Source organism: Sceloporus occidentalis, unplaced genomic scaffold (assembly GCF_023333645.1).
Source record: "Sceloporus occidentalis isolate IW3139 unplaced genomic scaffold, rSceOcc1.0.p SCAF_202, whole genome shotgun sequence".
Taxonomy (NCBI): Eukaryota; Metazoa; Chordata; class Lepidosauria; order Squamata; family Phrynosomatidae; genus Sceloporus; species Sceloporus occidentalis.
This window is the reverse complement of record NW_028317182.1, coordinates 1,127,949-1,272,127: the sequence shown is the minus strand read 5'-3', so window position 1 is coordinate 1,272,127 and position 144,179 is coordinate 1,127,949. Positions and strand designations below refer to the sequence as shown.

Sequence of the window (144,179 nt, the reverse complement as noted above, 5' to 3'; positions counted from 1 at the left end):
TAGAAAAGCTTTTATTGATCAAAGGCTATCAAAAAGGTCTGATGGATAAAATATAAAAGGTGTTGCTAAGCTGGGACTCAGAGCAAGAAATAATCAAGGAATCAATGATAAAATGGGCCAAAGACTGTGGTCACACTATCAATTTAAATCAATGGGGAAAAGCATGGAATCAAAGCATTAAATTGACAGCGGCCCAAAACCTCAGGGAACATTGGTACAAGATGTATTTCAGATGGCATCTAGCACCAGCAAAATTGGCTAAAATACATTAAAATACAAATAATATATGCTGGAAATGTAACAAAGCTATAGGTTCCTACTTCCATTATCCCCTGAAGCTTTGTTATTAGGGATGTTTGAAGGTAATCTGGATAGGAAACATGAGAAAACCGTAATGTATATGGTTTCTATCGCCAGGATCCTGTAGGCAAAGAAATGGAGATTGAAAGAGCTGCCTAGTCTTGAAGAATAGCTATTTTCACCAAATTCAGAATTATAGTAATGGGTAAATAATTGTTAATAATAATAATAATAATAATATCCCATTCTCCCTCATAAAGGGATACAACTGAAATTACAAGTTTAAGATAATAAACTCTCTTTTCCTGGTGTTTGCACCCATTGCTCCGTCTCCCAGTCTCCTCCGCTGGGAGGAGGGAGAGCGTGGAATTCTGGGAAAGGCTGGCGGTTGGCTTGGAGCCTGAATAGGGTTCTAGAAGGCTAGTGGCTTTGACCACTGGCTGCTTAGGAAGAAGCAGGGCTCCTTCTGGGTTTCCTTGGCAGGAAAGGGAAGGTGGGGGCCTCGAGAAGGCGATGGGGGACCCCCAAATTTGGTTCCTCTGTGAGAAGGATGGCTGAAGCGAAGAGCCCCCATTTTGGAGCCAAGGATGGGGGTCTGGAAGGTCTTCTGTAGGGAGGCAGCTTTGGGGGCTTGAAGCGAGGAAGCCCCCCTCCTCCTCCCCTCTTCTCCGGCTGCCAGGCCTCCTCTCCTCTCTTGGGAGTCTTTCTGGGCACTAAGATTTTGGAGAGGGATCCAAGAGAATCAAAGGGAGGCTGGGACCAAGGAACCTCAGAATATGATCAAGATTGCAATAATCTAATTCAAGAAGAAGATGCAAAGATCCAAGGAAGTCAGTGAGCATGTGAAATAAATGGACTGTCAGTCCTCGGTATACACTGGGGTTTGGTTCCAGGACCCACGGTGGATGCCAAAACCCATGCATGCTCAAGTTACAGTGGACCCTTGTTATACGCTGGGGTTTGGTTCCAAGATCCCCTGTGTATTACAAAATCTGTGTATGCTCAAGTGCCATTCAATACAATGACATAGCAAAATGGTGTCCCTTATAAAAAATGGAAAATCAAGGTCTGATATTTGAAATTTATAATTTTTTTAACATTTTCAAACCATGTATGCTTGAATCTGTGTATAAAATAATCCATGTATAAGAAGGGCTGACTGTACCTTAAATACAAGGGCATACTAAAATAGTGTCCCTTAAATAAAATAAAATAAAAAGAGTTACTTTTTGGAACTGATAAATTTTGAAAATATTTTCAAGGTCTGGATGCTTGAATCCATGGACAAACATCCGTGGAAATTAGCTGGGAAACAAAGCAGTCCCAGATTACAAGCAGACCTCTAGAAATTGCCTTTGGCATCCCAGGGAGCCTTGCCAGCTGGTCCAGAAACATTCTATCTAAGCAGAAAGGCAGACTAGTCCATCTTCTGGGATTAAGCTGGAGCCACGTCTAGCCAGCAAGAAAGGTCTGAAAGAGAAACAGCATGGTGCCATGGACTGAGGGCTGGACTAGGACCGGGAGACCAGGATTCGAATCCTCACTCAGCCTTGGAAATCCATGGGTGAGCTTGCATATATCACACTCTCGCAGCCTCAAAGGAAGGCTCTTCTGAATAAATATGGACATAAAAGAGACCCCTACGACTAAGTATTATACAGTGGTTTGAGTATTGGCCTAGTACTCTGAGAAACCAAAGTTTAAATCCCCACTCGGCCATAGAAACTCACTGGCTGCCCTTGGGCAAGATACACTTTCTCAGTCTCAGAAGAAGGCAAAGGTAGCAAGGTTTTTACCAGAGGACCTCAATGTGTGGGGCGGATTGTATGGGAGAAGGCGATCCCGTAAGTAAGGTTATAACCAAGACCATGTACGGTGCCCTGAAATTAATAGGCAGCCAATTAAGAGATTTTAATATAGGTGTGATATGGTCACCTCTAGATCTTCCAGTGACCACTCTGGCAGCCATATTTTGGATTAATTGAATTTTCCAGACTTGGGACAAGGGTAGCTTAGGTAGAGCGCATTACAGAAGTCAAGACGAGAGGTTACCAGAGCATGCATGATAGTTTTCGGGTCTACAGGTTCCAGGAAGGGGCGCAGTCGGCAAATCAATCAAAGCTGATAACAGGAACTCCTGGCCATCGCATCTATCTGAACTGACATCTGGAGCAACGGATTCAGGAACACTCCAAACTGCAAACACAGTCTTTTAGGGGAAGTGTGACCCCATCCAGGACCGGTTGACAAACCTCCATACCTGGATTAGGATCTCCATCAAGTACCTCGGTCTTATCTGGATTCAGTTTTAATCTGTTTCTCCTCATCCAGCACATTACTGCCCCAAGACATTCATTCAGAGGGGAGATGCCTTCCTTAGTTGATGAAGAGATCTGGGGCATGAAGAGATATAGTTGGGTGTCATCAGCATACTGATAGCACTCCACTCCATGTCTCCAGATGATCTCTCCCAGCGGTTTCATGTAGATGTTAAACAGTATTAGTGACAGGATGATGCCCTGAGAAACGCCAAATTTAAACCCCCTTTTAAAGGAACAACTGTCCCCAAGCATCTCTGTCTGGAATCTGCTTGAGAGATAGGACTGGACCCACTGCAATGCATTGCCCTTGATCCCCAATTCCCTCAGGCTTTCCAGAACGATACCATGGTCGATGGTATTGAAAGCCACTGAGAGATCCAAAAGCTTCAACAGGGTCACACTTCATCTGTCGGTGTTCAAGCAAAGATCATCTACTAAGGTGACTATAGCATTCTCGACTCTGCATCCCGTCTTGAAGCCAGTTTGAAATGGGTCTAGATAATCTGATTCTTCCAAGAATGCTTGGAGTTGAAGAGCAACTTCCTTCTCAATCACTTTGCTTAGAAATGGAAGATGGATCTGCAATTGTTCAAGTCCAAGGGATCTAGGGAGGGCTTTTTCAGAAGACGCTGAACCACCGCTTCTTTTAAGCAAGATGGAAAATAGCCCTCCCTAAGAGATTCATCTATGATACATCTCAGGTCAGTCCTAAGTGCATCTCCTCCTTGGAGGACTAGACACAAAGGGCAAGTTGTCTTCTTCACACTTCCAAGGAGCTTGTCCACGTCCTCAGTACTCACAGATTCAAATTGATTCAGTATGATCTTATTCACTGAGTTACTGGACACCTCACCTATAGCCTCTATAATAATGTCAGCCCTTCCTTCCTTCCTTCCTTCCTTCCTTCCTTCCTTCCTTCCTTCCTCTTTCCTTCTGGAATGGAGCCCAAGCTGCGGAGCTGTACTCAGCAGAGAAAGGCTGGGAAGACTCTGCTTTGTACATATAGCTCTTTCTCTCTCAGTGTGTGTGTGTTTGCCTCAGTTCTTATGGCTGGGAATGGAGCTGAGGGCTGAGGAGAGAAGAAAGTGTCAATTTTGTGCAAATGCAAAACTTCTATGCATCAAAGAGTCCAGTGTGTTGAAATAGCAAAGAACTTTATTGAGGACATGTAGAAGGAATTCAGTGGTTAAGCCAGAACTGCCCACTCCAAGCCAAACTATACATTAAAACCCCCAAACCTAAAACACCACCCTCTTCCCAACCTTGCCCCCACCTCCAATTCCTACAGTCTATGCTCCACAGGTAACAAGACCCCCTTTGCCACCCCCAGAAACTAACCCCCTTTCTGTTAATATCGGCCCCCAACTTTCTTAAGCCAACATCTCACCCATTGCAAAAACTAACATTCCCATAACTATTTGAGCCAGCTGCAACAAATCCCACCCCCCTATTTCGCTAACCTATACTACAATCTCCAGTCAAATTTATAAACTATGATCTATACTAACAGCAATGAAAACCTAAACTTAACAAAATATAACTTTAAAACATAAACAGACTTATCCACAGACAAACCACAGACATATGGATAGACAACCCTTACAAAGAAAACCATAAGGGCCTTTTCACTGCTGGATTGAAAATATATTTTCTGTATTCATTCTTGACAAAAATAATGTTAGTTCACTTCTGGGATTTGTTTGGCTTCTCTACTGTGTGGCCTCTCTGATGTCTCACTAGATTTGACCTCAAAGAAAAACATTTCCCACAGTGCTGGCATTTGTATGGCTTTGCTCCTGTGTGGACTCTCTGATGCATGACAAGGACTGACTTGTAGGCAAATCTTTTTCCACAATGCTGACATTTATGTGACTTCTTTCTTGTGTGGACTCTCTCATGACTGACAAGTTCTTCTGTAAACAAGGACAATGACAGACAAGACTGAATCTCAGCGTTAAGAGAGGAAGGTGTTACCCCAAGATTTAGCCCTACGTTCACCCCTCCCTATTTCAGGTTAAATTAATAAAGTTGGTGTGAGTGACCCGAGCATGACACTGTTCTGGATGCCCCCAAATCCATATAACGATTTTATCCTTACTCATAGGAGCTAGCAAAGAAGAGATTGTAGGGGAACTGCCATGAGGAAATCAGTGGAAGCAGATAATCAGGCCATTGAAAAATATTCCATTAAATTTGTGTAAAAATACTTTGATTGAAAAGTGGCATCATTTCCGGTGAGACTGCCAGAGAGTGTTGAGTCAGAGCACATGGCATGATGCAAGCTAACTGCAGAGGATGCTTCATGCTGTGTGGCACCAGGAGATGACTCAGCAACCAATACAGTATACAGCTAAAAAGGCCAATGTCATTCTAGGTTGCATCAATACGAGTAAAGTTTCTAGATCAAGGGATGTAATAGTGCTACTCTATTCTGCTTTAGTCATAATAATCTTGTGTCCAGTTCAGGCCCCCACAATTTAAAAAGGATGTTGTCAAGTTGGAACATGCCCAGAGGAAGGCAGCCAAAGTGGTGAAGGATCTTGAAACCATCAAGCCCTTTGAGGAGAGACAGTAAGAGCTCTTTGACAGTGCAACTCCCTTAGTTTCATGGAGTCCTCCTCCTTGGAGGTCTTTAAACAGAGGCTGGATGGTGTTTGGAAATGATTCTATAATTTTAGTGGAATCATAACACCAGGATAATTTAGCATAAAAGGGACCTCAATCTTCATAGAAAGGAGAATGGATTCAGGTTCCTTACCCACAGAAGCCACATTCTCATAATTCTCCATCATTACACAATTGTACATAAGCCTCTGATTCTTCATCAACAGATTCCATTCGTCTTTGGTGAAATATACTGCCACATCTGCAAAGGTCACCTGCAACAGAAAATAGCCCTCATCCAGGGAGTGACTAAGGAAAAGGGGAGGAAATTGCATGGTGCATCCAAATATTATTTCATCACTTCAGAATTCAGTGCAGGAAATAAACTTTAAATTATGTTAGCAAGCAAAAACCTGCTGCCTTTAAATCTAGTTTGTCTCGAATCCTTTCAATATAATATACTTAGGGAGCTGGACATGTTTAGCCTGGAGAAGGCAAGGTTAAGAGGTGATATGACAGCCCTGTTTAAATACTTGAAGGGATGTCATATTGAGGAGGGAACAAGCTTGTTTTCTGCTGCTCCAGAGACTAGAACATGGAACAATGGATGCAAGATCCAGGAAAAGAGATTCCACCTGAACATTAGGAGGAACGTCCTGACAGTAAGGGCTATTTGACAGTGGAACACACTCCTTCCTCGGAATGCAGTGGCGTCTCCTTCCTTGGAGGTCTTTAAGATGAGGCTGGATGGCCATCTGATGTGTATGCTTTGATTGAGAGTTCCTGCATGGCAGGGGGTTTGGACTGGATGGCCCTTGTGCTCTCTTCCAACTCTATGATTCTAATATCATAAACAATATAATTTAGGCCATTGCTGGGATATTGAAGATGTATTAGGATACTCACTATCCCAATACATACAGATCATTTAGCCACCAAAGAATTATAGTGCATTTAGAAATTTCTTGCAACATTTCAGAGGCAAACGTCATTTTTAATAACAGTTTTGGGGAGCACACTGGGATTGAGGGCCACTGGGGCTACCCCATATTTAGATCCAGAGATGTTCCCCCATATCCTCCAACATTGCACAGATGGGAAAAGCAAGACACATGTGGACAAGCAATCCAGAAGGCAGTGAAGATGGCCAAAGTTGTTTATGAGGAAGATCACACAAGCTAGGAAGGGCACAGCAGTTTGCTTTTTCTTCAGCATCCTGGGAAGGGCAATATCCTGTCTCCTTGTTTCCTCTCTTCTCCCCACTTTTGAGTTGATGGGCTGCAAACTCAATTGTACTCAGGAACTGAAGTGAGCTGAGAAGGGGAAAAGTGGGAGGAGGAGAGAGCAACCGGGCCATTTTTTAAAATCCCTGAAAAAGTGCGGTGAGAGAGGACTAACCAGGAGTGTTTCTGCCACACGTGGACAGTATTTTCTTTGCTTCCATTCATACATTGACCCAGAAGTGACACAGACGAAGCTAAAAGGATAGGGACTCACCAAAGTTTTGTGGTACCTTGGCATCCTCTTTCTGCTGGAGCCCAACTCCCTCCGCTTGGCCTCTGCACTTGGGTCACTTTGAGCAAGAGAGGTCCCAAAGCCGTGTACAAGGAGGCTGAGATGAGGTTCCTGAGAAAAGGGACCAGGGTTAGGATGGCTTAGCAATAAATCCTGCAGCACTCAAAGACAAAGAACAGCAAAATAAATAAATAACCTCCAGAGTCCCCAGTGCTTTTCCCCATCGTCAGCCCCTTTCCCAAGAAGGCTGCATCCACACTGCAGAAATAAGGCACTTTGACACTGCTTTAACCACTCACTGCTATGGAATCCGGGGGTTTTCCCTTTGGGACACTTAGCCTTCTCTGCCAGAGAACTCTCATGCCACAAGAAACTACAAATCCCAGGATTTCATAGGATGGATCCAGGAGAGTTAAAGCGTTTTCAAAGCGGATTATTTTTGCAATGCAGATACAGCCTAAGACAGTTGTAAAAGGTTAGAAGCGGCCATGTCTTGTTTTTAATAGCAACAATAATAATATTAATAACATTTTTTATTTGTATACCGCTTTTCCTTCAGATCAAAGCAGTTCACAACATACAAGCTACATGTCACATGCTATAGCACAAAGCAATATAATACATCAACAGCAATCTCATACAATTCAACAAAATTCCTCCAAAACCATGCACAAAGCAGTCAAAGCCATCAGTTGAGGCTTGTTGTCGCTGGCCTGACTCTCTCCCCCTGAAGATGGTGATCGGAAAGAGGGCTCTTTTTCTTTCAGGCCTCCTAATAATGGCTTTCCTTTTAAAAAAATAAGCAGTTTGTTTTAGTGTCTCATCCTTATTTTTGTTGTTCTTGTTTGTTTCTATGTTTGTTTGTTTCATTCTTGGTAATATGAGTTATTCTGGTCTGTCTCCTTCCTTCTTGCCTGAAAATCCATTAATAAGGAAACTGGGGAGGCTTTTAAAACCTCCCAAAGGAGCCACTTTTGGCCTTTTTGGGGAACTAGCCTCCTCTTAGAAGCCAAAGCCCAGTGTTTATGAAGAAGAAGAATAAGGCTTGTATTAAAACTATCCTCCCCATTTCTGATCCCTTTTAAAACCCATGTTCCCCAGAAGGAGCAGAGCTGTGTAATAAGAAAACCCTCTCAGAAAAGAGACACAAAAGACACACAAAGAGACACACTTCCTTCCTTTTGGCCCAAGGAGCCTGGCCTCCTTCTGACTCTGGAGCCTCAGGAGAGAAAGAGAAGCCTCTGTTCAACTGAGGCCTCAGAGAAGGTTCCGGAACATTATTCCCCACAGTCACAAGCAGCACAAAATGGCTGCCAGAACAGAAAACGGCCAGGGATGGTGGGAAGGACTGGGATTCCAGCCAATCAGGGCCAGGGATGGAGGGAGGGACTGGAATTCCAGCCAATCAGGGTCAGGGATGGTGGGAGGGACTGGGATTCCAGCCAATCAGGGCCAGGGATGGAGGGAGGGACTGGAATTCCAGCCAATCAGGGTCAGGGATGGTGGGAGGGACTGGAATTCCAGCCAATCAGGGTCAGGGATGGTGGGAGGGACTGGGATTCCAGCCAATCAGGGCCAGGGATGGTGGGAGGGACTGGGATTCCAGCCAATCAGGGCCAGGGATGGAGGGAGGAACTGGAATTCCAGCCAATCAGGGTCAGGGATGGTGGGAGGGACTGGGATTCCAGCCAATCAGGGCCAGGGATGGTGGAAGGGACTGGGATTCCAACCAATCAGGGCCAGGGATGGTGGGAGGGACTGGGATTCCAGCCAATCAGGGCCAGGGATGGTGGGAGGGACTGGGATTCCAGCCAATCAGGGCCAGGTATGGTGGGAGGGACTGGGCTTCCAGCCAATCAGGGCCAGGGATGGTGGGAAGGACTGGGATTCCAGCCAATCAGGGCCAGGGATGGTGGGCAGGACTGGGATTCCAGCCAATCAGGGCCAGGGATGGTGGGAGGGACTGGGATTCCAGCCAATCAGGGCCAGGGATGGTGGGAGGGACTGGGACTCCAGGCAATGGCAGCCCTCAGAGTGTCCTCAGGAGGACTTCTTCTGTTCCCCTAAAAGAGCATTGAACCCATGGCTTTGAGCACTGTTGTCAGTTTCTTGACTTTCACAGGGAAACTGGCATTTCAGAGTGCTTTCAGTGTGATTTCTGTGTCTGTCTCTATTCTGTGGAGATTCAGGGACTTTTGCACATTTATCATGGGAGAGATGTCATCTATATATTATTTATATCTGGCAGAATATTGTAATCTTTTCCCCCAAGATATTTCCCATGGTCTTAATCCCAAAGGCTTTCTACAGTCCTTAGCCCACTTTATCACGTTCTCCTTTATCATTGCTCCTTCTAAGTGATACTCCAATAGCTTTTTGTATAATCTGGATTACATGACTGTTTTTTCCCCTAACATAATTTCCTAGAGTTGTCATTTTTCTGGAAAACCTCCATGTCCTGTTTCAGATCTCTCCTTAAACTATGATTCTATGATTCTGAGATCACAATGTGACAATCTCAATGCTTCTGGTAAGGATCACAATGGGCCAGTCTCAATCCTTCAGGCAAGGGGCATCTGTCTGAACTCATAATAGTCCCGTCAAAATCTTTCAGGAAAGGTGCCTCAGGCTGAGATCACAATGGGACAGTCTCAATGCTTCAGGTAAGGAACACCTGTCTGAAGTCAATAAACCCATCTTAATCCTTCAGGGAAGGAAGATCAGCCCAAAGTCACAATGAGTTAGTGTCAATCCTTCAGATAAGGAGCATCAGTCTGAGATCACAATGGGCCAGTCTCATTCGTTCAGGTAAGGAGGACCAACCTGAAGTCACAATGGGCCCATCTCAATCTCTAAGGCAACAAGAAACAGCCTGAAGTCACAATGAGCCATTCTCAGTCTTTCAGGAAAGAAGCATCAGCCTGAATTCACAATAGTCCTTTCTCAATCCATCAGGAAAGGAGCAACAGCGTGAAGTTACACTGAACCAGTCTCGATCTCTCTGGCAATGAGCATCAACCTGAGGTCATAATGGACCAGCATCAATCCTCCAGTTAAAGAGCACGAGCCTGCAGTCATAATAGTCCCATCTCAGTCTTTCAGGCAAGGAACCTCAGGGTAAGATCACAATAGTCCTGTCTCAATGCTTCAGGTAAGGAGCAGCAGACTGAGGTCACAATGCGACAATCTCAATCTCTCAGGCAAGGGGCATCAGCCTGAAGTTGCAAAGTGAGATCTGGAGTCAGTCCTGTGCTCAAAAAATCAAACTCATTTGAAACAAAAGAAGCTTTATTGATGAATCCAGGCAGAAACATCCATTAACACCTTTTTTGCAAAGTATGAAATCCAAAGGACCTTGCTCAACCCCTCCCTAAGCCAGCCCCCAATTCCCAAGCTAAAGCAACACAAGCGGAGGTTGCATAGATACCAAGGTTGTCTCTACTTCCCTTCCCTTCTCCCAGACAGCCTCACCTTGAAGAGCGGTGTTCCCAAGCCAGCTTCACTTCTCCTTGATAACCAGTCTCCAGCTGCAATCCCAGCCCCTTTCCAAACGCCCTCCTTCATCTAAAAGCCACTCCACCTGTCCTTCTATAATTTTCCATTACGTGCTTTCTATAACCCATTACTACTATAACTACAACTACAACCGTAAGAAGGACCCCTAATCCAGGAATGAAGTTATGTCAGCCAGTTCTGGATGGGGTCACATTTCCCCTGAAAGACTCTGTCTGCAGTTTGGGAAAACTCCTGGATTCATCACTTCATCTGATGGCTAAAGTGGATGCAAAGGTCAGGAGCACTTGTTATCAGCTTCGGCTGATACGCCAACTGCACTCCTTCCTGGAGCAGGGAGACCTTGAAACAGTAGTACATGCGCTGGTCACCTCTCGGCTCGACTTCTGTAACGCACTCTGTTGTATTTCTTAAATTGTATGTTATTTTATTACTGTAATCTATATTCATTCCTTTGAGAAAAGGTGGAGTTTAAATTATTATTATTATTATTATTATTATTATTATTACTATTATTACATCCCTTCAAAAGGGTCCAAGGCCCTTTCAGTATGCTCCCAGAACAGGTGTGTGTATGTTTCTGGGGCTGTGGGTCTCTCTGTTGGTCCTCCTCTGCAGGTTTGTTGTGAAGGAAAAGGTAAGTATTTGAGGGGGGTGCCCAATCCAGATCCTGTGGGCCTCTAGGCCGTTCCCAGGTTGCCAGGGGATTGCCAGAGCTTTGAGGTCCCTCCTTCTCCCTCCTCTTGCTTTGGCCTAGATTTTGGCTCTTTTCTACCCCCCCCCCCAGAGCCCCCTCCCCCAGGACTCCAGAGAAAACTTCTCTCCCCCCCTCAAAAAACGTTGCTATTAACGATAACGATATTGCATAACGACTGCATACTGTGTGATGCTTTCTCTTTGGCACAAACCTTTTCCCCAAATGAGGCATCAGAAGGGAGAGTCTCTCCTCTGCCCCACTTTCCAGGAAGGAGGCGGCTCCTCAAAGCCCTTTTTACCTTTGGATCCCCCTCCCCTTCATGGCCATGCCTCTCTCCAACGGTCCCCACGGCGTCTATTATCATAATAACCATCCAAATACCTGGGACCCAAGGAATCCTCCTAGTAGGGGGCAGGGAATGAAAGAGGGAGAGGAGACCTGGCAGGCCCCCTGCCTTTCTTTGGGAGGAGAAGAGGGGTTTTCTTCCTTCTTATAACCCCCCAAGGGCCCCCCAGAAAACCATTCCTCTGAATGAACAAGGGCTCTCCCCACTTCCCTCTCTCCCTAAGAACAGACTGTGAGGGCAGCCATGGCTTCAGGGGCTGAGACTGTGCATACATAGATGCCCCCAAAGGCCCCTCCTCAGCATTCGCAGGGATTGCCAGGGCCTAGATGCTGCTGCTTATTCTGCTGGCGACTTTTGCGGGAAAGGAAGGTATGTACCAGAGGTTCAGCAGCCTCCCCTTCCTTCCCTCATTTCTTTCTTTGAGGAGATCGCAATGGAGTCCAAGGTGCAGAGCTGGACTCAGGAGGGAAAGCCAGGAAAGGAAGGCATTAGTTTTGAAATATAGCTGTCTCTATGTATCCTGTATGTTTGTGTGTTTCTGTGCACGTATGTGTGTGTGTGTGCCCCTTCTGTTCTTATGGCTGGGAATGGAGCTGAGGACTGAAGAGAGAAGAAAGGGTCAGTTTTGGGCAAATTCAGAACTTCTGTGCATCAAAGAGTCCAGTGTGTTGAAATAGCAAAGAACTTTATTGAGAACACACAGAAACCCAGTGTTTAAGCCAGAACTGCCCAGTCCAATCCATACAATACACTAAAACCCCAAACGTTCAACATCACCCTCTTCCAAACCTAGCCTTACCCCCAATTCCCACAGTCTATGCCCCACAGGTAACAAGGCCCCCTTTGCCATTCCCAGAAACTAGCCCTTTCTCTTAATACCCCAAATTTTTCTTCAAACAACATCTCACACTTTGCAAAAGATATCATTCCCGTAACTATTCTATCCAGCTGCAACAAATCCCACCCCTCATCTACCTAACCTATACCACAATCCACAATCCACGACAAATATACAACCCAAAGCAATTACCTATAATATTAGCAATTAAAATCTAAACTAAACAAATATGACTTTAAAACACAAACAGATATATGAACAGACAAAGCGAACAAAATAATAAGGGCCTTTTCTTATTACGACAGGATTAAAAATATATTCTTTGTACTCCTTCTTGACAAATATAATGTTAGTTCATTACTGGGATTTCTGTAGCTTCTCTCCTGTGTGGCCTCTCTCATGTTTCACTTGGGCTGACTTGGCAGAAAAACCTTTCCCACAATGCTGGCATTTGTATGGCTTCTCTCCTGTGTGGATTCTCTGATGTTTCACTAGGTCTGACTTTGAAGAAAAACATTTCCCACAATGCTGGCATTTGTATGGCTTCTCTCCTGTGTGGACTCTCTGATGGGTCACTAGGTCTGACTTCCGAGAAAAACATTTCTCACAATGCTGGCAGTTGTATGGCTTCTCTCCTGTGTGGACTCTCTGGTGTTTCACTAGGTTTGACTTCAAAGAAAAACATTTCTCACAATGCTGGCATTTGTATGGCTTCTCACCTGTGTGGACTCTCTGATGTCTCACTAAGTCTGCCTTCAAAGAAAAACATTTCTCACAATGCTGGCATTTCTATGGCTTCTCTCCTGTGTGGACTCTCTGATGTCTCACTAAGTCTGCCTTCAAAGAAAAACATTTCTCACAATGCTGGCATTTGTATGGCTTCTCTCCTGTGTGGATTCTCTGATGTTTCACTAGGTCTGACTTTGAAGAAAAACATTTCCCACAATGCTGGCATTTGTATGGCTTCTCTCCCGTGTGGACTCTCTGATGTGTCACTAGGTCTGACTTCTGAGAAAAACATTTCCCACAATGCTGGCATTTGTATGGCTTCTCTCCAGTGTGGACTCTCTGATGAATGACAAGGATTGATTTGTAAGCAAAAGGTTTCCTACAATGCTGGCATTTGTGTGACTTCTTTCTTCTGTGGACTCTCTCATGAATCAAATGTTTTTCTGTAAAGAAGGACAATGACAGACAAGACTGAAAATCAGAGCTAAGAGAGGAGGGTGTTGCCCCATTTAATAAAGTTGCTGTGAATAACCCAAGCATGACCCTGCTGCTTATGCCCCTAAATCCATTGAACGGTTGCATCTTTACTCATAGGAGCTAGGAAAGAATGGGGACTGCCTTGAGGGAATCAGTAGAAGAAGATAGTCAAAGGACTGTTAAAAAAATTCAATTAAATATGTGCAAAAATACTTTGATTGACAGCTGGCATCATATCCTGTGAGACTGCCAAAGAGTCCTGAGTCAGAGCCCAAGGCATGATGGTAGCTAACTGCTGAGGTCATTTCATGCTTATTTGGCACCAGGAGATGACTCCCAACCAATACAGTATGCAGCTCACATGTGGATTGGATTGGAGTTGTGTGTTCAGGAGACGGTGAAGTTGATGGAAGTCGGAGAGGAGAGCTTGCAAATATTTGTATTGTTTTGCAACTCAAGAGAGAGAACCTCCAAGGATTTCGAGGAAATCAACTGTGTTTGTGCCTTATTTTTAGTGTGAAAAGTGTTCAGTCATTGCCAACGCCTATATCTAGATACTTGCTTCTGTACTCTGCTATGTTATTTTTGAGCTGCATCTGGGTGCATCACCTCAGATTGCAATGTACATTGGCTTGTGAACGCAATCAAAATTCAGAGCCAACAAGGACCTGAGATTCAGTGTGCTAATCCCTTTTGTCTCAGGCATTTGCATCAAACACCCACTGAATTCAATTCGGTTTCAAACCATTCTTCCCCCACACAGGAAATATTCTAAAGTGATATAAACCTTTCTGAACCCTTGGTTTCTGCCCCCAAGCACCAATTTCACTATAAATATCAGCCCAGACTTGCTGTTCTTCAGTGTCAGTCCAGTTACAGACAGACACTCTGTTTGTTTTCTTGGCTAAGCACCTCCATGCACTCACCAACCCCAATTGTCGCGGGAACTACTGACCTCTTCCCACTCCAAATCCTCAGCAATTGGAAGAAAGATCTGGATAGATAACGTATCACCATTAACAAAGCCTTACATCTATTCACCACACCCATCTTTGTTACCTAGTTCTTGCGTGTGTGTATGAACACTTATTTGTATGTGTCTGTGTGTTTTGCTTTCCCCCTAAATAAAACACAAAAACCTACTTCAAATCCCTCTGGATATTTGTTTGATTCAGGACCTGCTATAGCTTGGCTGAGTCCAGAGGTCACTATTGCCCCAGTAAAACTATTTCGTTCTATTCAGCTAATTCCTCTAAAAGCATAGCACTTGCAGGTATCCTCCCTAGACTCGAGCATTTTGGGTAACAAAGGACTTCTTGAATCAACCATGGAGCTAAGGAAGCTTAAGTAGGAAAAGAAACATTAGCGAAAAATGAATTTTTATGTCAACTTTCCTCTCTTCATAGACATTGCTGATAACTGCAATATGGAGCTCCTTAATATGTCTGAAAACAAGGCCTGAGCCATGTTCTGACAGTTCACTCAAACCAGTTCTTAAAATCTGTGAAGTTGGTACCTGCCTCGCAATCCCCAAGGCCCCTCTCCTGGTTCTTCCCAGAGGTCCTTCCTCTCCGCACAGAGCAAGGAGATCCTGGCTTTGCTCCTGCCTTCCCCTCCTGGCTCCCAAGGGCCTGATCTCCTTCCCTTTCTTCATCCGCTCTCCAACCTTCCCTCTTGCCCATCTGCACTGCTTCAGCATCTCACCTTGAGCATCTCTTTCCCGCTTTTCTGTTTTTCACATTCCCTCCATCTCTCTATCACAGACAGAAAGACACCCACATAGTGTGTGTGATGCATAAAAGGGACACCTTGAAGCCCATTTGTTGAGAAAGGCAGGATAATCAATATACAAATAATGTATTAGGAAAGGGAGAACAAGGGGGCTGGGACCTGGATTCCAATTTTGGTGAGGGTCAGATGCCAGAGAGGCGCCTTAAAACAGCTTTAAGGCATCTCCAAGACTGGGATGGATTACTATTAGGGGTGGGGATTACATTGGCTCCCAGGGGATCTCAGAGGCAACCCCACATTGTGTCACCTAAAAATATGGAATAATGTTTTGCCCCTCAATATCCCACAGCATCCCTTTGGGAAAGTGGAGGCCATTTTGCCACTGTTGGGCCCTCTCTGAGCCATTGCAGGGCCAAAGGATGCCTGTTCCCCAGAAAGCCTCTCCAGAGCCTCAAAAGGCTGGAAGAGGGGCCACAAAAGCCAGGAAACATGCTCAGGAATGGGCTGAGGACCATTTAAGGGCAAAAAGCATTAATCTCCATGGCTCCTTCCCACAAAATTCCAGAACTCGCAGTTTAGGATTCGATAATTAGAAACATTACAAAGTGGAGAACAATAAACTAGAAATTCCACTATTCCACAGGAGGTTGTTAAGGCAATTAAATTACGTGTGAAAAGGAACTAGGAATGGTAGCCGAGCACAAGTTGAACATGTGTCAACAGTGTGATGCAGCAGCTAAAAAGGCCAATGTGATCCTAGGCTGTATCAATAGGAGTATAGTGTCAAGATCTGGGGAAGTAATAGTGCCACTCTATTCTGTTTTGGTCAGGGCTCACTTGCAATAATCCTGTGTCCAGTTCTGGGCACCACAATTCAAATAGATGTTGAGAAGCTGGAGCATGTCCAGAAGAAGGAAACCAAAATGGTGAACGGTCTGGAAACCATGCTCTCTGAGGAACGACTTAGGGAGCTGGATATGTTTAGCTTGGAGAAGAGAAGGTTAAGAGTGGATATGATAGCCCTGTTCAAATATTTGAAGAGATGTGATATTCTGGATGGAGCAGGCTTGCTTTCTGCTATTCCAGAGAAAAGGACATGGAACAATGGATGCAAGCCACAGGGACAAGAGATTCCACTTAAACTTTAGGAGGAACTTCCTGAGAGTAAGAGCTCTTCAACAGTGGAATATACTCCCTCAGAGTTTGGTGGAGTCTCTTTCTTTGGAGGTCTTTAAACAGAGGCTGGATAGCCATCTCTCGGGGGTGCTTTGAATGTCTATTCCTGCATGGCAGAAGAGTGAACCGGATGGTCCTTGTGGTCTATTTCAACTCTTTGATTCTATAATTCTAAAGTGGAATCATAGCGCTCTGACAGTGAATTATGAAAGGGCCCTCAGTCTTCACAGGAAGGGCAATGGATTCAGGTTCCTTACCCACAGAGGCCACATTCTCATAACTCTCCATCATCACAGAACTGTACATAAGTTTCTGCTTTTTCGTCAACAGTTTCCATTCCTCTTCAGTGAAATATATCGCCACATCTGCAAAGGTCACCTGCAACAGAAAATAGCCCTTATCCAGACATGGTGCATCACAAATATTGTTTCAACAATTCAGAATTCAGTCCAGGAAATAAACTTTAAATTCTGCAAGAAAGCAAAAAGCTACAGCCTTTGAATGAATGAATGAATGAATGAATGAATGAAGGTTTATTTATATACTGCCGTTCCAATGATCACGGCGGTTAACAATAATAACAAAACAATAACAATACATTATGTAACATAGGAACCCCCCAAGATAAAACCATACAACATCATAAAAGCCATCATTCATTCCTAACTTAAGACCAATAAAAACATCAATAAAACCCCCTAGCTAAAACACGATCAAACATCATTACAGGAGCAGATAATTCAGGACATGGTAGGGAAAGCTTGCCGAAACAAATGGGTCTTCAAATTCTTCTTAATGGACTCAAGGGAGAGGGCTGAGCGGAGCTCGATAGGGAGAGAGTTCCAGGACTGCGGGGCAGCGACTGAAAAAGCCCTCTGCGCTGTTATTACCAATCTCGTCACAGGAACTCGCAGAAGTGTCTCCCTCCTGACCTAAGTGTGCGGGGCGGATTATATGGGGAGAGGCGGTCCTCCAAGTACTCTGGGCCCAAGCCATTTAGGGCTTTATAGGTCGCGACCAACACCTTGTATTGCGCCCGGAAGCGAATAGGCAGCCAATGCAGATCTTTCAAGATAGGTGTTATGTGGCTGACCCTGGAAGAACCAGTGACCAGCCTGGCTGCCATATTCTGAACCAACTGAAGCTTCCGAGTTTGGTACAAGGGTTGCCCCATGTAGAGCGCATTACAGAAATCAAGTCGAGAGGTTACCAGAGCGTGTACCACTGTTTCAAGGCTCCCCCGGTCCAGGTAGAGATCCAGTTTGTCTCAAATTTTTTCAATATAATATACAACATAATAAAGAATATAATTTAGGCCATTTCTGGGATATTATTGATTGATTAGGGTACTGACTATCCCAACATGTATAGTACATTTAATAACCAATAAATTATAGTACATTTAGCCACATCTCACCTGATTTCATTTTTAAAAAGAACTTCTGGGGAGTACTCTGGGCTTGAGGGCCACTGGGCCCACCCTCAATTTAGGTCCAGAGATATTCTTCCATATCCCCCAGCATTTCACAGATTGGGAAAGCAAGACACATGTCGACAAGCAACACCAGAAGGGGATCAATATGGCTAAAATTATTAATGATAAATATCACTCAAGTGAGGAAGGGTACAGCATTTTGCTTTTGGTGGAGACTCCTGGCAATGGCAAGACCCTGCCCACTTTTCTCCTCCCCTCTCCCCTCTTTTGCGTTGATGGGCTGCAGACTCTTCTGAACCTGGAATGTACTTGGCAGCAACTGAGCTGACCTGAGGAGAAGGGGGAAAGTGGGAGGAGGAGAGAGAAATAGGACATTTTCTAAGCCCCTGAAAAAATGAGGTGACAGAGGATTAACCAGGACTCTCTCTGCCACACTGGGACAGGATGTTCTCCGCTTGCTTTCATGAGCCGGTCCAGCAATGACACATATGAAACTAATAGTCAGGATGGCAACTTACCAAAGAGTTTTTGTACCTTGGTAGCCTCTTTCTGTTGGAGCCCAACTCCCTCTGCTTGTCCTTTGTGTTGGCCATTAGGTGGGCAGGGGATCCTGGTGGCCTTGTACTTGGGTCACTTCCAGCAAACGATGTCCCAACACTGTGTCAAGAGGGTCGAGATGAAGTTCCTGAGAAAAGAGACCAGGGTAAGGCTTGGTTTAGCAAGAAACCCTGCAGCACTCAAAGTCAGAGATCAGCATCCTGCTGGTGACATAGGCAGGTAACGAATGACTCCTTTGGGCCGAGGCATCTCCTTTCTCCCTCTGCACCAACCAAAGCCCCCTGGACCTAGAAGACTCACTGCAGCTCCCCTACACAACAGGTACTCCATGCCTTGTGAGGGTAGCTGGGGATCAGGGGATGGGAACTGGAAAAAGTCCTGACTATTTCCTCATATCTAGATGTGAAATGAGTGCATTATCTGCTGAAACCTGCAGAGGTCCACAGTGGCCCTCAGAGGAACATGTCTTCATTTTGCTTCTGACTACAGAAACACAGTTGGATGCTTCCCTAATACCTCACATCCAGTAGCCTGATTCCACCCGGAACAACACTGGAGCATAGAGGGTTCTGCTGGGTCAGGCTGTCTGGCCTGGTGGTTCCTTATTCTCCCAATGGCCAAACCAGCAGAACTCTCTATGCTCCAGTGTTGCTCTGGGTGGAATGGGTCTACAAATGGTCCTTCCCCAGGGAGGCCCCTCGTCAGGAAGGGCAGGAAAGGAGCTCTATCTTCTCAAGTTTTTCCCCTTCCATGGGATCCAGCCCTTCTCCCAGGATCAGGGGGCACCAGAGGATTGAGCTGATGGAAAGGGAGCACCCATTTCCTATGGCAGACTTCTGCATGCAGAGAAGTCACAATTCTGAGAGTTTCTCTGCCCATGTGGAGAATGCCCATTTTCCACACTGTTACCTGTTCATCTTGACCTGGGAATATCCTGTTCCAGCCATATGCAGACCTAAATCCTAGCCTGTATCCTATGCCTAGTCCTGATCAGAGTAGAATCACTGAATCAGTTTGATTTATTTATATGTTGACTCACCAGTCACTTATGGGTTTAATGGGTCTACTCTCGACAGTTAACCAACAGGATTCAGGACTCCTCAGATTTTGAATTCAGGAATACAAATTTTTCATGCTGTGTCGTCATGACTGATGAGAATCTGACTTCTCTTTCACAGAGAGGAGGAGGAGGAGGACCTGCTTTATGTCCCAGGTGGAGAAGCTCTAGCTCTTGGGCTGAATGAGACATGAATTACCTTACAGATCTGATCCATGCCCTCCCATCATCATGGCCCCCTCCCCATTTAGACACTGGTCAAAATAATTATTTCATTTTTTCAAATGAGACTATTTCTCTAAGCTTAACTGCTGTGTTTGTCTATGTCAGTCATGGAAGGAGCATGAGGTGTGCATCTCCTCCCTCTGCTTGCTAAAGCCACATAGAAATTTAGGCATGTACATTTGTCTGCATTGTTTCTGAATGGATCTATTGTAAAATCCACAATTTCTTCACTTTTCCTTGTATATTTTTGAAAAAGATGCACACTGCTGAATGTGTTGCATTTGATATAACAAAAATGTATAAATATATAGGCTTATGACTGAACATTGCACCCTAGATTATGCTCATTTGAGGGAAGTGAAGATGTATGTAAACCCAGTGAAACTAACATCTCACAAAGCTCTAGTAAACAACATGTACACACACAGTCCCCATAAAAAGGGCTCACTGGCGAACTGTGTGTCTGAGGTCTGGAAATCTCACTTCCACCTTCTGGGAAGAAAATGGTGCTAGAGATGGAATTGGGGGCTTTATGCCTACAAAGCATGGACTCACTCTCTCAGCTGCAACCTTTCCACATAATCCTGGACTGAAACATTTAAACAAAGATCCTCTTCCAGCTCCAGGAATAAAGGCCTACCTTCAGTATAAAGAACCTGATTCCTGCAGCCCCAGAAAGGTCTCTTCTGCAGTCCTTTATGGCTGGAGCTTCCCTGGGTCAGAGGCCGTCTCCTCAGCAGTAGAGAAGGGTTGCTCTGAATGCGGAGGAGGTCCACAGGGCTGAGGGAGGGAAGGCAATGGGAAAAGGGGTCAGTGCCAATGGCCATGGAGGACAGAAGGTGACAATGCCTAGGAAACTCCTCTGAGTCCCAGCCCTAGAAATGAGAGGCAGGAGTGAGTCCAGGGGGCTGAGGGGGTCGCCTTTCCCAAAGGGGGAGGCAAGGACCGGTGGGACCCTCCCCAGCTAGGGCCCAAAGGGAGGGCTTCTTTCCCCACCTCTCTCTCCCTGCTTCCAAAGCCCACTGGCCCTGAGTCTCCTGCCTCCCCTTCCTCAGACCCCCCCACAGATCCCTTCCTTCCTTCCTTCCTTCCTTCCTTCCTTCCTTCCTTCCTTCGCCCCAAAATGGAGGGCCCGAGGCACAAAGGGACACATTGCCTTCCTTTTGGCCCAAGGAGCCTGGCCTCCTTCTGACTCTGGAGCCTCAGGAGAGAAAGAGAAGCCTCTGTTCAACTGAGGCCTCAGAGAAGGTTCTGGAACATTATTCCCCACAGTCACAAGCAGCACAAAATGGCTTCCAGAACACAAAATGGCCTCTTGATTCTCAGTGTTTGGCAGTTGGCAGTTTGAGGCCTTGAGAGAACACAAAATGGGCGATGAAAGGGCCCTAAAGTCGGAAGGGACCCCAAACAGGATTTCTGATCCTAAAGAAAAGTATTCCTGATGGCACCCGATGGCTGTGAGAACACAAAAAGTCCCCAAATAGGACTTCCAAACCTTAACAACACCTAAACATTTTCCTGATGCTATTGAAAGGAGGAATCTGATCCCCTCCTTAATTGTTCACTATTGTACAATAGTGACAGATATTAATATTGATATCAAGAGTGCCTATCGTCCACAACTCAGTTCAGGTCTTGACTGCTCAGGGAGACCAGTCCAGCTGCAGGTGGCCCTCCGTCTGTCCGTCCATCCTCCTTTCCTTCTGCATTCCTCCTCTTTTCCCCAGCATCTGCCCCTTTCCCAAGAAGGCTGCATCCGCACTATAGAAATAAGGCACTTTGACACTGCTTTAACCACTCAGTGCTATGGAATCCTGGGATTTTACCTTTCGGACACTTAGCCTTCTCTGCCAGAGAGCTCTCATGCCACAACAAACTACAAATCCCAGGATTCCATAGGACAGAACCAGGAGAGTTAAAAAGGTTTCGATCCAGATTATTTCGATAATGCAGATAAAGCCCGAGTTGGTTGTAAAAGGATAGAAGCACCCAAGTCGAATTTTTATCCTGTTAAAAATGGTTTTGCTTTTTTAAAAAATAAGGAGTTTTTTTTTTTCTGTCTAATCCTTATTCTTCTTGTTGTTCTTTGATTGTATGTTTGTTTGTTTCATTCTTGGTAATATGAGTTATTCCAGTCTGTCTCCTTCCTTCTTGCCTGAAAAACTATTAATAAGGAAACTGAGGAGACTTTTAAAACCTCCCAAAGGAGCCACTTTACGCCTTTTTTGGGGGACTAGCCTCCTCTTAGGAGCCAAAGCCCGATGTTTCTGAAGAAGAAGAATAAGGCTTGTATTAAAACTATCCTCCCCATTTCTGAATCCCTTTTAAAACCCATGTTCCCCAGAAGGAGAAGAGCTGTGTAAGAAAACCCTCTCAGAAAAGAGACACAAAAGACACACCAAGAGACACACTTCCTTCCTTTTGGCCCAAGGAGCCTGGCCTCCTTCTGACTCTGGAGCCTCAGGAGAGAAAGAGAAGCCTCTGTTCCACTGAGGCCTCAGAGAAGGTTGGCCACCGGAACACAAAATGGTCGATGGAACACAAAATGGCCACCAGAACAAAAAATGGCTGCCTCTGCCTCAGCGCTTGGCAGTTGGCAGTTTGAGGCCTTCAGGGGAGAGAGAGAGACTGAAGGGAAGAAAGGAAGGAAGTCCTGGAGGGAGGGGGCCTTGGGAGATAGAGAGCCTTCCTAAGATATTTGGTGTTCGCTTCCTAAAAAAGGGGTTTCTGGCCTCATAAAGGATTTGGGGCAAACTGGATCTGAAAGGCAGTAGCAGCCTTTTCTCTTGCCAATGGGATTTACAGTGTATTTCCTGGACTGGATGTCCCAGCATCCAGAATGCCAGAAAGAGGAGGGGTCCTGCCCTGTAGTAAGGCCCCTCCAATCCCTCTGAACTAGGTCTACAACTCCCATGTCTCTTTCTTTCTTTCTTTCTTTCTTTCTTTCTTTCTACCTATCTGGATTTTGAGTTGTGACTAAGCCCCCTTAGTAGTGTTACTTCTCTTGTTGTTTCTGACATGTCAACCCTAAGGGAAACCCTTTGCAGGCTTTTCTTGGCAAGATTTGTCCAGAAGTGGTTTTGCAAGGACCTCTCCCTGAGTGTGACTTCTTGCCTAAGGTCACTCAGTGGGTTTCCATGGCCAAGAGGGCATTCGAACCCTGGTCTCCAGGGTCATAGTCCAATGCTCCAGCCACTAAACCATGCTGTCTCTTTCTTGAGGCTGTGTTGTATTTTGTGCTGTAGCTCCAAGTCATTGCCGACTTCTAGGGAGCCTCTCCTGGGGTTTTCTTGGCAAGAGTTGTTCAGAGGAGGTTTGCCATTGCCTTCCCTGAGGCAGAGAGAGTGTGACTTCTTGCCCAAGGGACCCAGCTGGTTTCATGGAGGAGTGGGGCACTGGACCCTGGCCTCCAGAGTTGTAACCCAACACTTAAACCACTACACCACACTGCCTCCCATTCCCATGTACAACCTGTGAAATAAGTGCAGACTTTTTTCTGCTCTTCATGTGTGTCTTCAAGTCGTTTCCAACTTATGGCAACCTTAAGGCAACCTTATCATGGGGTTTCCTTGGCAGGTTTCTTCAGAGAGGGGTCGCCATTGCCATCCTCTGAGACTGAGAGAGTGTGACTTGCCAAGGGTCCAAAACACATTGCAGCAATAATCCAATCTGAGACCGCTTTAGTGCTAGGGAATTCTGGGAAATGTAATTTTGTGAGACATTGAGCCTTCTCTGTCAGAGAGCTCTGGTGCCACAACAAACTCCAGTTCCCAGGATTCCCTAGCACTGGGCCAGGGCAGTTAAAGCACTCTCAAACTGGACTATTGCTGCCGTGTGTTTTGGACCTTACTTGGCCGCAAACTGTCCATAGCCTGCAATGCATCTCCTAATTCTGTTGGCAGTCCGTCCCTCTCAACACTTTCCAATTTCCCCCCAAAACCAGCACAAAGCTGGCAGATGGAAAGAGGTTTTAAAGCAGCATTTAAATCTGCACTATTTGTTATTAAAAGACTAAATGTCCCAAATGCTATTATCAGTTTTGTAGCTATTATTACAGAAAGACGTAGAGCGCAAACTCCTCAAGTACCTTTATTTTCTGCAGTGAGATGGGCTTTTCCAAATGACTCACTGCGATGATCTCCGGTGGTCCAAGCAGCCAAACTTCGGCCCTGTAATAATAATAATAATAATAATAATAATAATAATAATAATAATAATATTTTTATACCCCTCTCTTCAGCCAAAAAGCTATCAGAGTGGCTTTCAAATTGTTAATTAGACATTTAGACATTAAGGCTCTTAGCCCAGCAGACCCTTAAATTCCTTTAATCTCGCTGCCTCCATCCAGTGAATCATAAAAGGGCTTCCCTTAACCTACACTGGGACCAGTTAAGGAACCTTATTTCTACTTCTTTACTGATCTTCCCAAGCATCAACCGAGCTAAAACACGTGTAAAAGGAGCGTTGAGTAGTAGATACTCCAAGGAGGTATTTATTATAAATAGCAAAATATAACTGAAATATAAGTCATACAAGATATTAAGAATCTTGCAGGTACAATATTTGTAAGTATATAATATTCAATTCATTCAAGCTAAATAAAACTAAGCATCCAATTCTGAGACTAACTTCCAAGATCCGCTCTTTAACTCTCTCTCTCGATCTCCAACCGACACAATTCCCCCAACTGTCTCTTGGTCTCTCAGGCCTTATATCTCCTTCTCACGGAATCTTCCAGAAGAACCTTCATCTTGCTCTCTGATTGGTCAAGAGAGCCTTCCGTAGCAGTGATGTCATTCAGTGTGGGATGTGGAGGGACTGGGACTCCAGCCAATCAGGGCCAGGGATGGTGGGAGGGACTGGAGTTCCAGCCAATGGCAGCCCTCAGAGTGTCCTCGGGAGGATTTATTTTGTTCCTAAAAGAGCATTGAACCCATGGCTTTGAGACAGGGCTGGTCATCCATTTTGATGCAGTGAGGCTCCTGGTTTGGAGCGATCATGGAAGGAAGTCATTCCTAATGGCTGAATATGTGGTCTTCCTATTTCTATTGCCAGGGAAGGGAAGAGGGCCCTGTTGTGTTCTCTGCCTTTTGTGGTAAAAGAACTTGACCAAACAGACTGGAAATCAAATACATAAATAATAAAACTTGGATGATTGGGAGAGGCTGCCATAGACTTATATCAGTTCAGTGAAGCAGATTGTCAGGACCTTCATGGAAAACTTCTCATGTGCTAAAAAAGTCTCCCATCACACAAGAAATCTAGATGACCAGGAAGAAAGATTGCAGCCTTGTCTTTTCACTCTCACCCCATTCTTGAAGATCCAGGGAGCTAAGGAAAAGAGAAGGGAGGATATTCCAATATTGATATCCTGAAGGGATCAAATCATATTTGGGATTCACCCTGTGCTTCCCTCCTGAATCGCTCTCTGGATGAGGGCTATTTTCTATTGCAGATCACCTTTTCAGATGCCACAGTGTTTTCTTCACAGAAGAGGAAAGGCCATGCTTCAGTCTGAAGCAGAAATGTTTCATAGGATTTGGAACCCATTAAGCCCTATGAGGAAGGACTTAGGGAACTAGGGATGTTTAGCATGGAGAAGAGAAGGTTAAGGGGTGATATGACAGCCCTGTTTAAATATTTGATGTCATATTGAGGATGGAGCAAGATTGTTTTCTGCTGCTCCAGGGACTATGGATGCAAAGTGCAGGAAAAGAGATTCCACCTCAACATTAGGAGGAACCTCCTGACAGAAAGGGCTGTTTGACGGTGGAACAAACTCCCTCAGAGATTTTGGTGGAGTCTCCTTCCTTGGAGGTCTTTAAGCAGAGGCTGAATGGCCATCTGTCAGGGATGCTTTGATTGAGAGTTCCTGCATGGCAGAATGGGGTTGGACTGGATGGCCCTTGGGGTCTCTTCCAACTCTGAGTTGTAATTCATTTTGGTTGCATCTACACTGCAGAAACAGTCCACCTTTAACTGCCATGGCTCGCAGTGATATGGGATTCTGGGATTTGTAGTTCTGTGACTGTACAGAGGCATTCCAGGGGGAAAAGTCACTGTGTGCTTAATAGACTATAGCAGTGTTCCCTAAACATGTTCCCAGGATTACAGCTCCCCCGTTTACTGACCAGTAAAGTCCAAACCACTTCAAAGAGCAGAGTTTGTGAAACACTGGTCACTATAGCAAAGCCTTTGACTGCATAGATCATGAAAGGCTATGGAAAGCCCTTAAAGCCATGGGAGTGCCAAGACCTCTGATAGTCCTGATGAGGAATCTGTACTCAGGACAAGAGGCTACTCTCAGAACAGAACATGGAGAAACAGAATAGTTCTCAATTGGCAAAAGGCTGCATCTTATCACCCCAACTGTTCAGTTTACATGCAGAAAATAAATGAAGAGCTGGTTTGAAAAGACAGAGGGAAGATAAGAGGAAGGAACATCAGCAGTCTTAAGATACATGGACTATACGATACTACTATTGGAAAACACCACGGACTTGGAACAATTACTAAGGAAGGTCAAGGAAGAAATTGCAAAGGCAGGCTTGTTACTGAACATAAAGAAAACAAAAATAATGTCTAGGGAAGATCTACATAAATCCAACCAAGATAATGAGGAAGCTAAAAGGTTTCTTGTATCTTGGAGCAAACATTGATCAGAATGGGAAACTGCAGTCAAGAAATCGAAACAAGACACTGAATGGGAAGGGTAGCCATGAAGGGACTCTAAAGATATACAACTGAGCACTAATGTCCAGTCCATTGTGTCCCCTGTTACCATGTTCGGCTGTGAGAGCTGGGCAGTAATGAAAGTGGATGAGAAGAACATGAATTCATTTGAGATGTGGTGCTGGAGAAGAAGGCTGAGTCAAAAAGACAAATGGGTCCGAGAACAGACCAAGCCTGAAATGTCCCCGGAAGCCAAAATGACTAAACTGAGTCTGTTGTATTTTGGCCACATCATGAGGAGGCAAGAATAATTAAGAAGGAGAGTAATGCTAGGAAAGGTAGAAGGGAGAAGAAAGAGAGGAAGGCCGCATGCCAAATGGCTAAACATAATTCAGGAGGTTACGGGGCTGAATCAAGGGAACCTGAGCAGAGCAATGGAGGATAGAGGGGTTTGGAGGTGTCTCATCCACAGCGTTGCTGTGAGTCGAAGGAGCTAATAACAACAAAGCAAGTAAAGACTTAAGGGTTTTATTTCAGCATCAGCTTCTGTGGGTTGTGATTCATTTCGGCTGCATCTGCATTGCAGAAATCATCTAATCTGACACCACTTTAACTGCCCTGGCTCAATGCTATGGGATTCTGGGAATTATAGTTTTGTGAGTTTTGTGTTAGCCTTCTCTGTCAGAGAGCTCTGGTGCCACAACAAACTACAGTTCCCAGGCTTCCATAGCATTGAGCCATAGTAGCTGAAGTGGTGCCAAACTGGATTATCTCTGCAGTGCAGATACAGACTTTTTCAGATGCTTGGAGTACAGTATTGTAAGATCATATGCACACACACACACATATAGACATATACATGCACATGCACACACAATTAAATGATTGTGGATTGAGATCAGAATGAACAAACAATGGAGGCAATAGCTATTATAATACTATTATAGGTGATCTATAAGAGCTCCCTTAATTGTCCTAATCCTAAATGGGTCTTTCGAAGTCGGGTTTGCCCCACTCTTCCTCTTTGATGCTGTTTTTAAATTAAACATGTTGAATTTGTAAGATGCCTGAGTGGCTGCCAGGAAATGAAAATGGCTGCATTGTAAGAGAAATTTATTTTCTATGATCCAGTTAAGGATCCCATTGATTCCTTTGGGGACACATCTGTGGTCCAAACCTATGGTTTATTTTCCTTCTCCAAGATTAGTACACATAGAATTATAGGCCCCAAATGTATCATTAATGATTCCTTTTGAAGTGAATGAAATGGAAACAGGCTGAACTATGGCTATATTATGGCCATTTTCCATTCTATTTTGTCTATCTTCAGTACATGAAGAAGAGGCTTAGGGGTCCATGTTGGGTCTGATGAAAGTGATGCTCTCCTTAATGCCATCTATTGCCCTTTCACTCAGGGATTTCCAAGATGTGTCTGTATGTGGGAAGACACAGCAGCTGCACAAGAGTTGTGGGAATTCGCTTGTAGTATAGGTGTATTTGGACTAAAAACTTTGAAGGCACCAATGCCCATTTGATCTTAGAAGCTAAGCAGAGTCAGCCCTGGGTAGTAATGGATGGGAGACTGCCAACCAAGGTCAGGTGCTGCAGGCTATATTTCAGAGGAAGGGATTAGCAAAACCATGGCTGAGTCTTTCCTTGCCTATGAAGACACATGAAATTCATGGGGTCAGCATACATTGACAGGCGACTTGAAGATGGTGCACACACACACTCACAGACACATCAGTTTGGATGTAATCCAGTGAAATTCGCCTTCTCCTCCAAATTCTATGTCAATTTAATACCTGCAAGATACACAGTCCTTCTACACTTTTCCCTTTTCTGGCACAAAAAAATATGAAGCTGCTTTTTAGCTTTATGGAGTAGAGTTGGCCTTCTACGTTTGTGGCTTTGACTTTTGCGGCTTTGATTATTTGATGTTTCGATGGACATGTTCTCTCTAGGAATCTCTGGCACAACTCTGCCAGAAGTTGGCCATAGGTTTATTCCCTGCTGCTGGCTTTCTCTTTGCTGTTTTTCATCCATCACTGTTTTGTTGAAGCCCTGTTGTACTCTCTTTTGTATTTCCAGCAAATTCTATTCCATGCAGAGAATTGTGGTCAGTGGGTGACAGCGAATGAATGACTGTATTCTCGGAATAGTAATAAATGGTAGACGGAGAGTGATTTTCCACCCCCATCCCCTGGTGCTTCCTTTTAAAGTATTTGGTGGGATGTGGCTGTTCCTGTGTCAGTCATCTGCTGGACATTGCCCATGTCATCAGTGGTCATAAATGATTTCAGCCTAAAGCTTGTGACATCTTCAGTACCCTATTTAAATAAACCTGTAACCTCTTTGTTTAAGCACTTTCTTACTGCCCATGTGGGCTAATCTCATGCTGAGAAAGGGGTGTCCCTTCTTCACTTCCAAATCATGTATCTCCCGTTCTACAGTTATAGATCCTGGTATGTGTTTTTACCTATTACAAGAAAGGTGCTATAATGCACTGACAGCATTCATGCTTTGCATGTAGGAGGTTCTGTGTTCAGTTTTTGTGTAGGATCTTATGTAGTAAGGAAGCTAAGAAAGATCTATCCCTGTCCCTGAAAAGTCAGAGCTTTCCCCAATCTTCTACATATTTTGAAGAGTAACTTGTGTCTATCATTCCACTATAGGAACTGATAGGGATTTGTAGTCCAAAAATGCCAGGAGAATATCACCCGAGGTAAGTCTGTTACTGATATAGCTGACCAGAGATCTCCATATGAGGCAGTATATAAAACACTTTTCCTTCTTCTTCCTCACTTGGTGACACTGACCTGCTCCATGCGACAGTTCTCCTTATATCTTCTGTGTGCGACTGAGTGTGTTTTTCAGCAGTTGGTGCTTAAAGCCCTATCTAACGTACATACTGCCCTGGTATTATTGTAATGGGAAACCGTGTTTCTTGTGACATGAATAGTATATGAGCCTTGAGCTCTCATACTCTGCCCTCCTCTTTTTGCTCGTTGGAGAAGGGGCTTGAAAGCATTTGCTTCCAATTCTTTTTTAATTGAATAAACAAAAGAATTTTATTGAAGACCGTCAGGATAGAAGTGATCAGCAATGCATTTAGGTCAGATCTGAGGCTTCCTTCCTCCCCACGATAGTATTAAGACTCAAACTAATTAGCTCCAGCTACTCAATTTCACAGTCATTGCTTTTTATGGGTAAACTCTGGTTAAAAGAAACCAAGATCTGATACCTTAGTTCATATTTTGTTGGTTTTCCTCAAGTTGCGTTTAGGGAAATCACATTGTTCATGTTTGGATGTCACAGAGGTCTGTTTGAGTCCATAGAAGGAATGACCCATCTCTTCTTCCAAGGTATGAAAAAGCAGGAGTGGAGATGGAAAACTGCGTGTGTGAGCATAGAGCTTTTGTTCTTAATACTGGAAAGGTTGTATCTCTTTATATAAACCAAGGTGTGCATTGACATCTAAAGGGAGGGCTTCCTCACAGTCCCACCATCCTCACAGACAGGGTTAGTAAGGATTCGGGAGAGAGCCTTATCCCTAGCTGATCCCAATAGATAGGACTTGGCTCCACAGAAAGTCCGGTTGGCTCCTTCCCTCCTGTCTTTCTGTGGCAGATGGAGGCATTTCTATTTGGGCAGGCTTTTGGGTTTTAAGTATGGAGTTGCAGTGCGTGACATGGTATGCGCTCTCTCTGTAGACATATACTGTATATATAAAACTGTTTTAAATACGTTTTTGTTTTTAGTGTTTTAGTCATGTTTTCAGTGCTGATGCTTAATTTCTTTATAGCTTTTGTAAATTAATGCTTTAGTTGAATATTTAAAAAACTATTGTAAGCCACCTTGTATCCCATTTTGGGAGAAAAGCAGGAATGTAAGTGCAATAAACATATTAAAGAAAGAAAATGTGGCTCATTCATGTACTGGGTTGAATTCTGTGTAAACCAGCTCACTCTCTGCTCTACAAAAGTTATAATGTGTGATGTTGTTATCAAGGATGTTACTTCTCATTACATACGCCTGAAATCTCCCACGTTTTTTTGGGGGGGGCAGTGGGCATATTGACCATTTTTCCAATGGATGCAGACATGCACTTAATGACTTGTGTGTCTGTGAGGGAGGGATAAGTCTTAGAGAGTCTGTTTTTCTCATACAAAAGGAAAATATGGAGGGAGAGGAGAGAGAGAAAGTGAAGTGGGAGATTAATAGAGAGAAAAGCCGTGGGGATAGAAAGAGAAAAACCAGTGAGGAAGAAAAATTGTGAGAGAAACAGATCCTCACACACAAAGAAGCAAAACAGCAAAGGGATGAGGTGTGTGATGACATGTATGTGCCCATGAAACTACTATGTGTGTTGTTGTGATCAGTGGTGTGACACTGAAAGTCAGGCCTTTGCTTAAATGTTCGAGTAACTGTTTGTATAGGATGTGAAAAGGGCTGATGTGAAAGTGTAAAGGCAGGATTACTGCTGAACATAAAACAAAAATAACCGTGGAAAAGCTGCATAAATTCAACTTAGACTTTGAGGAAATCGCAAGAGTTAAAGAGTTCCTGTACCTTGGATCAAGCATTGATCAGAATGGAGACTGCAGTCAAGAAATCAGAGGAAGACTAGGAATGGGGAGGGCAGCAATGAAAGAACTAGATAAGATCCGAAAGAGAAACAACTGAGCACTAAAACTAGAACTGTCCAAGTCATGGGATTCCTCATCACTTTATACACATGTGAGAACTGGACAGTTAAGAAAGCCAACAGGAAGAAAATCAACTCATTCGAGATGCGATGGTGAGGAAAAGTGCAAAGGATCCCATGGACAGCCAAAAAGCCAAACAAAGGGGTTCTAAAGCAGATCAAGACAGAACTCTCTCTGGAAGCCAAGATGACTAAATTGAGGCTGTTGTATTTGGACACATCACAAGAAGGCATGACTCATTAGGAAGGACAATGATGCTAGGAAAAATAGAAGGTAGAGGAAACAGCATGCCCAATGGGTAGAGTCAATAATCGGACCTGAATCTGCAGGACCTAAGCAGAGCAATGGAGGACAGGGGTTTTGGAGATGTCTCATCCACAGGGTCAGCATGAGTCGGGGGCCTCGGGACCAGTTTAAGGGCAGTTAACAACATGTATATGATGTGACAATGACAGACTCGAGTCTGTAAACAGTACGATGTAATCTGATTTCCTTATTCAGCTTCTTCAGAATATTCCAACTGTGTTATATTTTGGAATTAAGTGAAGTTTGCAGCAATATTGTACTCTGGTAATTTGGCTTAAAGGTCATACAACAATGAAATACTACATTAGCCACGCAGAGAAGAAAGTAAGGGGGATGTTGAATTGTCGAGACTAGAGGATCGTGGAGAACCTGGGGCACTGGTGGTGCAGTGGTTAAATGTCAGTGCTGCAGCCACGGTTGTGAGTTCGATCCCAGGCAAGGATCCAAGATCCACTTGGCCTTCCATCCTTTCGTAGGTTAGTCAAATGAGTAGCCAGCTTGTTGGGGGCAATTTAGGAAATTCATGCTAGGAGGGTGTCTGTCTCCCCAGAAGGGGCTTTGGGGTCTGTCCATCTCCCTCCTCTTGGCTTTGGCCTATATTTGGGATCTTCTCTCCCCCCAGACAGAGCCCCCTCCCCCCAGAGAAAACTCCTTGCAAAATAATGTTGTTTCTAATGCTATTGAAGCCTATGCTGTGTGAGGTTCTTTATTTGGCACAAAAATCTCCCCCAAATGAGGCGTCAGAAGGGAGGGTCTCTTCTCTGCCTCACTTTCCAGGAGGAAGGGGGCTCCTCAAACCCCTTTTTACCTTCAGATCCCCCTCCCCTCCATTGCCATGCCTCTCTCCAAGGGTGCCCCCTGCCCTCTTTTCTCATAATAACCTCCCAAGTACCTGGGCCCCAAGGACCCCCCAAAGGAGGAGGCAGGGAAGGAAAGAGGGAGAGGTGGAATGGCAGGTCCCCTGCCTTTCTTTGGGGGGAGATTGGGGTTTCATTCCTTCTTACAACACCCCAACACCTCCCCCAGAAGACCCTCCAGCCAATCCTTCAAACGAACAAGGGCTCTCCTCCACTTCCATCCCTGAGAGCAGGCTGTGAGGGCAGCAATGGCTTCAGAGGCTGAAACTCTGCATGCACATTAGCAGCCATAGGCCCCTCCTGAGTATGCGCAGGGATCGCAAGGCCCTTGCTGCTGCTGCTGCTTATTCCACTCTCGGCCTTTGGAAGAAGGGAAGGAGTACGCCCTTCCTTACTTCCATCCTTCTTTCCTTCCTTCCTTCCTTCCTTCCTTCCTTCCTTCCTTCCTTCTGTCCTTCTTTCCTTCCAGAATGGAGCCCAACCAGCGGAGCTGGACTCAGGAGAGAAAGGCTGGGAAGGCTCTGCTTTGTACATATGGCTCTGTTTCTCTGAGTGTGAGTGTGTGTGTGTGTGTGTGTGTGTGTGTGTGTGTGTGTTTGCCTCTGTTCTTATGGCTGGGAATAGAGCTAAAGACTGAGGAGAGAAGAAAGTGTCAGTTTTGGGCAAATTCACAACTTCTGCCCATCAATGAGTCCAGTGTGTTGAAACAGCAAAGAACTTTATTAAGAACACATAGTGAGAAATTCAGCTTTTAAACCAGAGCTGCCCTCCCAAAGCCAAAGAATACATTAAATCCCTAAAACCAAACACTCCAACCTCTTCCAAACCTAGCCCCCACCTCCAATCCCCACAGTCTACGCCTCATAGCTAAAAAATCCCCCTTTGCCATGCCCAGAAACTAGCCCTCTTTATGTTAATACCAACTACCAACTTTCTTCATCCAACATCCCACAAATTCCAAAAGCTATCATTCCCTTAACTATTCTAGCCAGCTGCAACAAATCCCACCCCTCTATCTAGCTAATCTACTCCACAGCCCATAATCCCCAGCCAAATTTATAAACTAAATCAAAGAAATATACTAATAGCAATTAAAACCAAAACTTAACAAAATATAACTTTATATCCCCAGACGGGCATACAGATTCAAAAAACAGCTAAATACCTGGGAATAAATTTGACCAATAGCAACATAAACTTGATAAAAATTACAAGATAATATGGGAAACAATTAAGAAAGATATGAGAAGATGGAGTAGAACTAAGTTATCATTTTTTGGCAGGATGGAGGCAATAAAACTCTCAATATTACCAAGGTTGATATTTTATTTTCAAATGATTCCAATCTCGATCAAGGAAAAAACATTTAAAAATTGGCATAAAGAAATTTCATCTTTTATTTGGCAAGAGAAAAAACCTAGATCTAGACTAAAAATTTTACAGGACACCAAACTAAGAAGTGGATTAGCGATACCAAATTTAGAATTATATTACGATTCATGTTGTTTGTCATGGTTGAGGGAGTGGATTACATTGGAGAATGCCAACCTTTTGGTGATTGAGGGGGCGAGCCTCCAATTCGGATGGCACGCTTACCTTATATATGATAAAGAGAAAGTTAACCCCGATGTTAATAATCACTGTATTAGAAGGTCTCTACTGGATGTCTGGAAAAGATATAAAAAGCGCTGGGTTCAAAAACTGCCCGACTGGGTTTCTGCCAGGGAATCGTTACAGAGGAGGGACACCATCCAGAATGAAAATTGGCTCACATATAAGATATTATTAAAATCTCACGCTGGAGGAGTGAAGTTACAAACCCGAGAAGAGTTAGAGTTGGAAGGATTAAGGATTCGCTGGTTCCCCTACAGGCAGATTTTTGAGAGATTTCAATGGGATAAAAAGAGTATGGGCTTTGTGGGGGAAAACGAAGGACTTGAAATATTTAAGATTATTATCGCAGGGAAAAAAGGATTGATTGGGAAGCTTTATAACATCTTACTGAGAGAAAGTATGGAGACTGAAACCATTAAAGAAGTGATCGTAAAATGGGCACAAAACATCGGACACAATCTAGATTTAGTAAACTGGGAAAAAGTATGGCAGAATGTTAAAAAGCAGACAGTATCTCAGCGAATCAGAGGAAACTGTTACAAACTTTATTACTGCTGGTATCTGAATACCAGAAAAAAATCTCAAAAACGTATTTTAAAAGTTGTAATTTATGTTGGAAGCGTAAAAGGGATCCTGGCACTTTCTTCCATTCTTGGTGGTCCTGTATGAAGGTGGGGAAATATTGGGATATCGTCAATGATACATTATCGGAAATATTAGGAACACCATTGCAGAGGAAACCTGAAATGTATCTACTAAATGTGATTGATGAAACCCTGGAAAAACTTTTTGGTAAAACTCTGTTTTATGCAGTTACCACAGCTAGGATCTCGCTGGCACAGAAATGGAAGAATGAGGAGATTCCTGACAAAGAAGATTGGTTAAGTAACCTCTATGAAGCAATAGAGATGGATAAGCTTACTCAAATTTTAAGAGGGAAAACGACAAACTCAGTAGATGATACTTGGGCGCCTGTAACGGCGTATCTAAAGAAGATCTGGACATTTAATGACAATTAATGATGGGATGGAACATTGTGTAAATTAGCTTTTAAGGAGAAGGTAGTAAATATATTATATCGAAGGGAATGTAATAATTAGTAGAAACATTGTAGAGTGTAAAAGATTGCTGAGAGAAAGTGTTTAATCTGTGAAGCCGCAATAATAACAGATTAAGTTTGGATGACCTCATTAGCTTTACCTGTTGTTTTTTTTAATATTATGAAATCGAGTGTAGTTACAACAGGATTATAAAGGAAAGAAAGTCACTATTTGTTATTATTTGTACAAACAGCAGAAGGAGGAAATGGAAGTCGTGTGAATGTCAGAATGATAGGTAGAAGAATGATTGGGATGTCTCAGAAATTAGATTTGGATGCGAGGAGAGCGGAGAAAGAAGAAGAAAGAATTATAGAACTAATTTTCTAAGTGTGTGTAATTGTAAGTTGGTAGGTAAGAATGTCAATGTTAAGTAAGTAATTAAGAATGTTTTAGGTTTGACTTTGTATGCAGTGAATATGCATGTATGTATATATGTTTTTTAATTTAATAAAAATGTATTTAAAAAAAGAACATTCCTAATACAACATCGCCCTCTTGTGGATCCTCAGGGCACTGCAGCCTCCTTTGTCTTCTCACCAAGTTCTATCCTGGAGCGCCCTCTGGTGGCCACTCTTGGAAATTCACTAATAGCAATTAACCAAATTAAACAGAATATAAAACAATTTAGAAAAGTACAAGAAAAATGGATAACATATGAGCATATTGTGGAAGAAGGGGAAAAAGCGGTATTAAAACTTAAATCTAGAGAAAAATTAGAACAAGAAAATATAGAAATAGAATGGTTTGCATATAAACAATTAGAAGAAAGATTTAAGAAAGACATGAAGCAAGAAGGAATAGAGAAAAAAACAATGAATTGGACATAATAATATTAGAAAAACAGAAAAAGAAAAAGATAACAAAATATTATAGGGAACTACTAAAAAGAGATTTGGAACAGGAAGTGATTAAAGAAAACATGACAAAGTGGAGTCAAATAATACAACAAAATATATTCTTAGAAAACTGGGAATTGTCATGGAGGAAAACCTATAAGTTCACCATGGCACAGCACCTGAAAGAAAATGTCTTTAAAATGTTTTATTTTTGGTATTTGACACCGGTTAAGCTATCCAAAATGTACAAAAAGGTAAACAAAATGTGTTGGAAGTGTGGAAAAACAGAAGGAATGTTTTACCACATGTGGTGGGTCTGTAACAAAGCAAAGCAGTTTTGGGGGGAAATATACGAAGCAATGAAAGAAATGTTGGAAAGGAATTTCCCGAAAAACCCGGAGTTATTTTTGTTAAATATGACAGGCGTGATAGGAAGAGAGACTGAAAGAACATATTGGAAAATTGTGTTATACATGGTGACAGCAGCAAGGTTGTTATACGCCCAAAAATGGAGATCTACACAGACCCCTACATTAAAAGAATGGACTAATAAGTTGTTAGATATGAGAGATTCAGACAGATTGTCTAAAAGGTTAAAAGGAGAGAAAGAGGAAGAGGATAAGGATAAAGATGAATGGAACATAGTAATACGTTATGTGGAAAGAAGAAAAGAAAACTAGTAAAAGGAAAATAAAGGAGAGGAAAATAAAAGAAAAGGAAGATTAGGAAGTAAAGAGGTAAAGAGCGGAAGAAATGACTTGTATATAGATATATGTAAAGGAAGGATGATGATTGTAAAGGAAAATTGAAAGAGTAATATGTAATCTATAAAGGACTATATAGGTTGGAATGTACTAGGATGTGTACAGGGGGGAGGGGAAGGAGGGGAAGGGTAAGAGGGTGGGGGGTTTAAGGGGGGAAAGGGAGAGAAGGGAATGGGATAAGGGAAGGTATAGACGATATGTATGATCTTTTATTGATGATTACTGAAAATAAGGATGTAAAGAAAAGAAAAACCAAATAAAAATAAAATTAAAAAAAAGAATATAAAACAAAAACATGAAACAAGCTAGACAAGGTAACTGTTACATGGATTTATAATTGGTTGACCGGCCAAACTGAAAGGGTGCTCAAGAATGACTCCTTTTCATCCTGGAGAGAAGTGACCAGTGGGGTGTCCAGTGGCGCTCTGTCCGGGGCCCAGTGCTATTCAACATCTTTATCAATGACTTGGAGGACAGAATTGGGGCATTCTTATCAATTTGCAGATGACACCAAATTAAGATGAGTAGCTAATACCCCAGAGGACAGGATCAAAATTCAAAATGACCTGAATAGACTAGAAAGCTGGTCCAAAGCTAACAAAATGAAATTCAACACAGAGAAATGTAAGGTACTGCATTAAGGGCGGAAAAATGAAATGCACAGATATAGGATGGGGGACACCTGGATGAATGAAACTACGTGTGAAAGGGATCTAAGAATCAAGTAGACACAAGTTGAACATGACTCAACAGTGTGATGCAGCAGCTAAAAAGGCCAATGCGATTAAAGGCTGCATCAATAGAGGTATAGTGTCTAGATCAAGGGAAGTAATAGTGCCACTCTATTCTGGTCTGGTCAGGCCCCACCTGGAATATTGTGTCCAGTCCAAAGGAGGGCGACTAAAATGGTGAAGGATTTGGAAACCGCAATGGGACAGTCTCAAAGCTTCAGGCAAAGAGCATCAGACTGAAGTCACAACGGGACAGTCTCAGTGCTTCAAGCAAGAAGCATCAGACTGAAGTCACAATGGGACAGTCTCAATGCTTCAGGCAAGGAGCATCAGACTGAAGTCACAATGGGACAGTCTCAATGCTTCAGGCAAGGAGCATCAGACTGAAGTCACAATGGGACAGTCTCAATGCTTCAGGCAAGGAGCATCAGACTGAAGTCACAATGGGACAGTCTCAATGCTTCAGGCAAGGAGCATCAGACTGAAGTCACAATGGGACAGTCTCAATGCTTCAGGCAAGGAGCATCAGACTGAAGTCACAATGGGACAGTCTCAATGCTTCAGGCAAGGAGCATCAGACTGAAGTCACAATGGGACAGTCTCAATGCTTCAGGCAAGGAGCATCAGCTGCCCTCAGTTCATCTCTGACATCTTCCTCCTCCACAACTTTGTTATGCCCAAGTTTGTAAGGGCAACCTGTTTAACCTGAGAGCGTGTAATGAAAATTTCTCTTTCTGTGGACTTATTCAGAGCAGGGCTAACATAGATAGTGAGACACCAAATTTGGGTTTAAACACTTTACATGCAAAATTTATTAAATCACAAAACATAATACAAACATTGATTATAAAGAGCTCTTTCATTCACTCACACATCCATACAATACTCACACACACTTTCCTTCCGCCAGACATTGATCAGTTGTTCTCAAAGGCTGGGGATGACATCGTTGCCGCATAGTTGGTGCCAACAAAATTAGGGTGAAAGCCAAGGCTCCTTATACTTTTCTTCTCTCTGGCTTTTGGCTGTTGAAGTCTTGCAATATTGCAGCCCATTACTCAACTTCTTCTTTTTGGGAGGAGACAGCTGTTCAAACAGTCCATGTTGTTCAAAGGCAGGCTGTTCTGTTCAAATCAGTCCATTGTCCTGTCAGTTCCTCTTTATTGCGACTCAGGAGAAAAAGCACCTTCCAGGTCATAGTTCGACACACCAAAACAGCACCCAGCTTCAGCTTCCAAATTCCTCAGCCTTTCCTCGTCTCAGATGCCAAATCCCTCCTTCACATCAATGCTCTGCGCAGAACCATCTTGTTTAGTTCTTTAGCTTGTCTTAAAACACCATTCCTTTGTTCTTTGGTTCTTCAGTTTTGGGTTTAAGTCAGAATTCACACATTTGTCTTACATCTTTAACTTGGACACCATCCCCTTCATACAGTCCTTTATTTCCTTTCTGTCTTCCTCCATTCAATAAACTTCTACCTGGGGTTCTTCTTTGCTGGGGCAGGTATCAAGGGACTCCCCCACTGCCAGGTCCCAGGCTATAACTTTCCCCAGTCTGGGGCCGGAAACCCAAATCCTCCAGTGGTGGCCTGGATGGTGTGAGCTACATGACGTTTCCCAGTCTTGGGCTTGGCCCTAGTTCCTCTGAAGAAGGCACCTGCTCCTCCACCACCGGGATCTCCAGAACCACCGGGTTCCCCAAGAACTCTTCTTGTTCCTGGGTCTCCATTGGAGGTAAAAAAGTGAGACTTTGCAAACTGCGAGATCTAGAGTTAGTCCTGTGCTCAAAAAATAAAACCCATTTGAAACAAGAGCAGCTTTATTGATCAATCCAGGCAGAAACATCCATTAACATGTTTTTGCAAAGTCTGAAGTCCAAAGGACCTTGTTCAACCCCTCCCTAAGCCAAGGTTGTGTATACTTCCCTTCCCTTCTCCCAGACAGCCTCACCTTGAAGAGCATTGTTCCGAAGCCAGCTTGACTCCTCCTTGTTAACCAGCGTTCAGCTGTAACCCCAGCCCCTCTCCAAATGCCCTCCTTAATAATAATAATAGGTTTTATTTATAGACCGCTATTCCGCAATGATCATAGCGGTGTACAGTAAAAATTGAATATAATACAGATGCAAGGTGACAATTAAAGGAGGGAGAAGTCTCGTCCTTCAGGCAGTCCCTGATGTTGCTGGGTCTCCCTGATCGCTCCCTCTGAGGCCATGTAAAAGCCACTCTGTCTTCCTAACATTTCCCACTACATGCTTTCTACAACCCATCACTCTACACTACCTACTATGAACTACAACTATAACTCCTACTTTAATAACCAAACCCTAATATTTTACTCTTTATGACAGAACCCTTATACACTGTTTCTGACACATAATGGGCCAGTCCCAATCCTTCAGGTAAATAACACCACCCTGAAGTCACAATAGTACTGTCTCAGTCCTTCATCGAAGGAGCATCAGACTGAAGTCACAATGGGCCAGTCTCAATGTTTCAGGCAAGAAGCATCAGCCTCAGGTTGCAATGGGCAAGTCTCATTCAGGTAAGGAGCACCAGCCTGAAATCACAATATGTCACGAATACCTTTATTCATGCATTTATTCATTTGGGATTCATGCCATAAAGGTTATAGGTTTAGGTTTAGATTAGAGTTAAGATAGATGGGATTTATGGTGGGTTAAAATAATATGTTTTAATATGTGCTTTAATAGAAGATGCTAGAAAGAGGTAGGGAGATCATGGCTAAAGAATGTGATTGTTTGCTAGGATTGGAATGTATGGGAATCATCCTTCTAACAGAGGCTTGCGTTTAAAAGACTGTCTCTGTAAAAGGAGGGGGAACCTAGAGAGTTATTGGTATTTTATATTGCATTATGTTGTTACAGGTTTATGCTTATTATCTTTTCACATGGTATCATACTAGATTGGGATTGATGGGGATATATATATTAACTATATATATAGTTAAGCCATAATATTAATTAAACTGTTGTGTGGCTGAGTTCTGTGGTCCAAGGCCACAGGTTCAGTGGTTGAGAAAAGGCACATGAGAGCTAAATTGCTTTTAGGAAAGCTGCCAGAATCCCGGATGGGAGGACACTGCGCAGAAAAGGGCGGGAGAACACTGTGCGGGAAAGGGATATCCAATTAATTAGCTTGATTGGTAAATGGAATGGGGTGGATTCATATGGTTGTAAAAGGGATATGTTTATATCTTCTTTAATTCCTGACAAAAAAGTGACTTCTATTACATGTATCTTCTTCTTCAATAAAAGCTATTCCTTTTCCAAAGTACTGCCTTTTGTGTTGCAAGATGGGCTGCAATTAGGATATCTCTCTCCCGTTCCATTCACCCTGCTATCCCAAAAGGGCTGGAGAGCATACCAAACCAGCCACAGAACCTTTCCCTGCTCTTGTGTAATGCCAGGTCAGTCAAAAATAAAACACACATAGTCCATGATCTCCTACTGGACCAAGAGGCTGACCTGTCTTGTTTCACGGAGACCTGGCTGGATGATGATAGCTCAGCCACCTGGGATCAGGCCTTACCAGCTGGGTTCTCCCTCAGTGAGCAGGTAAGGGGAGTGCCTTTGGTCCATAAAGACAATCTTGCTTTGCCCAGGATACCTATCCGTATGATGGACCACATCGAATGTACATACCTCAGCTTAAAGACTAGGGAAAGTCTGGGGATTCTGTGGGTTTACTGTCCGCCCTGTTCCTTAACAGACTCCCTAGCGGATCTGACACAACTGGTCTTTGAGCTGCTGCTGGATTCGCCTAGGCTTTTAGTCCTGGCAGACCGCAACATCCCCCTCGATGCCACTTCTCAGCATGCGCAGGGATTGCCAGGGCCTAGATGCTGCTGCTGCTTATTCCGCTGGGAGCCTTTGCGGGAAAGGAAGGTATGCTCTGGGGGTTCAGCGGCCTCCCCTTCCTACCTTCCTTTGAGGAAACCACAATGGAGCCCAAGTTGCAGAGCTGGACTCAGGAGGGAAAGGCAGGAAAGGAAGGCTCTCTCTGTGTATCCTGTATGTGTGTGTGTGTGACTGTGTGTGTTTGCCTCTGCTGTTCTTATGCCTGGGAATGGAGCTGAGGACTGAGGAGAGAAGAAAGGGTCAGTTTTGGGCAGATTCAGAACTTCTGTGCATTCAAGAGTCCAGTGTGTTGAAACAGCAAAGAACTTTATTGAGAACACATAGAAATCCAGTGTTTAAGCCAGAACTGCCCACTCCAATCCAAACAATACATTAAAACGTCAAAACCTAAAACACCACCCTCTTCAAAACGTAGCCCCCACCTCCAATTCCCACAGTCTCTGCCCCACAGATAATAAGGCCACCATTGCCATTCCCACAAACTAGCCCTTTATGTCAATACCTGCCCCCAACTTTCTTCAGCCAACATCCCACACATTGCAAAAGTTTATCATTCCCATAACTATTCTACACATCTATAACAAATCCCAGCCCCCGAACTAACTAACCTATACCACGACCCACAATCTCCAGCCAAATTTACATCCCAAAGTAATTATCTATACTATTAGCAATTAAAACCTTAAAATAACAAAATACAACTTTAGAACACAAACAGACATATCGACACACAAAGCTTACAAACAAAACCACAAGGGCCTTTTCTTAGCACCACTGGATTGAAAATATATTTTTTGTATTCATTATTGAGAAAAATAATGTTAATTCACTACTGGGATTTGTGTTGCTTCTCTCCTGTGTGGATTCTCTTGTGTCTCACTAGGTTTGACTTCCGAGAAAAACATTTCCCACAATGCTGGCATTTGTGTGGCTTCTCTCCTGTGTGGATTCTCTTGTGTGTTACTAGGTGTGACTTCCTAGAAAAATATTTCCCACAATGCTGGCATTTGTATGGCTTCTCTCCTGTGTGGCCTCTCTGATGTGTTACTAGATTTGACTTCCAAGAAAAACATTTCCCACAGTGCTGGCATTTGTATGGCTTCTCTCCTGTGTGGACTCTCTGATGTGTCACTAGGATTGACTTCAAATAAAAACATTTCCCACAATGCTGGCATTTGTATGGCTTCTCTCATGTGTGGACTCTTTGATGTTTCACTAGGTCAGACTTCCAAGAAAAACATTTCTCACAATGCTGGCATTTGTATGGCTTCTCTCCTGTGTGGACTCTCTGATGTGACACTACATGTGACTTACAAGAAAAACATTTCCCACAACGCTGGCATTTGTATGGCTTCTCTCCTGTGTGGACTCTCTGATGTGTCATTAGGACTGACTTCTGAGAAAAACCTTTTCCACAACGCTGGCATTTGAATGGCTTCTCTCCTGTGTGTATCCTGCGATGTTCTAAAAGGTGTGACATCTGAGAAAAACCTTTCCTACAATGCTGACATTTGAATGGCTTCTCTCCTGTGTGGACTCTCTGGTGTATCACTAGGTATGACTTCCAAGAAAAACATTTCCCACAATGCTGGCATTTATATGGCTTCTCTCCTGTGTGGACTCTCTGATGTGTCATTAGGACTGACTTCAAAGAAAAACATTTCCCACAATGCTGGCATTTGAATGGCTTCTCTCCTATGTGAACTCTCAGATGCGTCACTAAGTGTGACTTCGTAGAAAAACTTTTCCCACAATGCTGGCATTTGAATGGCTTCTCTGCTGTGTGAACTCTCAGATGTGTCACTAAGTGTGACTTCAAAGAAAAACATTTCCCACAATGCTGGCATTTGTATGGCTTCTCTCCTATGTGAACTCTCAGATGTGTCACTACGTGTGACTTCGTAGAAAAGCTTTTCCCACAATGCTGGCATTTATGTGACTTCTTTCCTGTGTGGACTCTCTCTTGACTCACAAGTTTTTCTGTAAAGAAGGACAATGACACATAAGTGAAAATCAGAGTTAAGAGAGGAGGGTGTTACCCCCAGTTTTAGCCCCCATTTACCCTTCCCTATTTGACAGTAAATTAATAAAGTTGGTGTGAGTGACTGAAGCATGATCCTGTTGCAGATACCCTAAATCCATGGAACGATTGTATCCTTACTCATAGCAGCTAGCAAAGAAGAGACTGGATGGGGACTGCCTTGAGGGAATCAGTGGAAGCAGATAGTCAGAGGACTGGTGAAAAAATGTTCCATTAAAAATGTGCAAAAATACTTTGATTGACAGGTGGCATCATATCCTGTGAGACTGCCATAAAGTACAGAGTCGGAGCCCAAGGCATGATGCAAACCAACTGCACAAGTCACTTCATGCTGTTTGGCTCCAGGAGATGACTCACAGCCAATACAGTATACAGCTCACATGCGAATCGGTGTGGATTGGATTGGTGTGTGAACAAGAGATGGTGAAGTTGATGGAAGTTGGAGAGGAGAGCTTGCAAATATTTGCATTATTAGGAGCAGGTAACTGTTGAAGTTGCCAGATATTGTGCAGCTGTGATTATTTGTCGCAGAAATTTTTTGAAACTGATGCAGAAACAACCATGAAATATCGTCCAGTTAGTCTGACATCAATACTAGGAAAGATTCTAGAGCAGATCATTAAACAGAGAGTCTGTGAACATCTAGAAAGCAATGCCATAACCACAAAAAGTCAACACAGGTTTCAGAGAAAGAAGTCATGCCAGACAAACCTGATCTCTTTTTTTGATAAAATTACCAGCTTGGTAGATGAAGGGAATGCTGTGGATATAGTATATCTAGATTTCAGTAAGACCTTTGACAAGGTTTCCCATGACATTCTTGCAAACAAGCTTGTAAAATGTGGGCTAGACAAGGCAACTGTTACATGGATTTGTAATTGGTTGACCGGCCGAACCCAAAGGGTGCTCAACAATGGCTCCTTTTCATCCTGGAGAGAAGTGACTAGTGGGGTGTCCAGTGGGGTTCTGTCCAGGGCCCAGCGCTATTCAACATCTTTATCAAGGACTTGGATGACAAAATTGGGAGCATACTTATCAAATTTGCAGATGACACCAAATTAGGAGGAGTAGCTAATACTTCAGAGGAGAAGATGAAAATTCAAGATGACCTGAATAGACTAGAAAGCTGGGCCAAAGCTAATAAAATGAAATTCAACATGGAGAAATGTAAGGTATTGCACTTAGGGCAGAAAAATGAAATGCACAGATATAGGATGGGCGACACCTGGCTGAATGAAATTATGAGTGAAAGAGATCTAGGAATCCAAATAGACCACAAGTTGAAAATGAGTCAACAGTGTGACGCAGCAGCTAAAAAGGCCAATGCAATTTTAGGCTGCATCAATAAAAGTATAGTGTCTAGATCAAGGGAAGTAATAGCGACACTCTATTCTGCTTCGGTCAGGACCGACCTGGTCTATTGTGTCCAGTTCTGGGCACCACAGTTTAAAAAGGATGTGGAGAAACTAGAGCATGTCCAAAGTACAGCGACTAAAATGGTGAAGGTTCTGGAAACCATGCCCTACGAGGAATGACTTAGGAAGCTGGGGATGTTTAGCCTAGAGAAGAGAAGGTTAAGTGGTGATATGATAGCCCTGTTTAAATATTTGAAGGGATGTCATGTTGAGGAGGGAGCAAGCTTGTTTTCTGCTGCTCCAGAGACAGGGACCCGGAACAATGGATGCAAGCTACAGGAAAAGAGATTCCAACTCACCATTAGGAAGAACTTCCTGAGAGTAAGGGCTGTTCGACAGTGGAACTAACTCCCCTGGAGTGTAGGGGAGTCTCCCTCCTTGGAGGTCTTCAAGCAGAGGCTGGATGGCCATCTGCTGGGCATGCTTTGATTTGGATTTCCTGCATGGCAGGGGGTTAGACTCTTGCGGTCTCTTTCAACTCTATTATTCTATGATTGTATCTTGAAATAATTATGACATAGAGTCAGTCTACTGTTTTAAGTCTATATTTCTTAAAGTTATTTGGGACAATTTTTACTTGCAAGGTTTAGGATTTCATTTTATGAACTGATTTTACCCTTATTGCTAGGATGCAGTTTACTTATTGTGATTCTTTGTAATACTTGTTTTTACTTCTTCTTTTTTTTTTAAGTTGGCCATGTGCCGTAATAAATTATTCATTTATTCATTTGTATTATTTTGTAACTCAAGATAAAGAACCTCCAAGGACTTGAATGAAATCTACTGTGTCGGTGACTTATTTTTAAGTGTGGACAGTGGTCTGTGTATTGCCAATACCTATATCTAGATATTTGCTTCCATACTCTGCCATGTTATTGTTGAGCTGCATCTGGGAGCGTCACCCTCAGATTGTAGTGTACATTGGATTGTGAACGCAATCGAAATTCAGAGCCAACAAGGACCTGAGAGGCAGTGTGGTCTTTGTCTGAGGTATTTGCATCAAACACACACTGCATTCAATTCGTGTTCAGGCCACGCTTTCCCCTCACAGGAAATATTCTAAAGAGCTATAAACCTTTCCGAACCCTCAGTTTCTGCCGTAAGCACCAATTTCAGTATAAATATCAGGCCCAACTTGCTGTGCTTCAGTGTCAATCCAGTTACAGACACTCTGTTTGTTTTCTTGGCTAAGCACCTCAATGCACTCACCAACCCCAATTGTCGCAGGAACTACTGACCTCTCCCCATTCCAACAATTGGAATAAAGCTCTGGATAGGTAATAAATACCTTTAACAAAGCCTTACATCTATTCACTACTCCCACCTTTGCTACCTAGATCTTGTGTGTGCGCATGAACACTTATATATATATAGTATGTGTGTCTGTGTATTTTGCTTTCCCCCTAAATAAATAATATAACTTTATTACAGCCAGCACAATTACAAAATTCCAATTTAAAACACAACATAGGTTCATGTACAGGCAGATTGGAGAGTATAACCAAATGATAGTTTATAAAAAGTAAGGATAAAAAGTAAGGATAAAAAGTAAGGATAGGGCTGCACGATCAGGTAAACAGACAACGAGTAGGCTGCCATCACCTCACAAACAGCTCTATCATATTGTGTAATAGAGTACCACATTCAAGACATATTAGTCCAAAACCACAGTCATATCCCCTGTCCAAGCAAGAGCTAAACTACAAAGTGCCATTAATCAGATGCAACTGATTGGGGTAACTTCATTAGACTTTAGTCCCCAACTAGGTTAGTTTGATGGTATGGTAAAATACGGCCATACCTCCTCCTTTACAAATCTTACCGTTAAATCAAGCCATCTATACAGATTTTGAGATTATAACATATTACATCTGTTTAACAAACTGCTAACGATTTGCAATAGCAGCTGCAAAGAATTGTGCAACTGCTTGCGTTATAACTTCCTTCTGATCTGCAAGTAGAAAATTGGTATAAAATTTCTCTTGTCTGCCTGGAAACTGCAACACAATTGGTGTTATATATAAAGCACGTATTTCTGTATACAAAGAACAGCCAAAGAGAACATGATTAATATTTTCGATTTCCTCCGAGCCACAAGGACAGTATCTGTGTTCGTAAGGGATCTTTTTAAATCTGCCCTCCAGGACTGCTGATGGTAAGATGTTAAACCTTGCTGACATGAAAGCTCTTCTGAATTTCGGGACATTCAAATTCTCAAAATATTTCACATATTTGCCAGGTCTACTGGATTCCCTAACAGGATGTAAAGTTAGTTGGCTTATATGAGTCTGGAAATCAATATCCTTGATGTGTTGAGAAATAACAGATTTTGCTTTATCATAGCCTAGTACAGTTATTTCAGATAGTGAGAGTCCAAGAGATAAGAGTTTCAAGGTCAGCGTCTCCTTCCAGGGAGACAAGAAGGAGTCTGTTAGAATTAATGGCACTAAACCGATCGGAACAAAAAACATTTTGAGCCATAAATTTAATTTGCATATCCATACACGCACCTCAACAGATAGCATCCCTGTTTCTAGACGGAGAATGGGATTCGAAGCACAATTTGGGGCACGTAAAATTGTTCTTAAAATTTTTGCTTGAACTACCTCGAAGGTTGTAAAGCTACTGAAAGTACAAATCTCAGAACCGTATAATAGTTGTGCTAAGATATTAATAACAAAGACTTGGAGAGCTGCTGGAATGTATTGGCCTCCCTTATTATAATAGAAAGAACATAGAGCTTTAATACTTCTTTGTGTATCCCCTAAATAAAACACAAAAACCTATTTCAAATGCCTCTGACGTACTGTTTGATTCAGGACCTGCTAGAGCTGGGCGGGATCTAGAGGTCACTGTTGCCCCAGTAAAACTATCTCGATCTATTGAGCTATGTACCAAATTCCCCTAAAAGCATAGCGCTTGCCGGTGTCCTCCCCAGACTCCAGCATTTTGGGTAACAAAGGGCCTCTGGAATCAACCATGGAGCTAAGCAAGCTCAGGATGGAAAAGAAACATTAGAGAAAAAGCAGGTTTTGTGTCCCCCTTTCTTCCCTTCATAGATATTACTCATAACTGATCATAGAATCATAGAATCGTAGAGTTGGAAGAGGCCACAAGGGTCATTCAGTCCAACCCCTTGCCATTCAGGAACTCTCAATCAAAGCATCCCCGAAAGATGGTGATCCAGTCTCTGTTTAAAGACCTCCAAGAAGGGAGACTCCACTACACTCCAAGGAAAGAATGTGTTCCAGTATCAAACAGCCCTTACTGTCAGGAAGTTCCTTTGATTCTATAATTCTAAAGTGGAAACAAAGCACTCTGACAGTGAATGATGAAAGGGCCCTCAGTCTTCACAGGAAGGGCAATGGATTCAGGTTCCTTACCCACAAAGGCCACATTCTCATAATTCTCCATCATCACAGAACTGTATGTAAGTTTCTGCTTCTTTGTCAACAGTTTCCATTCCTCCTCGGTGAAATATACTGCTACATCCGCAAAGGTCACCTGCAATAGAAAATAGCCTTATCCAGAGAGTAAGTAAGCAAAAGGGGAGGAAAGCACATGGTGCATTGAAAATATTATTTCAACACTTCAGAATTCAGTCCAGGAAATAAACTTTAAATTCTGCAAGCAAGAAAAAGCTACAGTCTTTGAGATCCAGTTTGTCTCGAATTCTTTCAATATAATATAAAATATAATAAACAATATAATTTAGACCATTTCTGAGATATTATTGATTGACTGGGATACTGATTAGCCCAACATGTAAAGTACATTTAGTCACCAAGCAATTGTAGTGAATTTAGCCATATCTCTCCTAATTTCAAAAACAGTTCAGGGGAGTACTCTGGGCTTGAGGGCCACTGGGCCCATCCCCAATTTAGGTTCAGAGAAATTCTTCCATATCCCTCAGCATTTCACAGATGGGGAAAGCAAGACATATGTGGACAAGCAACACCAGAAGGGGTTCAAGATGGCCAGAGTTGTTAATGATGAAGATCGCACAAGCAAGGAAGGGCACAGCAGTTTGCTTTTGCTTCCGACTCCTGGCAAGACCCTGCCCCTTTCTCTCCTCCCCTCTCCCTCTTTTGAGTTGATGAGCTGCACACGTCTTTTGAACTTGGAACACATTTTGCAGCAACTGAAGTGAACTGAGGAGAAGAGGGAAAGTGGGAGCAGGAGAGAGAAATGGGTCATTTTCAAAGCCCCTGAAAAAATGAGGTGACAGAGGATTAAACAGGACTCCCTCTGCCAAACTGGGACAGTTGTTCTCCACTTGCTTTCATGAGCCGGGCCAGCAGTGACCCAGATGAAACTAATAGTCGGGATGGCAATTTACCAAAGAGTTGTTGCACCTCGGCAGCCTCTTCTTCTTGGAGCTCAACTCCCTCCGCTTGGCCTCTCTGTCAGGCATCAGGTAGGCAGGGGGTTCCTGGTGGGCCTGCGCTTTGGTCACTTCCAGCAAAAGATACCGCAAAGCAGTGTACAAGGGGGGCAAGATGAAGTTCCTGAGAAAAGAGACCAGGGTTAGGCTTGGTTTGGAAAGAAACCCTTCAGCACTCAAAGTCACAAAGATCGGCATCCTGCTGGTGACATACGCAGGTGACATATGCCTCCTTTGGGCCAATTGAGAGGTGGGCATCCCTTCCTCCCTCTGCACCAAACAAAGACCCTTGGTCCTAGCACAGACTCACAGCAGCTCCCCTACACAACAGTTACTCCATACCTTGTTAGATTAGCTGGGGATCAGGGGATGGGAAATTGGAAAGGGCCCTGGTTATGTCCCCATAGCTAGATGTGAAATGAGTTTATCATCTGCTGAAACCTGCAGAGTTCCTCAGTGGCCCTCAGAGGAAAATGTCTTCGTTTTGCTTCTGGCTACAGAAACACAGCTGGATTCATCTCCAATACCTCCCACCAAACACTCTCACCAGGCATGGAATGGTCATGCGTTATGGCTTCCACAACTCTATGGTAATACCTGGGTCAGTGAATGGCCAGTTGTAGCCTGATTCCATCTGGAGCAACACTGGAGCATGGAGGGTTCTGCTGGGTCAGGCTGTCTGGCCTGGAGGCCCCTCATTCTCCCAGTGGCCAAACCAGTTGCCGTCCATCCCCCAGGGAGGCCCCCGGTCAGACAGGGCAGGAAAGGAGCTCTCTCTTCTCTATTTACCCCCCTTCCAGCCCTCCTCCCCAATTCCCATGGCAGCCTTCTGCATGCAGAGAAGTCATAATCCTGAGAGTGCCTTTGCCCACGTGGAGACTGCCTATTTTCCACACTATTGACTGGCCATGTTGGCTTGGGAATGTCCTGTTATAGCCACATAGAATCATAGAATCGTAGAGTTTGAAGAGACCCCAAGGGCCATCCAGTGAAACCCCATTCTGCCATGCAGGAACTCTCAATCAAAGCATCCCCGACAGATGGCCATCCAGCCTCTGCTTGAAGACCAAGGAAGGAGACTCAACTGCACTCTGAAGAAGGAGTCTGTTCCACTGTCGAACAGCCCTTACTGTCAGGAAGTTTCTCCTAATGTTCAGGTGGAATCTCTTTTCCTGGAGCTTGCATCCATTGTTCCGGGTTCTAGTCTCTGGGGCAGCAGTAAACAAGCTTGCTCCCTCCTCTATATGACATCCCTTCAAAAATTTAAACAGATCTATCATATCACCTCTTAACCTTCTCTTCTCCAGGCTAAACATCCCCACCTCCCTAAGTCATTCCTCATAAGGCATGGTTTCCAGACCCTTCACCATTTTAGTCGCCCTCTAAGATTCTATGATTTATATCCCAGGTGGAGAAATTCCAGCCCCTGTATTACTGTATTACCTGTATTACTTTATGGATCTGATCCACGGCCTCCCCTCATTACGTCCCCCTTTTCATTGAGACACTGGTGAAAATAATCATTTCATTTTTACAAATGAGAAAAATCTCTGAGCTTAACTGCTGTGTTAATAATAATAATAATAATAATAATAATAAATTTATGTATATACCACCTTTCCAAAAAGATCAAAGCGGTTTAAAAATTGACAATTACAAAATTTGTGTGTTTGTGTGTGTCAGTCATAGCAGTTGCATGAAGTATGCACCTCCTCCCTCTGCTTGCTAAAGCCACGCAGAAATTGAGGCATGTACATTTCTATGCATTGTTTCTGAACAGATCTATTGTCAATATCACAATTTCTTCACTTTTCCTTGTATATTTTTTAAAAAGATGCACACTGCTGAATATGTTGCACTTATACAACAAAAATCTATAAATGTATAGGTTTATGAGTGAAGATTGCATCCTGGATTAAGCTCATTTTGGGGAAATGAAGACCTATGTAAATTCATTTTATAAACCCAGTGAAACAAACACCTCACAAATCTCTAGTAAACAACATGTACACACACAGTCCCCATACAAAGGACTCACTGGTGCACTGTGTGTCTGGGTCTGGAAATCTCACTTCCACCTTCTGGGAAGACAATGCTGCCAGAGACTGAATTTGGGGCTTTATTCCTGCAAAGCATGGGCTCAGTCTCTCAGCTGCAACCTTTCCACACAATCATGGACTGAAGCATTTGAACAAAGGGCCTCTTTCAGCTCCAGGAATAAAGGCCTACCTTCAGTACAAAGACCCTGATTCCTGCAGCCAAAGAAAGGCCTCTTCTGCAGTCCTTTATGGCCGGAGCTTCCCAGGGTCAGAGGCCGTCTCCTCAGCCGTAGAGAAGGGTTGCTCTGAGTGCGAAGGAGGAGGAGGTCCAAGGGCTGAGGGAGGGAAGGCAATGGGGAAAAGGTCAGTGCCAATGGCCATGGAGGGCAGAAGGTGGCAATGCCTAGGAAACTCCTCTGAGTCCCAGCCATTCTAGGAATGAGTGGCAGGAGTGAGTCCAGGGGCTGAGGGGGTCTCCTTTCCCAAAGGGGGAGGCAAGGACTGGTGGACCCTCCCCATCTAGGGCCCAAAGGGAGGGTCTCTTTCCCCACCTCTCTCTCCCAGCCCCCAAAGCCCAGCCTCCCCACTGGCCCTGGGTCCCCTGCTTCCCCTTTCTCAAACCCCCACAGTCCCCTCCCTCCCTCCCTCCCTTCCTTCCTTCCTTCCTTCCTTCCTTCCTTCCTTCGGCCCTAAATGGAAGGCAAGAGGCACAAATGGACACACTTAGCCTGGCTTCCTTCTCTCGCTGGAGCCTCAAGAGAGAAAGAGATACCTCTGTTCAACTGAGGCCTCAGAGAAGGTTCCAGAACATTATTTCCCACAGTCACAAGCAGCACAAAATGGCCACCAGAACACAAAATGGCCACTGGAACACAAAATGGTTGCCAGAACACAAAATGGCTGCCTCTTCCTTAGAGCTTGGCAGTTGTCAGTTAGAGGCCTTCAGGGGAGAGAAAGAGACTGAGGGGAAGAGAGGAAGGAGGCCCTGGAGGGAGGGGGTCTTGGGAAATAGAGAGCCTTCCTGAGATATTTGGGGTTCGCTTCCTAACAAAGGGTTTTTTGGCCTCATAAAAGATTTGAGGCAAACTGGATCTGAAAGGCAGTAGTGGCCTTTTTTCTTGCCAATGTGATTTAATGTGTATTTCCTGGACTGGATCTCCCAGCATCCACATGGCCAGGAAGATGAGGGGTCCTGCCCTGCACTAAGGCCCCTCCAATCTCTCTGAACTGAGGTAGGGTTGCCATAAGGGAGGACCTCCAAACCGGGACAAATGTAGGACAAATGTAGGACCACATTTTCAAATGTAGGACATGTTTTTTAAAAAATGGAGGACACATGAAAAAATTGATAATTTTTTTTAAATGTGAATATAAATGCATGTTTCTTCGGCATGCTCAAAATGGAGGACATTTTGGCATTATTCCTAGACAGAAGGCTGAAATGTACTTCTCTTTCTGGCCAAACAACCCCCCCCCCCAAATTCTACAAGAACATTTCCCACTCCCAAGCAGGCATAGCATTTGCAAGATCACAGGCAGTCCCTTGTGCCACTGAAAACTACATTTCCCACTCCCAAGCAGCCATAGCATTTGCAAGATCACAGGCAGTCCCTTGTGCCACTGAAAACTACATTTCCCACTCCCAAGCAGCCATAGCATTTGCAAGATCACAGGCAGTCCCTTGTGCCATTGCAAACTACATTTCCCACTCCCAAGCAGGCATAGCATTTGCAAGATCACAGGCAGTCCCTTGTGCCACTGAAAACTACATTTCCCACTCCCAAGCAGCCATAGCATTTGCAAGATCACAGGCAGTCCCTTGTGCCACTGAAAACTACATTTCCCACTCCCAAGCCTTCTTAGGAATTCCCCCCTTACTCCTTTTCCTTGCCCCCTCCAACCCCCCCAAACCCCTCACCCCCTCTTTTTCCCAGGTATGTCTCAACTTAGGAGGGATTTATGGGACAGATCCAAAGCCTTTTTTCTTTTCGAATGGGGGCAAAGCCTTGAGAAGCCCTGGACTCCTGAGAAGAAGAGGAGGGGGGCTTAGAGAGAGGAAGAAAGAGAAAAAGGAAATGAGGAGGGGGAAGAAAGGAAGAAAAAGGAGAGGAGGAAGAGGAGGAGGAGAAAAAAAACGGAATAACAAGAAGAAGAGAAGGAGGGGAAAGAGAAAGAGATATAGGGGAAGCAGCTTGCCTGAATGCAAATTCCTCCCTGCTTGGATGTTGCCCAAATAAGGAAGCAGAGGGCTGGCCAATAGAGGCAGGGAAGTGCAGCAGACCCCGCCCCTGCTGGTTTCAGTCCTCCTGCTGCTGCTGCTCCAGACAAACTGCATAGGCAGCACTCTATAGAAGGCAGGCAGCAGCCCTGGGAGCCCAGAGTTGGGCAGCCACCCGGGAATGGGGGCGGGGCGGGACCGGGCACGCCCCCCAGGGGGCGGGAAAGTCCCGCCCACCACCGTGAAATGGCAACCCTAAACTGAGGACTACAACTCCCAAGTCTTCTTGACCAGAAACATTGGCAACATCCATCTTTCTTTCTTTCTTTCTTTCTTTCTTTCTTTCTCCCTAGCTGGCTTGTGAGGGTGATTAAGCCCTGTTAGTGGTGTTACTCCTCTTGTTGTCGTTGTGTGCCTCCAAGTTGTTTCTCATTTATGGCAAACCTAAGAGAAGTCTTTTGCATGCTTTTGATAATAATAATAATAATAATAATAATAATAATGTTTTATACCCCTCTATTCAGCTAAAAGGCTTTCAGAGTGTCTTACAAATTGTAAATTAGACATTTAAACATTATGGCAACCCTAAGGGAAGTCCTTCTCAGGCTTTTCTTGGCAAGAATTGTTCAGAAGTGGTTTTGCAAAGCCTCCCTCTGAGGCTGAGAGAGTGTGACTACTTGCCTAGGGTCACTCAGTGGATTTCCGTGGCCAAGAGGGCATTTGAACCCTGGTCTCCAGGGTCATAATCCAATGCTTCAACCACTAAACCACCCTGGCTCTTTCTTGAGGCTTTGTAGTTTTTTGTGGTGTGGCACCAAGTCATTGTCGACTTCTGGGGAGCCTCTCCTGGGGTTTCCTTGGCAAGAGTTGTTCAGAGGAGGTTTGCCATTGCCTTCTCTGAGGCAGAGAGAGTGTGACTTCTTGCCCAAGGGCATCCAGCTGGTTTCATGGAGTAGCAGGGCATGGGACTCTGGCCTCCAGAGTTATAACCCAACACTAAAACCCAGGGGCAGGCAGCCTTTTTGAGCCGGGTGCTGGGTTGCTGTCCCTCAGACAACGGGAGGGGGGGGGGGCTGAAGCCAAAAAATAAATAATTTAAAATTTTAAAAAAATAAATATATAAATAAACCACACCAAATGTAGGACAAAATGTTCAAATGGAGGACACTTTTTATAAAAATGGAGAACACGCAAAAAATTTGCTGGTTTTTCAAAAAATGTTAATATAAATGCATGTTTCTGAGGCTTCTATAGACAATTGCCCCCCAAAGGCCCCAGCGGCAATCGGCGGCAGGACCAGGCTGGGGCCGGTCCCAAGGCCTTCTCAGGCCGCATCTGGCCTGCAGGCCGTAGATTGCCTACCCCTGCTCAAACCACTGCACCACACTGCCTCCCATTCTCATGTACAACCTGGGAAATAATTGCAGACTTTTCTCTGTTCTTCATTTGTGTCTTCAAGTCATTTCCAATTTATGGCGATCCTAAGGCAAGCTTGTCATGGGGTTTCCTTGGCTGGTTTCTTCAGAAAGGGGTTGCCATTGCCATCCTCTGAGGCTGAGAGAGTGTGACTTGCCAAGGCTCACCTAAGTCCAATACACACTGCAGCAATAATCCAATCTGAGACCGACTTAACTGCCCTGGCTCAGTATTGTGGGAGATGTAGTTTTGTGAAACATTGAGCCTTCTCTTTCAGAGACCTCTGGTGCCATAATAAACTCCAATTCCCAGGATTCCCTAGCACTGGGCCAGGGCAGTTAAAGCGCTCTCAAACTGGACTATTGCTGCTGTGTGTCTGGGACCTTACGTGGCCTGAAATTGTCCATATCCTGCAATGCATCTCCTAATTCTGTTGTCAGTCCCTCCCTCCCAACACTTTCTCTTTTCCCCCCAAACAGCGCAAAGCTGGCAGATGGAAAGCGGTTTTAAAGCCCCATTTAAATCTATATTATTTGCTTTTAAAAGACTAAATGTCCCAAATGCTATCATCAGTTTTGTAGCTATTATTACAGAAAGACGTAGAGTGCAAACTCCTCAAGTACCTTTATTTTCTGAAGTGAGATGGACTTTTCCAGCTGACTCTCTGTGATGATCTCCGGTGGTCCAAGCAGCCAAACCGCGGCCCTGTAATAATAATAGTAATAATAATAATAATAATAATAATAATATACCCCTCTCTTGAGCCAAAAGGCTATCAGAGTGGCTGACAAATTGTTAATTAGACATTTAGACATTATGGCTCTTAGCCCAGCAGACCCTTAACTTCCTTAATTCCCGCTGCCATCATCCAGTGAATTATAAATGGGTTTCCCTTAATCTACACTGGGACCAGTTAAGGAACCTTATTTGTACTTCTTTACTGATCTTCCAAGCATCAACCGAGCCAAAACACGTGTAAAAGGAGTGTCGAGTAGTAGATACTCCAAGGAGGTATTTATTACAGATAACAAAATATAACTGAAATATAAGTCCTACAAGGTATTAAGAGTCTTGCAGGAACAATATTTGTAAGTATATAATATTCAATTCATAAAAGCTATTAAAATAAAAAATAGACCTAAACCTCCAATTCTGAGACTAACTTCCAAGATCCACTCTTTAACTCTCTCTCTGGATCTCCAACCGACACAATTCCCCCAACTGTCTCTTGGTCTCTCAGGCCTTATATCTCCTTCTCACGGAAGCTTCCAGAAGAACGTTCATCTTGCTCTCTGATTGGTCAAGAGAGCCTTCTGTAGCAGTGATGTCATTCTGCATTTGCATAAACCTCCCTTTTCTGCCTGAAGAAGACCTCCATTGACTGGAGCCCAGTCATTGCACTTTCCCACGGCAAGGCTTGCACCTATTTCTCAATGTTGTTCTTGGGGTCTGCCTCCCAGTTGTTTCCAGGTCTTATGGTGACCTTATGGGAGTCTCTGAAGGGGTTTTCTTGGCAGGTTTCTTCAGAGTGGGTTTCCCATGGCCATCCTCTGAGGCTGAGAGAGTGTGACTTGCCCAAGGCTTCAGTTCTTTTGGAAGCCTTTTTGCTTTATCTTCTAGAAGGCAGCTGAAGTGTCGCTTCTTGCTCTGAAGAACGAGAGGAACCTTCTATCATCCAAAAGGCTAACATTCTCTGGAGTTATGTCTGATAATATGAATATATAGGATTGCAATACCTCTTCATTTATTAAAAGCTTTATAGGGCACCCCATATCATAGGATCTCATAGCTATGTCTCTTAGTAGCAGTTAACCAAATTAAACAGTATATAAAACAAAAACATGAAACAAGCTGGACAAGGAAACTGTTACATGGATTTGTAATTGGTTGGCCGGCCAAACCCAAAGGATATTCAACAGTGGCTCCTTTTCATCCTGGAGAGAAGTGACCAGTGGGGTGTCCAGTGGGGCTCTGTCCAGGGCCCAGTGCTATTCAACATTTTCATCAATGACTTGGATGACAGAACTGGGGTCATACTTATCAAATTTGCAGATGACACCAAATTAGGAATAGCTAATACCCCAAAAAACAGGATCAAAATTCAAAATGACCTGAATAGACTAGAAAGCTGGGCCAAAACAAACAAAATGAAATTCAACAGGGAGAAATGTAACGTACTACATTAAGGGTGGAAAAATGAAATGCACAGATATAATATGGGGCACACCTGGGTGAATGAAACTATGTGTGAAAAAGATCTAGGAGTCTAAGTAGACCACAAGTTGAACATGAGTCAACAGTGTGATGCAGCAGCTAACAAGGCACATGCAATTTTAGCCTGCATCAATATAAGTATAGTGTCTAGATGAAGGGAAGTAATAGTCCTACTCTATTCTACTCTGGTCAGGCCCCACCTGGAATACTGTGTTCAGTTCTGGGCCCCACAATTCAAAAAACCATATCCTATGAGGAACGACTTAGGGAACTGTGGATGTTTAGCCTGGAGAAGTGAAGGTTAAGAGGTGATATGACAGCCCTGTTTAAATATTTGAAGGGATGCCATATTGTGCAGGGAGCAAGCTTGTTTTCTGCTGCTCCAGAGAACAAGAACTGGAGGAATGGATGCAAGCTCCAGGAAAAGAGATTCCACCTCAACATTAGGAGGGACATTGGAACACACTCCTTCCTCAGAGTGTATTGGAGTCTCCTTCCTTGGAGGTTTTTAAATAGAGGCTGGATGGCCGTCTCTCACTATGCTTTGATTGAGAGTCCCTCCATGACAGGGGGGACTGGATGGCCCCAGTGGACTCTTTCAACTCTATGATTCTCTAATTCTCTGATTCTGAGATTACAATGGGACAGTCTCAATGCTTCAGGCAAGATGCATCAGCCTGAAATCAAAATGGGCAGACTCAATGCATGAGGGTAGGAGCATCAGCCTTAGGTCACAATGGACCATTCTCCATCCTTCAGAGAAGGTGCTTCAGGCTGAATTCACAATGGGACAGTCTCAATCCTTCAGGTAAAGAGCACCAGCCTCAACTCATAATAGTCCTATCTAAATCTTTAAGGCAAGGAGCTTGAGTATGAGATCACAATGGGCCAATCTCAATCTCTCAGACAACGAGCATCAGCCTGAGGTAATGGGCCGGTCTCATTCCTTCAGGTATGGAGCACCAGTTTGAAGTGACAACAGTCCCATCTAAATCCTTCAGGCAAGGAGCATCAGCCTGAGATCACAATGGGCCAGTCTCAAAATGGCCGCTGGACCACAAAATGGCTGCCAGAACACAAAATGGCCACCTCAACCTTAGCGCATCACAGTTGGCAGTTTGAGGCCTTCAGGAAACCCATAATGGAGGATGTAAGGTCCCTAAAGTCAGAACTGACCCCAAACAGGATTTCCCAACCTTAACAACCTCAGCCTGAAAACCAAGGATAGTATAGGGATTCTGTTAGTGTACCGTCCACCCCGTTGTCTAACAGACTCCCTATCCGAGTTGACACAGCTGGTCTCGGAGTTGTTGTTGGAGTCGCCCAGACTTATAATTCTGGGTGACTTCAACATCCCACTCGAGACCAGTTTAACAGGTGTGGCTCAGGAGTTCATGGATTCCATGACAGGCATGGGCCTATCCCAATTGGTTTCCAGGCCAACACACTGCGCAGGTCATACCCTTGATGCGGTCTTCAGTACGGAGCAGGAATATCCGTGGGTGGAGGTAACTTGTACCACTGCACTGTCGTGGATGGATCATTTCCTGGTCAAGGCTGAACTAAGAGCCACAGTCTGCCCCGTCGGGGGTGGAGGACCCATTAGAATGGTCCGTCCTCGAAGGTTAATGGAACCAATTGGATTCTAGAAAGCCTTAGAGGGTTCCTTGGTTGGTAATGCCAGTGATTCTGTCGATGCTCTGGTTAATACCTAGAACACCGATATCGCCAGGGCCATCGACACAATTGCTCCCAAGCGTCCTTTCCAACCCGCTGCTAATCATAAATCATGGTATACTGAAGATCTCAGGAAAATGAAGCGGGTTGGACAACGACTAGAGTGCGACTGGCGTGACACTCGACTCCTATCTGACAGAACTCGTCATAGGAAATTCCTTCATTCCTATCGAGAGGCAATACAGGCAGCACAGAGATCTTTCTCCTCTACACGTATTGCATCTGCAGAGTCCCGTCCAGCAGAGCTGTTTAGGGTAGTAAGGGAACTGACACAGGTTCCACCTGTGCAGAACCTTTTGCTTAACCCAACAACGGCCTGATGTGATGTTTTTAACAACTACTTCGCAGATAAAATCTCTCAGATAAGAGCCAACCTGGATGCTGGGATTGCAGCAGAATCGACTGATGAGGTGTCCAGTGAACCCATTGTTGAGCTTAAACTGGATCGGTTTGAGCTTGTGACTACCGATGATGTGGACAAGATCCTTGGAAATGTGAAGAAGATGACATGTTCCCTTGATCCCTGCCCGTCATGGCTTGCCGTCCAGGGGGGTGATGCCTTGATGGCATTTCTTAGAAATGTCATCAATGCATCCTTTAGGGAAGGTTGTGTTCCACCTTGCTTAAAGGAGGCAGTTATCAGACCGCTCCTGAAAAAACCTTCCCTGGACCCCCTGGATATGAAGAACTACAGGCCTGTATCCCATCTGCCATTTTTGAGCAAGGTGATTGAGAGGGCTGTCGCCTTTCAACTCCAAGTCATCTTGGATGAAACCGATTATCTAGACCCATTTCAAACCGGCTTCAGGACGGGATATGGGGTGGAGACTGCCATGGTTGCTCTGGCTGACAGTCTTTGTCTAGCCATTGACAGAGGAAGTGTGACCCTGTTGGTGCTTCTAGACCTCTCAGCAGCCTTCGATACAATTGATCACGACATCCTCTTGGAACACCTGGGAGAGTTAGGAATTGGTGGCACTGCACTCCAGTGGTTCCAGTCCTTCCTCTCGGGTAGATTCGAGGGTGATGCTCAGGGACAGTCGCTCCTTGAAAACGGATCTTAAATATGGCGTCCCTCAAGGCACCATACTGTCTCCGATGCTATTCAACATTTATATGAAGCTGCTGGGGGAAATCATTTGCAGACATGGGGCAGGGTGTTATCAGTATGCTGATGACACCAAATATATTTCTCCATGTCTTGAGAAATGACAACAGATGGCATTTCTCCCCTCAATCAATGTCTTGAAGCGGTAATGGGCTGGATGCAGAAAAACAAACTCAGGCTGAATCCAGACAAAACGGAGGTACTTACAGTAGGGGCCCCCAAACCAGGTACAGGGTTGCAACCTCCAGTCCTAGATGGGGTCATGCTCTCCACAAAGGACTGTGTTTGCAGTCTGGGGGTGCTCCTACACCCATCGTTTCACATGAGAAATCAGGTGAATGCGACAATTAGGAGCGCCTATTATCAGCTTTGGCTGACACGCCAGCTGCGCCCTTTCCTGGAAGTAAAGGACCTGGAAACTGTTGTACATTCACTGGTAACTTCATGACTTGATTTCTGTAATGCGCTCTACATGGGGCTACCCTTGTGTCTAGTCCGGAAACTTCAACTAGTGCAAAATGTGGCAGCCAGGCTGGTCGCCGGAAAAACTAGGAGTGTCCGAATAACACATATCTTAAAATCTCTTCACTGGCTGCCTATTAGTTTCCGGGCACAGTACAAGGTGTTGGTTATAACCTTTAAAGCCCTACATGGCTTGGGCCCAACCTATTTGAGGGATGGCCTGCTTCCATGTAATCAGCCCCACTGCACCCTCAGGTCCTCTGGGAGGAATCTATTGCAGCCTTTAAAACCCAGACTAACTGCTACCTCCCAGAGGGCCTTCTCTGCAATTGCTCCCAAACTATGGAACGGTCTGCCAGATGAGATCCGTCAAATTGCCAGCTTAGACAGCTTTAAAAAAGCTGTCAAGACAGATCTCTTCCGGCAGGCCTTTCCTGAATAAAGTGCCTGGCCACAGAATGACTGCCCCCCGCATCATGGATTAGCCCACCGCTCTCTCCTTGTTATATTTTTATTGTGTTTTTAATAGATATTTTAATTGTACATGTTTAATCCTGTTTTAAGGGGGGAATTTGGGACATAATTTTGTAAATTTGGATTTTAATATGTTGTGAGCTCCTTTGATTGTCTTGTAACAGAAAAGCGGGATATAAATAAAAGTATTATTATTATTACTACAATACCTAAAGGTTTTCCTGATGCTCTAATATAGAGACTCCCTGAGATAGTCAGTATTCGCAAGCAAAGGAGGGCCAGGAGAGCCCTGGAGAGCTTTGCCTTGGGTGGCTCTGGATCTCTGGTGCTGCAACAAACTACAAATCCCAGGATTCCACAGAATGGAGCCAGGAGAGTTAACACAGTTTCGAACTTGAATATTTCTGCAGTGCAGATACAGCCTGAGCTGGTTGTAAAAGGGTAGAAGTACCCAAGTCTGGTTTTTACCCTCTTAATAATGGTTTTACTTTTAAAAAATAAGCACTTTTTTTGTCTAGTCCTTATTTTTGTTGTTTGTTTCTATATTAGTTTGTTTCATTCTTGTTAATATGAGATTGTCTGGTTTGTCAACTTCCTTCATGAGTTAAAATCTCTTAATAAGGAAACTGGGGAGACTTTTAAAACTTCCTAAAGGAGATCCTTTTGGCCTTTTTTGGGGACAAGCCTCCTCTTAGAAGCCAAAGCCCAATGTTTGTGAAGAAGAAGAATAAGGCTTGTGTTAAAGCTATCCTCCCCATTTCTGATTCCTTTTAAAGCCCATGTTCCCCAGAAGGAGCACAGCTGTGTAATAAGAAAACCCTCTCAGAAAAGACACACAAAAGACCCACAAAGAGACACACTTCCTTCCTTTTGGCCCAAGGAGCCTGGCCTCCTTCTCTCTCTGGAGCCTCAGGAAAGAAAGAGGAGCCTCTGTTCAACTGAGGCTCAGAGAAGGTTCTGGAACATTAGTCCCCAGTCACAAGCAGCACAAAATGGCCGCCAGAAGACAAAATGGCTGCCTGTCCCTCAGCGCTTGGCAGATGGCAGTTTGAGGCCTTCTGGGAACCCAAAATGGAGGGTGAAAGGGCCCCAAAGTCAGAAGGGTCCTCAAACAGGATTTCCAAACCTTAACAACACCTAAAATGCCAAACCAAAAGAACATTCCCAGAGTTCCATAGCACTGAGCCATGGCCATTACAGTGGTGCAAAGCAAGAAGGCACAGGAAGGTGGCATTGATGATGATTAAGGTCTGGCAGCAGCTCTGTCCTCCCCCCTAGGCCTGATATAATCATCATCATCATCATCCTCATCTTTGCTACAGCATGAGAGCCACCATTAAAAGCATTGATATCCCTTTTGGGGAGTCCCAGTCTCCCACCTTCAGAGAGAGTGGGCCTTGCCTAGAAGGACTGCTGGACCTCCTTCCTCCCCTCCTTAATGGCAGTGGCCAAAGGAAAGCAGCAGCAGTAGAACCAAGCCAGACCCAGCCAGACCTCAGGGCAGCAGTGAAGCCTAGTGGTTCCAGGCCTTCTCTCTCTGCTCTCGCTCCACTCACTCTTTCTCCTTCCTGTCTGTCTCTTTCCTTCTCCCTCTAAAGCTCTGCTCCTTTCTCATTCTTACGCATACAGAGCTAAATAGAGAAGCAGAAGCTCCGCCTCTTCTTGATGCTGGCCAATGGGGGCAGAGCAGCTGGAAGACCCCGCCCACTGCCCCAGACTCACATTTTGTGTTCTGGAGGCCATTTTGTGCTGATTGTGACTTTGGGGAATAATGTTCCAGAACCTTCTCTGGTTACTCAGTTGAACAGAGGCTTCTCTTTCTCTCCTGAGGCTCCAGAGTCAGAAGGAGGCCAGGCTCCTTGGGCCAAAGGGAAGGAAGTGTGTCTCTTTGTGTGTCTTTTCTGAGAGGGTTTTCTTATTACACAGCTCTGCTCTTTCTGGGGAACATGGGTTTTAAAAGGGACCAGAAATGGGGAGGAGAGTTTTAATACAAGCCTTATTCTTCTTCTTCACAAACATTGGGCTTTGGCTTCTAAGAGGAGGCTTGTCCCCCCCAAAAAGTATAGTTCAATCTTTTTTTCCAAGTGTATTCCCAATGGTCTAATTCACTTGCAAAACCAATGTTTTGACACCATCTGATCATAGTTTCTCTAATAACATTCTCTTCTGTATAGATTTTTTAAGAATACAATTATAAAGTCTTGCTAATAAGGCATCTTTATTCAACATTATTTCTTGTTCTAGGTCAGATTCTGATTTGGCAATACCGGATTGTTTTTTATCTATTAGGAAGAGCTCTCTTAATTGTCTGTAAAAGAACCATGAAAGATCACAGCCCTGATCATTAGGATCTTCTTTAAGATGAATGTACTCCCCAAAATGATTTTCCTCTTTCAAAGCCTCCCTATTATAATTAGTGATGTCCCATTCAAACAATGGGAGAGAGATCTATCTAAATTTATTTGGAATGGGAAAAAGCCCAGAATTAAAATGAAAATATTGTATGATTCGGTGAATAGGGGGGGAATGGCACTTCCAAGTTTAAAATGGTACTACCAGGAATGCTCTTTAGATTGGATTCTGGATTGGGTAAGGTTAGAAAATAAAAGAAATTTAAATTTAGAAAAATTCGAATTAAAATTTGGCTTACATGGATACTTAATCTATGACGAAATAAAATTAGATAAAAATTTTAATAATCGTATTATCAGAAAATCTTTATTACGGATCTGGCAAAACTTTAAGAAAAATTGGTGTCCTAAATCCCCTTATGGGCATCAATAAACGAGGCTATGTTTGGGAGGGAGCAATATAAAAAGGATGATTGAGTGACTTACAATGATATTACTAAAATGGTTGAGGGAAATAGGATTATGAAAACACCGGAGGAATTACAAGATGAGGATATTATTAGTAACTGGTTTGCCTACAGACAAATCCAGGAACGCTTTCTAGTGGATACAAAAGAGGAAGGAATTGGGGAGGGTGATCTAAATCTAGAAAAGATTATAAAAGAACCGAAAAGATTATAAAAGAACCCAAAAAACAAATTCAAATATATATATAAATTAATATTGGAATATGAATTAGAATCTGAAACAGTAAAAGAATTCATGATTAAATGGGCCAAAGATATAAATGAAACAATACAATTGGATGAATGGGAAAATCTTTGGAGGGGAAAAATCAAAAATATGATAAGTGTTGACGTAAAAGAAAACATATCTAAGTCCATGTATCGGTGGTACCTTACCCCACTTAGATTGGCAAAAATGTTTTTAAAAATAAAAATTTGTGTTGGAAATGTAACAAAGAGACAGGTAGCTATTTACATATTTGGTGGAATTGTCCGACAGCGAAACAATTTTGGAAAAAGATACATATCGAAATGGAAAAAAATTTGGATTAAAGGGAAGACCGACCGTTAAATTTTACCTCTTAAATATATTTGACATCAAGGAATACGGTAAAGAAATACACGAAAAAGTATTATTGTACGCTTTGGCCGCAGCTAGAACTATATCCGCGAAGAATTGGAAGAAAGAGGAAAGTCCTGGAGTAGAAGAATGGAGATGGAAAATGTTGGATTTGTTTGAGATGGATAAACTGACACATTTGGTTAATGACAAAGATATGGAAGAATTTAATGATGAATGGGATATTTGGAAGTCATATCTGATTAGTGTGAAAGAGGATAAAATGTCTACTAGAATAGAAAGATAAGAAAAAGAATTAATAGCAGTGGAAATGTAAAACCAATACTATTGACTTTTAGAACGTAGAACGTATAGAAACTGTGTAGAAAAAGGTGTGCAAGTCATAAGTAAGAGTGGAAATATTTAAGGATGGATAAGCTAATAATAAAAGGGAAAAGTAGAAAACGCTAATGTATTAGGATGTTTGAATAAGATATTTCTTTTTTATATAGGATTTAATAGGGGAAAAGGGTTTTTGTAGAGTCCAGTTGAAATAATTAAGATAATAAAGAACAAATGAGAGAAGTCAGTAATCTAGGAAGTAAACAACTTTATTAAGAACTGAAGAAAAATATCTTATAGGATGTAGTGGAATGTATTTTAATTAATGTGAATAAGATTGTATTGTACTTTTTTTCTTTTAGAATGTTTAATAAAATTTATATTAAAAAAAGAAGAAGAAAAGAGACACAAAAGACACACAAAGAGACACACTTCCTTCCTTTTGGCCCAAGGAGCCTGGCCTCCTTCTGACTCTGGAGCCTCAGGAGAGAAAGAGAAGCCTCTGTTCAACTGAGGCCTCAGAGAAGGTTCTGGAACATTATTCCCCACAGTCACAAGCAGCACAAAATGGCCATAAGAACACAAAATGGCTGCTGGAACACAAAATATGAGTATGTGGCAGGGGGCGGGGTCTTCCAGGTCCTCTGCCCCCATTGGCCAGCCTCAAAAGAGGCGGAGCTTCTGCTTCTCTATTTAGCTCTGCGTGCGGAAGGGAGAACAGCAGAGTTTTAGAGGGAGAAAGAGATAGACAGACAGACAGGAAGGAGAGAGAGAGGGGGGGGGAGGAGTGAATCAACAGCAGAGAGACAAGGCCTGGAACTACTAGGCTTTACTGCTGCCCTGAGGTCTGGCTGGGCCTGGCTTGGTTCTACTGCTGCTGCTTTTCTTTAGTCACTGCCATTAAGGAGGGGAGGAAGGAGGCCCAGCAGCCCTTCTAGGCAAGGCCCTCTCTCTCTGAAGGTGGGAGAGAGGACTCCCCAAAAGGGATTTCAATGCTTTTAATGGTGGCTCCCATGCTGTAGCAAAGATGATGATGATGATGATGATGATGATGATGATGACGACGACGACGACGACGACGACGATGATGATATTATCAGGTCTGGGGGAGGTATGGAGCTGCCACCTTAATCATCATTAATGCCACCATCGCTGGGCATTCTTGTTCTGCCCCACTGTCATGGCCATGGCACAGTGCTATGGAACTCTGGGAATGTTTTTTGGTTTGGCATTTTAGGTGGTGTTAAGGTTTGGAAATCCTGTTTGGGGTCCCTTCCGACCTTGGGGCCCTTTTGTCCTCCATTTTGGGTTCCCAAAAGGCCAGAACTGCCAAGCACTGAGGCAGAGGCAGCCATTTAGTGCTCCGGAGGCCATTTTGTGCTGCTTGTGACTGTGGGGAATATTGTTCCAGAACCTTCTCTGAGGCCTCAGTTGAACAGAGGCCTCTCTTTCTCTCCTGAGGCTCCAGAGAGAGAAGGAGGCCAGGCTCCTTGGGCCAAAAGGAAGGAAGGAAGTGTGTCTCTTTGTGTGTCTTTTGTGTGTCTTTTCTAACAGGGTTTTCTAACACAGCTCTGCTCCTTCTGGGGAACATGAGTTTTAAAAGGGATCAGAAATGGGGAGGATAGTTTTAATACAAGCCTTATTCTTATTATTATTCACAAACATTGGGCTATGACTACTATCCCTGTTTTTAAAAACTTTCAATAACTGTCCAATAATTTAATGGTATTTTATTTTGGATGGGAGGGTTAGGGTTAAGGTTTGGGAGATCATGAAACAAGTTTTTATTGTATTGTATGGATATTCTTTTATTGTAAACTGCTAAAAGGTGGCCATTCTTGTGTAGTAATTGTCTTGTGATTAACTCCCACAACAGCCTTGTAAGGTAGGCTTCATAGGCTCCTAGGGCTGGAAGGGAGCCCCAAGGGCCAAACAGTCAGCCCCATTCTGCCCTACAAGTCCTCCAAAGACATGGCCATCCAGCCAGAGACTCCTCCAATGCACTTTGAGGCAGCGTCTCCCATAGATTTGCTAAGAGGTCATGGGGCCCACAGTCCCATGGGATACGGTCCTTACTACCTCACTTTGGGAAAGGAGAATCCCTCAGCCCCTGGACTATTTACTACCAGGAGTTACTATGGCTGTGACTCAGAGGAGTTTCCTAGGCATTGTCACCTTCTGCCCTCCATGGCCATTTGCCATGTGGTCTATTCCAACTATTCCAAATAATAAACTGTATTATTATTATTTAAACCAACATTGTAATTTTTTTTCCTTCATAAAAGCACGATATATTTTCTAAGCAAAAACTAACTCTATTTTCTGGGTCCCCTTTCTTTCGTTATAATAAGCTACATATCTTTCAAACCATGAGTAATTCAGTGGTCAGTTGACCCCATTTCCTTTCCAATTAACTATTACTTTTTCCCATACCTCCAAAAATCTGTACGACTTTCCATCTCTAACTTCCTTGTTAATTTGTGTAGCTCCAGTCCCTCAAACAGCTTTCTCAACCACTCCTCAGTGTCCGGGACTTTCTTATTGTTCCAAGACTTCACATATGCAATTCTGGCTGTTGAAATCATATAAAATAACACACATCCATATTTTCTTTCCAAATCGTCATCTATCATGTTAAACAAAAATATCTCAGGCTTATTTTCCAATTCAATCTCTAATGTCTTCTTAATTATTCTATGGATTTTGGACTAATATTTTGCTGCTTTCCTGCACTTCCACCACAAATGGTATAAGGTTCCCCTCTTCCTGGGACACTTCCAGCGTTTATTACTGGTGTTCCCATATATTTTACAATTTTTTTCCAGTGTCAAATACTAGCGGTAACACATTTTATAGTATTTTTCCTTTATTTCTTGACACAAGGTATAATTTATTTTTTGGGACCACATATCTTCCCATTGTTTTAAATCGCATGATCTACCGAAACCTTGTGCCCATGTTAACCTTTACAATTCCAACTTCAGTGTAATACTTTAATATACTTTTATAAAGTGCATATATTATGACACCTTTCTTTGACCATAGCATGTCTTCTAGCTTAGATTTCCTGATACCTATCCCAGGTGTTTTTTGATTACTTTAGAACCTCTCTTTGCCTGAAATCCTTTCTGAGGCCAAAAAACCCTGAATATCTCAGGAAGGCTCTCTATCTCCCAAGGCCCCCTCCCTCCAGGACCTCCTTCCATCTTCCCCTCAGTCTCTTTCTCCCCTGAAGGCCTGAAACTGACAACAGCCAAGCGCTGAGGAAGAGGCAGCCATTTTGTATTCTGGTAACTGTCTTGTGTTCCGGCGGCCATTTTGTGCTGCTTGTGACTGTGGGGAATAATGTTCCAGAACCTTCTCTGAGGCCTCAGTTGAACAGAGGCTTCTCTTTCTCTCCTGAGGCTCCAGAGAGAGAAGGAAGCCAGGCTCCTTGGGCCAAAAGGAAGGCAGTGTGTCCCTTTGTGCCTCTGGCCCTCCATTTTGACGGGAGAAAAGGAAGGAAGGAAGGAAGGAAGGAAGGAAGGAAGGAAGGAAGGAAGGAAGGAAGGAAGGCAGGCAGGCAGGCAGGCAGGCAGGCAGGCAGGCAGGCAGGCAGGCAGGCAGGCAGGCAGGCAGGCAGGCAGGCAGGCAGGCAGGCCTGCCTGTGGGGGTCTGAGGAAGGGGAGGCAGGGGATTCAGGACCAGTGGGGAGGCTGGGCTTTGGGGGCTGGGAGAGAGAGGTGGGGAAAGAGACCCTCCCTTTGGGCCCTAGCTGGGGAGGGTCCACCGGTCCTTGTGTCCCCCTTTGGGAAAGGAGACCCTCTCAGCCCCCTGGACTCACTCCTGCCTCTCATTGCTAGGGCTGGGACTCAGATGAGTTTCCTAGGCATTGTCACCTTATGCCCTCCATGGCCATTGGCACTGACCTTACCCCATTGCCTTCCCTCCCTCAGCCCTGTGGACCTTGTCCTCCTTTGCACTCAGAGCAACCCTTCTATACAGCTGAGGAGACGGCCTCTTACCCGGGAAGCTCCGGCCATAAAGGACTGAAGGAGAGGCCTTTCTGGGGCTGCAGGAATCAGGGCCTTTGTACTGAAGGCAGGCCTTTATTCCTGGAGCTGGAAGAGGACCTTTGTTTGAATGTTTCAGTGCAGGATTGCATGGAAGGGTTGCAGCTGAGAGAGTGAGGCCATACTTTGCAGGAATAAAGTCCCAAATTCAGCCTAACCCTAGTCTCTTTTCTCAGGAACTTCACCTCAGCTTCCTTCTACACTGCTTTGGGATATCTTTTGCTGGAAGTGACCCAAGTGCAGAGGTGCTAGGATCCCCCTGCCCACCTGATGGCTGACACAGAGGCCAAGCGGAGGGAGTTGGGCTCCAAGAGGAAGAGGCTGCCAAGGTTCAACTCTTTGGTAAGCTGCCATCCTGACTATTAGTTTCATCTGTGTCACTGCTGGGCCAGCTCATGAAAGCAAGCGGAGAACATACTGTCCCAGTTTGTCAGACAGAGTCCTGCTTAATCCTCAGTCCCCTCATTTTTCCAGGGGCTTTGAAAATGTCCTATTTCTCTCTCCTCCTCCCACTTTCCCCCTTCTCCTCAGGTCAGTTCAGTTGCTGCAAAATGTGTTCCAAGTTCAAAAGACATGTGCATCCCATCAATTCAAAAGCGGGGAGAGGGGAGGAGAGATGGGGGCAGGGTCTTGCCCTTGCCAGGAGTCGGAGGCAAAAGCAAATTGTTGCACCCTTCCTTGTTTGTGTGAGCTTCATCGTTAACAACTTTAGCCATCTTGTTCCCCTTCTGGTGTGGTTTGTCCACATATGTCTTGCTTTCCTCAATGTACTATATATGTTGGGATAGTCAGTATCCTAATCAATCAATAATATTCCAGAAATGGGCTAAATTATATTGTTTTTCATATTGTATATTATATTGAAAGATTAGAGACAAACTGGATCTCAAAGGCTGTAGCTCTTTGCTTGCTTGCAGAATGTAAAGTTTATTTCCTGGACTGAATTCTAAAGTGATTAAATAATATTTGGGATGAACCATGTGCTTTCCTCTCCTTTTGCTTAGTCACTCTCTGGATGAGGGCTATTTTCTATTGCAGGTGACCTTTGCGGATGTGGCGGTATATTTCACTGTGGACGAATGGAAACTGTTGACAAAGAAGCAGAAACTTCTGTACAGTTCTGTGATGATGGAGAATTATGATAATGTGGCCTTTGTGGGTAAGGAACCTGAATCCATTGACCTTCCTTTGAAGACTGAGGGCCCTTTCATAATTCACTGTCAGAGTGCTTTGTTTCCACTTTAAAATTATAGAATCAAATCAACTTTCTGACAGTAAGGACTATTTGATAGTGGAACACAATCCTTCCTCGGAGTGTAGTGGAGTCTCCCTCCTTGGAGGTCTTTAAACAGAGACTGGATTGCCATCTTTCAGGGATGCTTTGATTGAGAGTTCCTGCATGGCAAGGGGTTGGACTGAATGGTCCTTGTGGTCTCTTCCAACTCTACGATTCTATGGTCAGTTATGAGTAATATCTATGAAGGGAGGAAAGGGGGAACACAAAACTTGCTTTTTGTCTAATGTTTCTTTTCCATCCTGAGCTTGCTTAGCTCCATGATTGATTCAAGAGGCCCTTTGTTACCCAAAATGCTGGAGACTGGGGAGGACACCCGCAAGTGCTATGCTTTTAGGGGAATTTGGTACTTAGCTCAATAGAACGAGATAGTTTTACTGGGGCAACAGTGACCTCTGGATCCAGCCCAGCTCTAGCAGGTCCTGAATCAAACAGTATGTCAGAGGCATTTGAAATAGGTTTTTGTGTTTCATTTAGGGGGAAAGGAAAATACACAGACACACATACTATATATATAAGTGTTCAAGATCTCGGTAACAAAGGTGGGAGTGGTGAATAGATGTTAAAGGAATCTATTACCTATCTAGAGCTTTATTCCAATTGTTGAGGATTTGGAATGGGGAGAGGTCAGTAGTTCCTGCGACAATTGGGATTGGTGAGTGCATTGAGGTGCTTAGCCAAGAAAACAAACAGAGTGTCTGTCTGTAACTGGACTGACACTGAAGAACAGCAAGTTGGGCCTGACATTTATACTGAAATTGGTGCTTGGGCAGAAACTGAGGGTTCAGGAAGGTTTATATCTCTTTAGAATATTTCCTGGGTGGGGAAAGAATGGCGTGAACACGAATTGAATGCAGTGGGTGTTTGATGCAAATACCTCAGACAAAAGGGATTACCACAATGCCTCTCAGGTCCTTGTTGGCTCTGAATTTTGATCGCGTTCACAATCCAATGTACACTACAATCTGAGAGTGACTCTCCCAGATGCAGGTCAACAATAACATGGCAGAGTATGGAAGCAAATATCTAGATATAGGTATTGGCAATACACAGACCACTTTCCACACATAAAAATAAGTCACAGACACAGTAGATTTCATTCAAGTCCTTGGAGGTTCTTTGTCTTGAGTTGCAAAATAATACAAATATTTGCAAGCTCTCCTCTCCGACTTCCATCAATTTAGGGTATCTGGAACAGGATCATGCTCGGGTCACTCACACCAACTTTATTAATTTACTGTCAAATAGGGAAGGGTAAATGGGGGCTAAATCTGGGGGTAACACCCTCCTCTCTTAACTCTGATTTTCACTTATCTGTCATTGTCCTTCTTTACAGAAGAACTTTTGAGTCAAGAGAGTGTCCAAAGAGGAGAGAAGTCACATAAATGCCAGCATTGTGGAAAACGTTTTTCTGCGAAGTCACTCTTAGTGAGACATCAGAGAGTCCACACAGGAGAGAAGCCATACAAATGCCAGCATTGTGGGAAAGGTTTTTCTCAGATGTCACACCTTTTGGAACATCACAGGATCCACACAGGAGAGAAGCCGTACAAATGCCAGCATTGTGGGAAAGGTTTTTCTCGGAAGTCAATCCTAGTGACACATCAGAGAGTCCACACAGGAGAGAAGCCATACAAATGCCAGCATTGTGGGAAATGTTTTTCTCCGAAGTCAGTCCTAATGACACATCAGAGAGTTCACACAGGAGAGAAGCTGTACAAATGCCAGCATTGTGGGAAAGGTTTTTCTTCTAAGTCAGTCCAAGTGAGACATCAGAGAGTCCACACAGGAGAGAAGCCATACAAATGCCAGCATTGTGGGAAATGTTTTTATTGTAAGTCAAACCTAGTGAGACATCAGAGAGTCCACACAGGAAAGAAGCCATAGAAATGCCATAGTGTGGAAAATGCTTTTCTCAGAGGTCAGGCCTATTCAATCACCAGAGAAGCAACATAGGAGAGAAGCAACACAAATCTAAGCAGTGAACAAACATTTTTTTTGTAAAGAAGGAATACAAAAATATTTTTTTCAATCCAGCGGTGCTAAGAAAAGGCCCTTATGATTTTATTTGTAAGGTTTTTCTGTCAATATGTCTTTTTATGTTTGAAATTTATGTTTTAAGTTTAGGTTTTAATTTCTATAATATAGATAATTGCTTTGGGTTATAAATTTGGCTGGGGATTATGGGTTGTGGTTTAGGTTAGTTTAGATGGGGGGGCTAGGATTTGTTGCAGCTAGCTAGAATAGCAATGATCGCATTCGGAATTTGTGGGATGTTGGCTGAAGAAAGTTGGGGACTGGTAGTAACAGAAAGGGATCTAGCTTCTTGGAATGTCTTTGGCAGGGAGAGATTGTGCGTGTGAGAAGGATGGCAAAGTGGGGCTGGGTAATAGTGGGGATAGATGGTGGGAATTGTAGGTGGGGGTCTAGGTTTGGTAGAAGGTGGAGTTTTAGGTTTTGGGGTTTCAATATATTCTTTGGCTTGGGGAGGGCAGTTCTGGCTTAAATACTGATTTTCTGACTATGTGTTTTCAATAGAGTTCTTTGCTATTTCAACACACTGGACTCTTTGATGCGTAGAAGTTGTGAATTTGCACAAAACTGACCCTTTCTTCGCTCCTCAGTCCTCAGCTCCATTCCCAGCCATAAGAACAGCAGAGACAAACACACATCTATCTATCTCTATCTATCATCTATCTATCTATCTATCTATCTATCTATCTATCTATCTATGTGTGTATATACAGTATACACAGAGAGACAATTTCCAAAGCAGAGCTTTCCTTTCCTGCCTTTCCTGGGCTCCATTGTGGCCTCTTCAAAATCTCCTCAAAAGAAGGAAGGAAGGAAGGAGGGAGGGAGGGAGGGAAGGAAGGAAGGAAGGAAGGAAGGAAGGAAGGAAGGGGAGGCTGCTGAAATCCCGGTGCACTCCTTTCCTTCCCTCAAAGGCCGCCAGTGGGATAAACAACAGCAGCAGTAAAGCCATGGTGATCTGTATGCATGATTAGAAGGGGCCTTTGGATGTATGTGTGCATGCGCAATCTCCTACCTGAAGCATTGCTGCCCTCACAGTCTGTTCTGAGGGATGGAAATGGGGGACAACCCTCGTTCGTTTAGAGCAGTGATGGTGAACCTATGGCACGTGTGCCAGAGGTGGCACTCAGAGCCCTCTCTGTGGGCACACATGCTATCGACCTAGCACAGAGTTTGACAGAGTTTCTTACTAGAAAGCCAGAGGAACGTGGCACTTTGCAATAAATAAGTGGGGTCCGGGTTGCAGTTTGGGCACTCGGTCTGTAAAAGGTTCTCCATCACTGGTTTAGAGGAATGGCTGGAAGGTCTTCTGGGGACCCTGGGGGTTATAAGAAGGAAGGAAGCCCCTCTTCTTCCTCAAAGGAAGTGGGCCTGCCAGGCCTCCTCTCCCTCTTTCCTTTCCTGCCTCCTCCTCGGGGGATTCCTTGGGCCCAGGTACTTGGGGGGTTATTATGAGAAAAGACATCAGGAGGGACCCTTGGAGAAAGACATGGCCATGGAGGGGATCAGGATCCAAATGTAAAAAGGGCTTTGGGGAGCCTTCTCCCTCCTGGAAAGTGGGGAAGAGGAAAGACCCCCCCCCCCATTCTGATGCCTCATTTGGAGAATATTTTGTGCCAAATAAAGAGCATCACACAGGATAGCATTGGAAACAACATTTTTCGGGTGGGAGGAGTTTTCCCTGGGGTCTCGGGGAGGGGGCTCTGTCTGGGAGGGAGAGAAGAGCCCCAATTTAGGACACCGCCAAGAGAAGGCAGACGGAGGAACCCAAAGACCCTTCTGGGGAGAGGGACACCCTCCTGGCAACCTGAGAACTAGGCTTATTGGCCCACAGGATCTGGATTTTCCTTCACAACAACCCTGCAAAGGAGGACCAGCAGAAAGACCCTGAGCCCCAGAAAGATTACCCCCCTCCTGGTTCTGGGAAAATGCTGCAAGGGCCTTGGACCCCCTTGAAGGGATGTAGGTTAAAGGATGAGAAGGAGGTAAGGAGGGAAAGTGCCAAGGGAAGAGAAGCATAAAGGGACTGCTGAAGTGGGGAGGGGAGCATCTGGGACCTGATCCAGAAACCCACCTCCCAGAACGCATTGTTAGAGCCTACCACAGCTCAGTGTGATGCTTTGAATGATCATTTCGCAGATAAAATCTCTCACAGAAGAACCAACTTCTACGATGCCAGCATAAGATGATGATGATGATGATGATGATGATGATGATGATGATGATAATAGATTTATTTCTAGGCCTCCCGATCATGGAGAAACAGGACAGGTTACAACAATAAAATACATCGATGTTACAATAAAATCCAAGAGAAATCAATCCCTATGCCCCGATCCCAATACAAAAACTGGATTAAACAATGATAGTATAAAAACAGGAAAACAGTAAAAACATTTGATTCAAATTGTAGAGGCTATAGGTCAGGTGTCCAGTGACTTTGTGAGTAAGATCATACTGGATCAATTTGAATCTGTGAGCACTGAGGATGGGGACAAGCTCCTTGGAAGTGTGAAGAAGACAACTTGCCCCCTCGACCCTTGCCCTTCATGGCTGGTCCTCCAAGGAGGAGATGCACTTAGGACTCTCCTGAGCTATATCATAGATGCATCTCTTAGGGAGGGCTATTTTCCATCTTGCTTAAAAGAAGCGGTGGTACGGCCGCTTCTGAAAAAGCCCTCCCTAGATCCCTTGGACATGAACAATTACAGACTGGTCCCCCATCTTCCATTTCTAAACAAGGTGATTGAGAGGGCAGTTGCTCTTCAAGTCCAAGTGGTCTTGAAAGAATTAGATTATCTAGACCCTTTTCAAATTGGCTTCAGGATGGGATATGAAGTCAAGATTGCTATGCTCACTTTAGATGATCTCCGCTTGAGTATCGACAGGAGAAGTGTGACCCTATTGATGCTTTTGGACCTCTCAGTGGCTTTTGATACTATTGACCATGGCATCCTTCTGGAACGTCTGAGGGAATTGGGGATTGGGGCAATGCATTGCAATGGTTCCGGTCCTATTTCTCAAGCAGATTCCAGATGGAGATGCTTGGGGACAGTTGCTACTCTAAAAGGGAGCTTAAATCCGGCGTTCCTCAGGGCGCCATCCTATCCCCAATGCTATTCAACATCTACATGAAACCGCCAAGAGAGTTCATCTGGAGGCATGGGGTGGGTGCTATCTGTATGCTCATGACATCCAGAGATATCTCAGTGTCAACTAAAGAAGGCATCTCCCCTCTGAATGAATGTCTTGAGGCAGCAATGGGCTGGATGAGGAAAAAGAGATTGAAACTGAATCCAGATAAAACGGAGGTGCGTGTTGTTGGAGGTCCTAATCTGGGTATGGAGGTCTGTCAACTGGTCCTGGATGGAGTCACACTTCCCCTAAAGGACTGTGTTTGCAGTTTGGGGGTGCTCCTGGATCTATCTATCCAGTTGTCAGATCAGATAGATGTGATGGCCAAGAGTGCCTGTTATCAGCTTCAGTTGATACGCCAACTGCGTCCCTTCCTGGAACCCGAAGACCTACAAACTATGGTGCATGCGCCGGTAACCTCATGTCTTGACTTCTGTAATGTGCTCTACATAGGGCTACCCTTGTATCAAGTCCGGAAACTTCAACTAATCCAAAATATGGCAGCAGAGAGGTCACTGGAAAATCTAGAGGTGACCACATCACACTTATTCTAACATCTCTTCACTGGCTGCCCATTAATTTCTGGGGACAGTACAAGATCTTGGTTATAACCTTCATGGCTTGTGTCCAGCTTATTTACAGGATTGCCTTCTCCCATATAATCTGCCCCACACACTGAGGTCCTCTTGTAAAAGCTTACTGCAGCCAGCAATAACAAGGCTCCATGCAGTTACCCAGAAGACTTTCTCTTCTGTTGCTCCCAGTTTATGGAATAGCCTCCGGAAGAGATCTGATATATCACCAGTCGTGAAGGTTTTAAAAAGGCGATCAAGATGTATATCTTCCAGCAGAGCTTTCCAGATTAACATTACAGCAATCTCCTACTAATTTAATAAATTGTTCAACAACTGCTCTAAATGCCTGCTCTATTTTTAATAATTGTTTTAATAATTGCTTAAGATTTAATTGTATTTTATTCTGGATGGAAGGAATTGGGAGGGTTTTGGAAGCAACGATGGTAAGTTGCTACAGTATTTTACTGATGTGTTTACTGTTAGCTGCTTTGATCTGTTTGGAGAAGCACAACAACAACAACAACAATAATAATAATACAATGATTTGATAAATAAGCAAGGCAATATGATTAAATTTAAAACATTAGAGGAAATAAGAGAAGAAGGTAAACAATGTAATTGGCTTATTTTCAGGCAAATAAGAGAGAGGTTTTTGTTGGATATGAAAACATATGGAATAGAAATAATTAGTACAGAAATACTAGGAAATGTGCTTGCTATCGGGAAAGGTCCACTTGTGAGATTGTATAAAATCCTGTTAAAACATGAGATGGAATCTGAAGTGGTTAAAGAAAACATGATTCAATGGCCAAGAAATCTAGGACACAATATTGAGATGGAAGAATGGGAGTTAAGTTGGAAAAGGAGGATAAAATACACAGCTTCCCAAGCCCTAAGGGAAAACTACTACAAAATATTTTAAACATGAAAATATACCTAAATGACATAACGTTGGTTTTAATCGTGACTGTCTGAAGCATTGAATTTATTGGAGGGAAGAGAGTTCAGTAAAAAGTTTGGGTGGATTTAATGTTCTCCTGCCCTGACCTCCGTTACTTTAAGGATAAATTCTCAGTGGGAAGGAAAAACTAACTCTCTTTGCAAGACAGCCAGATGCGAACACGCTGCCAAACTCTAAAACACATGGAAAGCGCATAGGCTTCTTCTGTACCTTGTCAGTTAGTTCCAGGTCGTCCTCTGATTCTGTGAGATCCATGTTCCTGTAGCCATGTCAGTAAGATCCCAGCGGCAAATGTGAGTCATCCTCCAATCCGCATTCAACATCCAAATGGGCTGCTTTGGCTCCGTAGGTCAGAGAAAACCTGTCCATTTGAACAAAGAGTAGAAAGATGAGCTGGTGCCCCTTTTCCATATTGCGGCTTTTCTCCTAAGGCCAAGAACCTCTTGCATAAAAGTGTCTCAGACTCACTTGGCTCCTTCCTCTGGGTCAGAAAGAATTGTCTGGTTCACAATCGCCGTCTCTTCTTCATTTCGCATGATGCCTTTCTCATTCATCTTAAGGCCAGACAATTTTGTGGAGGGACCTTTCTTCTTTCCAAGTCCTTTGTCTGGAGAAGATTTTTGTTTTAAGTATAAGAACAGTCTAACAAATAAATACAATTTTACCTCAGCAAATTAAGTGAAACTAAGGAGAAGCATCATAGGATCTATCAGGCAGAACTCTCTTCATCATGTAAACTTTTAGCAGGATCGCTAGTGGTCAAGTTGAAGGCAGTTCTTCATTGGTCTGTGTTCAAAGGAGGTTTGTCATAGGCCACCTCCACCATAAAACTGTGGATGAAAAAGCCCAGCAGCCTCTATGCCTAGAAAAGAAATTGAGGGCACCTTCCTCATAGGATTTTTCTTGAACTGCCTCCCAAATAATATGTCTTCTGTGAAAGATTACAAGCCTTGTGTTTTTTAAGGAGCCAAACTGTCTCTAAGAATGGCCATGAAAGAGGTTCATACATTTCTAAATGGGGTTGAGAAAGTGGAAGGAGACACAGTTTTCTCCTTCTCTCTTCTTGCTTGATCTTGGGGTCATTTAGTGGAGATGGGAAATTCAGGACAGACAACAGCAAAACGAAAACCACATTTCACACAGTTCATGTAAACTTTGACAGACTGTGACTTCCATATTATTGGGGCATTGAATTTCAACAACAATTATGATAATTAGCTTCTTATTCCCCAAACCACGGAGTTTTCTGAAATCTGAAAGACTGTGTTTATCACACGGAGGTTTTTGCAGCTCTTTGCAGCTCAGATCCGAAGCCACTGCAGGTCAAACGATGCGAATCCACGCGAAAATGTGTCATCACACAGGATTCCTTTCTATGGGGCTCCTTCCATGGGGCTTCCGCAGTGGTTCCAAAGTGACCCCTCATTTTGGTGAAATCCGTAACAAGCGAATGCTCAGAAATTGCTTCCAAGCTCACTCTGATTCCACTCCGAATTGGTCTGGTGTGGAATGCAGCTTTGCTTCTGCTCTGTTTCAACACCGCAAACCCCCCCAGTTGCAAATTTCCCATGATGCAGCGCTGCAATTCCCCCCACTTTCTTCCGGTGGTCCTTTCGCTTTCAGGGCAACCAGGGGGGGGGGGGAATAGGCAGCCAATGGGAGCAGAGGAAGGTCCAGGTAATTGGAAGGAGGCCACGCTCCCTCAGGAATGGGGAGCCAATGGGAAAATCACATTAGTCCCCATAGACTTCGGTTTTATCCATAAAGAACATTCCTAATACAACGCCGCCCTCTTGTGGATACTCAGGGCACTGCAGCCTCCTTGGGCTTCTCACCAACTTCTATCCTGGAGCGCCATCTGGTGGCCACTCTTGGCAATTCACTAATAGCAATTAACCAAATTAAACGGTATATAAAACAAAAACATGAAACAAGCTAGACAAGGTAACTGTTACATGGAATTGTAATTGGTTGACCAGCCGAACCGAAAGGTTGCTCAGCAATGACTCCTTTTCATCCTGGATAGAAGTGACCAGTGCTGTGTCCAGTGGGGTCCTTTCCTGGGCCCAGTGCTATTCAACATCTATATCAATTATTTGGATGACAGAATTGGGGGCATACTTATCAAATTTGCAGATGACACCAAATTAGGAGGAGTAGCTAATACCCCAAAGGACAGGATCAAAATTCAAAAGGACCTGAATAGACTAGAAAGCTGGGTCAAAGCTAACAAAATGAAAATTAACATGGAGAAATGTAAGGTACTGCATTAAGGGCAGAAAAATGAAATGCACAGATATAGGATTATGGGGGACACCTTGATGAATGAAACTATGTGTGAAAGGGATCTAGGAGTCCAAGCAGACCACAAGTTGAACATGAGTCAACAGTGCGATGTGGCAGCTAAGAAGGCCAATGCGATTTTAGGCTGCATCAATAGAAGTATAGAGCCTAGATCAAGGGAAGTAATAGTACTACTCTATTCTGCTCTGGTCAGGCCCCACATGGAATACTGTGTCCAGTTCTGGGCCCCACAATTCAAAAGGATGTTGAGAAACTGGAGGACACCCAAAGGAGGGCAACTAAAATGGTGAAGGATTTGGAAATCACAATGGGACAGCCTCAGTGCTTCAGGCAATGAGCATCAGCTGCCCTCGGTTCACCTCTGACATCTTCCTCCTCCATATCTTTAATTTCGACACCAACCACTTCATAAGGTCCTTTAATTCCTTTATGTCTTCCTCCATTCGATAAACGTCTACCTGGGGTTCTTCTGTCCTGGGGCGGCTATCAAGCGACTCCCCCACTGCCAGGTCCCAGGCTGTCACTCTGCCCCCCGACGGCCTTCTTTTCCCCAGTCTGGGGCCGGAAACCCAATTCCTCCAGTGGTGGCCTGGATGGTGTGAGCTTCATAAGGTTTCCCAGTCTTGGGCTTGGCCCTAGTTCCTCTGAAGAAGGCACCTGCTCCTCCACCACCGGGATCTCCAGAACCACTGGGTTCCCCAAGAACTCTTCTTGTTCCTGGGTCTCCATTGGAGGTAAAACTGTGAGACTTTGCAAACAGTGAGATCTGGAGTCAGTCCTGTGCTCAGAAAATAAAACTCATTTGAAACAAAAGAAGCTTTATTGATGAATCCAGGCAGAAACACCCATTAACACCTTTTTGCAAAGTCTGAAGTCCAAAGGTACTTGCTCAATCCCTCCCTAAGCCAGCCCCCAATTCCCAAGCTAAAGCAACACAAGCGGAGGTTGCATAGATACCAAGGTTGTGTATACTTCCCTTCCCTTCTCCCAGACAGCCTCCCCTTGAAGAGCGGTCTTCCCAAGCCAGCTTCACTCCTCCTTGATAACCATCTACAGCTGCAACCCCAGCCCCTCTCCAAACGCCTCCTTCATCTAAAAGCCACTCCATCTGTCTTTCTATCATTTTCCATTACGGGCTTTCTATAATCCATCACTCTACACTGCATACTATGGACTGCAACTATAACTCCTACTTTAATAACCAAACCCTAATATTTTTACCCTTTATGACAGAACTCTGACACACAATGGGCCAGTCTCAATCCTTCAGGGACACACCACCAGTTTGAAGTGACAATTCTCCCATCTCAATCATTCAGGCAAGGAGCATCAGCCTGAGGTTGCAATGGGTCAGTCTAAATCTTTCAGGTAAAGAGCACCACCCTGAAGTCACAATAGTACCCTCTCAATGCTTCAGCCAAGGAAACTCAGGCTGAGATCACAATGGGCCAGTCTCAGTGTTTCAGGCAAGCAGCATCAGCCTCAGGTTCCAATGGTCACATCTCAAACCTTCAGATAAGCAGTATTAGCCTAAATTCACAATGATCCCATCTCATTGCTGCAGGCAAGGAGCATCAGCCTGAGGTCGCAAAGGGCCAGTCTCATTCAGGTAAGGAGCACCAGCCTGAGGTCACATTATGTCATGAATACCTTTATTTATGCATCTATTCATTTAGGGATTCATGTCATAAGGGTTATAGGTTTAGGTTTAGGTTAGAGATAAGATAGATGGGATTTATGGTGGGTTAAAATAATATGTTTTAATATGTGCTTTAATAGAAGATACTAGAAAGAGGTAGAGAGATCATGGCTAAAGAATGTGCTTCTTTGCTAGGATTGGAATGTGTGGGAATCACTCTTCTAACAGAGGCTTGAGTTTAAAAGACTGGTCTCTGGAAAAGGAGGGGAAACATAGAGAGTTATGGATATTTTTATATTATATTATGTTGCTATGGGTTTAGGCATATTATATTTTCATGTGGTATCATATTATGTGGAGATTGATAGGGTTTTATATTATAGATAGCTATATATATTGCTAAGCCATAATGCAAATTAAAACCGTTGTGTGGCTGAGTTCTGTGGTCCAAGGCCAGAGGTGCAGTGGTTGAGAAAAGGCACATGAGAGCTTCATTGCTTTTAGGAAAGCTGCCAGAATCCCGGATGGGAGGACACTGCACCTAAAAGGGCGGGAGAACGCTGTGCGGGAAAGGGCTACCCGATTAATTAGCTTCATTGGTAAATGGAGTGAGGTGGATGCATATGGTTATAAAAGGGATATGTTTATACCTTCTTTAATTCCTGACAAAAAAGTCACTTCCATTACTTCTTCTTCAATAAAAGCTATTCCTTTTTCAAAGTACTGCCTTTTGTGTTGCAAGATGGGCTGCAATTAGGACCCTAACAGATATCTCTCTCCCCTTCCATTCACCCTTCTATCCCAAAAGGGCTGGAGAGCATACCAAACCAACCATGTGTAATGCCAGGTCAGTCAAAAATACAACGCAGATAGTCTAGTATCTCCTACTGGACGAAGAGGCTGACCTGGCTTGTTTCATGGAGACCTGGCTGCGTGATGATAGCTCAGCCACCTGGGATCAGGCCTTACCAGCCGGGTTCTCCGTCAGTGAGCAGGTAAGGGGACATTGCTTTGGTCCATAAAGACAATCTTGCCTTGAGCAGGATACCTATCCATATGATCGACCACATCAAATGTATTTGCCTCAGCTTAAAGACTAGGCGAAGTCTAGGGATTCTGTTGGTTTAATGTCCACCCCGTTCCTTAACAGACTCCCTAGCGGAGCTGACACAACTGGTCTCTGAGATGCTGCTGGAGTCACCTAGGCTTTTGGTTCTGGGCGACCTCAACATCCCCCTCGAGGCCCCTCCTCAACATGCGCAGGATTTGCAAGGGCCTCTCTGCTGCTGCTGCTTATTCCACTGGTGGCCTTTGCGGGAAAGGAAGGTATGCGCTGGGGATTCAGCAGTCTCCCCTTTCTTCCCTTCTTTCTTCCTTTGAGGAGACTCCAGGCGAGCCCAAGGTGCAGAGCTGGACTCAGGAGGAAAAGGCAGGAAAGGAAGGCTCTGCTTTGGAAATGAAGCTCTCTCTGTGTATCTTCTATGTTTGTGTTTGTGTGTGTTTGCCTCTGCTGTTCTTATGGCTGGGAATGGAACAGAAAACTGAGGAGGGAATAAAGGGTCAGTTTAGCACAAATTCACAACTTCTGTGCATTTAAGAGTCCAGTGTGTTGAAATAGTAAAGAACTTTATTGAGAACACAGAGTCAAAAATTCAGTGGTTAAGCCAGAACTGCCCATTCCAAGCAAACAATACATTAAAACCCCAAACACCTAAAACTGCTCCCTCTTCCAAGCCTAGCTCCCCCCTCAAATTTCTACAGTCTATGCCCCACAGGTAACAAGCCCCCTTTGCCATCCCTAGGAACTAGCCCTTTCTGTTAATACCAGCCTCCGACTTTCTTCAGCCAACATCCCACACAATGCAAAAGCTATCATTCCCATAAATATTCTAGACAGCTGCAACAAATCCCAGCCCCTCATCTAGCAAACCTATACCATGACCCACAATCCCCAGCCAAATAGACAACCCATAGCAACTATCTATACTATTAGCAAATAAAACCTAAACTTAACAACATACAACTTTAAAACAAACAGACATATGGACAGAGAAACCTTACAAACAAAATCACAAGGGCCTTTTCTTAGCACCGTTGGATTGAAAATATTTTATATTCCTTACTGACAAAAATAATGTGAGTTTACTGCTGAGATTTGTGTGGCTTCGCTCCTGTGTGGACTCTCTGATGTGTCACTAGGTTTGACTTCGAAGTAAAACATTTCTCACAATGCTGGCATTTGTATGGCTTCTCTCCTGTGTGGACTCTCTGATGTATCACTAGGTGTGACTTCATAGAAAAACATTTCCCACAATGCTGGCATTTGTATGGCTTCTCTCCTGTGTGGACTCTCTGATGTCTCACTAGGTTTGACTTCAAGTAAAAGCATTTCCCACAATGCTGGCATTTGTATGGCTTCTCTCCTGTGTGGACTCTCTGATGTATCACTAGGTGTGACCTCCGAGGAAAACATTTACCACAACGCTGGCATTTGTATGGCTTCTCTCCGGTGTGGACTCTCTGATGTTTCACTAGGTTTGACTTCAAGTAAAAGCATTTCCCACAATGCTGGCATTTGTATGGCTTCTCTCCTGTGTGAACTCTCTGATGTGTCACTAGGAGAGTCTTTGAAGAAAAACATTTCCCACAATGCTGGCATTTGTATGGCTTCTCTCCAGTGTGGACTCTTTGATGTATCACTAAGTGTGACTTCTGAGAAAAACATTTCCCACAATGCTGGCATTTGTGTGGCTTCTCTGCTGTGTGGACTCTCTGATGAATCACTAGGTGTGACTTCAGAGAAAAACATTTCCCACAATGCTGGCATTTGTATGGCTTCTCTCCTGTGTGGACTCTCTGATGTTTCACTAGGTCTGACTTCTGAGAAAAACATTTCCCACAATGCTGGCATTTGTATGGCTTCTCTCCTGTATGGACCCTTCGATGCATGACAAGGATTGACTTGTAAGCAAAATGTCTCCCACAATGCTGGCATTTATGTGACTTCTTTCCTGTGTGGATTCTCTCATGACTCAAATATTTTTCTGTAAAGAAGCACAGTGACAGATAAGACTGAAAATCAGCGTTAAGAGAGGAGGGTGTTAGCCATGATTTAGCCCTCATTAACCCCTCCTTATTAGAGATTAAATTAAGAGAGTTTCTGCTAGTAACCCAAGCATGACCGTACTACTTATGCCCCTAAATCCATGGAACAATTGTATCCTTATTTATAGGAGTTAACAAAGAAGAGATTGGAGGGGGACTTAAGGGAATCACTGGAAGCAGATAGTCAGAAAAAGGAATGTTGCAAAAATATTCTATTAAACATGTGGAGAAATAGTTTGATTGGCAAGTGGCATTATATCCTGTGAGACTGCCATAAAGTCCTGAGTCAGAGACCAAGGCATGATGGAAGCTAACTGCAGAGGTCCCTTCATGCTGTGTGGCACCAGGAGATGACTCACAACCAATACAGTATACAGCTCACATGTGGATTGGTGTGGATTAGATTTGTGTGTACAAGGGATGGTGAAGTTGATGGAAGTCGGAGAGGAGAGCTTGCAAATAATTGTATTATTAGGAGCAGGTAACTGTTAAAGTTGCAAGATATTGTGCATCTGCGATTATTTGTAGCAGATTTTTTTTGGAACAGATGTAGAAACACCCATGAAATATCTTGAAATAATTATGACCAAGAGTCAAGTTATTACATTTTTATACAACTTCCATTTTGGAATTAATAGGATTGTATACGGTGTTTTCTGCACTATATCCATTTGACTGTTCTGTTTTATATGAATCATTTTAGAAGTTTGAAGTTAATGAGTGGGTTGCCACTATAAACACTATAAACACGCCATGTGCAGCTTGTATTCTGCTTGAAATGTTATATAACTCAGCTTGGGAGATACTCGATTAGGATACAACTTTCTAAGCAACCGTGCCAAAGCTACTATTTTAAGTCTATATTTCTCAAAGTTATTTGGGACAATTTTTACCTGCCAGGTTTAGGATTTCATTTTATGGATTGATGTTTACCCTTATTGCTACAATACAAATTACTTCTTGTGATGCTTTGTGTGTTTTTCAAGCTAGGCGATCCTGGCTTTGCTCCTGCCTTCCCCTCCTGGATCCCAGAGGCCTGATCCCCTTCCTTTTCTCCCTCCGCTCTCCAACCCTGCCTCTTGCCCATCTGCACTGCTTTACCATTTGACCTTCAGCATCTCTTCCCTGCCTTTCTGTTTTTCACATTGCCTCCATCTCTCTATGACAGACACACACCCACAGAGTGTGATGCACAAAAGGGACACTTTGAGGCTCATTTCTTGAGAAAGGCAAGACAATCATTATACAACTAATGCATTAGGAAAGGCAGAAAAGGAGTCTGGGACCTGGTTTCTGATATTAGTGAGGGTCAAGTGTGAGGGATGAGCCTTAAAACAACCTTAAGGCATCTCTAAGACAGAGATGGCCTACTGTTCGGAAGTGGGGTGGTCACATTGGACCCCAGGGGATCTCAGGGGAAACCCCAAATTGTGTTGCCTAAAAATATGGTATAATGTTTTGCCCTTCAATATACCACAGCATCACTTTGTGGAAGTGGAGGCCATTTTGCCTCTCTGAGCTATTGCAGGGCCAAGGGAGGCCTTTTTCCCATGAAGCCTCTCCAGAGCCTCAAAAGGCTGGAAGAGGGGCCACAAAAGCCAGGAAACTTGCTCAGGAATGGGCTGAGGACCATTTACGGGCAAAAAACATTAATCTCCATGGCTCCTTCCTACAAAATTCCAGAATTGGCAGTTTAGGATTGGATATTGAGAATCCTTACAAAGTGGAGAACAATAGTGCCTCACTAAAACTAGAAATTCCAAGATTCCACAGGAAGTTGTTATGACAATTAAATTACGTGTGAAAGGGAACTAGGAATGGTAGTAGAGCACAAGTTGAACATGTGTCAACAGTGTGATGCAGCAGCTAAAAAGGCCAATGTGATCCTAGGCTGTATCAATAGGAGTATAGTGTCAAGATCAAGGTAAGTAATAGTTCCACTCTATTCTGCTTTGGTCAGGGCTCACTTGCAATGATCCTGTGTCCAGTTCTGGGCACCACAATTCAAACAGATGTTGAGAAACTGGAGCATGTCCAGAGAAGGAAACCAAAATGGTGAATGGTCTGGAAACCATGCTCTCTGAGGAATGACTTAGGGAGCTGGGTATGTTTAGCTTGGAGAAGAGAAGGTTAAGAGTGGATATGACAGCCCTGTTCAAGTATTTGAAGAGATACTGAGTATGAAGCAAGCTTGCTTTCTGCTGCTCTAGAACAAAGGACACAGAACAATGGACGCAAGTGTTAGGAAGGATCGAATCAGGGGAATTTAATTAGCTCAAATTTACAAGAGGCGTGTCCTAACAACGCATGCAGCGGATTGGGTCCCTATGTGTATACCAGAGGTCATATAGTCCAACCCCAAGAAACAGAGACTGCAATGTCAATGAGTTGCAAATAAAATATAAACATTTATTAAAGCCACACAACCAAAAAGGGATCACACACGCACACACACATTCAATGCTAAAGCAAGGGAGGGGAAGAGTTGGGGGTAAAGGAGAAAGGATAGAGGCACCGTTGAAATATTTACCTTAGGAGTCTTCTCCAAGCGACAGATGTGAGGGATGTTGGTAAGTGAACATGGCAGCGGGGAACAGAAAGCAAGTGGCAACCGCGATGGCTAGGAGCTAAGTTCTAGCGGGCTAAGCTAACAAGAGGCCCGAAAGAGACAGTGGGCTTTGGCTTGCCCAAGTGATTTCAGCAGGGCGCAGTGCCCAAGAGAGCTCCGGAGCGATTGCTCGACAGAGTTGAGGTTTGGAACTGTAGCTCACAAAGCCCAAAGGAGGGCTGGAATCTGGGTTTTATTTATACTGCGAAACGTATCCTCAGGCTATAGCTACCTGCAGAACAAAGGTCTTCATGGCTATCTATTGACTAAGACTAAAGTTAAACAATGGATACACAAAAGGGTCTGCCACTTCTTTGGGAGAAGACTACTATGTAGATGCTTGGTACTTAATACCATCAATAGGTGAGGCAAACTTCCTTTGTCCTCATTCATGTTGCCTGCGACAATGGCAACTCCCAGAACTGGTTTTAAAGGTTTAAATCTACCTTTCTGCTTTAGCCATGGCCTGCTAGGCTTGTCTGGCTACGTGGTCAGCTCGCTTTTGGGATAATGGCGGCTGTGATGGGGTCAGTCAGGGGTCATGATTTTTGATCGCTTGGTACCCAAAATTTATATGAATCCAAACTCGATCACACAAGCCACAGGAAAAAAGGTTCCACCAAAATATTAGGAGGAACTTCCTGACAATAAGAGCTATTCAACAGTGGAATATACTCCATCAGAGCATGGTGGCATCGCATTATGGTTGTTGTTGTTGTTGTTGTTATTATTATTATTATTATTATTAATTTCAAATTAATGGACATGGAACAATGGATGCAAGCCACAGGGACAAGAGATTCCACTTAAACCTTAGGAGGAACTTCCTGATAGTAAGAGCTCTTCAAAAGTGGAATATACTCCCTCAGAGTTTGGTGGAGTCTCTTTCTTTGGAGGTCTTTAAACAGAGGCTGGATGGCCATCCCTTGGGGTTGCTTTGAATGTCTATTCCTGCATGGCAGAAGATTGAACTGGATGGTCCTTGTGGTCTATTTCAACTCTTTGATTTTATAATTCTAACGTGAAATCATAGCACTCTGACAGTGAATTATGAAAGGGCCCTCAGTCTTCAAAGGAAGTGAAATGGATTCAGGTTCCTTACCCACAGAGGCTACATTTCCATAATTCTCCATCATCACATAACTGTACATCAGTCTCTGTTTCTTCGTTAACAGTTTCCATTCCTCCTCAGTGAAATATACAGCCACATCCGCAAAGGTCACCTGCAACAGAAAATAGCCTTATCCAGAGAGTGACTAAACAAAAGGGGAGGAAAGCACATGGTGCATCGCAAATATTATTTCAACACTTCAGAATTCAGTCCAGGAAATAAACTTTAAATTCTGCAAGAAAGCAAAAAGCTACAGCCTTTGAGATCCAGTTTGTCTCGAATCCTTTCAATATAATATACAATATGATAAACAATATAATTTCGGCCATTTCTGGAATATTATTGATTGATTAACATACTGGCTATTCCAACATGTATATTAGTTTTCATTTAGCCATATTTCACCTAATTTCAGAGGCAAATTTCATTTTTAAAAAACAGTTCTGGGGAGTACTCTGGGCTTGAGGGCCACTGGGCCCACCCTCAATTTAAGTCCAGAGATATTCTTCCATATCATCCAGCATTTCACAGATGGGGAAAGCAACACACATGTGGACAAGCAACACCAGAAGGGGGTCAAGATGGCCAAAGTTGTTAATGATAAAGATCACACAAGCGAGAAAGGGTACAGCATTTTGCTTTTGGCTCAGACTCCTGGCAAGGGCAAGACCCTGCCCCCTTCTCTCCTCCTCTCTCCCCTCTTTTGCATTGATGAGCTGTAGACTCTTTTGAACCTGGAATGCACTTTGCAGCAACTGAATTGACCTGAGGAGAAAGGAGGAAATGGGAGGAGGAGAGTGAAATAGGACATTTCCTAAGCCCCTGAAAAAATGAGGAGACAGAGGATTAACCAGGACTCTCTCTGCCAAACTGGGACAGTATCTTCTTCGCTTGCTTTCATGATCCAGCCCAGACACAGATGAAAATAACAGTCAGGATGGCAACTTACCAAAGAGCTGTTAACCCTCGGCAGCCTCTTTCTGTTGGAGCCCAGCTCCGTCTGCTTGGCCTTTGTGTTGGCCATCAGGTGGGCAGGGGGATCCTGGTGGCCCTGCACTTTGGTCACTTCCAGCAAACAATGTCCCAACGCTGTGTACAAGGGGATCGTGATGAAGTTCCTGAGAAAAGAGACCAGGGTAAGGCTTGGTTTAGCAAGAAAACCTGCAGCAGTCAAAGACACAGAGAACAGCATCCTGCTGATGACATACGCAGGTAACATATGCCTCCTTTGGGCCGATGTAGAGGTGAGCATCCCCTTCCTCCCTCTGCACCAAACAAAGCCCCCTGGAACTAGCATAGACTCACTGCAGCTCCCCTACACAACAGTTACTCCATGCCTTGTGAGAGTGGCTGGGGATCAGGGAATAGGGAATTGGACAAGGTCCTGACTATGTCCTAATAGCTAGATGTGAAATGAGTGCATTATCTCCTGCAGAGGTCCCCAATGGCCCTCAGAGGAAGATTTCTTCATTTTGCTTCTGACTACAGAAACACAGCTGGATGTTTCTCTAATGCCTCACACCCAACAGTCTCACCAGGCATAGAATGGCCATGAGGGATGGCTTCCACAACTCTATGGTAGGACCTGGATCAGTGAATGGCCAGTTGTAGCCTGATTCCACCTGGAGAAACAATGGAGCATAGAGGGTTCTGCTGGGTCAGGCTGTCTGGCCTGGTGGTTCCTCATTCTCCCGATGGTCGAATCAGCAGAACTCTTTATGCTCCAGTGTTGCTCTGGGAGGAATGGGTCTACAGCTGGCCATTCACTAGGGAGCCCTCCGGTCAAGAAGGGCAGGAAAGGAGCTCTCTCTTCCCAGGTTGTTCCCCTTCCATGGGATCCAGCCTTCCTCCCAGGATCAGGGGGCACCAGAGGATTGACCTGATGGGAAGGGAGCACCCAATTCCCATGGCAACCTTCTGCATGCGGAGAAGTCACAATTCTGAGAGAGTCTCTGCCCATGTGGAGAGTGCCCATTTTCCACACTGTTGCCTGTCCATCTTGTCTTGGGAATATCCTGATCTAGCCACATGCAGACTAAATCCTAGCCTGTCTCCTATGCCTAGTCCTGATCAGAGTAGAATCACTGAATCAATTGGATTTATTTATATGTTGACTCACCAGTCACTTATGGGTTCAGTGGGTCTGCTCTCTGGGGTTAACCAACAGGATAAAGGACTCCTCAGATTTTTTAATGCAGGGATGCAAATTTTTAATGCTATTTCATCATCACTGATGAGAATTTGACTTCTCTTTCACACAGAGGAGGAGGGGAAGCACCTGCTCTATGTCCCAGGTGGAGAAGCTCTAGCTCTTGGGCATGATCTTACAGATCTAATCCATGTCCTCCCATCATCATGGCCCCCTCCCCATTTAAACACTGGTCAAAATAATTACTTTATTTTTGCAGATGAGACTATTTCTCTAAGCTTAACTGCTGTGTTTGTCTATGTCAGTCATAGCAGGAGCATGAAGTATGAACCTCCTCCCTCTTCTTGCTAAAGCCACATAGAAATTGAGGCATATACATTTGTGTGCATTGTTTCTGAATGGATCTATTGTTAAAATCACAATTTCTTCATTTTTCCTTGAATATTTTTTAAAAAGATGCAAACTGCTGAATACGTTGCACTTGATATAACAAATATCTATAAATGTATAGGTTTATGACTTGAATATTGCACCCTGGATTATGCTCATTTGGGGTAAGTGAAGACGTATATAAATTCATTTTATAAACCCAGTGAAACTAATATCTCACAAAGTTCTAGTAAACAACACATACACACACAGTTCCCATAAAAAGGACTCACTTGCGCATTGTGTGTCTGAGGTCTGGAAATCTCCCTTCCACCTTCTGGGAAGACAATGCTGTTAGAGAGCGAATTTGGGGCTTTATGCCTGCAAAGTATGGCCTCACTCTCTCAGCTGCAACCCTTCCATGCAATCCTGGACTGAAACATTTAAACAAAGGTCATCTTTCAGCTCCAGGAATAAAAGCCTACCTTCAGTACAAAGACACTGACTTCTTCAGCCCCAGAAAGGCCTCTTCTGCAGTCCTTTATGGCCGGAGCTTCCCTGGGTCAGAGGCCGTCTCCTCAGGCGTAGAGAAGGGTTGCTGTGAGTGCGAAGGAGGAGGAGGTCCACAGGGCTGAGGGAGGGAAGGCAATGGGAAAAGGTCAGTGCCAATGGCCATGGAGGGCAGAAGGTGACAATGCCTAGGAAACTCCTCTGATTCCCAGCCCTAGGAATGAGTGTCAGGAGTTAGTCCAGGGGCTGAGGGGGTCTCCTTTCCCAAAGCGGGAGGCAAGGACCGGTGGACCCTCCCCAGCTAGGGCCCAAAGGGAGGGTCTCTTTCCCCACTTCTCTCTCTCTCAGCCCCCAAAGCCCAGCCTCCCCACTGGCCCTGAGTCCCTGCCTCCCCTTCTTCAGAGCCTCTCAGGCCCCTCCCTTCCTTCCTTCCTTCCTTCCTTCCTTCCTTCCTTCCTCCCAAAATGGAGGGTCAGAGGCACAAAGGGACACACAACCCTCTTTTTGGCCCAAGGAACCTGGCCTCCTTCTCGCTCTGGAGCCTCAGAGAGAGAAAGAGGAACCTCTGTTCTGTTGGGGCGTGTGGAAAGACGCACTGTGTCCACCACAACCACATGCAGAGTTGAACCACATCGACAGGACGCCAGGGAGAAGGAATCTGTGGAGATGTCTGCAAAGGTATTCTGGTCAAGAAGGAAATATTCCTTCACCACTGCAAACGGACATGAGCTCCAGGCTTGAGAAATAACCACAGAACAAGCCTTCACTCTTCATGAGGACTTTAATCTTCGTTTGCAATATTTACAATATATATATATATATATATATATATACACACAGTGTATTGGACAACCGTCTCTAATACACACTATTTACACCAACCAACAATAATAACACAACCTGTGACGCAGCCACAGTAACACCATCCACAGAGAGGCAGTTGCTCTCACACACCAACTGTCTCACTCTGTCTCTCAGTGACAGTTAGGAAGGACAGTTGACAGTTGCATCAACATTCCGATGATGCACTGTTCGAATGCTGACACATATAACTGCCACTAGAGCTGTATATATATAACTTGCACAACAGCTCCACCTAGTGGCCACATCCATGTCATTTCCTGACATGTTCAACTGAGGCTTCAGTGAATGTTCCGGAACATTATTCCCCACATTCACAAGCAGCACAAAATGTCCACCAGAACACAAAATGGCTGACAGAAACGAAAAAGGCCACCGGGACACAAAATGGCCGCCAGGACACAAAATGGCTCCCTCTGCCTCAGTGCTTGGCAGTGGGCAGCCTTCAGGGAACCCAAAATGAAAGGGCCCTAAAGTCGGAAGGGACACCAAACAGGATTTGCAAACTTAACAACACCTAAACATTTTCCTGATGCTATTGAAAGGAGGAATCTGATCCCCTCCTTAATAACAATCAATAGTGAAAGATATTAATATTGATATTAAGAGTGCCCATTGTCCACAACCCAGCTCAGGTCTTGACCGCTCAGGGAGGCCAGTCCAGCTGCAGGTGGCCCTCCGTCCGTCCTCCTTTCCTTCTGCATTCCTCCTCTTTTCCCCAGCATCAGCCCCTTTCCCAAGAAGGCTGCATCCGCACTTAGAAATAAGACACTTTGACACCGCTTTAACTGCTCGGTGCTATGGAATCCTGGGATTTTACCTTTGGGACATTAGCCTTCTCTGCCAGAGAGCTCTCATGCCACAACAAACTACAAATCCCAGGATTCCATAGGATGGAACCAGGAGAGTTAAAGCAGTTTTGAAATTATTCGAGATTATTTCTGCAGTGCAGATAGAGCCTAAGTTGGTTGTAAAAGAATAGAGGCACCCAAGTCAAATTTTTATCCTGTAAAAAATGGTTTTGCTTTTTTAAAATATAAGCAGTTTGTTTTTCTGTCTAATCATTATTTTTGTTGTTCTTGTTTGTTTCTCTTTTTGTTTGTTTCATTCTTGGTAATATGAGTTATTCTGGTCTGTCTCCTTCCTTCTTGCCTCAAAATCTATTAATAAGGAAACTGGGGAGACTTTTAAAACCTCCCAAAGGAGCCACTTTTGGCCTTTTTTGGGGGAGAAGCCTCCTCTTAGAAGCCAAAGCCCCATGTTTGTGAAGAATAATAATAACACTTATATTAAAAGTATCCTCCCCATTTCTGATCCTTTTTAAAACCCATGTTCCCCAGAAGGAGCAGAGCTGTGTAATAAGAAAACCCTCTTAGAAAAGAGACACAAAAGACCCACAAAGAGACACACTTCCTTCCTTTTGGCCCAAGGAGCCTGGCCTCCTTCTGACTCTGGAGCCTCAGGAGAGAAAGAGAAGCCTCTGTTCAACTGAGGCGTCAGAGAAGGTTCTGGAACATTATTCCCCACAGTCACAAGCAGCACAAAATGGCCACCTCTGTCTCAGCGCTTGGCACTTGGCAGTTTGAGGCCTTCAGGGAAGCCATAATGGAGGAGGAAAGGGCCCCAAAGTCGGAAGGGTCCTCAAACAGTATTTCCAAACCTTAACAACACCTAAAATGCCAAACCAAAAGAACATTCCCAGAGTTCCATACCACTGAGCCATGGCCATTACAGTGGTGCAAAGCAAGAAGGCACAGGAAGGTGACATTAATGATGATTAAGGTCTGGCAGCAGCTCTATCCTCCCCCCTAGGCCTGATAAAATCATCATCATCATCATCATCATCATCATCATCATCATCATCATCATCATCATCATCTTTGCTACAGCATGAACGCCACCATTAAAAGCACTGGAATCCCCTTTGGGACTTCAGAAAGAGTGGGCCATGCCTAGAAGGACTGCTGGCCCTCCTTCCTCCCCTCCTTAATGGCAGTGGCCAAAGGAAAGCAGCAGCAGTAGACCCAAGCCAGGCCCACACAGACCTCAGTGCATCAGTGAAGCCTAGTGGTTCCAGGCCGTGTCCCTCTGCTGTCCCTCCATTCCCCTCACTCCTTCCTCCCTTCCTGTCTGTCTCTTTATCTCTCTTACACTCTACTCCTCTCTCCTCCTTCCTTCCTGTCTCTCTATCTGTCTCTTTCTCCCTCTGACACTCTGCTCCTCTCTCCTTCCTTCCTTCCTTCCTTCCTTCCTTCCTTCCTCCCTCTCTGTCTGTCTCTTTCTCTCTCTTACACTCTGCTCCTTTCTCCTTCCTTCCTTCCTTCCTTCCTTCCTTCCTTCCTTCCTCCCTTCCTGTCTGTCTCTTTATCTCTCTTACACTCTACTCCTCTCTCCTCCTTCCTTCCTGTCTCTCTATCTGTCTCTTTCTCCCTCTGACACTCTGCTTCTCTCTCCTTCCTTCCTTCCTTCCTTCCTCCCTCTCTGTCTGTCTCTTTCTCCCTCTGACACTCTGCTCCTCTCTCCTTCCTTCCTTCCTTCCTCCCTTCCTGTCTGTCTCTTTATCTCTCTTACACTCTACTCCTCTCTCCTCCTTCCTTCCTGTCTCTCTATCTGTCTCTTTCTCCCTCTGACACTCTGCTTCTCTCCTCGGTCACTTTTCCGCACGCAGAGCTAAATAGAGAAGCAGAAGCTCCTCCTCTTCTTGAGGCTGGCCAATGGGAGCAGAGGACCTGGAAGACCCCACCCCCTGCCCCAGACTCACATTTTCTGTTCCAGAGGCCATTTTGTTTTCTGGCAGCCATTTTGTGTCCCTGGCCCTGATTGGCTGGAATCCCAGTCCCTGCCTCCTTGTGTTCTGGCGGCCATTTTGTGCTGCTTGTGACTGTGGTGAATAATGTTCCAGAACCTTCTCTGAGGCCTCAGTTGAACAGAGTTGTCTCTTTCTCTCCTGAGGCTTTAGAGAGATAAGGAAGCCAGGCCCCTTGGGCCAAAAGGAAGGAAGTGTGTTTATTTTTGTGTGTTTTGTGTGTCTTTTCAAATAGACACAGCTCTGCTCCTTCTGGGGAACATGGGTTTTAAAAGGGATAGGATAGTTTTAATACAAGCATTATTATTATTCTTCATAACATCAGGCTTTGGCTTCTAAGAGGAGCATTCCCCCCCCCCCCCCGCCAAAAGGCTAAAAGTAGCTCCTCTGGGAGGTTTTAAAAGTCTCTTCAGTTTTATTATTAAGAGATTTTAATGCATGAATGAAGTTGACAAACCAGACCATCTCATATTACCAAGAATGAAACAAACAAACAACAACAAAAATAACAAAACAAAGCGCTTAGTTTTTGAAAGTAAAAGCATTATTAAGAGAGGAAAAAAACCAGACTTGGGTGCTTCTACCCTTTTACAACCAGCTCAGGCTGTGTCTGCACTGCAGAAATATTCCAGTTCGAAACTGTGTTAAGTCTCCTGGCTCCATCCTGAGGAATCCTGGGATTTGTAGTTTGTTAGGCACCAGAGATCCAGAGCCAACCCAAGGCAAGGCTCTCCAGGGCTCTCTTGGCCCTCCTTTGCTTGCAAATATAGTGGGGCCCTGGTATACGTGGGGGATCCGTTCCGCCCCCCGGGGTATACCAAAATCCGCGTATGCTCAAATCCACATGTGCCAACATTGGGGACAAAAGTCCCTCTCCTCTCCTCCCCTCCCCAACTTTTTCCCTCCTCACCGCCACGGTCGGGGGAAAGGCCGCGTGGGGATGTTGGAGGCCAAGAGGGCTCCAGCCCACCATCCGGCCCTTCTGCGGAGGTGGCAGTGATTGCTGCGGTGGCAGCGAAGAGGAGGCAGAGGATCAGCGCCAGAGGCCTCCTCTCCACCTCGGCCTGCACGCCTCCACTGTCATGACCGCTGAAGGGCCGGGTGGTGACCCAGAAGCCTCTTAGCCTCCAATAGCCCCATATGGCCCTTGCGCCATGGCGGCAGTGTAGAGGGGGCCGAAGAGGCCTCTGGCAGTACTCCTCGGCCTTCGCTCCACTGCCAGCACACTTGGCCTCCAGGAGAAACACCTCGCCTTTCCCCTGGCCTTGGCAACGAGGAGCCCGAGGTGGCGGAGCAGCAACACCAGATGCCTCCTCAGCCTCCTCGCTGCCACCGCAAGCACAAAAGGGCCAGGTTTGGGTGTTGGAGGTCAAGAAGACTCCAGCCCAGCACCTGGCCCTCACGCAAAGGCGGCGGCGAGGAGGACGCCTCTGGCACTCTCCTTGGCCTCCTCTCCGCCGTCACCATCACCACCACAGGAGTTGCCGGCGGCGACGGCAGAGAGGTGTCTGAGGCTTGGCCTCCTCATAGCCGCAGCTCCACTGCCGCCACCAATGCAAAAGAGCCAGGTGCAGCCTGGAGGCCTCTTGTCTAGCTTGTTCCATGTTTTTGTTTTATATACTGTTTAATTTGGTTAACTGCTATTAAGGGACATAGCTATGAGATTCTATGATATGGGGTGCACTATAAACCTTTTAATAAACGAACAGGGATTGCAATCCTATATATTCATATTATCAGACATAACTCCAGAGAATGTTAGCCTTTTGGATGCCACAAGGTTCCTCTCATTCTTCAATGCAAGAAGCAACACCTCAGCTTCCTTCTAGAAGATAAAGCAAAAAGGCTTCAAAACCACTGAAGCCTTGGGCAAGTCACACTCTCTCAGCCTCAGAGGATGGCCATGGGAAACCCACTCTGAAGAAACCTGCCAAGAAAACCCCTTCAGAGACTCCCATAAGGTCACCATAAGACCTGGAAACAACTGGAAGGCAGACCCCAAGAACAACATTGGAAAATAGGTGCAAGCCTTGCCTTGGGAAAGTGTAATGACTGGTCTCCAGTCAATGGAGGTCTTCTTCAGGCAGAAAAGGGAGGTTTATGCAAATGCAGAATGACATCACTGCTACGGAAGGCTCTCTTGACCAATCAGAGAGCAAGATAAAGGTTCTTCTGGAAGCTTCCGTGAGAAGGAGATATAAGGCCTGAGAGACCAAGAGACAGTTGGGGGCATTGTGTCGGTTGGAGATCGAGAGAAAGAGAGTTAAAGAGCGGATCTTGGAAGTTAGTCTCAGAATTGGATGTTTAGGTCTATTTATTATTTTAATAGCTTGTGTGAATTGTATATTATATACTTACAAATATTGTAACTTGCAAGATTCTTAATATCTTGTATGACTTACATTTTAGTTATATTTTGTTATTTATAGTAAATATCTCCTTGGAGTATCTTCTACTCGACGCTCCTTTTACACGTGTTTTGGCTCAGTTGATGCTTGGGAAGATCAGTAAAGAAGTAGAAATAAGGTTCCTTTACTGGTCCCAGTATAGGTTAAGGGAAGTCCTTTTATAATTCACTGGATGATGGCAGCGAGATTTAAGGAAGTTAAGGGTTTGCTGGGCTAAGAGCCATAATGTCTAAATGTCTAATTAACAGTTTGTAAGACACTCTGATAGCCTTTTAGCTGAAGAGAGGGGTATAAAATTATTATTATTATTATTATTATTATTATTACAGAACCGCAGTTTGGCTGCTTGGACCACCGGAGATCATCACAGAGAGTCAGTTGGAAAAGCCCATCTCACTCCAGAAAATAAAGGTACTTGAGGAGTTTGCACTCTACGTCTTTCTGTAATAATAGCTACAAAACTGATAATAGCATGTGGGACATTTAGTCTTTTAAAAACAAATAGTGCAGATTTAAATGCTGCTTTAAAACCTCTTTCCATCTGCCAGCTTTGTGCTGGTTTTGGGGGGAAATGAGAAAGTGTTGGGAGGGAGGGACTGCCAACAGAATTAGGAGATGCATTGCAGGCTATGGACCATTTGAGGTCAAGTAAGGTCCAAAGCACACGGCAGCAATAGTCCAGTCTGAGAGCGCTTTAACTTCCCTGGCCCAGTGCTGGGAACTGGAGTTTATTGTGGCACCAGAGCTCTCTGACAGAGAAGGCTCAATGTCTCAGAAAACTAAATTTCCCAGAATTCCTTAGCACTGAGCTCAGCTAGGGCAGTTAAAGCAATCTCAGATTGGATTATTGCTGCAGTGTGTTTTGGACTTAGGCAGCCCTTGGGAAGTCACACTTTCTCAGCCTCAGAGAATGGCAATGGCAACCCCTCTCTGAAGAAACCTGCCAAAGAAACCTCATGATAAGGTTGCCTTAGGGTTGCCATAAATTAGAAGTGACTTGAAGATACACATGAAGAAAAAAACCTGCAATTATTTCTCAGGTTGTACATGGGAATGGGAGACAGTGTGGTGCAGTGGTTTATGTGTTGGGTTAGAACTCTGGAGGCCAGAGTCCAGTGCCTCACTCCTCCATGAAACCAGCTGGGTCCATTGGGCAAGAAGTCACACTCTCTCAGCCTCAGGGAAGGCAATGGCAAACCTCCTCTGAACAGCTCTTGCCAAGAAAACCCCAGGAGAGGCTCCCCAGAAGTCGGCAATGACTTGGAGCCACAACAAAAAAACGACAAAGACTCAAGAAAGAGCCAACATGGTTTAGTGGCTGGAGTATTGGACTATGACCCTGGAGCCCAGGGTTCGAATGGCTGCTTAGCCACAGAAACCCACTGAATGACCTTAGGCAAGTTACACTCTCTCAGCCTCAGAGAGAGGCACTTACAAAACCACTTCTGGACAAATCTTGCCAATAAAAGCCTGCGAAGAGCTTCCCTTAGGGTCGGCATAGGTCAGGAACAACTTGGAGGCACACAACGACAACAAGTCCAGTAACACCACTAACACAAGGCAGCTAGGGAGAGAGAGAGAAAGAAAGAAAGAAAGAAAGAAAGAAAGAAAGAAAGAAAGAAAGAAAGAAGATGTGGGAGTTGTAGTCCTTGGTTCAGAAGGATTGGAGGGGCCTTACTGCAAGGCAGGACCCCTCCTCTCTCTGGCCATGTGGATGCTGGGAGATCCAGTCCAGGAAATGCACTTTAAATCCCATTGGAAAGAGAAAAGGCTACTACTGCCTTTCAGGTCCAGTTTGCCCCAAATCCTTTATGAGGCCAGAAACCCCTTTGTTAGGAAGTGAACACCGAATATCTCAGGAAGGCCCTATATCTCCCAAGGCCCCCTCCCTCCAGGACCTCCTTCCACTCTTCCCTCAGTCTCTCTCTCTTTCCTGAAGGCCTCAAACTGCCAACTGCCAAGCGCTCAGACAGAAGTAGCCATTTTTTGTCCCAGCGGCCATTTTGTGTTCCAGTGACCATTTTGTGTTCTGGCAGCCAATTTGTGTTCTGGCAGCCATTTTGTGGTACAGCAAACATTTTGTGTTCCGGCAGCAATTTTGTGTTCTGGTAGCCATTTTGTCTTCTAGCAGCCATTTTGTGTTCTGGTGGCCATTTTGGGTTCTGGCAGCCATTTTGTATTCTACCAGCCATTTTGTGTTCTGGTGGCCATTTTGTGCTGCTTGTGACTGTGGGGAACAATGTTCCAGAACCTTCTCTGAGGCCTCAGTTGAACAGAGGCTTCTCTTTCTCTCCTGAGGCTCCAGAGAGAGAAGGAGGCCAGGGTCCTTGGGCCAAAAGGAAGGAAGTGTGTCTCTTTGTGTGTCTTTTGTGTCTCTTTTCTGAGAGGGTTTTCTTATTACAAAGCTCTGCTTCTTCTGGGGAACATGGGTTTTAAAAGGGATCAGAAATGGGGAGGATAGTTTTAATACAAGCCTTATTATTTTTATTCAGAAACATAGGGCTTTGGCTTCTAAGAGGAGGTTAGTCCCCCAAACAAGGCCAAAAGTGGCTCCTCTGGAAAGTTTAAAAAGACTCCCCAGTTTTCGTATTAATAGACTTTCAGGCAAGAAGGAAGGAGACCGACCAGAATAACTCATATTACCAAGAATGAAACAAACCAACATACAAAGAAACAACAACTAGAAGAATAAGGATTAGACAGAAAAACAAACTCCTTATATTTTAAAAAAGTAAAACCATTTTTAACAGAATAAAAATTTCACTTGGTTGCTTCTATCCTTTTACAACTGACTTGGGCTCGATCTGCACTACAGAAATCATCTGGTTAGAAACCACTTTAACTCTCCTGGCTCCATCCTATGGAATCCTGGGATCTGTAGTTTGTTGTGGCATGAGAGCTCTCTGGCAGAGAAGGCTAAGTGTCCAAAGATAAAATCCCAGGATTCCATAGCACTGAGCGGTTAAAGCGGTGTCAAAGTGCTTTATTTCTATAGTTCAGATGCAGTATTCTTGGGAAAGGGGCTGATGCTGGGGAAAAGAGGAGGAATGCAGGAGGAAAGGAGGACGGACAGAGGGCCACCTGCAGCTGGACTGGCCTCCCTGAGCGGTCAAGACCTGAGCTGGGTTGCGGACAATGGCCACTCTTAATATTAGTATTAACATCCTTCACTGTTGATTGTAATTAAGGAGGGGATCAGTTTCACTTTCAATAGCATCAGGAAAATGTCTAGGTGTTGTTAAGGTTTGGAAATCCTATTTGGGATCCCTTCCGACTTTGGGGCCCTTTCATCCACCAATTTGGATTCCCTGAAGGCCTCAAACTGCCAACTGCCAAGCGATGAGGAAGAGGCAGCCATTTTGTATCCCAGTGGCCATTTTGTGTTCTGGTGGCCATTTTGTGTTCTAGAATCCCAGTCCCTCCCACTATCCCTAGAACTGATTGCTTGGAATCCCAGTCCCTTCCACCATCCCTGGCCATTTTGTGTTCCGGAGGCCATTTTCTGCTGCTTGTGACTGTGGGGAATAATGTTCCGGAACCTTCTCTGAGGCCTCAGTTGAACAGAGGCCTCTCTTTCTCTCTTGAGGCTCCAGAGTCAGAAGGAGGCCAGGCTCCTTGGGCCAAAAGGAAAGAAGTGTGTTCCTTTGTGCCTCTGCCCCTCCATTTTGGGGGGAAGGAAGGAAGGAAGGGGCCTGTGGGGGGCTCTGAGGAAGAAGAGGCAGGGACTCAGGGCCAGTGGGGAGGCTGGGATTTGAGGGCTGGGAGAGAGAGTTGGGAAAGAGACCCTCCCTTTTGGCCCTAGCTGGGGAGGGTCCTTCCGTCCTTGCCTCCCCCTTTGGGAAAGGAGACCCCTCAGCCCCCTGGAGTCACTCCTGCCACTCATTCCTAGAATGGCTGGGACTCAGAGGAGTTTCCTAGGCATTGTCACCTTCTGCCCTCCATGGCCATTGGCACTGACCTTTCCCCATTGCCTTCCCTCCCTCAGCCCTGTGGACCTCCTCCTCCTTCGTACTCACAGCAACCCTTCTCTATGGCTGAGGAGACGGCCTCTGACCCAGGGAAGCTCCAGCCATAAAAGACTGCAGAAGAGGCCTTTCTGGGGCTGAAGAAGTCAGTGTCTTTGTACTGAAGGTAGGCTTTTATTCCTGGAGCTGAAAGATGACCTTTTTTTAAATGTTTCAGCCCAGGTTTGTGTGGAAGGGCAGCAGCTGAGAGAGTGAGTCCATGCTTTGCAGGCATCAAGCCCCAAATCAGTCTCTTGCAGCATTGTCTTCCCAGAAGGTGGAAGTGAGATTTCCAGACCCCAGACACACAATGCGCCAGTGAGTCCTTTGTTTGGGGACTGTGTGTGTATGTGGTGTTTTCTAGAGTTTTGTGAGGTATTTGTTTCACTTGGTTTATATAATGAATTTACTTACATCTTCACTTCCCAAAAATGAGCATAATCCAGGGAGTAATCTTCACGCATAAACCTGTACATTTATAGACTTTTCATGTATCAAGTGCAACACATTCAGCAGTGTGCATGCTTTAAAAAATACGCAAGGAGAAGTTTAGATGAATGTGATTTTGACAATAGGTCCATTCTGAAACAATGCACACAAACGTACATGCCTCAACTTCTATGTGGCTTTAGCAAGCAGAGGGAGGAGGTGCACACTTCTTGCTCCTACTATGACTGACATAGACAAACACAGCAGTTAAGCTCAGAGAAATAGTCTCATTTGCAAAAATGAAATAATTATTTTCACCAGTGTCTAAATGGGAGGGGGCCATCTGTCAGGGATGCTTTGATTGAGATTTCCTGCATGGCAAGGGGTTGGACTGGGTGGTCTTTGTAGTCTCCTCCAGCTCTACAATTCTATGATTCTACGTGGAGAGTGCCTATTTTCCACACTGTTACCAGTCCATCTTTGCTTGGAAATTTCTTGTTCTAGCCACATGCATTCCTAAATCCTAGCCTGTATCCTATCCTATTCTTAGTCCTGATCAGAAGAGAATCACTGAATCAGTTGGATTTACCTATAGATTGACTCACCAGTCACTTATGGTCACATGGGCAGAGGCACTCTCAGAATAATGACTTCTCTGCATGCAGAAGACTGCCATGGCAATTGGGTTCTTTCTTGCCATCAGCTCAATGCTCTGGTGCTCCTCGATCCTGGGAGGAGGGATGGATCCCATGGAAGGGGGGCAACCACCAAAGAGAATGCTCCTTTCCTCATTTGCTTGACCCGGGGCCTCCCTGGGGGATGGAGGGCAACTGGTTTGGCCAATGGGAAAATGAGAGGCCACCAGGCCAGAAAGCCTGACCCAACAGAAACCTCTATAATCCAGTGTTGCTCCAGGTGGAATAAGACTACAACTGGCCATACACTGACACAGGTCCTGCCATAGAGTTGTGGAAACTATCCCGCATGGCCATTCCATGCCTGGTGAGAGTGCTGGGTGCGAGGTATTGGAGAAGCATCCAGCTTTGTTTATGTAGCCAGAAGCAAAATGAAGACATCTTCCTCTGAGGGCCACTGGGGAGGTCAGGAAGTTCCAGCAAATGATGCACTCATTTCACATCTAGCTACGGGGACATAACCAGGGCCTTCTCCAATTCCTCATCCCCTAATCCCCCACCACTCTAAGAAGGCATGTAGTATCTGTTGTGTAGGGGAGCTTTGTTTGGTGCAGAGGGAGGAAGCAAATGCCCACCTCTGCATTGGCCCAAAAGAGGCATATGTCATCTGTGTGTGTCACCAGCAGGATGCTGTTCTCTGTCTCTTTGAGTGCTGCAGGGTTTCTTACCAAGCCAATCCTAATCCTGGTCCCCTTTCTCAGGAACTTCATCTCGGCTTCCTTGTACACGGCTTTCGGGCCTCTCTTGCTGGAAGTGACCAAGTGCAGGGCCACCAGGACCCCCTGCCCTCCTGATGGCCAACACAGAGGCCAAGCGGAGGAAGTTGGGCTCCAGCAGAAAGAGGCTGCACTCTTTGGTGAGTCACTATCCTAATAGCTTCATCTGTGTCACTGCTGGGCCAATTTATGAAAGGGAAGCAAATAAAATACTGGCCGAATTTGGCAGAGACAGTCCTGGTTAATCCTCTGTGACCCCATTATTTCAAGGGCTTTTAAATAGTCTGGTTTCTCTCTCCTCCTTTTACTTTCCCCTTTGTTCAGCTCATTTCAATTTCTGCATAAGGAGTGCCAAGGAGTTTGCACTCCATCAATTCAAAAGTGGGGAGAGGAGAAGAAAGAAGGGGGCAGGGACTTTCCTTTCTTAGGAGCCTGAGGGAAAAGCAAACTGCTGTGCCCTTTCCTGCTTGTGTGATCTTCCTGTTCCATCTTCACCATTTTCTGGTGTTGCTTGCCCACATGTGTTTTGTTTTTCCCATCTGTGAAATGTTGGGAGAATGTCTCTGGATATAAATTGGGGGTGGCCCCGTGGCCATCAAGTTCACAGGGCTCCCCAGAACTGCTTTTTAAAAATGACATTTGCCTCTGAAATTTGGCAACAAATGGCTAAATGTACTATAGGTGTTGCGATAGTCAGTATCCTAATCCATTATCAATATCCCAGCAACATATTGTTTATTATATTTTATATTATATTGAAAGAATTTGAGACAAACTGAATCTCAAAGGCAGTAGCTTTTTTCTTGCTAACAGAATTTAAAGTTCATTTCCTGGACTAAATTCTGAGGTTATCAAATAATTTTGGGATGCATCGTGTGCTTCCCCCCCCCCTTTTTTTTTTTTTTTTTTTTTGTATTAGTCATTCTCTGAATGAAGGCTATTTTCTATTGCAGGTGACCTTTGCGGATGTGGCAGTACATTTCACTCAGGAAGAATGGAAACTGTTGACAAAGAAGCAGAAACATATGTACAATTATGTGATGATTGAGAATTATGAGAATGTGGCTTTTGTGGGTAAGGAAGCTGAATTCATTGCTCTTCCTATAAAGACTGAGGGCCCTTTCATACTACATTATCATGGCACTATGATTCCACTTTAGAATCATAGAATCATAGAGCTGGAATAGACCACAAGGACCATCTGGTTCCACCCCTTGCCATGCAGGAATACACACTGAAAGCATCCCCGGTAGATGGCAACCCAGCCTTTGTTTAAAGACCTTTAAAGCCTTTCAAAGAAGAAGTGCTTTAGAAATTAACAACAACAACAACAACAACAACCATAATGAGACACCACCATGCTCTGAGGGAGGATATTCCACTGTTGAATAGCTCTTACTGTCAGGAAGTTCCTCCTAATATTTTTTCCCTGTGCCTTGCTTCCATTGTTCCGTGTCCTTTGCTCTAGAGCAGCAGAAAGCAAGCTTGCTCCCTCCTCAGTATATCTTCAAATATTTGAACAGGGTTATCATATCCACTCTTTAACCTTTTCTTCTCCAGGCTTAACATTTCCAGCTCCCTAAACCACTCCTCATAAGGCTTGATGGTTACCAGACCCTTCACAATTTTCATTGCTCTCCTTTGGATACACTCCAGCTTCTCAACATTTATTTTGAATTGTGGTGACCAGAAGTGGACACAGTATTCCAAGTGGGCCCTGATGAAAGCAGAATAGAGTTGCACTATTACTTACCTTAAGAGTTGAAAAACTATAAGGGCAATCCAGTCCAACCCCCTGCCATAACACTATACTCGCATTGATGTAGACTAGGATCACATTGGTCTTTTTAGCTGCTGCATCACACTGTTGGCCCATGTTCAACTTGTGGTCTACTAAGAATCCTAGATCCCTTTCATGCGTAGTTTAATTGTGATAGCAACATCCTGTAGAATATTTGAATTTGTAGTTTAGTGAGGCACTATTGCTCTCCATTTTCTAGGGATTCTAAATATCATATCTTAAACTGGCAATTCTAGGATTTTGTGGGAAGGAACCATGGAGAAAAATGTTTGTTTGGCTCCAAATGCTCCTCAGCCCATCCCTGACCAAGTTTGCTGCCTTTCTTGGTGCCTCCTACAGCGTTTTGAGACTCTGGAGAGGCTTCTTGTGTAAAATGGCTCCCTTGACCCGGCAATGGCTCAGAGAACAGGGGCAAAGGGGATGCTGTCGGATATTGAGGGGCAAAATATTATTTATCATCCCCCAGGGAATACCATGTGGGGGTGCCCTTGAGATCCCCTGGGTGGCAATGTGACCACACACCCATCAACAACAGTAGTCCATCCCTGTCTTAGAGATGTTTTAAGGCTGCTCTCTGGCACTTGACCCTCACCAAAATTGGAGTCCAGGTCCCAATCCCCCTTGCTCTGCCTTTCCCAATTAGTTATTTGTATATTGATTATCCTTCCTTTCTCAACAAATGGGCCTCAAAGTGTCCCTTTTATGCATCACACACACACTGTGTTTGTGATAGAGAGATGGAAGGAATGTGAAAAACAGAAAGGCAGGGAACAGATGGTGAAGGTGAGATGCTGAAGCAGTGCAGATGGGCAAGAGGGAAGGTTGGAGAGCGGAGGGAGAAAGGGAAGGGGATCAGGCCTCTGGGATCCAGGAGGGGAAGGCAGGACGAAAGTCAGGATCGCCTAGCTCTGTGCGGAGATGAAGGGACCTCTGGGAAGGGCCAGGAGAGGGGCCTTGGGGATTGGGAGGCAGCCATCAACCTGACAGATTTTAAGGACTGGATTGAGTGAACTGGTGAGAACAAGGCTCAGGCCCTTGTTTTCAGACATATTAAGGGGCTCCATTTAGCAGTTATCAACAATGTCTATGAAGAGAGGAAAGGCGACACAAAAATTCCCTTTTCTCTAATGTTTTTGTCCAACCTGAGTTTGCTTAGCTCCATGGTTGATTCCAGAGGCCCTTTGTTACCCAAAATGCTGGAGTTTGGTAAGGACACCCGCAAGTGTGATGCTTTTAGGGAAGTTTGGTACGTAGCTGTAAAGAGAGGTATAGTTTGGTTGGGACAAGAGTGACCTCGGGATTCAGCCCAACTATACCAGGCCCAGAAGTACACAGAACTCCAAAGGCATTTGAAATAGGTTTTATCTTTTATTTAGGGGAAAAGCAACACACACACATGTAAGGGTTCACACACATGCACAAGAACTAGATAACATGTGGGAGTGGTCAAGAGATGTAAGACTTTCATAATGGTAATACTTCACATAGGCGGATCTGGATTCCAATTGCTGAGGGTTTCATATGGGAAGAGAAGTCAGGAGCTGCTGCGACAAGTGGGGTTGCCGAGTGCACTGAGGTGCTTAGCCATGTAAACCAACAGACTGTGTGTCTATGATTGGACTGGCATCAAAGAACAGCCATCCAGGGCAGATATTTATACTGTAATTGTTGCTTGGGAGCAGAAACTGAGTGTCCAAAAAGGTCTAAATCGCTTTAGAATGTTTCCTGGGTGGAAGAATGGTCTGAAACCAAATTGAATGCAATGGGTGCTTGATGGAAATATCTCAGACAAAAGCGATTAGCACACTGGCTCTCAGATCCATCTTGGCTCAACAATAACATAACAGAGTCGGAAGCAAATATCCAGATATAGATATTGGCAATGCACTGACCACTTTTCACACTAAAAAATAAGTCACAAACACAGTTGATTTCATCAAAATCCTTGGAGATTCTCTCTCTTGAGTTGCAAAATATTACAAATATTTGCAAGCTCTCCTCCTCGACTTCCATCAACTTCACCATCTCTTGTACACACAACACCAATCCAATACACACCAATCCGCATGTGAGCTGTATACTGTATTGGTTGTGAGTCATCTCCTGGTGTCAAACAGCAGTTAGCTTGCATCATGCCTTGGGCTCTGACTCAGGACTCTATGGCAGTCTCACAGGATATGATGCTACCTGGCAATCAAAGTATTTTTGCACATGGTTAATGGAATATTTTTTCAACAGTCCTTTGACTATCTGCTTCCACTGATTCCCTCAAGGCAGCCCCATTTTTTGCTAGCTCCTATGAGTAAGGATACACCTATTCAATGGGTTTAAGGGCATAAGCAGCAGGGCCATACTTAAGTTACTCACAGCAACTTTATTAATTTAATCGCAAATAAGGAGAGGTTAATGAGGGCTAAATCATGTGGCAACACCCTCCTCCCTTGAGTCTGATTTTCAGTCTCATCTGTCATTGTCCTTCTTTACAGAAAAACATTTGAGTCATGAGAGAGTCCACACAGGAAAGAAGTCACATAAATGCCAGCATTGTGGGAAATATTTTGCTTACAAGTCAATCCTTGTCATGCATCGAAGAGTCCACACCAGAGAGAAGCCATACAAATGCCAGCATTGTGGGAAATGTTTTTCCTGGAAGTCTGACCTAGTGAAACATCAGAGAGTCCACACAGGGGAGAAGCCATACAAATGCCAGCATTGTGGGAAATGTTTTTCCCAGATGTCACACTTAGTGATGCATCAGAGAGTCCACACAGGAGAGAAGCCATACAAATGCCAGCATTGTGGGAAATGTTTTTCCTGGAAGTCTGACCTAGTGAAACATCAGAGAGTCCACACAGGGGAGAAGCCATACAAATGCCAGCATTGTGGGAAATGTTTTTCCCGGATGTCACACTTAGTGATGCATCAGAGAGTCCACACAGGAGAGAAGCCATACAAATGCCAGCATTGTGGGAAATGTTTTTCCCGGATGTCACACTTAGTGATGCATCAGAGAGTCCACACAGGAGAGAAGCCATACAAATGCCAGCATTGTGGGAAATGTTTTTCTCGGAAGTCACATCTAGTGACACATAAGAGAGTCCACACAGGAGAGAAGCCATACAAATGCCAACATTGTGGGAAATGTTTTTCTTTGAAGTCAAACCTAGTGACACATCAGAGAGTCCACACAGGAGAGAACCCATACAAATGCCAGCACTGTGGGAAATGTTTTTCTTTTAAGTCAAACCTAGTGACACATCAGAGAGTCCACACAGGAGAGAACCCATACAAATGCCAGCACTGTGGGAAATGTTTTTCTTTTAAGTCAAACCTAGTGACACATCAGAGAGTCCACACAGGAGAGAACCCATACAAATGCCAGCACTGTGGGAAATGTTTTTCTTTTAAGTCAAACCTAGTGATACATCAGAGAGTCCACACAGGAGAGAAGCCATACAAATGCCAGCATTGTGGGAAATGTTTTTCTTGGCAGTCAATCCTACTGACACACCAGAGAATCCACACAGGAGAGAAGCAACACAAATGCCAGCATTGTGGGAAATCTTTCTCTCAGAAGTCAAACCTAGTGAGACATCAGAGAGGCCATACAGGAGAGAAGCAACACAAATCCCAGCAGTGAACTAACATTATTTTTATAAATAAGGAATACAAAAAATATATTTTCAATTCAGAGGTGCTAAGAAAAGGCCCTTGTGATATTGTTTGTAAGGTTTGTCTGTCCATATGTCTGTTTGTGTTTTAAAGTTGTATTTTCTTATGTTTAGGTTTTAATTGCTAATAGTATAGATAGTTGCTTTGGGTTTTAAATTTGGCTGGGGATTATGGGTCATGGTATAGGTTAGCTAGATGGGAGGCTGGGATTTGTTGAAGCTCTCTAGAATAGTTATGGCAATGATAGCTTTTGCAATGTTGGCTGAAGAAAGTTGGAGGGTGGTATTAATAGAAAGGGGTCTAGTTTCTGGGAATGGCAAAGGGGGCCTTGTTACCTTTGGGGCATGGACTGTGGGAAGAATTGGAGGTGGGGGGTTGGTTTGGAAGAGGGTGGAGTTTTAGGTTTTGAAGTTTTAATGTATTTGCTTGGAATGGGCAGTTCTGGCTTAAACACTGAATTCCTAAGTGTTCTCAATAAAGTTCTTTGCTATTTCAACACCCTGGACTCTTTGATGCACAGAAGTTCTGAATTTGCCCAAAACTGACCCTTTATCTTCTCCTTAGTCCTCCGCTCCATTCCCATCCATAAGAACAGCAGGGGCAAACATATACACAAACATACAAGGTACATAGAGAGAGCTTGATTTCTAAATCAGAGCCTTCCTTTCCTGCCTTTCCCTCCTGAGTCCAGCTCTGCGCCTTGAGCTCTATTGCAATCTCTTCAAAGCAGGAAAGGAGGGAAGGAAGAGGAGGCCGCTGAACCCCCAGCTCATACCTTCCTTTCCCGCAAAAGCCTTAGCGGAATAAGCAGCAGCAGCAGTAGCAGTACCTAGGCCCTGGCAATCCCTGCGCATGCTGAGGAGGGGCCTCAAGGGGGATGTTGCGGTCACCCAAGACCAAAAGCCTAGGTGACTCCAGCAGCAGCTCTGAGACGAGTAGTGTCAGCTTGGCTAGGGAGTCTGTTAAGGAATGGGACAGACCTTAAACCAACAGAATCCCCAGACTTTCCCTAATCTTTAAGCTTAGGTAAATACATTTGATATGGTCTATCATACGGATAGGTATCTTGCTCAAGGCAAGATTGTCTTTATGGACCAAAGGCACTCCCCTTACCTGCTCACTGGAGGAGAGCCCAGCTGGTAAGGCCTGACCCAGGTGGCTGAGCTATTATCACCCAGCCAGGTCTCCGTGAAACAAGCCAGGTCACTCTCTTCATCCAGTAGTAAATCATGACTGTGCGTTTTATTTTTGATTGACCTGACATTACACAAGAGCAGGGAAAGGTTCTGTGGTTGGTTTGGTATGCTCTCCAGCCCTTTTCGGATAGCAGGGTGAATGGAAGGGGAGAGAGATATCTGTCAGGGTCCTAAGTGCAGCCCGTCTTGCAACACAAATGGCAGTATTTGAAAAAGGAACAGCTTTCTCCCGCCCTTTTCTGCGCAGTGTCCTCCCATCCGGGATTCTGGCAGCTTTCCTAAAAGCAATTAAGCTCTCATGTGCCTTTTCTCAACCACTGCACCTGTGGCCTTGGACCACAGAACTCAGCCACACAACAGTTTAATTAACATGATGGCTTAGCAATATATATATAGTTATCTAGAATATAAAACCCTATCAGTCTCCACATAATATGATACATGGCCCAACTTTAACTCAGGCTCATGCTCCTTTCCTGAAGGATTGATACTGGCCCATTGTGACTTTATGCTGATGTTCTTTGCCTGAAGGATTGAGACGGGAGAATTTTCACTTCAGACTGGTGCTCCATACCTAGGGTTGCCATAATTGTCCACTTTTACCAGGGACAAAATGTGGAACAAATTCAAGACCAAACTGTAGGACAACTGCAGGACAAAACTCAGCCCAAAATGTAGGACATTGAAGAAAAATGGTGGACCTTAAATGTCCTACATTTTGAGCTGAGTTTTGTCCTGCAGTTGCCCTACAGTTTGGTCTTGAATTTGTCCTACATTTTGTCCCTGGTAAAAGTGGACAATTATGGCAGCCCTATCCATACCTGAAGGATTGAGACTGACCCATTGCAACCTCAGGATGATTCTCCTTGCCTGACGGATTGAGATGGGACCGTTGTGATCTGATACAGAGGCTCCTTTCTTGAAGGATTGAAACTGGCCCATTGTGATCTCAGCCTAAGATTCCTTGCCTGAAGAATTGAGATGGTACTATTGTGACTTCAGGGTGGTGCTCTTTACCTGAAGGATTGAGACGGGAGAATTGTCACTTCAGACTGGTGCTGTATACCTGAAGGATTGAGACTGGCCCATTGCATGTCAGAAATAGTGTATAAGGGTTCTGTCATAAAGAGTAAAAATGTTAGGGTTTAATTATTAGAGTTAAAGTAGGAGTTATAGTTGTAGTTCATAATAGGTAGTGTAGAATGATGGGTTATTGAAAGCACATCATGGAAAATTACAGAAGGGCAGATGGAGTGGCTTTTAGATGAAGGAGGGCGTTTGGAAAGAGGGATGGGGTTGCAGCTGTAGACTGGTTCTCAAGGAGGAGTGAAGCTGGCTTGGGAACACTGCTCTTCAAGGTGAGGCTGTCTGGGAGAAGGGAAGGGGGAGTATACACAACCTTGGTATCTATGCAACCTCCGCTTGTGTTGTTTTAGCTTGGGAATTGGGGGCTGGCTTAGGGAGGGGTTTAATGGGTTAAGAAGGGAGCAAGTTCCTTTGGACTTCAGACTTTGCAAAAAGGTGTTAATGGATGTTTCTGCCTGGATTCATCAATAAAGCTTCTTTTGTTTCAAATGAGTTTTATTTTTTTCAACACAGGACTGACTCCAGATCTCACCGTTTGCAAAGTCTCACAGTTTTAACTCCAAGGGAGATCCAGGAACAAGAAGAGTTCTTGGAGAACCCTGTGTGATAAACACAGTCTTTGAGATTTCACAAGGCTCTGTGGTTTTGGGAACAAGAAACGCATTATCATAATTGTTGTTGATAATAATAATAATAATAATAATAATAATATCCCATTCTCCCACATAAAGGGACAACTGAAATTACAAGTTTAAGAAAATAAACTCTCTTTCCCTGGAGTTTGCACCCATTGCTCCATCTCCCAGTTTCCTCCGCTGGGAGGAGGGAGAGTGTGGAATTCTGGGAAAGGCTGGCGGTTGGCTTGGAGCTTGAATAGGGTTCTAGAATGATGTTGGCTTTGACCCTTGGCTGCTTAGGAAGAAGAAGGGCTCCTTCTGGGTTTCCTTGGCAGGAAAGGGAAGCTGAGGGCCTCAAGATGGCGATGGGAGACCCCCATATTTTGGTCTTCTGTGAGAAGGATGGCTGAGGGGGAAGAGCCCCCATTTTGGAGCCAAGGATGGGGGTCTGGAGGGTCTTCTGTAGGGAGGCAACTTTGGGGGCTGGAAGCAAGGAAGCCCCCCTTCTCCTCCCCTCTTCTTTGGCTGCCAGGCCTCCTCTCCTCTCTTGGGAGTCTCTGTGGGGCCCTGAGATTTTGGAGAGGGACCCAAGAGAATCAAAGGGAGGCTGGGACCAAACAACCTCAGAATATGATCAAGATTGCAAGGTTCTTTCTGAGGAAGGAGAGGCAAACTAGGAGAGGCTGCAGCTGTTTGCTTTTGCCTGAGCCTCTGGGAAGGGCCCCTCTTCTCCTTTCTCCTTGGCTGTCTTCATGGAGGACAGACTCCTTTTGCCCTTTGGACTCAGTTTGCAGCAATGGCAGTGAGCTCAAGAGAAGGGGAGAAATGGCAGGAGGAGGAGGAAACTGTGGCCTTTGAAGAGCAGCTGAAAAGGTGGGAGGGCACAGGATGAACCAGGGGAGGGTCCCTGCCAAACTGGGAGAGTTGGAGGGCTTTCAGAAGGAGCTGGGCCTGGAAATGGAGGAGGAGAAGGGGGCTTCTAAAATGACCTCCATGGATGAGGAAGCTGGACCAAGTCCATGACACACAATGGCCCAGTGAAACGATGTCCATGTTGTAGGAGCCAGTGTGGGCTAGTGGTTTGAGCATAGTGGAACTAGGACTCTGGAGATCAGGGTTTGAATTCCAGTTCCAACATAGGCGGGTTACACACCACCACTAGGGACATGACGTCCCATTTTAAAAAAGGGGCGTCTCTTCTAGACGCCCCTTTCCCTATCACGGACTCCGTCCGTCACAAATGGCGGCGGCCGTTCCAGGTGGCCGCCGCCATTTTTACATCTTGGATGCATAGCGTCCAGACGTGTTGCGGCGCCTATGACGTCGCGAGTGCGCCAGCGGCGCTTCGCAGCATCATAGCTGCGCCGCAAGAAGGAGCTCCATTTTGGAGCTCCTTTTTTGCTCCGTGAGGGAGTCACACTGTTTGGACGCTGCAGCTCCCTCGTGTAACCCATCATAGAAACTCTCTGGGTCACACTCCCTCAGCCTTAGGGGAAGGCAATGGGAAACATTAAATATAGACATTTAAATATTGCAGTTGCTATGGTTGTTGTTACTGGGTTGTTGTTGTTATTTCTGTCTATCTATACATTATGATTTTAGGTAGATTATTGGAAGAAAAAAATAGACCCATTAAAATCAGTCAGACACATGAGTCCTACCCAGCCCTCCTCCTCTTGACATCTTTGGGAGTGATGAAGGCTGGGGCCAACCCTAGGACTCCAATCCTAACCCCATTTTCTGGAAATTAAGGGGATGTACAGGCCGCTCCTTTTAGCCCCAGATCAGGGCCACAGCAAACACATTGCTTTTTGCAGCTCCTTTTTGCACTATGGTAAGGCTACTCCACGTCCCTGATCTGGCCTTTCCGTGGTGCAAAAAGTTCTGCACCGAGGGGAAAGTGCCATATCTGCCAACGGTGTGTCTTTTCTGCACTCCTTTGGCACTGCGTCATCTGGATGTAGCACCAGAGGAACGGCGTGAGGTCACTTGGGATGTGATGCAATGTGCAGCATCACACCGGCATGTGGGAAGAGTCAAGGAGTGCGCTTTGCAGACGCCATCTTCGCCCTCATGCCGGCTAAGGATGCTGGTCTCTACGCCCCAAAAGGCCCAGTGCACTTAGTCTTCCAGCATTCAGAAGATTCTCTCTCTGAGGGTTTGGAGGCAAGACTAATAATAATAATAATAATAATAATAATAATAATAATAATAATATCATCATCACTAATTAATATCCTGCTTTCCAATGGATTTATTTTGAATTTTAGGGACAATTCAAGTTTGATTTGCCCTTAACGCTGTTGAATTTTATTTTCAGTGGTCCGTGAAAGATTGCATAAATGTGTGCACATAAAAACACTTTGTATTTTCTGCAGGTGTGGAAAGAACCAAGATGACTTCCAAAGGAAGGGAGAGAAGAGAAAGGACCCTCAATTCCTCCTTTGTGGAAGAAACTGGAGGAAAGACCTCCGGACAGGTTAGTGTCCAGACCTCCTTTTTTGTAGTGGAGCCATTGGGAATTTGACTGACTAGGATGCAACGGGGGTGTTATATACAATCCTCTGTCTTTCAGCGAAGGCTGTTTTCTATTGCAGATTACCTTTTGAGATGTGGCAGTGTTCTTCACAAAGAAGGAATTGCCACTCTTGAGTCCAAAGCAGAAATGTCTGTACAATGAGGTGATGATGGAAACCTATGAAAATGTGTCCTCTGTGGGGTAAGCACCCATTGCCTTCCTATAGAATGGGGGCAAGTGGTCTAGAAAGCTACACTGCATGGAAAACTGGTTCCAATTCAATTTTTATAGCAACATACTGTGAAATCATGGAATTTATAGTTTGTAGTTTCTAGAACTGCCCACATTACGCCGGTTTTTAAATCCCTCCACTGGCTGCCCATTAGTGGCCGGGCAAGATACAAGGTGTTGGTTGTAACCTTTAAAGCCCTACATGGCTTGGGTCCAGACTACTTGCAGGAGTGCCTTCTTCCACACAATCCTCCCTTCACTGGAAAAACTCTCCAAAAGCCTAAGAAGACTAGATTGGCTACAACAACCCAGAGGACCTTTCTTCTGACGCTCTTAGAAGCCTTTATTTTTTTGTATTTATTTAGTATTTTTGAAATTTTACAAAACAAAATAGATTTAATATTCTTTCCATACATATATATACTTTTACATCTTATTCAAAACCCTAAATATCCCCTCATTGGACCCCCTTTCCCCCCGGAGCCATTCCCTCCTTTATATTCCATCCAAAATTTTAATTCCTCCTTTGGAGGTAATTTCCCATCTTCTTTTCTTAGTACATTTTCAATAATTTTTTTCCTATATTTCATCGGAATCATTTCTTTTCCATAATCCTTTTTTACTTTCAATTTACATGTTAATTTGTCATTAATTGCTAACTTCCAAACTTCTTTATACCAATCCTCCAATTTCACATTTATTTTTTTCCAATTTCTTGCTATAATTAATTGCGCATCAGTAAACAAATTTGTTACAAGGTTTTTTCTTCTTCTTTCCATTCTACTTCATTGTCTATTGATAACAATATTATGTTTGGTTTTCTAGCTGTCTTTATATTCATAACATTTTCTATCTCTAATATTATTATTTCCCAAAATGTTTGTACATATTTACATTGCCACCACATTATATGTAGATATGACCCTCCTTCCTGACAGCCTCTCCAACAATATTTTGAGTTATCTTTGTTTATATTATCTATTCTCACTGGTGTCAAATACCATTTCCAAATCAATTTATAATAATTTTCCTTAATTCACACTGATAAATTTTTCAAATGTCTTTGTTCACAAATCTTATTCCATTCGTTATCACAAATTTTTACATCCTAATTCATCCTCCCATATTTCTTTTAAGATAATTTGATTTAATTTTTTCTTTTATTCTCCTTTAATATTTTATAAATTTTAATAATAATAATAATAATAATAATAATTTGTTTTATTTATATACCGCTATTCCAAAGATCATAGTGGTGAACAGCAAGTAAGCTAATTAGCAAGTAAGCTAATTTGCCCCCAACAGTCTGGGTACTCATTTTAGCTCCCTCCTCGGAAGGATGCAAGCCTGAGTCGGGCTTGGGCCCTTTTGCTGGTCTTGAACTCGCAACCTTCTGGTTTCGAGTGAATGGCTGCAGTACAGGCATTTAACCACTGCACCACCTTTCATATTTTCATTTCCCTCCATTTCTTTTCCTTTCTGAACTATTTGTTCAAATTGTGTATATTTTCCTTTTTCTATATTTTTTCCTTCCAGTTTTTAAACCATTCTTCTATTTGCATAAAATGTAACCAAGACATATTTATCCCCCTAAGTTTTTCTTTTATATTTTCTTTTCCTCTTTTTAATTCCATCCAATCATCTATTTTATCTATTTTCCTTTAATTCTTTATCTAATAAGTCTTTTAAATTTTTTGGGAAGGGTTTTTCTATCATTATTGGTGTTATCATTGAGTTTTCATTCATTAATGAAGCCCTGGTGGCACAGCGGTTAAATGCCTGTACTGCAGCCATTCACTCAAAACCACAAGGTTGTCAATTTTTGTCAATTAGTAATACAAAAATTATATTTTCAATCCAGTGGTGCTAAGAAAAGGCCCTTGTGATTTTGCTTGTAAGGTTTGTCTGTCCATATGTATGTTTATGTTTTAAGGTTGTATTTCTTAAGTTTAGGTTTTCATTGCTAATTGTATAGATAATTACTTTGTGTTGTAAATTTGGCTGGGAATTGGGGGTCGTGGTATAGGTTATGTAGATGGGGGGCTGGGATTTATTGCAGCTGGCTAGAATAGTTTTGGGAATGATAGCTTTTGCAAAGTGTGGGATGTTGGCTTAAGAAAGTTGGGGGCAGGTATTAACAGAAAGGGATAATTTCTGGGAATGGCAAAGGGGGGCTTCTTACATGTGGGGCATGGACTGTGGGAATTGGAGGTGGGGGGTTGGTTTAGAAAAGTGTGGAGTTTTAGGTTTGGGGGTTTTAATGTATTGCTTTTATTGGAATGGGCAGTTCTGTTTTAAACGCTGAATTCCTAAGTGTTCTCAATAAAGTTGTTTGCTGTTTCAACACGCTGGACTCTTTGATGCACAGAAGTTCTGAATTTGCTCAAACTGACCCTTTCTTCTCTCCTCAGTCCTCACCTCCATTCCCAGCCATAACAACAGCAAAGGAAAACACACACACACAAACATACAAGATACACAGAGCGAGCTATATTTCCAAACTAGAGTCTTCCTTTCCTGCCTTTCCTTCCTGAGTCCAGCTCTGCACCTTGGGCTCCATTGTGGTCTCCTCAAAGGAAGAAAGGAGGGAAGGCAGGGGAGGCCCCTGAACTCCCGATGCATACCTTCCTTTCCCACAAAGTCCGCCAGTGGAATAAGAAGCAGCAGCAGCAGCCTGGCCCTAGCAATCCTTGTGCATAAATTCACAAATAAAGAGATTCATGACATATTGTGACCCATTGTGACCTCAGTCTGCTGCTCCTTACCTGAAGGATTGAGACAGGACTGTTGTGATCTCGCCCTGAGGTTCCTTGCCTGAAAGACTGAGATGGGACTATTATGGCTTCAGGCTCATGCTCTTTACCTGAAGGATTGAGATTGGCCCACTGTAACTTCAGTCTGATGCTGCTTGCCTGAAAGATTGAGACGAGACTATTGTGACTTAAGGCTGGTGCTTCTTACCTGGAGGTTTGATACTGGTCCATTACAACATCATACTGATGCTCATTGCCTGAGAAATTGAGACTGGCATAGTGTGATTTAAGGCTGATGCTCCTTGCCTGCACGATAGGGACTATTGTGACCTCAGGCTGATGCCCCTTTCCTGATGGATTGAGGCTAGACTATTGTGAGTTCAGGAAGATGCTTCTTTCCTGAAGGATTGAGACTGACTGTCCCATTGTGACCTCAGTCTGATGCTCCTTGCCTGAACCTTTGAGACTGTCTTATTGTGACTTCAGTCTGATGCTCCTTGCCTGAAGCATTGAAACTGTCCCATTGTGACTTCAGTCTGATGCTCCTTACTATTAAAACTCCCAACCCTCCTCCCAATGATAAAAACATTAATCAATCCCTAAAAAGCTATTAAACAGCAAGAAAATTTAAAACATCCAAAACACAATATAATAAAAAAGTTTTTTCAGTCAAGAATTGAATCGTTTTCTGAAGCGGAGGGCAGAAATGATACATCAGTAACAATTTCCATAACAGTAACGATGGCAAGGGTAAGGGCCAGGGGGAGGGAAAGGCATGTCAATAGATCTAATCTAGTCTGGAAAGGCCTGCCGGAAGAGATCCATCTTACTAGCCTTCCTAAAGACTTCCAAGGTGGAAATAGGACGGATCTCATCCGGAGGTCGTTCCAGAGCCTGGGAGCGGATGATGAGAAGGAACTCTGGGTCACCGCTGAAAGTCTGGTCTTCTTGAGTTGCAGCAGGTTCTTCCCAGAGGACCTGAGTCTGTGGGTGGATTGTATGGGAGGAGGCGCTTCCACAAGTAGTCAGGACCCAAGCCATGGAGGGCTTTAAAGGTTAAAACCAACACCTTGTATTTTGCCTGGAAACTAATGGGAAGGCCATGGAGAGATTTAAGAACCGATGTCAAATAGAAAGCATCACACAGGATAGGGTTCAATAGCATTGGAAACAAGATTTTTCTGGGATGGGGGAGGGGAGGAGAGTTTTCTCTGGAGTCCTGGGGGTAGTGGGCTCTGGGGGGGAGTAGGGCAAAGCCAAGAGGAGGGAGATGAGGGAACCTCAAAACTCTTGCAATCCCCTGGCAACCTGGCACTGCCCTTGTCTTGAAGGGAGAGAAGAATCAGCAGTACCTGCTTGGCCTGATCCTTTTTCCCACTGCCATTCCCTTCTCTTTTGTGTCATTTCTTTTTAGATTGTAAGTCTGAGGGGCAGGGAATTGTCTAATTAACTATCTGTAAGATGCCCTGGGATCCTTTGTGGCTGAAGAGAAAAGAATAAATACTCTAAATATATAATAAATAAATAAGTATAGAAGCAACAATTCCCAAATTATTGTGTTATAGCATTAGCAATATAGCATGTACACTTCTGTACCCCTTAACAGTGCACTCAGCACTCCCTAAATGGTTTACAACCTGTAAGCCAATTGCCCCCAACAAGCTGGCTACTCATTTGACTGACCTACGAAAGGATGGAAGGCCAAGTGGATCTTGGAGCCTTGCCTGGGATTGAACTCACAACCGTGGCTGCAGCACTGACATTTAACCACTGTGCCACCAGTGCCTGAGGTTCTCCACAATCTTCTAGTCTAGACAGTTCAACATCCCCCTTACTTTCTTCTCTGTGTGGCTAATGTAGCATTTCATTGTTGTATGACCTTTAAGCCAAATAACCAGAGTACAATATTGCTGCAAACTTCATTTAATTCTAAAATATAACACAGTTGGAATATTCTGAAGAAGCTGAATAAGGAAATCAGATTACATCGTACTGTTTACAGACTCCAGTCTGTCATTTTCACATTATGTACATGTTGTTAACTGCCCTTGAACTGGTCCCGAGGCCCCTGGCTCATGCTGACCCTGTGGATGAGACATCTCCATTTTTTAAATATTCAACTAAAATATTGATTTACAAAAGCTATAAAGAAATTAGGCACCAGCATTGAAAACATGACTAAAACACTAAAAACAAAAATATATTTAAAACAGTTTTTATATATACAGAGAGCATACCATGTCACACGCTGGAACTCCATAGTTAAAACCCCAAAGCCTGCCCAAATAGAAATGTCTCTATCTGCCAGAAGAAAGACAGGAGGGAAGGAGACAACCGGACTTTCTGTGGAGCCAAGTCCTACCTATTGGGTGCAGCCATGGACAAGGCACTTTCCTGAATCCTTACTATGTCTGTGAGGATGGTGGGACTGTGAGGAAGTCCTCCCTTTAGATGTCAATGCACACCTTGGTTTATATCAAGAGATACGACCTTTCCAATATTCAAAACAAAAGCTTTATGCTCACACATGCAGTTTCCCATCTCCACTCCTGCTTTTTCATACCTTGGAAGAAGAGATGGGCCATTCATTCTACGGACTTAAACAGACCTCTGTGACATCCAAACATGAACAATGTGATTTCCCTAAACGCACTTGACAAAAACCAACCAAATACGAACTAAGGTATCAGATCTTGGTTTGTTTTAACCAGAGTTTACCCATAAAAAGCAACGCTGTGGCTTCTCCAAAGGATTCTTTAAAATTGAGTAGCTGGAGCTAATTAGTTTGCGTCTTAATACTTTCATGGGGAGGAGGGCAGCCTCAGATCCGACCTGAATGCATTGCTGATCACTTCTATCCTGACGGTCTTCAATAAAGTTCTTTTGTTTTTCCAATAAAAAAAAGAATTGGAAGCAAATGCTTTCAAACCCCTTCTCCAGCGAGCAAAAAGAGGAGGGCAGAGTATGAGAGCTCAAGGCTCATACACTATTCATGTCACAAGAAACCACGGTTTCCCATTACAATAATACCAGGGCAGCATGTACATTAGATAGGGCTTGATGCTGAAAAACACACTCAGTAGCACACAGAAGATATAAGGAAAACTGTCGCATGGAGCAGGTCAGTGTCACCAAGTGTGTAAGAAGAAGACAAAATGTTTTATATACTGCCTCATATGGAAATCTCTGGTCAGCTCTATCAGTAACAGACTTCCCTCGGGGGATTTTCTCCTGGCATTTTGAACTACAAATCCCTATCAGTTCCTAAAGTGGAATATATACACAAGTTACTGTTCAAAATACCTAGAAGATTGGGGAAAGCTCTGACTGGCTTTTCAGGGACAGGGATAGATCTTTCTTAGCTTCCTTACTGCATAAGATCCTACACAAAAACTGAACACAGAACCTCCTACATGCAAAGCATGAATGCTGTCAGTGCATTATAGCACCCTTCTTGCAATATGGTAAAAACACATACCAGGAGCTATAACCTGTAGAACAGGAGATACATGATTTGGAGGTGAAGAAGGGACACCCCTTTTTCAGCATGAGATCAGCCCACATAGTAAGAAAATGCTTAAACAAAGAGGTTACAGGGTTTTTAAAATAGGGTACTGAAGATGTCACAAGCTTTAGAGGGAAATCCTTTGTGACCACTGATGACATGGACAATGTCCAGCAGATGACTGACACAGGAACAGCCACCTTCCACCCAATACTTTAAAAGGAAGCACCAGAAGATGGGGGGGGGGGGGGTGGAAGATCACTCTCCATCTACCATTTATTACTATTCTGAGAATACAGTCATTAATTCGCTGTCACCCACTGACCACAATTCTCTGCATGGAATAGAATTTGTTGGAAATACAAAACACAGTACAACAGTGATTCAACAAAACAGTGATGAAAAACAGCAAAGAGAAAACCAGCAGCAGGGAATAAACCTATGGCCAACTTCTGGCACAGTTGTGCCAGAGATTCCTAGAGAGAACATATCAATCAAAACTTCAAATAACCAAATCCGCAAAAGTCAAAGCCGCAAACGTGGAGGGACAACTCTACTCCATAAAGCTAAAAAGCAGCTTCATATCTTTTTGTGCCAGAAAAGGGAAAAGTGTAGGATTGTGTATCTTGCAAGTATTATATTGTCATAGAATTTGGGGGAGAAGGCGACTTTCACTGAATTACATCCAAATAGGTGTGTCTGTGAGCGTCTGTGTGCACCTTCAAGTCACCTGTCAACTTATGGTGACCCCATGAATTTCATGCGTCTTCACAGGCAAGGAAAGACTCAGCCATGGTTTTGCTAATCCCTTCCTCTGAAATAGAGCCTGCAGCACCTGACCTTGGTTGGCAGTCTCCCATCCATTACTACCCAGGGCTGACTCTGCTTAGCTTCTAAGATCAAATGGGCATTGGTGCCTTCAGAGTTTTTAGGCCAAATACACCTCCACTACAAGCGAATTCCCACAACTCTTGTGCAGCTGCTGTGTCTTCCCAGATACAGACACATCTTGGAAATCCTTGAGTGAAAGGGCAATAGATGGCATTAAGGAGAGCATCACTTTCATCAGACCCAACATGGACCCCTAAGCCTCTTCCTCATGTACTGAAGGTAGACAAAATAGAATGGAAAATGGCCACAATATAGCCATAGTTCAGCATGTTTCCATTTCATTCACTTCAAAAGGAATCATTAATGATGCATTTGGGGCCTATAATTCTATGTGTACTAATCTTGGAGAAGGAAAATAAACCATAGGTTTGGACCACAGATGTGTCCCAAAGGAATCAATAGGATCCTTAACTGGATCATACAAAATAAATTTATCTTACAATGTCACCATTTTCATTTCCTAGCAGCCACTCAGGCATCTTACAAATTCAACATGTTTAATTTAAAAACAGCATCAGAGAAGAAGAGAGGGGGCAAACCTGACTTCGAAAGACCCATTTAGGATTAGGACAATTAAGGGAGCTCTTATATATCACCTATAATAGTATTATAATAGCTATTGCCTCCATTGTTTGTTCATTCTGATCTCAATCCACAATCATTTAATTGTGTGTGCGTTTGTATGTCTATGTCTATACGCATGTGTGTGTGTGTGTGTGCATATGATCTTACAATACTGTACTCCAAGCATCCGAGAAAGGCTGTATCTGCACTGCAGAAATAATCCAGTTTGGCACCACTTCGACTACCATGGCTCAATGCTATGGAATCCTGGGAACTGTAGTTTGTTGTGGCACCAGAGCTCTCTGACACAGAAGGCTAACACAAAACTCACAAAACTATAATTCCCAGAATCCCATAGCATTGAGCCAGGGCAGTTAAAGTGGTGTCAGATGAGATGATTTCTGTAGTGCAGATGCAGCCGAAATGAATCACAACCCACAGAAGTTGATGCTGAAATAAAACCCTTAAGTCTTTACTTGCTTTGTTGTTATTAGCTGCCTTCAACTCACAGCAATGCTGTGGATGAGACACCTCCAAACCCCTCTATCCTCCATTGCTCTGCTCAGGTTCCCTTGATTCAGCCCCATAACCTCCCGAATTATGTCTAGCCATTTGGCATGCGGCCTTCCTCTCTTTCTACTCCCTTCTACCTTTCCTAGCATTACTCTCCTTCTTAATTATTCATGCCTCCTCATGATGTGGCCAAAATACAACAGACTCAGTTTAGTCATTTTGGCTTCCGGGGAGATTTCAGGCTTGGTCTGTTCTCAGACCCATTTGTTTGTCTTTTTGACTGTCTGCGGTATCCTCAGCCTCTTCTCCAGCACCACATCTCAAAGGAATTTATGTTCTTCTCATCCATTTTCATTACTGCCCAGCTCTCACAGCCGTACATGGCAACAGAGGATACAATGGACTGGACATTAGTGCTCAGTTGTATATCTTTAGATTTTAGGACCTTGCCCAGTCCCTTCATGGCTACTCTTCCCATTCATAGTCTTGTTTCAGTTTCTTGACTGCAGTTTCCCATTCTGATCAATGTTTGCTCCAAGATACAAGCAAACTTTTAACTTCCTCATTATCTAGGTTGGATTTACGTAGATCTTCCCTAGACATTATTTTTGTTTTCTTTATATTCAGTAACAAGCCTGCCTTTGCCATTTCTTCCTTGACCTTCCTTAGTAATTGTTCCAAGTCCGTGGTGTTTTCCGATAGTAGTATTGTATGGTCCATGTATCTTAAGATTGCTGATGTTCCTTCCTCTTATCTTCCCTCCTCCTCTTCAAACCAGCTGTTCATTTATTTTCTGCATGTAAACTGAACAGTTGGGGTGATAAGATGCAGCCTTTTGCCAATTGAGAACTATTCTGTTTCTCCATGTTCTGTTCTGACAGAAGCCTCTTGTCCTGAGAACAGATTCCTCATCACGACTATCAGAGGTGTTGGCACTCCCATGGCTTTAAGGGCTTTCCATAGCCTTTCATGATCTATGCAGTCAAAGGCTTTGCTATAATGACCAGTGTTTCATAAACTCTGGTCTTCCAAGTGGTTTGGACTTTACTGGTCAGTAAACGGGGGAGCTGTAATCCTGGTAACTTTTCCCCCTGGAATGCCTCTTACAGTCACACAACTACAAATCCCAGAATTCAATATCACTGAGAGCCATGGCAGTTAAAGGTGGACTATTTCTGCAGTGTAGATGCAACCAAAATGAATTACAACTCAGAGTTGGAAGAGACCCCAAGGGCCATCCAGTCCAACCCCATTCTGCCATGCAGGAACTCCCAATCAAGGCATCCCTGACAGATGGCCATCCAGCCTCTGCTTCAAGACTTCCAAGGAAGGAGACTCCACCAAAATCTCTGAGGGAGTTTGTTCCACCGTCAAAGAGCCCTTTCTGTCAGGAGGTTCCTCCTAATGTTGAGGTGCAATCTCTTTTCCTGCACTTTGCATCCATAGTCCCTGGAGCAGCAGAAAACAATCTTGCTCCATCCTCAATATGACATCAAATATTTAAACAGGGCTGTCATATCACCCCTTAACCTTCTCTTCTCCATGCTAAACATCCCTAGTTCCCTAAGTCCTTCCTCATAGGGCTTCATGGTTTCCAAATCCTGTATAGAAATTTCTGCTTCAGACTCAAGAATGGCCTTTCCTCCTCTTCTGTGAAGAACACTGCGACATCTCAAAAGGTGATCTGCAATAGAAAATAGCCCTCATCCAGAGAGCGATTCAGGAGGGAAGCACAGGGTGAATTCCAAATATGATTTGATTCCTTCAGGATATCAATAGAGTGGGACATATTGGAACATCCTCCCTTGTCTTTTCCTTAGCTCCCTGGATCTTCAAGAATGGGGTGAGAGGGAAAAGACAAGGCCACAATCTTTGTTCCTGGTCCTCTAGATTTCTTGTGTGATGGGAGACTTTTTTAGCACATGAAAAGTTTTCCATGTAGCTCCTGACAATCTGCTTCACTAAACTGATATAAGTCTAGGGCAGCCTCTCCCAATCATCCAATTTTTATTATTTATGTATATGATTTCCAGTCTGTTTGGTCAAGTTCTTTTGCCACAAAAGGCAGAGAACACTCCAGGGCCCTCTTCCCTTCCTTGGCAATAGAAACAGGAAGACCACATATTCAGTCATTAGGAATGGCTTCCTTTCATGATGGCTCCAAACCAGGAGCCTCACTGCATCAAAATGGAGGACCAGCCCTGTCTCAAAGCCATGGGTTCAATGCTCTTTTAGGAACAGAAGAAGTCCTCCTGAGGACACTCTGAGGGCTGCCATTGGCTGCAATCCCAGTCCCTCCCATCATCCATGGCCCTGATTGGCTGGAAGTCCAGTCCCTCCCACATCCCACACAGAATGACATCACTGCTACGGAAGGCTCTCTTGACCAATCAGAGAGCAAGATGAAGGTCCTTCTGGAAGCTTCCGTGAGAAGGAGATATAAGGCCTGAGAGACCAAGAGACAGTTGGGGGAATTGTGTCGGTTGGAGATCGAGAGAGAGAGTTAAAGAGCGGATCTTGGAAGTTAGTCTCAGAATTAGACACTTAGGTTTATTTATTTCTTTAATAGCTTGTATGAATTGAATATTATATACTTACAAATATTGTACCTGAAAGACTCTTAATATCTTGTATGACTTATATTTCAGTTATATTTTGTTATTTATAATAAATACCTCCTTGGAGTATCTACTACTCGACTCTCCTTTTACACGTGTCTTGGCTCAGTTGATGCTTGGGAAGATCAGTAAAGAAGTGGAAATAAGGTTCCTTAACTGGTCCCAGTGTAGGTTAAGGGAAGCCCTTTTATAATTCACTGGTTGATGGCAGAGAGATTTAAGGAATTTAAGGGTCTGCTGGGCTAAGAGCCATAATGTCTAAATGTCTGATTAACAATTTGTAAGCCACTCTGATAGCCTTTTGGCTGAAGAGAGGGTTATAAAACTATTATTATTATTATTATTATTATTATTATTATTATTATTACAGGGTCGCAGTTTGGCTGCTTGGACCACCGGAGATCATCACAGAGAGTCAGTTGGAAAAGTCCATCTCACTCCAGAAAACAAAGGTACTTGAGGAGTTTGCTCTCTACGTCTTTCTGTAATAATAGCTACAAAACTGATAATAGCATTTGGGACATTTAGTCTTTTAAAAACAAATATTTCAGATTTAAATGCTGCTTTAAAACCTCTTTCCATCTGCCAGCTTTGCTCTGGTTTTGGGGGGAAATGAGAAAGTGTTGGAAGGGAGGGACTGCCAACAGAATTAGGAGATGCATTGCAGGCTATGGACAGTTTGCGGCCAAGAAAGGTCCAAAACACACGGCAGAAACAGTCCAGTTTGAGAGCGCTTTAACTGCCCTGGCCCAGAGCAAGGGAATCCTGGGAATGGGAGTTTATTGTGGCACCAGAGCTCTCTGACAGAGAAGGCTCAATGTCTCACAAAATTACATTTCCCAGAATTCCCTAGCACTAAAGCGGTCTCAGATTGGATTATTGCTGCAATGTGTTTTGGACCCTTGGCAAGTCACACTCTCTCAGCCTCAGAGGATGGCAATGGTAACCCCTCTCTGAAGAAACTTGCCAAGGAAACCCCATGATAAGGTTGCCTTAGGGTTGCCATAAGTTGGAAACGACTTGAAGACACACATGAAGAGCAGAAAAAAGTCTGCACTTATTTCACAGGTTGGACATGGGAATGGGAGGCAGTGTGGTGTAGTGGTTTGAGTGTTGGGTTACAACTCTGGAGGCCAGGGTCCAGTGCCCCACTCCTCCATGAAACCAGCTGGGTCCCTTGGGCAAGAAGTCACACTCTCTCTGCCTCAGGGAAGGCAATGGCAAACCTCCTCTGAACAACTCTTGCCAAGAAAACCCCAGGAGAGGTTCCCCAGAACTAGACAATGACTTGGAGCCACACCACAAAAAACCACAAAACCTCAAGAAAGAGCCAGCGTGGTTTAGTGGCTGGAGCATTGGATTATGACCCTGGAGACCAAGGTTCAAATGCCCTCTTGGCCACGGAAACCCACTGAGTGACCTTAGGCAAGAAGTCACACTCTCTCAGCCTCAGAGGGAGGCACTTGCAAGACCACTTCTGGACAAATCTTGGCAAGAAAACCCTGCGAAGGGCGTCCCTTAGGGTTGCCATAAGTCAGAAACAACTTGGAGGCACACAATGACAACAAGAGGAGTAACACCACTAACACAAGGCAGCTAGGGAGAAAGAAAGAAAGAAAGAAAGAAAGAAAGAAAGAAAGAAAGAAAGAAGACGTGGGAGGTGTAGTCCTATTTTGGAGGGGATTGGAGGGGCCTTACTGCAAGGCAGGACCCCTCCTCTCTCTGGCCCTGTGGATGCTGGGAGATCGAGTCCCGGAAATACACTTTAAATCTCATTGGAAAGAGAAAAGGCTACTTCTGCCTTTCAGATCCAGTTTGCCCCAAATCCTTTATGAGGCCAGAAACCCCTTTGTTAGGAAGTGAACACCAAATATCTCAGGAAGGCCCTATATCTCCCAAGGCCCCCTCCCTCCAGGACCTACTTCCTCTCTTCCCTCAGTCTCTCTCTCTCCCGGAAGGCCTCAAACTGACAACTGCCAAGCGCTCAGGCAGAGGCAGCCATTTTGTGTCCCAGTGGCCATTTTGTATTCTGGCAGCCATTTTGTGCTGCTTGTGACTGTGAGGAATGTTGTTCCAGAACCTTCTCTGAGGCCTCAGTTGAACAGAGGCTTCTCTTTCTCTCCTGGGGCTCCAGTGTCAGAAGGAGGCCAGGCTCCTTGGGCCAAAAGGAAGGAAGTGTGTCTCTTTGTGTCTCTTTTGTGTCTCTTTTCTAAGAGGGTTTTCTTATTACACAGCTCTGCTCCTTCTGGAGAACATGGGTTTTCAAAGGGATCAGAAATGGGGAGGATAGTTGTAATACAAGCCTTATTCTTCTTCTTCACAAACATTAGGCTTTGGCTTCTAAGAGGAGGCTAGTCCCCCAAACAATGCCAAAAGTGGCTCCTTTGGGAGGTTTTAAAAGTCTCCCCCGTTTCCTTATTAATAGATTTTCAGGAAAGAGGGAAGGAGACAGACAAGAATAACTCATATTACCAAGAATGAAACAAACAAACATACAAACAAACAAGAAGAAGAAGAAGAAGAAGGATTAGACATAAAAGCAAACTGCATATATTTTAAAAAAGGAAAACCATTTTAACAGGATAAGATTTGACTTGGATGCTTTTACAACTGACTCAGGCTGTATCTGCACTACATAAATAATCCAGTTCAAAACTTCTTTAACTCTCCTGTTTCCATCCTATGGAATCCTGGGATTTGTAGTTTGTTGTGGCATGAGAGCTCTCTGGCAGAGAAGCTAAGTGTCCAAAGGTAAAATTCCAGGATTCCATAACACTGAGGGGTTAAAGCGGTGCCAAAGTGCCTTATTTCTATAGTGTGGATGCAGCCTTCTTGGAAAAGGGGCTGATGCTGGGGAAAAGAGGAGGAATGCAGAAGGAAAGGAGGACGGACGGACGGATGGACTGAGGGCCACCTGCAGTTGGACTGGCCTCCCTGAGCGGTCAAGACCTGAGCTGGGTTGTGGATGATGGGCACTCTTAATATTAATATTAATAGCCTTCATTATTGATTGTAATTAAGGAGGGGATCAGGTTCCTCCTTTCAATAGCATCAGGAAAATGTTTAGGTGTTCTTAAATTTGGAAATCCTGTTTGGGGTCCCTTTCGACTTTGGGGCCCTTTCATCCTCTGTTTTGTGTTCCCTGAAGGCCTCAAACTGCCAACTGCCAAGCACTGAGGCAGAAGGAGCCATTTTGTGTCCTGGTGGCCTTTTTTGCTTTTGTCAGCCATTTTGTGTTCCAGAGGCCATTTTGTGCTGCTTGTGACTGTGGGGAATAATGTTCCGGAACATTCTCTGAAGCCTCAGTTGAACATGTCAGGGAATGAAATGGATGTGGCCACTAGGTGGAGCTGTTGTGCAAGTTATATACAGCTCTAGTGGCAGTTGTATGTGTCAGCATTCGAACAGTGCATCATTGGAATGTTGATGCAACTGTCAACTGTCCTTCCTAACTGTCACTGAGAGACAGACTGAGACAGTTGGTGTGTGAGAGCAACTGCCTCTCTGTGGTTGGTGTTACTGTGGCTGCATCACAGGTTGTGTTATTATTGTTGGTTGGTGGAAATAGTGTGTATTAGAGACGGTTGTCCAATACACTGTGTATATATATATTGTAAATATTGCAAACGAAGGTTAAAGTCCTCGTGAAGAGTGAAGGCTTGTTCTGTAGTTATTTCTCAAGCCTGGAGCTGAAGGCCGTTTGCAGTGGTGAAGGAATATGTCCTTCTTGACCAGAATACCTTTGCAGACACTCCACAGATTCCTACTCCCTGGCGTCCTGTCAACGTGGTTCAACTCTGCAGGTGGTCGTGGTGGACACAGTGCGTCTTTCCACACGCCCCAACAGAACAGAGGTTCCTCTTTCTCTCTCTGAGGCTCCAGAGCGAGAAGGAGGCCAGGTTCCTTGGGCCAAAAAGAGGGTTGTGTGTCCCTTTGTGCCTCTGACCCTCCATTTTGGGGGGAAGGAAGGAAGGAAGGAAGGAAGGAAGGAAGGAAGGAAGGAAGGAAGGAAGGGGCCTGTGGGGGTCTGAGGAAAGGAGGCAGGACCAGTGGAGAGGCTGGGCTTTGGGGGCTGAGAGAGAGAGAGGTGGGGAAAGAGACCCTCCCTTTGGGCCCTAGCTGGGGAGGGTCCACCGGTCCTTGCCTCCCCCTTTGGGAAAGGAGACCCCCTCAGCCCCTGGACTAACTCCTGACACTCATTCCTAGAATGGCTGGGACTCAGAGGAGTTTCCTAGGCATTGTCACCTTCTGCCCTCCATGGCCATTGGCACTGACCTTTTCCCACTGCCTTCCCTCCCTCAGCCCTGTGGACCTTCTCCTCCTTCGCACTCAGAGCAACCCTTCTCTACGGCTGAGGAGACGGCCTCTGACCCAGGGAAGCTCCGGCCATAAAGGACTGCAGAAGAGGCCTTTCTGGGGCTGAAGAAGTCAGTGTCTTTGTACTGAAGGTAGGCTTTTATTCCTGGAGCTGAAAGATGACCTTTGTTTAAATGTTTCAGTCCAGAATTGTATGGAAATGTTGCAGCTGAGAGAGTGAGCCCATGCTTTGCAGGCATAAAGCCCCAAATTCGCTCTCTAACAGCATTGTCTTCCCAGAAGGTGGAAGGGAGATTTCCAGACCTCAGACACACAGTGCGCAAGTGAGTCCTTTTTATGGGAACTGTGTGTGTATGTGTTGTTTACTAGAACTTTGTGAGATATTAGTTTCACTGGGTTTATAAAATGAATTTATATACGTCTTCACTTACCCCAAATGAGCATAATCCAGGGTGCAATATTCAAGTCATAAACCTATACATTTATAGATATTTGTTATATCAAGTGCAACGTATTCAGCAGTTTGCTTCTTTTTAAAAAATATTCAAGGAAAAATGAAGAAATTGTGATTTTTATAGATCCATTCAGAAACAATGCACACAAATGTATATGCCTCAATTTCTATGTGGCTTTAGCAAGAAGAGGGAGGAGGTTCATACTTCATGCTCCTGCTATGACTGACATAGGAAACACAGCAGTTAAGCTTAGAAAAATAGTCTCATCTGCAAAAATAAAGTAATTATTTTGACCAGTGTCTAAATGGGAAGGAGGCCATGATGATGGGAGGACATGGATTAGATCTGTAAGATCATGCCCAAGAGCTAGAGCTTCTCCACCTGGGACATAGAGCAGGTCCTCCCCCTCCTCCTCTGTGTGAAAGAGAAGTCAAATTCTCATCAGTGATGATGACACAGCATGACAAATTTGTATTCCTGAATTTAAAAATCTGAGGAGTCCGGAATCCTGTTGGTTAACCCTAGAGAGCAGACCCACTGAACCCATAAGTGACTGGTGAGTCAACTTATAGATAAATCCCACTGATTCAGTGATTCTACTCTGATCAGGTTAGGCACAAGATAGAGGCTAGGATTTAGGTCTGCATGTGGCTGGGACAGGATATTCCCAAGACAAGATGGACAGGCAACAATGTGGAAAATGGGCACTCTCCACATGGGCAAAGACACTATCAGAATTGTGACTTCTCTGCATGCAGAAGGCTGCCATGGGAATTGGGTGCTCCCTTTCCATCAGCTCAATCCTCTGGTGCCCCCTGATCCTGGGAGAAGGGCTGGATCCCATGGAAGGGGAGCAACCTGAGAAGAGAGAGCTCCTTTCCTGCCCTTCTTGACTGAGGGCCTCCCTGGGGAAGGGCCATTTTTAGACGCATTCCACCTAGAGCAACACTGGAGCATAGAGAGTTCTGCTGGTTTGGGCACTGGGAGAATGAGGAACCACCAGGCCAGACAGCCTGACCCAGCACAACCCTCTATGCTCCAGTGTTGCTCCGAGTGGAATCAGACTATAACTGGCCATTCAGTGACCCAGGTACTACCATACAGTTGTGGAAGGCATCCCACATGGCCATTCCATGCCTGGTGAGAGTGTTGGTGTGAGGTATTAGAGAAGCATCCAGCTGTGTTTCTGTAGTCAGAAGCAAAATGAAGAAATCTTCCTCTGAGGGCATTCTGGATCTCTGCAGGTTTCAGCAGATAATGCACTCATTTCACATCCAGCTATGAGGACATAGTCAGGACCCTTTCCAATTCCCCATCCCCTGATCCCCAGCTACTCTCACAAGGCATGGAGTAACTGTTGTGTAGGGGAGCTGCAGTGAGTCTGTGCTAGGTCCAGGGGGTTTTGTTTGGTGCAGAGGGAGGAAGGGGATGCTCGCCTCTACATCGGCCCAAAGGAGGCATATGTTACCTGCATATGTCATCAGCAGGATGCTCTTCTCTGTGTCTTTGACTGCTGCAGGGTTTCTTGCTAAACCAAGCCTTACCCTGGTCTCTTTTCTCAGGAACTTCATCGCAATCCCCTTGTACACAGCGTTGGGACATTGTTTGCTGGAAGTGACCAAAGTGCAGGGCCACCAGGATCCCCCTGCCCACCTGATGGCCAACACAAAGGCCAAGCAGACGGAGCTGGGCTCCAACAGAAAGAGGCTGCCGAGGGTTAACAGCTCTTTGGTAAGTTGCCATCCTGACTGTTATTTTCATCTGTGTCTGGGCTGGATCATGAAAGCAAGCGAAGAAGATACTGTCCCAGTTTGGCAGAGAGAGTCCTGGTTAATCCTCTGTCTCCTCATTTTTTCAGGGGCTTAGGAAATGTCCTATTTCACTCTCCTCCTCCCATTTCCTCCTTTCTCCTCAGGTCAATTCAGTTGCTGCAAAGTGCATTCCAGGTTCAAAAGAGTCTACAGCTCATCAATGCAAAAGAGGGGAGAGGGGAGGAGAGAAGGGGGCAGGGTCTTGCCCTTGCCAGGAGTCTGAGCCAAAAGCAAAATGCTGTACCCTTTCTCGCTTGTGTGATCTTTATCATTAACAACTTTGGCCATCTTGACCCACTTCTGGTGTTGCTTGTCCACATGTGTGTTGCTTTCCCCATCTGTGAAATGCTGGATGATATGGAAGAATATCTCTGGGCTTAAATTGAGGGTGGGCCCAGTGGCCCTCAAGCCCAGAGTACTACCCAGAACTGTTTATTAAAAATGAAATTTGCCTCTGAAATTAGGTGAAATATGGCTATATGAAAACTAATATACATGTTGGAATAGCCAGTATGTTAATCAATCAATAATATTCCAGAAATGGCCGAAATTATATTGTTTATCATATTGTATATTATATTGAAAGGATTCGAGACAAACTGGATCTCAAAGGCTGTAGCTTTTTGCTTTCTTGCAGAATTTAAAGTTTATTTCCTGGACTGAATTCTAAAGTGTTGAAATAATATTTGCAATGCACAATGTGCTTTCCTCCCCTTTTGTTTAGTCACTCTCTGGATCAGGGCTATTTTCTATTGCAGGTGACCTTTGCGGATGTGGCTGTATATTTCACTGAGGAGGAATGGAAACTGTTAACGAAGAAACAGAGACTGATGTACAGTTATGTGATGATGGAGAATTATGGAAATGTCGCCTCTGTGGGTAAGGAACCTGAATCCATTTCACTTCCTTTGAAGACTGAGGGCCCTTTCATAATTCACTGTCAGAGTGCTATGATTCCACTTTAGAATTATAAAATCAAAGAGTTGAAATAGACCACAAGGACCATCCGGTTCAATCTTCTGCCATGCAGGAATAGACATTCAAAGCACCCCCGAGAGATGGCCATCCAGCCTCTGTTTAAAGACCTCCAAAGAAAGAGACTCCACCAAACTCTGAGGGAGTATATTCCACTTTTGAAGATCTCTTACTATCAGGAAGTTCCTCCTAAGGTTTAAGTGGAATCTCTTCTCCCTGTGGCTTGCATCCATTGTTCCATGTCCATTAATTTGAAATTAATAATAATAATAATAATAATAACAACAACAACAACAACAACCATAATGCGATGCCACCATGCTCTGATGGAGTATATTCCACTGTTGAATAGCTCTTATTGTCAGGAAGTTCCTCCTAATATTTTGGTGGAACCTTTTTTCCTGTGGCTTGTGTGATCGAGTTTGGATTCATATAAATTTTGGGTACCAAGCGATCAAAAATCATGACCCCTGACTGACCCCATCACAGCCGCCATTATCCCAAAAGCGAGCTGACCACGTAGCCAGACAAGCCTAGTAGGCCATGGCTAAAGCAGAAAGGTAGATTTAAACCTTTAAAACCAGTTCTGGGAGTTGCCATTGTCGCAGGCAACATGAATGAGGACAAAGGAAGTTTGCCTCACCTATTGATGGTATTAAGTACCCAGCCATCTACATAGTAGTCTTCTCCCAAAGAAGTGGCAGACCCTTTTGTGTATCCATTGTTTAACTTTAGTCTTAGTCAATAGATAGCCATGAAGACCTTTGTTCCGCAGGTAGCTATAGCCTAAGGATACGTTTCGCAGTATAAATAAGACCCAGATTCCAGCCCTCCTTTGGGCTTTGTGAGCTACAGTTCCAAACCTCAACTCTGTCGAGCAATCGCTAAGGAGCTCTCTTGGGCACTGTGCTCTGCTGAAATCACTTGGGCAAGCCAAAGCCCACTGTCTCTTTCAGGCCTCTTGTTAGCTTAGCCCGCTGGAACTTAGCTCCTAGCCATCGCGGTTGCCGCTTGCTTTCTGTTCCCCGCTGCCGTGTTCACTTACCAACATCCCTCACATCTGTCGCTTGGAGAAGACTCCTAAGGTAAATATTTCAACGGTGCCTCTATCCTTTCTCCTTTACCCCCAACTCTTCCCCTCCCTTGCTTTAGCATTGAATGTGTGTGTGCGTGTGTGATCCCTTTTTGGTTGTGTGGCTTTAATAAATGTTTATATTTTATTTGCAACTCATTGACATTGCATTCTCTGTTTCTTGGGGTTGGACTATATGACCTCTGGTATACACATAGGGACCCAATCCGCTGCGTGCGTTGTTAGGACACGCCTCTTGTAAATTTGAGCTAATTAAATTCCTCTGATTCGATCCTTCCTAACACTTGCGTCCATTGTTCTGTGTCCTTTGCTTTAGAGCAGCAGAAAGCAAGCTTGCTGCATACTCAGTATCTCTTCAAATACTTGAACAGGGCTGTCATATCCACTCTTAACCTTCTCTTCTCCAAGCTAAACATACCCAGCTCCCTAAGTCATTCCTCAGAGAGCATGGTTTCCAGACCGTTCACCATTTTGGTTTCCTTCCTCTGGACATGCTCCAGCTTCTGAACATCTGTTTGAATTGTGGTGCCCAGAACTGGACACAGAGTTATTACAAGTGAGCCCTGACCAAAACAGAATAGAGTGGAAGTATTACTTCCCTTGATCTTGACACTATATTCCTATTGATACAGCCTAGGATCACATTGGCCTTTTTAGCTGCTGCATCACACTGTTGACACATGTTCAACTTGTGCTCTACTACCATTCCTAGTTCCCTTTCACAAGTAATTTAATTGCCATAACAACTTCCTGTGGAATCTTGGAATTTCTAGTTTTAGTGAGGCACTATTGTTCTCCACTTCGTAAGGATTCTAAATATCCAATCCTAAACTGCCAATTCTGGAATTTTGTGGGAAGGAGCCATGGAGATTAATGCTTTTTGCCCCTAAATGGTCCTCAGCCCTTTCCTGAGCAAGTTTCCTGGCTTTTGTGGCCCCTCTTCCAGCCTTTTGGGGCTCTGGAGAGGCTTCATGGGAAAAAGGCCTCCCTTGGCCCTGCAATGGATCAGAGAGGGCCCAACAGTGGCAAAATGGCCTCCACTTCCACAAAGGGATGCTGTGGGATATTGAGGGGCAAAACATTATACCATATTTTTAGGCAACACAATTTGGGGTTTCCCCTGAGATCCCCTGGGGTCCAATGTGACCACCCCACTTCCGAACAGTAGGCCATCTCTGTCTTAGAGATGCCTTAAGGTTGTTTTAAGGCTCATCCCTCACACTTGACCCTCACTAATATCAGAAACCAGGTCCCAGACTCCTTGTTCTGCCTTTCCTAATGCATTAATTGTATAATGATTGTCTTGCCTTTCTCAAGAAATGAGCCTCAAAGTGTCCCTTTTGTGCATCACACTCTGTGGGTGTGTGTCTGTGATAGAGAGATGGAGGCAATGTGAAAAACAGAAAGTCAGGGAAGAGATGCTGAAGGTCAAATGGTAAAGCAGTGCAGATGGGCAAGAGGCAGGGTTGGAGAGCGGAGGGAGAAAAGGAAGGGGATCAGGCCTCTGGGATCCAGGAGGGGAAGGCAGGAGCAAAGCCAGGATCGCCTAGCTTGAAAAACACACAAAGCATCACAAGAAGTAATTTGTATTGTAGCAATAAGGGTAAACATCAATCCATAAAATGAAATCCTAAACCTGGCAGGTAAAAATTGTCCCAAATAACTTTGAGAAATATAGACTTAAAATAGTAGCTTTGGCACGGTTGCTTAGAAAGTTGTATCCTAATCGAGTATCTCCCAAGCTGAGTTATATAACATTTCAAGCAGAATACAAGCTGCACATGGCGTGTTTATAGTGTTTATAGTGGCAACCCACTCATTAACTTCAAACTTCTAAAATGATTCATATAAAACAGAACAGTCAAATGGATATAGTGCAGAAAACACCGTATACAATCCTATTAATTCCAAAATGGAAGTTGTATAAAAATGTAATAGCCTGACTCTTGGTCATAATTATTTCAAGATATTACATGGGTGTTTCTACATCTGTTCCAAAAAAAAAAAAAATCTGCTACAAATAATCGCAGATGCACAATATCTGGCAACTTTAACAGTTACCTGCTCCTAATAATACAATTATTTGCAAGCTCTCATCTCCGACTTCCATCAACTTCACCATCCCTTGTACACACAAATCTAATCCACACCAATCCACATGTGAGCTGTATACTGTATTGGTTGTGAGTCATCTCCTGGTGCCACACAGCATGAAGGGACCTCTGCAGTTAGCTTCCATCATGCCTTGGTCTCTGACTCAGGACTTTATGGCAGTCTCACAGGATATAATGCCACTTGCCAATCAAACTATTTCTCCACATGTTTAATAGAATATTTTTGCAACATTCCTTTTTCTGACTATCTGCTTCCAGTGATTCCCTTAAGTCCCCCTCCAATCTCTTCTTTGTTAACTCCTATAAATAAGGATACAATTGTTCCATGGATTTAGGGGCATAAGTAGTACGGTCATCCTTGGGTTACTAGCAGAAACTCTCTTAATTTAATCTCTAATAAGGAGGGGTTAATGAGGGCTAAATCATGGCTAACACCCTCCTCTCTTAACGCTGATTTTCAGTCTTATCTGTCACTGTGCTTCTTTACAGAAAAATATTTGAGTCATGAGAGAATCCACACAGGAAAGAAGTCACATAAATGCCAGCATTGTGGGAGACATTTTGCTTACAAGTCAATCCTTGTCATGCATCGAAGGGTCCATACAGGAGAGAAGCCATACAAATGCCAGCATTGTGGGAAATGTTTTTCTCGCAAGTCATTCCTAGCGACACATCAGAGAGTCCACACAGGGGAGAAGCCATACAGATGCCAGCATTGTGGGAAATGTTTTTCTCGCAAGTCAAGCCTAGAGACACATCGAAGAGTCCACACAGGAGAGAAGCCATACAAATGCCAGCATTGTAGGAAATGTTCTTCTCAGAAGTCAGACCTAGTGAGACATCAAAGAGTCCACACAGGAGAGAAGCCATACAAATGCCAGCATTGTGAGAAATGTTTTACTTCAAAGTCACACCAAGTGAGACATCAAAGAATCCACACTGGAGAGAAGCCATAAAAATGCCAGCAGTGAACTAACATTATTTTTGTCAATAAGGAAAACAAAAAATATATTTGCAATCCTGCTGTGCTAAGAAAAGGCCCTTGTGATTTTGTTTTTCTGTCCATATGTCTGTTTATGTTTTAAAATTGTATTTTGTTAGATTTAGGTTTTAATTGCTAATAGAATAGATAATTGTTTCGGGTTGTAACTTTGGCTGGGGATTGTGGTTCGTGGTATAAGTTAGCTAAATGGGGGGCTGGGATTTGTTGCAGTTGGTTAGAATAGTTTTGGGAAAGATAGCGTTTGGAATTTGTGGGATGCTGGCTGAAGAAAGTGGAGGCTGATATTAACAGGAAGGGGGCTAGTTTCTGGGAATGGTAAAGGGGGGCTTGTTACCTGTGGGGCCTAGACTGTGGGAATTGAAGGTTGGGGCTAGGTTGTAAGAGGGTGGAGTTTTAGGTTTGGGGGGTTTAATGTATTGTTTGGATTGGAGTGGGCAGTTCTGACGTAAACGCTGAATTTCTGACTATGTGTTCTCAATAAAATTCTTTGTTGTTTCAACAGACTGGACTCATTGGTGTACAGAAGTTCTGCATTTGCCCAAAATTTACCCTTTCTTCTCTCCTCAGCCATCATCTCCATTCCCAACTATAAGAACAGCAGAGGCAAACAAACATACATTTATATATATGTATATATGTGTATGTGTGTGTATACATAGACTTTATTTCCAATGCAGAGTCTTCCTTTCTTGCCTTTCCTGGGCTCCATTGTGGCCTCTTCGAAGTGTCCTCAAAATAAGGAAGGAAGGGGAGGTCGCTGAACCCCTGGCACACTCCTTCCCTTCCCTCAAAGGCCGCCAATGGAATAAACAGCAGGAGCAGTAAAGCCCTGGTGATCCCTGCGCATGATCAGAAGGGGTCTTCAGATGTATGTGCGCATGCACAGTCTCAGCCCTAAAGCCATTGCTGCCCTCACACTCTGTTCTGAGGGAAGGAAGGATGGAAATGGGGGGAAACCATTCTTTGTTCAGAGGAATGGCTGGAATGTCTTCGGGGGGGGGGGGGGGCTTGGGGATTATAAGAAGAAGGAATCCCCTCTTCTCTCCCCAACCAAAACGCAGGGGGCCTGCCAGGTCTCCTCTCCCTCTTTCCTTCCCTGTCCCCTCCTCGGGGGATTCCTTGGGGCCCTGGTACTTGGGGGTTATCATGGGAAGAGAGGGAAGGGGGACCATTGGAGACAGGCATGACCATGGAGGGGGGTCCAAAGATTAAAAAAAGGCTTTGATGAGCCCCCTCCATCCTGGAAAGTGGGGCAGAGGAGAGTCCCTCCCTTCTGATGCCTCATTTGGAGAAGATTTGGCTTCAATAGCATTGGAAACAACATTATTTTGGGGGGGGGGGAGTTTTCTCTGGGGTCTTGGGGGACAAGGGGGGAATCTGGGACCTGACTCAGGCACTTCCCCCCCCCCCCAGAACCCATTATTAGAGCCTTCCACAGCTCACTGTGATGCTTTAAATGACCATTTTGCAAATAAAATCTCTGAGATAAGAGCCAACTTGGATGCTGACATTATTGCTGATGCTATAGGTGAGGTGTCCAGTGACTCTGTGAATGGGATCATCCTGGATCAATTTAAATCTGTGAGTACTGAAGATATGGACAAGCTCCTTGGAAGTGTGAAGAAGACAACTTGCCCTCTCAACCCTTGCCCTTCATGGCTAGTCATCCAAGAAGGAGATGCACTTAGGACTCACCTGAGATATATCATAGATGCATCTCTGAGGGAGGGCTATTTTCCATCTTCCATAAATGAAGCGGTGGTACAGCCGCTTCTGAAAAAGCCCTCCCTAAATCCCTTGGACATGAACAAATACAGACCGGTCTCCCATCTTCCATTTCTAAACAAGGTGATTGAGAAAGCTGTTGCTCTTCAACTCCACATGGTCTTGGATGAAACAGATTATCTAGACCCATTTCAAATTGGCTTCAGGATGGGATACGGAGTCGAGACTGTTATGGTCGCCTTCGTAGATTATCTCCGCTTGAGTATGGACAGGGGAAGTGCAACCCTGCTGGTGCTTTTGGATCTCTCAGGGTCCTTCGATACCATCAACCATGGCATCTTTCTTGAACGTCTGAAGGAATTGGGGACGAGGAGGCAATGCATTGCAGTGGTTCTGGTCCTATCTCTTGGGCAGATTCTAGATGGAGATTCTTGGGGATAGTTGGTCCTCTAAGAGGGAGCTTAAATCTGATGTTCCTTAGGACACATAAACATGAAGCTGCTGGGAGAGATCATCTGGAGACATGGCATTGGGTGTTATCAGTATGCTGAGGAATGCCAGATATATCTCTCCATGTCCCGGACTTCAGCGTCAACTAAGAAAGGCATCTCCCCTCTGAATGAATGTCTTGAAGAATTAATGGGCTGGGTGAGAAAAAAACAGAATGAAGCTGAATCCAGATAAGACAGAGCTGCGTAATGCTGGAGATCCTAATCCAGGTATGGAGGTTTGACACGTGTGATCCACCTGTATAAGGGGTCACACTTTCCCTAAAGGACTATGTTAGTAGTTTGGGGGATGCTCCTGGATCCATCACTCCAGATGTCAGCTCAGATACATGTGACGGCGAGGAGTGCCTATTATCTCCTTCAGTTGATATGCTAACTGCACCCAGTCCTGGAAGCTGAAGACCTAAACACTATAGTTCTGATCTTAATTTTATTTCATTATATTTATCAATTATTTCTATTAACTGATTTTCTGAATATATCTGCTCACCTTTTTCCTCAAATAATTTTTCAAAATATGTAGTGAAAGTATTTTTAATTTTCCCTTGTTCCGTTATGATTGTGTTATTTTGTTTAATTTTAGTTATCATTTTCTTTTCTCTCTCATTCTTTAATCTATTAGCCATCCGTCGGCTTATTTTATTAGCATTCTCAAATTGATTTTGCTTTGATCTTCTTAAATTTATAGCTATTTCCTCTGTCATTTTTTTCTCTAATTGTTCTTTCAATAGTTTTATTTCATTCATTATTTTTATCCCCTTTTGTTTGTTGTAGTTTTTGTTCTCTAATTTTTAATTCATTCCTAATTTTTTCTTCTTTCTGCTTTTCTCATTTTTAATTTCCATTGTTCTTTGTATAAATAGTCCCCTTACAAATGCCTTACTAGTATCCCATACAACCTTCATTTTTACCTCCTTTCCACTGTTTTCTTTAAAAAACATCTTTAACTCTCTCTTTACCTTATTTACAAATTCTTCGTCATCTAGGATATCCTCTTTCATTCTCCATCCTATATTTTTGTCCCAATTTATATTTAATTCCAGCTCTATCATATTATGATCCGACATCGTCCTTGGCCAAATTTCCATTTTTTTCTCTTTAGTAACCAGTTGCTTCATCACAAAAAACATATCCAACCTTGAGAAGGATTTATGTGCATCTGAATAGAAGGTATACCCTCCTTTGTTCCCATTACAATGTGACCAAACATCTAACAAATTAAATTCCTCTTTTAAAACAAAAAACCTCTTGGTAATTTTCCTTGTGTTTTCTTAATTACTTTTTTCTGGGATTTCCTGTCCCAAATTGGATTTAGAACTCCATTGAAATCTCCTGTCAAGATTAATTTGTCATTATCAACTTCTCTCATAACCTCCGCCAAATTTCTATAATAGGTTTCCTTCTTCTCTAATGGCCCATAAACATTAATCAGTACATATTTAACATTATCTATCAAAATCTACACACACAAGAATCTACCGTCTTTATCTTTCTTCTTTATATCTCCATCTTTTATTTTTGTTTCCTGTAAACGCAATCAATCAAAATTATTCTTCCCTAGATACTGCATTACATGCTTTCTCTTTCTCTCTTGGCTTATTCCTTTTACATTCCACGAAACTATTTTAAGCCCCATTTTCCTTTTAGAGAGGTTCTTATGTCTTTTATGTAGACTTTCCTATCTCTCCTGAGTAACCCTCTTCTGAGCTTTTGTTTCCCAAATTGTCAGTATTTACCTCCTTAATCCCTAGATTATCTCTCCTTCCTTGCCCTTTTCTCTGGGTCTTTTCTTCTCTTTGTCTATTTACACTTTCTCCTTCCTTCTTGTCCCTTTCTTTATTTCTTTCTTCTTGCTCTCTGTTATCTCTGCTTAATCTCTCATAAAAGGCTTTTGCTTGTTCTATTGTACTTATCCTATATCTCCTCTGATGGTAATGAAAGATCACTCCTTCTATCTTATCCCATCTGTACAGTATCTCATTCTTACTGCAAAAGAATATTGTTAGGAATTTATATTCCTGTCTCTTTCTAATTATTTGCAATGGTAAATCCTTATAAATGTCCACTATTCTATCTTCCACAATCAATTTTTTCTCATAATTTCTTTGCAATATTTGCTCTCTCATCCTTGAGCTTGTAAAACATACCGTAATGTCTCTGTCCAATTTCCTTTCCTTTGCTATCTTTGAGCTAAGTCTAAATATCTTATCAGTCTGTGCCTCCATCAAATCCTCCTCAATATCCACATATTTTCCCAGCATAGGTATAATTTTGTCATATATTTGTTTGTCTTGTTCTTTAATTTCCCTAATTTTAATTGCCCTTTCCCTATATCTGACCTGCTGCAGAAGATTACTCTGTTGTTCCCTTAATTGAGCCTTTTCCAATTCTTCTGTTTTTTTTCCAGACTTTCCGTTCTTTCTAATACTTCCTCCACCTCCACTTTTACTCCTGATATCTCTTTAGCTAAATTGTCTATTTCCCCCCCTAATCCATCTATCTCTTTCTGCATATCCTCCCTTATCTCATTCCTGTTATCCTTCAATTCATCCCATATCTTCTTATTACATTTTTTTTAAAAATTCCCTTAGTTCTTGTAGTATTATAGCAGAGATGTCCGCTTGCCCCAATGATCCTCTTCTCGCCGTCATACTTCTAGTTTGCATTCACTTATGTTTTACCTATTACCTTTTCTCCTATTTTCCTTACTCACTTTAGAGGATTACAATCCCTAATTTACTATTCATGCAAAAGCAATATCCGTACTAAACATTAAGTATCCATATATCAAATACCAATATGGGAATCAGATAATTATAGTCCTTATTGCTTTAGATGTTTTCCCCTTAATATGTGGGTGCCTTGAGACTGATTCTCTCTTCTGTCATTGTCTTGTCTTTTAATTCCACCCTCATTCCAGCTGTTTACAGTGAGGTCTGGTTGTTATCTTTACGTTGTTATTTCTCTCTCTTAATTTACTCAGCCTGTACTCCCAGCTGTCCATAATGAGCTCCAGATGTGTTCCTTTCGCTGTTTTATCTCACTTTTGAATTGCTGTCTTCCCAGCTGTCTGCAGTCAACTCCCAATATTTCCAATTTCTTTCGTTGTCCAACAATTACACTCTCCAAATTAATGTTTAAAGTTTGTTTTATCAAGATATCAAATGTCCAGTCCAGTGTCCAGTATCCAATCTTATTCAAATCCTTCTGTTAATTCAAATGCACCAAAGAAAACCCCTTTTGTAAACACAAACATTCAGGTATTCCAATGCTTTAGAATCCGTTATTAACTTTCTACATCAATTTCTTACAACTCAATACTTAGTGACTTTCAGCTTAGATACAACAAATAGTCTGTAAAGGAGTAGTAGGCACTTGCCACAGAAAAATAAGTTCAGAAGCTTACTCCTCTTTTTTACCTCCGTGTTTATCAGTAATTTACAACAGAGTCCAGCTTTCCTCAGTCCAAGGTTTTCTTTTCCCACACTCTTCCTGGTAAGGAGCTGCTGCTCACAGATTCAATTATAACACAGAGAGTTATCAAAATCTTCTTCTTTCTTCAATGTATAAAGTAAAGTTTGCCGCGTTGACTGGTACCTTTCGGAAACAATTATTGCAACGGCTGCCTTCCAACTCCCACTCCTTCTTCTTTGGTTTTCCCCATAGGAGTCTGCCCCTGAATCAAAGGAATAAGGGAGTCTCCAACAGGCTCTCGTACTGCAGGTCTCCCCGACTCTTGGTATCCTTTTGATCATAGGCTTGCAGTAGTTGATAATTGTGGCGTGGAGCCTCGTATCACACCGCCACGCACCTTCGTGGAGAAACCGGATGTCTAGTTCTCTTCTGTTGTTGTCATCCCTTCAAAAATTTAAACAGAGCTATCATATCACATGTTAACTTTCTCTTCTCCAGGCTAAACATCCCCAGCTCCCTAAGTCATTCCTCATAGGGAATGGTTTCCAAATCCTGCACCACTTTAGTTGCCCTCCTTTGGACACATGCCAGCATTGTGGAAAATGTTTTTCTTGGAAGCCACATCTAGTGAGACATCAGAGAGTCCACACAGTAGAGAAGCCATACAAATGCTAGCATTGTGGGAAATGTTTTTCTTGGAAGCCACATCTAGTGAGACATCAGAGAGTCCACACAGGAGAGAAGCCATACAAATGCCAGCACTGTGGAAAATGTTTTTCTTGGAAGCCACATCTAGTGAGACATCAGAAAGGCCACACAGGAGAGAAGCCACACAAATCCCAGAAATGAAATAACATTATTTTTGTCAAGAAGGAATACAAATAACACTTTTTTAATCCTGTGGTGATATGAAAAAGCCCTTGTGATTTTGTGTGTTACGTTTGTCTGTCCATATGTCTGTTTATGTTTTAAAGTAATATTTTGTTAAGTTTAGCTTTTAATTGCTATTAGTGTAGATCATTGCTTTAGTTTGTAAACTTGACTGGGATTATTGGTTGTGCAATAAGTTAGCTAGATAGAGCGGTGGGATTTGTTGTAGAGATGAAAATAAGAATGGAACCAACTCTTTATCTGTTGAATATAATAGAGGACAGTGAAATAGAAAAAAGATATGGGAAACTCCTGTTCTACTTAATTGTGGCTGCAAGAATGATATTTGTGAAAAAATGGAAGAGTAAAAAAAGGCCAACTCTAAACGATTGGAAAGAAAAGATCTTTGATATGATGACGGCTGACAAACTCACATATCTGCTCAGGGATGAAAGCAACAAAAGGTTTTCAGAAGAATGGAATCCACTAGAAAAATATCTTAGAATAAAGTGATTGGAATAGTATGTATAATATATCTTATAAAAATAATGGTGAGAGGGAATAAAGAGTAACAGATTATAAATGGTAATGAACGCAGATAAGGAGAATGATCAAAAAAGGAAAAGTTACTGGTAAAAAATATAACAATAGCAATATATGTAATCAACAAGGGTGATGGTGAATAGAAAGGAGGTACAGATATAATAGGAGGTTGTAGAGAACATGACATTGGAATAGGAACTAAAAAGGTTTTATAAGCATGGAAAGTTTGAATTAAAATAGTTAAAGAAAAAATATTCAGAATAAGAGATAGGAAGTCATTTTATGTTTCTTTTTTGGTATGTATGTGTGTTATGTATATTTGTATATTTGTTTTTGGTGGTTATTTGTTTATCCAAATCCCCTTTCCCGGTTTGATATGTTTTTTATAAATAATAAATTCTAATTATTTTTTTTAAAAAAGAATAGTTATGGGAATTATAGCTTTTGCAATGTGTGGGATGTTGGCTGAAGAAAGTTGGGGGCAGGTATTAACAGAAAGGGGACTAGTTTCTGGGAATGGCAAAGGGGGCCTTGTTACCTGTGGCACATAAACTATGGGAATTGGAGGTTTGAGCTAGGTTTAGAAGGGGGTGGAGTTTTAGGTTTGGTGGTTTTAATGTATTCTTTGGGTTGGGGAAGTTAGTTCTGACTTAAATGCTGAATTTCTGACTATGTGTTCCTAATAAAGTTCTTTGTTGTTTCAACACACTGGACTCATTGATGCACAGAATTTCTGCATTTGCCCAAAACTGACCCTTTCTTCTTTTCTCAGCATTCAGCTCCATTCCCAGCCATAAAAAGAGAGGCAAACACACACACACACACACACACACACACACACACACAGAGAGAGAGCTATATGTACAAAGCTGTGTCTTTCCAGCCTTTCTGTCCTGAGTCCAGCTCCTCAGCTTGGGCTCCATTCCAGAAGGAAGGAAGGAAGGAAGGGAGTAGTCCTTCCCTTTTTCCAAAGGCCAACAGTGGAATAAGCAGCAGCAGCAGCAAGGGCGTTGCTATTCCTGTGCATGCTCAGGAGGGGTCTTTGTGGCAAATGTGCACACACAGCCCCTGAAGCCGCTGACCTCACAGCCTGCTCTGAGGGAGAGACGTGGAGGAGGGCCCTCATTTGGAGGATTGGCTGGAGGGTTTTCCGGGGGGGGGGGTGTTGTAAGAATGAAGGAAGCTCCTCCTCTTCCTCCCCCCTCGAAGAAAGGCAGGGGGCCTTCCAGGTCTCCTTCCCTGCCCCCTCCTCTGGGGATTCCTTGGGGGCCCAGGTACTTGGGTGTTGTTATGAGAAAAGAGGGCATGGCCATGGAGGGGAGGGGAGGGGGATCCAAAGGTAAAAAGGGCTTTCAGGCCCCACT

The 144,179-nt window shown here is 44.0% G+C and overlaps 2 pseudogenes across 1 annotated transcript; both read right to left on the bottom strand.

Moving 5' to 3' along the window:
* Positions 1 to 12,030: 12,030 nt before the first annotated feature.
* On the bottom strand, positions 12,031 to 20,522 carry LOC149278081 (uncharacterized; annotated as a pseudogene). The gene is made up of 4 exons (XR_016278793.1): positions 20,163 to 20,522; positions 18,201 to 18,367; positions 16,505 to 16,625; positions 12,031 to 13,306 (listed from the first exon to the last, which is right to left on the bottom strand). The product of XR_016278793.1 is annotated as an uncharacterized LOC149278081 (transcript).
* Positions 20,523 to 41,770: 21,248 nt separating this feature from the next.
* LOC149278080 (uncharacterized) lies at positions 41,771 to 101,361 on the bottom strand (annotated as a pseudogene).
* Between the last annotated feature and the right edge of the window lie 42,818 nt (positions 101,362 to 144,179).